The sequence below is a fragment of the Schistocerca gregaria genome, chromosome 1 (assembly GCF_023897955.1).
Source record: "Schistocerca gregaria isolate iqSchGreg1 chromosome 1, iqSchGreg1.2, whole genome shotgun sequence".
In the NCBI taxonomy this organism is placed as follows: Eukaryota; Metazoa; Arthropoda; class Insecta; order Orthoptera; family Acrididae; genus Schistocerca; species Schistocerca gregaria.
The window spans coordinates 747,303,870-747,425,765 of record NC_064920.1 but is presented as its reverse complement, the minus strand read 5'-3'; the positions used below and the strand labels follow the sequence as shown (position 1 = coordinate 747,425,765).

The 121,896-nt window shown below is 41.0% G+C and overlaps 1 protein-coding gene across 1 annotated transcript; it reads left to right on the top strand.

The window, feature by feature from the left end:
• Positions 1-8,491: 8,491 nt before the first annotated feature.
• LOC126304078 (mite allergen Der f 3-like) lies at positions 8,492-75,342 on the top strand. Its single transcript, XM_049991791.1, has 6 exons — positions 8,492-8,580; positions 17,025-17,178; positions 38,125-38,260; positions 51,982-52,098; positions 58,473-58,625; positions 75,131-75,342. The coding sequence occupies exons 1-6, from the start codon at positions 8,535-8,537 to the stop codon at positions 75,272-75,274; spliced, it is 750 nt and encodes a 249-aa protein (XP_049847748.1). The 5' UTR covers positions 8,492-8,534; the 3' UTR covers positions 75,275-75,342.
• The last annotated feature ends 46,554 nt before the right edge of the window (positions 75,343-121,896 follow it).

The window sequence follows — 121,896 nt, the reverse complement described above, 5'->3', positions numbered from 1 at the left end:
AACATATATTGAAATGAGCATTTAAAGCCTGGTAGGACTTCCATGCTGCTGGCACTGATCTAAGTGTTGAGGCCACCCAATGCACTGGTAATTCTTTAGATAAATCTGTAGCTCTCCAAACAGTTGACAGTGCAGTGTTTGGCCCACGTGGTGATTATTTTGAATCTGTATACCTACAAGCTTGCAAAAGTTTGAATACTATTGGGTTATTTTTTGCTACAAAATATACTGTGTGAAACGTTTTCCCTCTACTTACAAAAATGCATTTCTAGTGTTCAACTACAAAGTTTTCTACAATAGTATTTTCTCTTCTTTCCACGTCTCCATGCAGTTATATCAGCTGTGGAATTCCTATGTTTATGAATTTTTTTCTCAATAATTTTAACTGAGCTTGTTCACCTCCGCGAACTAGACCCATAGAAATACTAATCTGTGATTTACTCTCTCTTATATTCTGTACATCTTTAACATGTCTTCCCCACACACCAGCCACTAGTATTTTGTCCTACATTTTCTCCACGTACTGCCGTTTTAACACACGGAAAAATTAGATGTGTTTTGCGGCTCCTAATAACAAACATTTACTTAACATAGTTAGGTTTTACCTTCAGCAATACCTGTATCGCTGATACTATTCGTATTTGAAGTAGATGGGCCGTTATCACTGAAACGATTTGTCGAACCACGTGGACCATCTTCAGTAGTTGAATTCCTGCACTTAGATTTACTGAAATAATCTACTACACTTCGTTTAATACTGACAAAAAGGGTACCAAATACTTATACACTTATCACTTAAAAGTGTAATATATAAGACTTTAAAACATCAAAGTAATATGCTGAAATGCACAAGTCAACAGAACTGGTCATTACAACACCCATAACTACACAGAAGAAAACTGAACCGCAAAACCCATGCCGTGACTAACGATTAAAACTGTTAAGAATCGGACTGTGAACACAAAAACGGAAGACCTGACAATGGTAGAGAAACTGGCCAGGTGGGATTAGGTCTCGCGCACTAAGGGCTCCGTACAAACTGAATTACGTATATAGACAGTACATCCATTTCAGTAATCATAATTTCGACCACTTTTGTTGTTATCGACAATGATACTAGCAAGATATCGGTCCCAGAGGCAGGCGACCATTATTGTAATAATCCGTAGTTCTCTAGTCAGGCTTACTGGGTCGTAGAAATTGTTTATATTTTACTAATTTCGTGTCTTACAGCTTAGGTTTCAGATAGGAGTCAAGTCTGGTTCCATCATTAAGGAATGCAACATCAAAATGAGGAAGAAGTGTGTTTAGTTTTGCCACATGTGGAGCTCATTATACAGTCTGAACATCTGAAGTATCAATGTACTTGTGGGTATGTAAAGTGACAATAGCTAAGTGCATGCTCCACCGCACGAGATTTGTTCTTTTTTTTGTTGCGTTGTCTGTCAGTGCAATTTAGCAATTCTAAGTTGACTTTGCAAGTAATAATTTCTATGAAGTAATGACAATAATTTAATTAAGAGATGCGACGAAGATATGTTACTGTAGTAAGAAAATGAGGGGGCGGGGGAAGGCACTCACAAGCGTCCCCCCCCCCCCCCCCCCCCCCTATACGAACCTGCTACTCGCCGAACGCGGAGGTTGCAGGCTTATTCGCTCTGTAAAGTGGGAAAGGCGGCTTACTGTGGCAGATCTGCCAACACAGTACAATACTGGGGAAGTTTACAAGTGTTTCGGAGCACGTATTCAGCGCAAACTGTTGAAAATAGGGCTCTGCAGCAGACGACCTGTACGTGTTTCCATGTTGACCCAACAATAATCAATTACGACTGCACTGTGCACAGGATTGTCGAAATAGGACCGTGACTCAACGGAAACTTGTCGCTTGGTTAGATGAACCACATTTCTTGCTACATCAGGTCGATTATGGTGATCAGATACACCGTCATGCAGGCGACAGCCTGCTCCAGACAGCCACCGCGCCACAGACACAGGCCGGTGTGGGGAGTATTAAACTACGGAACTCATTCGCCTGGGCATCCGTGGGATTTGTGGTAGTACTGGAAGGCACCACGGCAGCTGTGGACGAAGTGAAAATGATTTTGGACTCCTTGCAACAATTCGTCAAGAGAAGAAATCTGTTGATGTGCTTCATGGACCCACAGTTATATATCGTGCCCATACTGATTTCGCACTAAATGATCTTGATTTTCACGCAGGTCAAGCTTGGCTTCCTAATTCTCCATTATTTTCAATAGTTACTTGTTTAGAAAATCTCCCCTCACCCGATATAACTGCATATCGAACATTTGTCGTACCGCAAGCTGAAATTTCTACAAGGACTAATATTAGTTACTTTACAGCAGGATAACTGTCAACGTTACGTGGCCGGACCGGTATCGAGCTACGGTGACCCCTTTAACGTGTGTTTCTGCATCGTCCTCAGTTGCATGTCCTGTTACGTATATGATTCTCAGTTTGGGTTCATCTGATTACAACTAAATGGAAGTACTTCTTTTTGGTACCATGTATGAAATACACACACAGACGCACACACACACGTGCGTGCGTATCAAAGGTATCACAAGCCCATATTCGACAGTTGGAAATAACATTCCACAGTTAACAACGACACCCAGAAGAGCAGGAAGTAAATGGGTGTTCAGTTCCTAGTGCTGGACAAAAATGTTATAACTGCGAATGGCAATAAGCCGAAGAACAGATATAGAACAGGAAAAAGAACACTTGAATAGCAGCATCTATGAAATTTGTAATTAGAATTTTAAACTATTATTATGTCATAGAAGAATCAGAAATTGCGAGAACTATTTATAAGCTCTATGTGTAACGTCCAGAATATAAAATAAGACACTGTAAAAGCAATTTGTATATATTTCAAACCAGTGATTATAAAAGGCTTGGACAAAAATACCCAGCGAAGGGAACGTATGCTTTGACATATATGCTGACGGTAGCGAAGGATGCAGGTTGTAGTGTTGTATTTGAACACGACAGTCACCTGTCCAAAGTCCTCCAGTGCATTCGGACGTGGGCGACTTGTTGGTACTCGTACGGTGGATACTTGCGTAAGCAATGGAGCCGAAGTGTTTAGTGTTTCAAGAAGCAACGTATCGAAATTTTACACTGCATACACAAAAAGCGGAAAAACTTCATCTGCTAAAACAAAACGTGGACGAGAATGTGTGTAGTGTGGTTGTGACGGACGGTCATTGAAGAGGATTCTGGCGACAGCTACAGAAGTCACTAAGAACCTGGATGTCGCACTTATGAACCTTGACGGCGCCAAAACAGCATTGAGGGAGATTCACACGCTGGGAATTGCAGGGCGAGATGGAATGCTAAAACCACTCATTGGTGGTACGAATGCCTTGGTAGGAATATGTGGTGGCGTCACGATAAAACCCAGTCTGTGGAGCAATGTAAGAAACTAATTTCGTCGAATAGCTTGTTTCACGATATTTCTAGCTTCTGACCGAATTTAAGTCCCAAGAATGAAACATGACGGAGATCGGTCTTGATACTCCGTGGTCCCCATATATGTACTGCAAGGCCGCATTAATTCAAGGATTATGTCACCGCTTTGGCTGATCAGGTCCATCCCATGGTGCAATGTTTGTTCCCCAGTGCTGATGCTGTTTTCCAACAAATCGTATAGTCCAGACTGGTTTCGTGAGCACAGTCAGCAGATCTCAATATTAATGAGCAGTCGGCATTTAGCACAGCTTGATCGCTGTAGCCACTTCCATGATCGTTACATGAACTCACAACTATTTTGCAGGAAGAATGGCATAAGAGTCCCTTGAAAACCAAACGAGGGCTTTATTTATTTATCCCGAACTGTCTTGAATGTCAATCCTGTTCGGAACGGCAATGTATCCTTCTTTTGCGTTTGCACATTTTTGCCCAGCCACGGTAGCTTTCACATAATAAAGGCAAACTCGTTTCATGCAGTGGTAATTAGACGTACCCAAAGTGCTAATTGTTAATGTGCTACAGTGGTTTGAGGAGCACGACAAACTCAAGTTAATGTTTCCTGATAGCAGAGATGTCTGGTGCAAGCTACGCGACCACAATGCCTAGTCGGTAAGTTACGGGACCTGTGTAAGCTATACGTAGGCATTTGGTGCTACACATATCTAAAGCCCACCAAGGACTTGTCAAATCCGTGCCACGCAGAATCACAGCTATATTGTGTTGAAAAGATGGACCACGACGCTATTAAGCACGCAGTGATTTTGTTTTGGATTGTGTAACATTTACTTTGCCCTTACAAATGGTGCCCTCCAGACGTTCGCTCAATTCGTGTAAAGATGTCTCATTTAAGAAGACACGGATAAGTACACAACCAATAACTGTATGATTTCACACAAATGGTAATCTTACCGGCTTCATTTCCTAACATCATTATGAGATCATCTGTGTATGAGCACATCAAAGCACAGCTGAACCAGCGAGGAGAGACGCTAACAAGTCTAGCCCAACCTCACCTCCTTAGTTATACTTTGACAGGTTTCTGTGTGAAGTATTCAGTTCATCTGGTGACGATAACAAGCTAGAGGACATAATACTCACAATTTCTTTTATTTTACCAAGGGCTGGAAGATATAATACAAATGTCCATTTAAGCATTAAATAAGTTTCATTTTATAGAATATTTAATAAATTTAATACGTAAGCAATAATTAAAGTAACTATTATGAGATAGGTTGCTCCATAACCGTATACCTTCAACACAGCTCGAGTTCATTTAGATGCTTCTGTTAATCAGAGACGGAACGATCTTCAGAATGAAAGCCAATAGGTTCAAATGGCTTTGAGCACTATGGGACTTAAAATCTATGGTCATCAGTGCCCTAGAACTTAAAACTACTTAAACCTAACGACATCACACAACACCCAGTCATCACGAGGAAGAGAAAATCCCTGACCCCGCCGGGAATCGAACCCGGGAACCCGTGCGTGGGAAGCGAGAACGCTACCGCACGACCACGAGATGCGGGCAGCTAATAGGTCTTCATTGGTGTTGTTGATGTAGGAATGTTATATGTTGTGACTTTATCCTGTATCATGAATGTACACGATTTTTAACATAATCTATGCTCAGATATCCGTACAGATATATACACACATCAAAATAAGTTGTGCATCACCTCGGTTCCGAGAGCTCCGAAACCTGTACAAAAAAATGGAATAGAGATCATCATTAATATCATTTCCGCCCTTTTTATTTCCATCAAAACCACACATTGTATGTTGTACCAACATGCAGTAAGACCTTCATAGATGGTGGTCCAGACTGATGTACACGCCGGTACCTCTGATACCTAGTAGCACATCCTCTTTCACTGATGCATGCTTGTATTAGTCTTGGCATTCTATCAACAAATTGATCAGGACACAGTTGGTCCAGATTGTCCGACTACTCAACGGCGACTCGGCGTAGATCCCTGAGAGTGGTTGGTGGGTCAAATCGTCCGTAAACAACACTTTTCAATCTATCCCAGGCATGTTCGATATGGTCCTTGTCTGGAGAACATGCTGGCCACTCTAGTCGAGCGATGTAGTTATCCTGAAGAAAGATGTGCATGATGTGCACGCGAATTGTCGTCCATGAAGACGAATGCCTCGCCAATACGCTGCCAATATGCTTGCACTATCTGTCGGAAGATGGCATTTACGTATCGTACATTCGTTACGGCGCCTACCATGACCACCAGCGGAGTATCGGCCCCACATAATGCCGCCCCAGAACAGCGGGTACCTCCACCTTGCTGCACTCGATGGACAGTGTGTCTAAGGCGTCCAGCCTGACCGGTGTGCCTCCAAACACGTCTCCGACGATTGTCTGGTTGAAGGCATATGCGGCACTTAGCGGTGAAGAGAACGTGATGCCTATCCTCAGCGGTCCATTCGGCATGTCGTTGGGCCCCTCTGTACCGCGCTGACATTGTGTGCTGGTTGCAAAAATGGCTCTGAGCACTATGGGACTTAACATCTGAGGTCATCGGGCCCCTAGAAGTTAGAACAACGTAAAGCTAACTAACGTAAGGACATAACACACATTCATGCCCAAGGCAGGATTCGAACCTGCGACCGTAGCAGTTGCGCGGTTCCAGACTGAAGCGCCTAGAAGCGCTCGGCCACAGAGATCGGCTCGTGGTTGCAGAGACGGATCTCGCCACGGCCTTCGCGAGTGAAGTTGCGCATCACACAGCCTATTGCGGACAGTTTGAGTCGTAACATGACGCCTTGTAGCAAAACGGAAAGCATTATTCAACTTGATGGCGTTGATGTCAGGGTTTGTCAGAGCCATAATCCGTAGGTAGCGGTCATCCACTGCAGTAGTAGCCCCTGAGTGGCCTGAGCGAGGCATGTCTTTCTGTATCTCCTGCATGTCAGAACAAATCGTTTTTGTTCACTTCGGGACGCCTGGACACTTCCCGTGTTGAGAACCATTCCTGGCACAAAGTAACATCGCAGACGCGATCGAGCCGCGGTATTACCCTTTAGGCATGGTTGAACTACAGACAACACGAGCCGGGTACCTCCTTCCTGATGGAATGACTGCATCTGATCTGCTGTAGGACCCCCTTTGTCTAATAGACGCTGCTCATTCATAGCTGTTTATACGTTTGTGCGGGTTTAAAGGCATCTATGAACAGTAAGAGGGACTGTGTCTGTGATACAATATCCACAGTTAAGCTCTATTTTCAGGAGTACCGGGAACCGGGGTGAGGCAGAACTCTTTTTGACGTGTGTATGAACGTGATAAATTCACTTTTTTCCCAGGAAACAGCAGGCTTTCACAAAATTAGCTGGCTTCCATACAGAGAATCTCTTTGTCCTTTAGTGGAATATTAAACAAGAACTCCAGTCTTCATTCCACTCCGTGTTTCTTCTTACTTGATACAATAAGGGCAAATACTACTCCCGTTATCCTAAATATCGCTAATTCATCTTTATACATTAAGCCGCTAGTACTTAGCTCGAAATGATTCAGCTTATAACATCTATTTTCACCCCTTTTTTTCCTTTCCCGAGAATTACCACTAGCGATACCATGTTCCGAATGCTGACTCAAAGCTTGCCAAGCCGCTATGCTCACAATTTTTCAAAACTCTCTTTGTATCGTGTGCGCATGTTGTTGTGTTTCATCACTGATCTTTCAAAGTTTATCAGTATTAGTGTCTAATTTTTTCCTTGATTATAGCAAAATATAAATCAATTGAAATAACCACCTTTTTGAGAATGTATTGAATTTTCAATATGTAATTCAAATCTAAATAATTTTCTACTTATGCAACATTACAGGTCAAACTAATTTAATCCTCAATGAGTCTACTGAAAAGGATGTCACGCAAAGAAAAGAAAAAAAAGTTACTACTTTCTATGTGGTAGGAGTAGAGTGTTCATTGAAGTACCTGCGTAAAGACGAGAAAACGGGGTTGGTCTACTTGAGACCGCTGAAAGACAAGTTAAGAGAGTACAGGGAACAAGTGATTCCATCTTTTGATTTATATTTCCACTAATCTTCATAGTATAGCTTGTTCAGCTGTGCATATGAAACATTGTAGATTTTCTACTGGCACGAAAAAAGTCCTTGCGGATAACAGTTCCATTCCTAGGTCATTCCTCGTGAAATGAGTAACCTTGTTTTTACTGCAATGATCAGCAGTTGATTTATGGAAACCTTAGGAGTTTTATTAGTACCGATAGTTCTTCTAGCACACAAGCATTAATGTGACTCCACATGATCTAAGGTATTCTTCGAATATGTTGAGTACCGTCGACGTAGGGGTTCATTTACTAAGCTCTTCAGCCTGGAACCGCGCGACCGCTTTAGTTGCAGGTTCGAATCCTGCCCCGTGAATGGATGTGTGTGATGTCCTTAGGTTAGATAGGTTTAGGTAGTTGTAAATTCTAGGAGACTGATGACCTCAGATGTTAAGTCCCATAGTGCTCAGAGCCATTTCAACCATTTTTAGCTTATTTACTTTGTATAACTGTTCGAAAATTTTATACGTGTCAGTAAACAAAACAGTCATGTTTACTGCTGAAACTAATACACTCATTAACCACGCAGGGAGGCTGGACAAACCGTACATTGCTCGACTTCCAGGAGTGTATGAGGTTACATAACGTCAGTCTCACAACATTGCCATCAGTAGAAAGTTGAAGAAGAGCTATGAATTAGTGGCTCAGTAATGGCGAAATGACGTACTTTGTTTCAGAAGTTTACTAGCAGTGTTGTGAGAGATAACATTAATTGCTTGGAGTATATACTGAGGTCGGAAGAAAGGGCGATCTGTTACTTGCAGCCGAATCACATAATTGTAGATGTTTTCGACTCCAGCCGCATCTGACAGCTATTTGCCTGTAGATAGTATGCTCAAGACCCGTCCCTCGCTATCTTATCGCTATATCTATCGACTCGAATAAAACCACGTATCGAGGATCTATATGTGCGTGCACTGCAGTTATTCGAGCAATATATATCGCTGAGAAGCCACAAGATGTTATTGCTGCTCATACTGTGTACTTCTTTCCTCGCGGTTCATGGTGAGTCTTTTCATATTACTCAGTTATCGATAAATGTCTTCATCGTACAAATCGTGTATTACTCGAAGTAAGAGTCTGTGGTTTAAGTTACCGTAATCTGAACATTTAACTGCAGTTCCTTAAGGTGTATAAGATGCGGTGAAGTCATTTTCATCACGTATAAAAAGAGATATGTTCCTCATAAGTTAAGTTGTTACATATCACTTATTTTGTTTCTCTGTCTTTAAGGAAGTTATTGTGACACTAATACTATAATATACATCGTACAATTATTCCTCCTACGTAAACATCCTTTTTCAAATTTGAGCCTCTGTGCGTGCAATAGGTGTGTGATGTATGACCTTGTGTACTCATTTGTTTATCACTCATCCAGTCGGTGTCCATATAGCATTTTAACGGGCAATAATTTCAAGCTATTCAGCTACAATTACGCTGCTGACCAATAAAATTACAAGAAGTGTAAAACTGATATGAAATGTACAACACGCTTAGATATGCGAGTCATTAAATCGTATTTGAATATTGTTTTTTGTGAGAAGATCGTGTTATATGTCGTGTAAAAACGGATTAATTTTTTATGCCAAGATATAGTCTCTGGATTAAATAGTTTCCAAGACCGGAAAACCTAGCCCTTTGTTTGTAGCCATAATTCATGGAAAGCAAAGCTTTTTACCTACTGTGCCAGAGTACGTCACATAATATGTGGACGAGCCACGTGTTTCAGTGTTAATCTTTTCATTGTACCAGGATAATCACTCTTTTCTGTTATTTCATAAAATGAATTCGTGAAATCACCTTTGTATGACTTGGCAGCAGGCTACTGAAACAGTTCATCTTGGATCGTTAAATAAAGGTTAAGAACATGCTCAGATAACTCGATTGCACACACAGTACGAAGCACACAATAAGGCTTTGAGAGAAATGAGTGAACTGTATGCTTCTGGTGAACTCTCTCATTACTTTACGGATGATAATATATGTTAATGGTCGCAGTCCGTTAACATAAAGGCTTTCGAGCCGCGTCGTGTTGTAAAGTAAGTGTAATGGATGATAAACAAACGACGTTGCGGACACTGTTACAGTGGACTTACTTTCGTTTTTACGAGGTAAATGACGTAGAGGAAGGTCATTGCAAACTTAAATGAATCGTTACTTTAGTCCTTTCATTTACAGTTATTTTAAACATGACGCTGTTTTACATCTTGGAAATTTTTATTATAGTTTCTGTGGTTTTTATCCTCGAGGAAAGCAGGCCCACAAGACTTTCGATAAAAGTCGTCCCAAGACATACTGTAGACCGTTTTATTTTCATTTTTTAGGTTCTTTGACGTTGGAAACTAATGTCCGAAAACGGACGATCATACAGCGGAACAGTAAAATATGTATGTAATCTGTTCCTCATTTTCTTTCTCTCTGACAACTGAAGCTGTATGCTTTATCAAATAAAAAAAATTAAAAATTAAACTTTTTAATGCCTTGACCGCAATTTTCCTATCACAAGTAATGTTCGATAAATAGGTTCGCTTGCTATCTACACCGATCTAGGGAAACCACCTCACTTCATCCGCTAGCGAATCTAATAACATCACCAAAACAATAAAACAGTACGTAGTTGAAAACACCACCATGAGTGAGCCAGTTGGCTTCATCGCGATGACGTTTTGAACTACGTACTGTTATTGTTTTGGTACTTACGAATGCACGTTGTTGCATGACTACGGATAACGATGCTTTCCAATGCTTATTCACCTCCTTTTTATATTTTGAACAATTTGAAGATGGTTGCAAATAGCAACCGCAACTACCTATCGAACATTAATTGCGGTCTAGGCATTAAATGCTTTTATTTTTAATTTTTTTTAAATTTAATAAGTCACACTAGGACCACCATCTCTCCCACCTTACCATGTCAGGCTTGACTGAAACTGTATGGCTATTTGATTCATTCCATGATTTATTATTCCTGTGACTAATGACAAGAAGATGCGGGGATATCCCTGCGTTTCGTGTTGAGTCAATCAGTCCACTGCAATGTCATTAGCTTGAGAGGAGAGATCGATAGCCTTCAGCCCAAAGTATACAAGGTGAATCGCGTACGCGTACGACGTAATGCCCTTTTTTTTCGTGGTCGATTCAGGATACTGAAACGAGATATTCGGCAAACGATGGTCCGAAGAAGACGATGTAATTTTAATGTTAATCGTCTTGACTCCACGGGACCACGGCGCTCCTGAGCTTAGATCATCCATGATGTAGCCTATCTTCGCATGGACTACTCAGTTTGTATATTTTGCTTATGTTTTTCATAGTTCCATACAACTTCTTCCTGTTTTCTCGATTGATCTGTGTTCAGTTTTTCAAGGCCTATCCACTGTGCCAACTTATAACTAAATCTGAGGGGGGTGCGGTGGGGAGGTTCCCTTGTAAGTATATTCCTGTGAACTTTGTGCAATCCAGCTAGTGAACCTTCTCGGGCTCCTTTCAACTTAAGCTGGGTTTCTGTCATAGAGGGCAGCCGTTCGTAAAATGGCTCAAATGGCTCTGAGCACTAAGGGACTTAACATCTGTGGTCATCAGTCCGCTAGACTTAGAATTACTTAAAGTTAACCAACCTAAGAACGACACAAAAGTTTTATGGGTTTGGTACCGCGTCATAATGTAAAACACTACTGCTGTTATAGAAAAACCCACGTTTCGGCCACGATTGCAGCGGCCTTCTTCATTAGACCCAGAAGAAGGCCGCTGAAATCGTGGCCGAAACGTTGGCTTTTCTATAGCAGGAGTAGTTTTTTACATTATGACGCTGGACCAAACCCAGAAAACTTTTATGTCGACTGATTCTGGCCGCGGAAGCCTACGCAACTACATTAACCTAAGGACATCACACATGTCTATTTCCGAGGCAGGATTCGAACCTGCGACCGTAGATATCGCGTGACTCCGGACTGAGGTCCTAGAACCGCTCGGCCACCATGGCCGGCAGCCGTTCGTAACCGGGACAGTGCAGCCAGCCGTCTGCGTTTATTTGTGTGCACAAATTGACGCTGTTTACTTCCGCTCGCGGGACCTGACACCACTGCCGGGAAACTATCTTCCACTGCAAGAAGCACGGCAGGGTTCAAAGTCTCTAGGTGCATCCTGCGCTGAATTAAAGAGTCATGTCACGACGGTGGGCGAGCTGCGACAGGCGTCCCGCATAGATCAGTCCTGCTCCGCTGCTGACGTCAAGCCGGCTACTGGGCAGCCACTGCATCAGAAACCGCCGGTTCCGCTGCTACCAGCTCACACCAAGGGGGCGTAGCTATTGTGGAACAATACTGAGAGTGCTGTAGCCTAATACTATGTTTGACCTTTCGTACTTCTTTCTTGAGCCATCAGCGGTCAGCATGCTGACGTTCACCAAGGCCTCAACTCAGCCCTACCACTGTAGTGGCCATCCGCATAGGGCCTCGACACGGTCAGTGGGAAACAACTCGGACTTATATATTAAGAGAACCATAACGCTACGAGAATCACTGTGGGTGATACGTTTAGTTCACTGATTTCTCTATTAAATTTAATTACATTTTCGAGTAACATCAGTAGTCACAGTGGTCCGACAAAAGGTATTCTATCTTTATGAAGCACGTAAGCAACTCTTCCTGAACTCAGAATTCAATACAAGATATTTTTCCGTGGACAGTGCCCTTTTTCATTGTTGAACATAGGTTGTGTATCTATTTCAGTGGTGACAGGTACGTGGCCACGGGGATAGGTAAAATGGAAATATACACACCTGGAAATGGAAAAAAGAACACATTGACACCGGTGTGTCAGACCCACCATACTTGCTCCGGACACTGCGAGAGGGCTGTACAAGCAATGATCACACGCACGGCACAGCGGACACACCAGGAACCGCGGTGTTGGCCGTCGAATGGCGCTAGCTGCGCAGCATTTGTGCACCGCCGCCCCCAGTGTCAGCCAGTTTGCCGTGGCATACGGAGCTCCATCGCAGTCTTTAACACTGGTAGCATGCCGAGAAAGCGTGGACGTGAACGGTATGTGCAGTTGACGGACTTTGAGCGAGGGCGTATTGTGGGCATGCGGGAGGCCGGGTGGACGTACCGCCGAATTGCTCAACACGTGGGGCGTGAGGTCTCCAGAGTACATCGATGTTGTCGCCAGTGGTCGGCGGAAGGTGTACGTGCCCGTCGACCTGGGACCGGACCGCAGCGACGAACGGATGCACGCCAAGACCTTAGGATCCTACGCAGTGCCGTAGGGGACCGCACCGCCACTTCCCAGCAAATTAGGGACACTGTTGCACCAGGGGTATCGGCGAGGACCATTCGCAACCGTCTCCATGAAGCTGGTCTAAGGTCCCGCACACCGTTAGGCCGTCTTCCGCTCACGCCCCAACATCGTGCAGCCCGCCTCCAGTGGTGTCGCGACAGTCGTGAATGGAGGGACGAATGGAGACGTGTCGTCTTCAGCGATGAGAGTCGCTTCTGCCTTGGTGCCAATGATGGTCGTATGCGTGTTTGGCGCCGTGCAGGTGAGCGCCACAATCAGGACTGCATACGACCGAGGCACACAGGGCCAACACCCTGCATCATGGTGTGGGGAGCGATCTCCTACACTGGCCGTACACCTCTGGTGATCGTCGAGGGGACACTGAATAGTGCACGGTACATCCAAACCGTCATCGAACCCATCGTTCTACCATTCCTAGACCGGCAAGGGAACTTGCTCTTCCAACAGGACAATGCACGTCCGCATGTATCCCGTGCCACCCAACGTGCTCTAGAAAGTGTAAGTCAACTACCCTGGCCAGCAAGATCTCCGGATCTGTCCCCCATTTAGCATGTTTGGGACTGGATGAAGCGTCGTCTCACGCGGTCTGCACGTCCAGCACGAACGCTGGTCCAACTGAGGCGCCAGGTGGAAATGGCATGGCAAGCCGTTCCACAGGACTATATCCAGCATCTCTACGATCGTCTCCATGGGAGAATAGCAGCCTGCATTGCTGCGAAAGGTGGATATACACTGTACTAGTGCCGAAATTGTGCATGCAATGTTGCCTGTGTCTATGTGCCTGTGGTTCTGTCAGTGTGATCATGTGATGTATCTGACCCCAGGAATGTGTCAATAAAGTTTCCCCTTCCTGGGACAATGAATTCACGGTGTTCTTATTTCAATTTCCAGGAGTGTATGTGCGGAAATGCAGATGTTTCATAAAATCTGTTCATTCGAAAACGACAATGTAAACACGTTGGAAAAAGTTTACCAAGCCTCTTCTGACGTACTAGAAGTTAACATTTCAGTTCCATTAGTAAAAACCATAGCTGCACCCTGCATCTCTTTATAAAGTAGGACCAAGAAGAAATACATTAGAAAGCCCGGACCGAAAGTCCGTCTGGCGGCCTTTTCGCCTTAAGCCTTTACTGTAAGTTCAGTGATAATCCGTGTTCCCACTTCTAACTTGTGCTACCATGTCTGTTAGAGTGAGCTAACTATGTGTAGACTATCAACGGTTAGGCGGAAGCTGTTGTATTTCTACCTTGTAAGTCAATCAATGCAGAAGCGGCAGTTCCCGCGTGAAAAAGAGCCACTGTTTCTACCGCTACAGCGTTTTTTGGATAGTGTGCTTTCCTTTTGCGTGTGAAGTTACTTGTGTTGTATTCATCTACTTTTATATTTATGAGGGAGATAGTATTCGTGCATATTTGCTGGATTTGACTGAAAATTGCATAAATATTACTAGGTAAGTTAGTGGAAGCAGAAGTGAAGTATACTGCTCATTGGCTGTGGCAGAGTATAATAAAATAATGGGACGAGTTGATCGATATGATCAGCTGCGTGAACGGTATGCTGTAGGCCGTCTATCATGAAAGTGGTGGCACAAACTGTTTTTCTTTCTTGTGGATTTGGCAGTTGTCAATTGCTACGTTATGTGGAAGCTACAGAAGACAGAAGCAGAACAGGTAACATTTAGATTGCACTTGGCAAGGTAGCTTATCTCTGGCTTCTCAAGTCGTAAGAGAAGAGGAAGGCCTGTTCATTTTCAAACACCAAAAAGAGGTGTGTCTGGAGTACCAGATGAAGTTTGTCTGGAGAAAGTTGGAACTCATTCTTCTACAAAATGTACAACAAACAGAAGATGCCGCCAATGTAGCACCAAGACCAAAGAAAAGAGAACAAAAATAACGTGTAGCAACTTTCATGTTCCTTTGTGTGTAGCACCATACTTCTCTAAGTTCCATAGCACATCACCTTATTGAAATCAAAGGACAGTATGAACTAATAGAAATAGAAATGTAATGTTTAACATGTTTTTGTACTAAAAAATAAAGGAAATACATTTTTTTTTTTAAATTAGCAAGTGAAGTTACCCCAGAGTTCGGTGGTAACAATAGTGCCTTCTAATTTTTTGTACTCGTAGACTAAACTTTTACTTTCAAGATTTAAACTAAGATTTTATGAATGGTTTCTTAGCCCAATAAAGTGTTCATAAACAGTCTACAACTTCCGGAAATAATTTGGTCACTAAAGGGTTAACAGCCGGTTCCGGCGGAATTGTGCTTCAGTTTTAACATGTTTACGTTTCGATAAAAGTTTTTTTCACCAACATTGACGAGTGTTCTGTCTCGGTACTTGCCTTTTAAGTATCTTACGAATTATGATTAATTTTTTTAATAATGCTTGCTTCAGTGTCTCGGTCGATAGAAGGATTTAGAGGATTAATCTTGCAACATAATTACGTGCCTCTCTGCGTTCGCCGGAAACCTCGTTTCGATATCTTTAAAAGTTGATGAAATAAAAAAGGTGTTACGTCTAACGCTATTCAGCTTGTAGAGATTCAATTTTGCGTTCTTCCTTCCATGTGGTAAAGATGGTTTAGTTTAGAAAAAGTGGAGAAATACGTGAGAAACATTTTCTCAAAGGTATCGATGAAGCATTGAAGTGTAATGCTCTGTATTCGGTGAGGTCACTTCGGGTGGAGGATGAGTTCAGTTTGTATGTAACTAGGAAAGGAAAGCGGCCTCCTTTCCTGACTAATCATCACACGATCTGCTTGAACCGATCTAGGGAAACCACCTCACTTCATCCGCTAGCGAATCTAATAACATCACAGCGATATCTAACCATGTAGAAACACCGAGACATCATGGCACATAATTTCCCATAAAAGACAGAGACCTACACTGAAACTTCATTACGCACCCCTCGTGCCTGAGAAAACTGAAGGGGATTTAATTTTATTCGTCACACAAAAAGGAAAAAAAAAACAGCAAGCAGCTTTATATTATTACACATGAGTTTCGTGTATCATGCCCTCAATATCAAGTCACTTTTTACATAGTAAAATTACGCTAATTTACACAAAACAGAGTGCTTTTGAACCATGGAGATACAATGAGGGATATGGTACTTCAGAGGATAAGAAGCTATGAGGAACAAATGACCCAAAATGCATTATTTTCGTGCTTGAGGGTGGCTTAACTAAATAGAAATCCTCAAATTCTCTCTTTCTGTCCCTCTCGCTCTCTCTCTCTCGCTCTCTCTCTCTCTCTCTCACTCTCTCTCTCTCTCTCTCTCTCTCTCTCTCTCTCTCTCTCTCTCTCTCTCTCTCTCTCTCTCTCTCTCTCTCTAAATCTTATCACATTGGAAAAGAGACTGGTTACCTCTGATGACTATATAAACTGTCAATAATTTTATTGCCCAATGGAGCTCGATTGACCAATAGCTTTATTTACAACTGTATTTCTCAAGACAGTTCTTTCAGTTAGAGGGGCAGGATGTATCTCGAGCAGGTCATCGTGAATGGAACTTCGGTCTCTCAAGACAGTCATCCAATTATAGGCTCGTAGACTTCCACGGCCGGTATTACCTTGGATCAAATAATTTTGGGTAAAGTACAAAAACAACTAAATTGCCGAAGTTCGATCGACGTGCTGCGGTTCTCTTCAGAGAGGTTCATAGTCAACCATCCAGAAGAGTACCGCAGCAGGTCGGTTGAAACGTCGGCAGGTTAGTTGTTTTAGTAGTTTACTATGACGAAACCCAATATGTATAATTATTTTATCCGACGTGTTAATTATTTGTCGCTTGTTCCTTATCCTCTAAAGATCGTTTCTGACAGTTTATCCCATTCTTTAATATCGTCACGTACATCTATAACATGCACATTGTTGTGCACATTGGTGTAATATGATGTATAGTTAATACACTTGAAAGGGGAGAGATTGAGTCTAAAAATTCGTTGCAGTTTTTGTGGGTAAAATACAGAGACCCGATGGAATATTTAGTGGTCCTAGCACAAAAGTGGTACACGTAAGGTATTTTACTCGTTACAGCCTTTCGTTCACCATTTCAGACTGAACAGTGCGTTTCATCCATGTCAGGCAGCATTTTCCTCTTGTAGTAGCCGTGCCTACAGCAGGCTGTCCGCCTTCCCACAGGCTCAGCGCAGGAGCGCATCGTGGGCGGCGTGGACGCGTCTCCTGGCGACTTCCCGTACGTGACGTCACTGCACCGCAACGGCGAGCACAACTGCGGCGCCAGCGTGCTGGACGCCTCGTGGCTGCTCACCGTCACCCACTGCGTCAACTTCGAGTAAGCACGCCACCTGCTGTGGCCGATACCTCGCTCGCAGGAAACGTGCCAGTCTTGAATTGTAGCTATTGCTGCTGTCATTTGTGTTACAGGTCCTACTACAGCACCTAAGAAAAGAGAAAGAATTGCAAGGAGAGTAGCATGCACGTTTGTACAAATAAAATCGGTGTATAAAACTTTCATCATATTGCGTGAATCAAAAAGAACATTATTAGGCATAAGTACGTTATTAGACATAAATAACTCACTCATTTAGTTTTATTTTGTCGCTACGACACAGTTTAAATGGCAGTCCAACCAGTGGAGTAAAGACACCGTTTATAGCGCTAGCAGAAAAAATTCCAAAGATTCATGAATAATACGAAAGTAATTCGACAAAGAACTACAACTGAGAGGTGATAGAATTTTGGATAGTACCCTTAGATCAATAACGCACTGGCATTAACGATTCAGTAAGTTACTTCAGGGCCATACTGGAAAATATTTCACAAGATTTTCTTTTTCTATAAATTAACTTATGGTAATTTTTAATAACAGTTGAACGTGACCAGAAAATGAAATTTATTAAATACTGCAAGAAAGTTCATTTGGCAATGCCTTTTCATTTGTTCAGGAACATGTCTTGAAAAAGAAATTTCTATCAGAGTCATCATTTTGTTAATGTTTGCCAGGTGCACTATTTGTACTTTTCTGTCCCCTAAGGCCCATATTCGGCAACACTAATCACAAAGACGTATTTGTTTTTCACATGCTTGCAAGATCCTATATTCACATTTCTTCTTGTTTCACCTGTGTATATCTCCAGGGTTAAATTACAGTTAATCTCCAGGATGTCACGATTAGCTTTTTACTTCATTTTATTACTTGTGTAATAGATGATTCTAATTACTGGTTACTCGGAACAGATTTTCTGTACTGTTTGAGCTTTTGGATGATGATGAAAAAATACTGGGAGAGAGGCAAGAATCTATCAGTTGTATTCTTAGATGTTAAAGTCACGTGAGAGTAAAATGAGATTTTCACTTAGCAGCGGAGTGTGATCTGATATGAAACTTCCTGACAGATTAAAACTGTGTGCCGGTCTGAGACTCGAACTCGGGACCTTTGCATTTCGCGGGAAAGTGCTCTAACAAATCTGTTTTAATCTGTCAGGAAGTTTCACGTGAGAGTGTTGCAAAGGAGAAGCTATGGAAGTACCTGAGAAATAGAAATGTATCTGAAGACCTGTTTAGGTAAATCCACATGTTGTCCAAGGACTGTATCAGCTGTGTATAAGTCGGAGAAGACGATCTTCGAGGTTTCAGACCAAAACTAGAGTTCAGCAAGGCAGTGTTCAAATGGTTTTAATAGCTCTGTGCACTATGGGACTTAACAGCTGAGGTCGTCAGTCCCCTAGAAGTACTTAAACCTAACTAACCTAAGGACATCATACATATCCCTACCCGAGGCAGGACTCGAACCTGCGACCGTAGCAGCTGCGCGGTTCCTGACTGAAGCGCTGAGAACCGGTCGGCCACAGCGGCCGGCAGCAAGGCAGTATCCTGTCCCCACTACTGTTCATTACTGTTGTGAATGATATAATAAAGAACACCAATAAAAGTATTTGTGAGCTAAATGCAGTGACTTTGCTGATGGCGTCATGACCTGGGGAAAACACAAGTGCAAGTTCCGATTGGACACAAGGTATAGCAATCCTGGTTTGAGAATTATAACGTCCACATCACAGAGGCCAATACAGTGTGTTGACAGTCAACAGAGATGGGCATCCCACAAATATGAAACTATGTCCACCCCATAAAGTGTGTAGACAGTTCATCATAGCTCTGGAGTGTAATCTCTAGGAAAAATTCGATTAGACGGGAGATTAGCAGGAGAATCCAAAAGGTTGCTGAATTCTACCAATAAGGGAGAACCCTTTTATGTTGCACCAAGATACAACAAAAGCACAATTAGTTATGTTCAATAGCTAATTTAACCATTATTCCAGAATTCTCATTCTGGAAACATCCCCCAGGCTGTGGCTAAGCCATGTCTCCGCAATATCATTTATTTCAGGAGTGCTAGTTCTGGAAGGTTCGCAGGAGAGCTTCTGTGACGTTTGGAAGGTAGGAGACGAGGTACTAGAGGAAGTAAAGCTGTGAGGTGCGGACGTGAATCGTGCTTGAGTAGCTCAGACGCTAGAGCACTTGCCCTTGAAAGGCAAAGGTCCCGAGTTCGAGTCTCGGTACGGCACACAAATCTGCCAGGAAGTTTCATACCAATATTGCTCTACATTACCGAAGCATGCAGCATCACAAAGAGAATCATCGAGACACCAGGCATCCGAAATGAATTACTGATACACGATCCAGAAAACTAAAGTGGAGAAGTTAAGAAAGAGAAGATGAGAAAGGAAGTCGGAATATAGCCATCCATCTTAGACAGAATTAGCAGATACACACTACTATGGTAACGGCATGTAACGGGCTTCGAGACTACAAGAATAGCTCAAGTCAAATTGGAAACAGAGGTGGAACGATAACGTCTAGGTGGAAGAACCAAAACTCTTTGGTTGGCTAAAATCAACGAAGGCCTCGCTGTCAGAGGGAGGACAGCAGAAGATGTCTTCCGTGACAGACTCCACTTGGGCGGAAGAAAATGGAAGAGGCTCATGAGCAGAACGCTGGAAACCGGAACTGTAGGCCTATAGCGATGATGATATGCAGTTTGTGTATTCTGTTGAGTTCTGCTTCTGCTTCTATTTGGTACCCACTCAGCCGAAAAGATATTTTATCGGCTGGATAATATGCCTTTGTATGCTTCCTGTGTACACGTAAATTACGACTATGTGTCCTACGTATGTTAAGACCCTGGAAGAAGAAACGTTTACTTGTCTGGTGACAGACAGTCAAGATGATATTCTGATATATCGTTTTCAACTTCTCTCTTTTTTTATTTTCGTTGTATTTAACTCTTTTACTTTCATTTTACTTTATTTTTTCATTAATCTCAGTTTCTTTTACCAACTATTACTAATGATTGTAACGTACCTACCCACATATGTAAACTTTGTAAAATATGGGGAACAAAGATTGCATAATCTTATAAAATCGAAGTCGAATAACGTACTTACTAGAAGTTTTATCAGTTAAAATGTCTGTATCGACAAACACCTGACATTCCACCCCACTCCACAAAGCGTCATAAGATAACACAAATTTTTTCAGACGACCAAATGTCTAAGACACTTACAACCTCCGGAAACACGAATCTGTTGAAACATCATGACTATTAAAGGTCCGAAGCATGTCTAATACTGCATTATAAGTTGTATTTGTCATAATAAGCATAAAGTATCTGTTTTAACTACTTATGGTGTGTCTTTATGTGAAAGGTCAGGAGTTATTTTTCTGGTAGAAAAATATATTACAACGCCATCAATATCTGAAGCGTACTGTATGAATCAAGTACCTATATTAGAATAGGTACTGCATCTGGAGTTACGTTATCCCTAAAAGTCATACAAATGCAACACAGCAGCTGAAAGGAATTAAAAGTTCGGGATAGGTAGATGAAAACCTAATACTCAAAGGGGACTGCAACGCAGAGGCAGGGAAAGGATGAAAGCGACATTTATAGAAAGATTTTTCGCTGGTAGTAGTAATGACACAGGTGGAGGTAAAACGTCCCCTTAGAAATATTTATACAAGACTGTGCTTAAACTGACACACAATATTTTTAGCGCAACGCAATCTGACTTTCAATAATCCCTACAAAAGAATGGCCCTGACTAACATTAACCTATACGTTTCACAAATCACTTACCTCACAAAAATCTTCGTTACTCAAACTACTGCAATACCGCGAGCACCACTACTGCCAGCTAAATAAAAGATTCAAACTACGGAAGGCACTAACTACTGATAGGTATAATTAGCAAATGAAAGATTTTAATAGAGAACAATGTATTTACCTTAATAGTCATAATATAATATCACTTCATGACACCAATTCTTACAAATTTCAAAACTCCGCCATCTCTCTACCCACGTCCACCACTGCTGGCGGCTCACCTCCAACTGCGCAACGCTACGCGCTGCTAGCATCCAGCTGCCGCTGCCCAACACTACAATGGCAGACAACAATGCAAACCAGCCACAGACTGCACACGGCACAGCCAGTGATTTCTATACAGAGCCCTACGTGGCGGCGGCGTTACCAATAAAAAAAACCTAAACAGCCTACTTACATAGCCCCCATGCTATGCATAAAAAAATTTACAAATTGTTTTGGGCAGTGGCCAATACAGATTTGTAAATTTTTTTCATAATCACAATAACAAAGAAATGAAATGCACACACTTATCGATACAATGTTGGTCAAAAGCTAAAATTTTCTCACAGTCCATAAAGACAGTCTTGATCATTCATCAAAGTAAAATTGCAGTGTTTTTCTCAGAGTCTGAGTACTAAAAGAAAATGGACACGGATGTTGTGGATTTCTCAGCAGTCTTGAAGAAGTAGTGTTGTCCCTCCAACGGAAAGACAGTGCTGACTCTTGACATGCAGACAGGTAATGGGCCACAACAGAGCAAACCCACAGCAGAGTCAGTCGAAGTTTTGAAGAATATTGGTAGGTAGGTCATCTCAGAGCAGACCCACTGTAGTCCTGGTAGAGATTACGGTATTGGTGGGCCACCAGAGATGCAGACCAACTGTAGACCTTGTAGAAATAATGGTATTGGTGCGTCATCAAAGGTGTAGACCCACTGTAGTACTTGCAGAGATGGCCAGCAGCCATCTGTTTGACTGCGCAGGCGCACAATCACCATTGAAGAGTCTTGTGGATAATATAGCAAGTCCATAACCACCACTTGTGCACTCACAAAAATTGTTTTTGAAATGTCCTTAGAACCAACAATGCTGTTATCCAGTACCTTACTGAATTATTAACACACGTGCAAACACTATCAGTCCGTACTTCTCACATATTGTCCATATACTATGACCAACAGAAACGTGTGCAGTGGAATGTAATTTACAAGTTACTTAATTTGATGAACTGGTGTCAATTACAATTTTATAACATAAGCATACAATACCAAAGGTACAAAATACATCATTAAAAACATAATAATACAGATAACATTTGTAGTAAAACAGGCTTTACAAAAGAATAGAAATAAACATGCAAATCAGTGTTACAAAAATTATGACATAAGTACATACATAAAGATCAGAATAACTTTTGAAAATAATGTTTAAACATCTTTACAAAGTAAATAATATATTATTAATGCAAATTATATTTGAGGATAGCAGTATTCCTCATCATAGTGAATGTAGCTTAGTACTAGAAAAATTCTGCAACATAAATCTTATTAGCTAAACACATAAAGAAAGGAAGAACACAAATTCACATAGCGTAATAACACAAAATACAGGACAGGGTTTGTTTTCAGTGTGACATTTGGTACTGCAATCCAACTCAAAACGTCATTCTGTAGATCTGTCGTCTTATCTCAACATTTGTTTCTACCAAAAATATCCAATCCAAGCATGCTTTCTGTATTTTGTTCACATCTTCTTTCAAAAATAGTTTTCCTCCACTGTACACTACTTTTTTGGCCAAATCATTTTCTTATAGCTTCTCAGTGCATTTCTTCCAATTCCTCATAGTTAGTTTCTTATATAGTCTACCCCCTCTTAAGCTAACTTAAACCTATTGAGCTCAGATGCTAAACTAAGGGACGAGGCAATGCAGCAGCACAAAACAATTAATACAAACAGCAATGAAAGAAATGGAAGTTGTCAAAGCAAGCAGCAATATTAAAACTAATATAAGGCAATGCGCAGCAAACAAGAAAAATAAATCTGTAGTAAAACTGTCTTAACAGAGTAATACAAAGTCAAATTCAGTAACATTATGCCTGGCAAACAGCAGCAGCAAATGCTGTAACTTACATCTAAACATGACAAAGCTGAAGCAGAAAAAATATCACAGTAAAAATGACCATGTTTAATACCTACATCACATCTTACACTAGGGTGATGCATCACGAGAACTTACTCTAGCAGACAAGTTACCAAACTGTAAAAAAAAAAAAAATATTTATGCAGTTCCTGTGATGGGAAAAGTCTATTTATATTCCCTCGATTTCTTGGAAGTAGATCATAATTTTTTTTACTGGATCTGTAGGCATAAAATAACTATATTAGTACATCTATTAATTTTTATTTTAACCAATGTAGCAGTGCAGCTAGAAACTAGATATTAACCAAAATAGGAAAAGCAAGGCGTGAAACTGAAAGGTCCCCTTAGAAAAATTTATACACGACTGTGCTTAATCTGACACACAATATTTTTAGCGCAACGCAATCTGACTTTCAATAATCCCTACAAAAGAATGGCCCTGACTAACATTAACCTATACCTTTCACAAATCACTTACCTCACAAAAAATCTTCGTTACTCGAACTACTGCAGTACAGCGAGCACCACTACTGCCAGCTAAATAAAAGATTCAAACTACGGAAGGCACTAACTACTGATAGGTATAATTAGCAAATGAAAGATTTTAATAGAGAACAATGTATTTACCTTAATAGTCATAATATAATATCACTTCATGACACCAATTCTTACAAATTTCAAAACTCCGCCATCTCTCTACCCACGTCCACCACTGCTGGCGGCTCACCTCCAACTGCGCAACGCTACGTGCTGTTAGCATTCAGCTGCCGCTGCCCAACACTACAATGGCGAGTATTACAACAATGTCAACCAGCCACAGACTGCACACGGCACAGCCAGTGATTTTCATACAGAGCGCTACGTGGCGGCGGCATTACCAATAAAAAAAAACTAAACAGCCTACTTACATAGCCCCCATGCTCCCCACAAAAATATTTACAAGTTGTTTTGGGCAGTGGCCAATACAGATTTGAAAATATTTTTCATAATTACAATAACAAAGAAATGAAATGCACACACTTATCGATACAATGTTGGTCAAAAGCTAAAATTTTCTCACAGTCCATAAAGACAGTCCTGATCATTCATCAAAGTAAAATTGTAGTGTTTTTCTCAAAGTCTGAGTTGTAAAAGAAAATGCACTTGGAAGTAGTGGATTTCTATGCAGTCTTGAAGAAGTAGTGTTGTCCTTCCAACGAAAGACAGTGCTGACTCTTGGCATGCAGACAGGTAATGGGCCACAACAGAGTCAGTCGACATTGAAGACTATCGGTAGGTAGGTCATCACAGAGCAGACCCACTGTAGTCCTGGTAGAGATTACGGTATTGGTGGGCCACCAGAGGTGCAGACCCATTGCAGTCCTTATAGAAATAATGGTATTGGTGGGTCATCAAAGGTGTAGACCCACTGTAGTCCTTGTAGAGATGGCCAGCAGCCATCTGTTTGACTGTGCAGGCGCACAATCACCATTGAAGAGTCTTGCGGATAATATAGCAAGTCCATAACCCACCACTTGTCCACTCACAAAGTTTTTGGAATTGTCCTTAGAACCAGCAATGCTGTTAACCAGTCCCTTGCTGAGTTATTAACATATGTGCAAACACTATCAGTCCCTACTTCTCACATATTGTCCATATACTATGACCAACAGAAACATGTGCAGTGAAATGTAATTTACAAGTTACTTAATTTGATGAACTGGTGTCAATTACAATTTTATAACATGAGAATACAATAACAAAGGTACAAAATACATCTTTAAGTAACATAACAATACAGAGAACATTTGCAGTAGTACAGGCTTTACAAAAGAATCGAAATAACAAATTCATAGGTGTTGCAAAAATTATGACATAAGTACATACATAAAAGATCAGAATAATTATTGAAACATCAACTTCACACATTAGCATTAAAATAAAAGAGAATAAATAATGTCTAAACATCAGAAAAATTCTACAATGTAAATATTATTAGTTAAACACATAAAGACAGGAAGAACACAAATATACAAGAGTACACAAACACATAGTGGGATAACACAAGGAAAGGACAGGGTTTGTTTTATTGCAGTATTTTGCAAACAAAACTTTCTTTACTTCTTGGAGATCTCCCTTCGTTCTTCATTATTTCCAAAGAGTCCTATCTATACCTGCTTTCTGTACTTTTCTCATCCTCTTTCAAAAATAGTTTTTCTCCACTGTACACTACTTTTTTGGCCAAACCATTTCCTTATAGCTTCTCAATGCTTTTCTTCCAATTCATCATAGTTAGTTTCTTATATAGTCTACCCCCTCTTAAGCCAACTTAAATCTACTGAGCTCAGATACTAAACTAAGGGATGAGGCAATGCAGCAGCACAAAACAATTTACACAAACAACAATGATAAAAAAAAGGAAATGAGCAAAAAAAGGCAGCAATATTACAACTAATATAAGGCAATGTGCAGCAAACAAGAAAAATAAATCATTTATAAAACTGGCTGAACCTAGTAATACAAAGTGACAATCAGTAGCACTATGCATGGCAAACAGCAGCAGCAAATGCTATAACTTATACCTAAACATGACAAAGCTCAAACAGAAAAAATGTTACACTAAAGACAACAATGCAGATAAGGACAATGTGTATTCACATCTTAATGTCTATGTAATTAAAATGGTGCACCACAAAAACTAATGCTACAACAAATTACCAAGTACTTGAAAAGAAAATTATATATACAGTTACCGTTATTAGTCGCTTCTTATTGCTCTTTCCATTCCAAGAGCTCCTTTTTCGAAGAATGTGGATCATAAAATAATTATTTATTAGATCTGTCGACAGAAAGTGTTCACATTAGCAAACGCATTTAATTTTATAAAACCAATACTGCAACACAGCTGGAAAACAGATATCAAATGAAATAAGCAACTATGGACAAAGCATAAAAATATCATTCAATAGTCATGTGACATTTCATAAGTTAGTAGAATTCTCTCAACTCTCGTAGAAAGACGTTTGTTATAATCAGGTGTCAGATGTAAGTATCTTTCTCAGTAATGAGCGTGTCGTATTTGCGGTGCTTTCTACAAAGGAATCTCAATAGCGAGGATAATGACCTCTTTTTTTTTCTCCACCTGTGCCTCTGACAGGCACACACTAATGGCTTTCTTTTGTCAGGTGGTTGTCGCGCAGCTGGGTGCCCACGACGCATCACATGCAGGTGGTCACTTAACTGTCTTATAGAAATATTTACGACATCAGTTTCCGCTACAGTGGCAGTCTCATATAAAAAAAATTCACAGGTCAAGAATTTGCGTTACAAATCTGTAGAAATAAAATCATTTAAATATAATTGTGTCCAAAAAATTTTCGCCAGCATAGTGATACATTCACGCATATACACTCATTTCATAACTCTTAAAGTACGATTCTCGGTTTCCAACATCCTTTTTCACAAATCAGAGTCCCTAACCACTACTCATTATTTCTTACCTTATTACACACATATATATTCGTCGACACTTCTTCAATATTTCATCATAACAGATACGTAGCATAACCAAATAACTCATATAACATCAGCTTAAACATACCTCAGCAGCATAATTCACATCGTCATCGTAATAATAACATCATAACACCACAGTCAAATTCTCAAAATCTCCATAGCTTCCTCCAATAATTTCAAAACCTAAAAAAATGCTCTGATCATGTCAAAAGTGTCATCTACCTCAAACGTACTTTAAAAATCATGATCCCATACCAAATATGTCATTCAAAGCTCTCATAGTATCACAATGGTTCTGAAAAAATATGAACAGTTCATAAAGTACAGACAAAATACAATTTCATAAGTGTGAAGTTATTCAACTGTGTAATTACGTAAACATCTCTCACTGATGTAGTAAAATGAATGTTTGTCTCTCCCAGTTAAATGATCAGATAGCTGTGTAATTAATGTGTTAGAGAAATATGGTACCGATGTGTAAAGTTGTATAAGCAAATACCATATTAGCTAGGGCTCCTTGTGCTTGCCATACACATGGTACACAAAGTAGGCGTGTACCCCCCTGAGGATTAATGTAATTATATCCTCAGGTGTTACAGATTACAGCAATGGAATGAAATGTATCACGGAAAACTTTCTTTGTAATTCAAATATGTTGAAAAATAAATAGTTTAATGCGTGTCCTGTAGCGCTAAATGTGCGTCTTGCTGTAAGACAGTCTCTGTGGAAGTGTCGTAGTTATTGTCCTCCGAAAGCTACGTTCTGCAGAAGTCAATGTACTTACCTCATGATAAATAAAAGTGAAATGCTTTGCATATAGATATCGTATTACTACGCTTATTGTTGTGATGAAGCATTGTTGTGCTACAGAAAAGGCTGTCTCATTGTAGCTATACCACAAAAGTTACTAGTAAAACATGTTTTACTTTCCAGAAAAATTCAGAAAAACTGTGCAGATATAAAACAGATAAACTGCAAAAGCAACATTGTAAATTGTCACTCATTAGTAGCGTCGTGATAAAATCGTGTAGCTGTCACATAAACTAACCACTGTATCATCTGGTATCTCACAGAAAGTACTTTAAATCTAGAATGTATTTTCAAGTAAACCCAAAATGTTGCATTAATATCTCATTAGCAGTACTGGTAAATGTTCTAAGTATGTGAGCCTTATGGTAGTTACGTAATCGTGCCACTAACAAGCAAGAATGTACACACAGAATAACACTGTGTCGTCTGTTCACAATAACAATGCATTCGTAATTTCTGTTTAAATAAGTTCTCTTGGTTCTTGACTGGATATTTAACTTCAAACACTGTTCCATGTTAACAGATTCTACGTCTGACAAAGCATACTATTAATGTAAAGTGAAAAGTTATATGGCAGAGACAAAGTTAAAAAGCTGATTATATTTCAATAAACGGTTTTACATGTGAAATGTGGTGTAAAACTTTACTCTTCCTAGTACGCAGACTGTCAACTGAAAAGCAATTATCATGTGATTACGTCGGTAAGGAACGCTGGTATTCTGCTCAAGGTTAGCGTCTATGTTATTTTTCTCTGAGCTAGCCGGCGCACGCGGCTGCCTGGGGTGCGAGTCATTGTCTGTTTCTTTGTTGGCGTGCGTCGTTATTGGGATTAGGAGACCTAACTTTTACAAATTCACCTTGCCGAGAGGGCCCTGCTCTGTTTGAATCCCGCCAGTTCTTCTGCATTTCAGGTCTGTCGTTTTGTCGGTAGTTTACATAGTTTCTTGTTTGTCGGTCATGTGGTGGAGAATTTCTCCCGGAATCGTAACTGCGCGCTGAACTGTTGCGTCTGAAATTATTCTGTCTCCCTTGATAATAATAGTTCTGGTTACCATATTGTCTGCTTCTATGGTTGTCTCTGCGATGTTCATTACTACGGAAATACGATCTTTCTCTGTAACTATTATTACTCCGCCAGTGGTTGTCATATGGGTGGTGTCTGTTTTGGTCACGATTTGCGTTGTAGGAATAGACCTGTCGTGTCCAGTTATTGTTTCTGTCGTCATGGAATTGTGACGGATGTGACCTGTAGTGATTGTTTTCCTGTTTTCGTATCCGGCTACGGTCTGTGTCAATTTCTAATTCTTGTAAGAATCCCTGAAAAGCTTCAATGTCATCTTTGCAACGTCCCGCCAAAATCATATTTTGTAAATGTTCAGGCAATTTCATTAAGTAAATGCGGATGAGTTCTGAGGGGCTGTATGGGTTTGAAAGATACTGATTCTTATGTAACATGTCTTCAAAATATTTGACAAGACTAGAAAATTCAGATTGTTCGAAATGTTTCATCATTATGATGCTATGTTTTACTCGGTCTTGTGTGGCTTGGGACCAATATGCTGAGAGGAAGGCATGGTAAAATTCTCCTTCACTGTGGCAATCGTGAATGACCGATCGCATTCTTACAGCTGGTTCATTCTCTAAATAGCCACACATAAATTCTAATCTGTGCTCTAGTGACCAGTTGGGAGGAAAACAATGAGAGAATTGATGGAGCCACGCTTGTGGATGAATGTCGTTGCCAGAATTCTTAAATGTTTTGAATTTACGTGTAGTAATGAACAGCTTATAGTCAAAATCATCGTGTCGGCGGGTCGCATATCGGTCATTATTACGTCGTTTCGGCGGTTCCATCTCAAAATTCGGTGTACTTTGCCAATTACTTTCATGATTTCCGAAATGCCCTGTGTTATTATTTTGCGGTTGTTCTGTATTGCTATGTCCCTCTTCCCATACTGGGGCGCGAGTGTCCTCTGAAATATGTAATTCTTGTATTACTTGAGCCAACTGATCTTGTACTTCCCGCATTTCTCTTTTGTACTGTGTGTTGATTTGATTTTGATTCTGTTTGAATTTCCTAATTTGTTCATACTCTTCAGTGTCAGTGAAGGCTACAGGTTTTGTGTCATTCATATCATCATCTACCTTTGTAGATAAGTTAGTGAACTGATCTGAAAGTTCGGCTACTTTCTCCGATAGTGAACACATTTCCTCAGTGTGTTTTTCTGAACCAAGTTTCAGAGTGTCCATTTGTGTTGAAATCGAATCTACTGTGACCTTTAAGTTTTCCTGAGTTCTTGCAAGTTGCGTAACCGAATCGGTGGATGCAACTGAGTCAATTTTAGATTGCAAGGTCTCATGATTTTCATGAACAATTGTTTGCAGTTCTTTTATGGCTGCTTCGTGATTCTGTAATGCATTTTCATGCCGCGAAAAAATAGGTTGGAAATTCTCACAAATTTGTGTTTTTACGTCATTACAGACTTTGTGACATTTCGATTCGATTTTATGTAATTCAGTAGTTAAATCTTCACGTGTTTGTTCAAGCATATGTTCCACTGTGTCTAACTTTTGAAGCTTTTGCTGTGTTTGTCTCTGATTTTGTTCCATTGTGTCCAACATTTGCTGTGTTTGTCTCTGATTTTGTTCCACTATGTCTAACTTTTGAAGATTTTGTTCCATTGTGTCTAACTTTTGAAGATTTTGTTACATTGTGTCTAACTTTTGAAGCTTTTGTCCCATTTGTTGCATTAATTGTAATAACAATGCACTGGTGTCTGAAACATGTTCCTTAGTCCTATTCAGCAATGCATTTGCACCGGCAATATTCGCAGTTTGAAAAACAGAAAATGTGTCTTGACTTATTTGAGAAAACGGTGAGGACGCAAAACCTGAATGTACAGTATTTGCAATATTGTGTCCTGTCATTTCGGAATACTGAGGCGAACTGTTGCCGACCGATCGATCGATAACGCTTTCCTGTTCACTAATTGTTTCACTGCCTACACCATTATTTGCAACCCGCTCCATTTCCCTATGCACAATTACCAAATTACTACTTTGAACATTAGTTAATTCATTACATGGTGGCGCTAACACACTGCTTTCGTCTTCACTGTCATTTCTCAGTTTACTTTGGAGCCTAGTATTATGTGTTTCACACACCATTATTGTCACAATATTTCACACGACAACACAAAAAAGCACAATTTGAAAAGCAAAAATAAGAAAATACATTAACATATCACTGAAAATAATATCTATTAATTGCAAGCGCAGCTGCGAAATACTTTGTGCAAAACTACATGCATGCCACAACTGTTTTACTGTACAACAATGAAAGACTGCAACTACAAAGGAAATTCTATGATTACGCGCTAGCAATAAACAAAAGCTACACTAATTACACAAACTACAAGAAAAAAATCAGAAGATTCCAGTGAGGTATCCTGGCAGGGTCGCCATATGAAAGGTCCCCTTAGAAAAATTTATACACGACTGTGCTTAATCTGACACACAATATTTATAGTGCAACGCAATCTGACTTTCAATAATCCCTACAAAAGAATGGCCCTGACTAACATTAACCTATACCTTTCACAAATCACTTACCTCACAAAAAATCTTCGTTACTCGAACTACTGCAATACAGCGAGCACCACTACTGCCAGCTAAATAAAAGATTCAAACTACGGAAGGCACTAACTACTGATAGGTATAGTTAGCAAATGAAAGATTTTAATAGAGAACAAACAGTGTATGTAACTTAATAGTCAAAATATATATGATAGTTCATGACATCCAGTCTTACAAATTACAAAACTCCGCCATCTCTCTCCCCACGTCCACCACTGCTGGCGGCTCACCTCCAACTACGCAACGCTACGCGCTGTTAGCATTCAGCTGCCGCTGCCCGACACTACAATGGCGAGTATTACAACAATGCCAACCAGCCACAGACTGCACACGGCACAGCCAGTGATTTTCATACAGAGCGCTACGTGGCGGCGGCATTACCAATAAAAAAAACTAAACAGCCTACTTACAAAACGTCATTCGCTAGCCATAAGGCATTTCATAATGCAGTAAACAATCTTCCAACTAGCAAGACAATAGACATGAAACGTTGCTCGCCATTTCATTTCAGTAAATATCATAAATTAAGAACTCTACAGTGTAATCATGTTTTCAAGTTTGAGGGTTTCCTTTTTACTATGCTTTCTACAAAGGAATGTGAATAGCGAGGATAATGGCTTTTTTTTACCTGTGCCTCTGAAAGGCACAAACTAATGACTTTTTCTCAAGGCGGCTGGCACACCTGGCCGCTCAGTAAAATTATGTTATTAACAACAAATACACTGTGCGAGTATCACAAGAGGAGGAGGTAAACATGACAAGGCATTTAAGCATTGAAAAATATCAGCTGTTTTACACCATAGTGAGACAGAGTTTTCGAAATCAGGTATCAGATTTGATTATGTACTGAGGACATGTACATACTTACATCATAGTTAACAATCAATGTGTAAAATTTGGGATAGTGAAGTAGCGTGTAATGTTAAGATGAGTTTGAATTTGTCTGAGGCTCTGGATATTACGGTAATGAATATCACAGCAGGAAGTTCAATTGAAGAGCAATTAAATTCCCTAAAGGATTAATCACAGATGTTGGACAGACAAATATAGTTCCATGGAAGCTATCTAAGAAGAAACATTGGGTTACAATAGACAAACTTCAATTGGTCGGTGAAAGAATGAAATACATAACCATTCCAGAGAAGAACAGAAAAAGCAATCAACAATACATCATTTGGGAATGAAATGGTTTCATGATGACTATGAATAAAACGTAAATAGCTGTCGGCGGGACAGATTCAGATCGTAGGAAATTCAAGATAACATTCGTCAAAATTAAAAGGAAGGGCAACAACTTTAAGAGCGCAAAACTAATAACGCAGAAGAAAGAGTTGATAGAGGGTAAAGAGCACATTGAGGTTTTTTACGAGAGAGAGAGAGAAACCTTTCTGCTGGCGTGATACAACAACAAATGCTAATCGATTTGGAAAACATACGAAATTCAGCATTGAAAAAGTGTTTCCGCGAATATGTTACAAACTTTTACGGAGGATAGAGCAGCGTAAACATATCAATTTGAGGTAAGGGACCCTGGTCATGAAATGACCAAGTCGAAAGTTATAAATGAAAATCTTTCTGATATCTCTGATATGTGCCGGTAATGTTATTGCTAAGACTGTAGTCTAGGCTACTGTGAGAAGTGTTGGCATGGACCAAAAGAAGAAAACAATGTCTAATAAACATGGACTTTCAGATACATTCCTAAGCATCTGTGGGCACTGGTTCACCTTCAATACTGTGAAACACACCTCTGCTACTACAATCTCTTTGGTTTCCATATTTTTGGAGGAAGTAATATAGATAAAAACAAGGAAACGTGTCCAGTGAATAGAGCTACAAAATGGGCTGTCATCCATTAGAAGATACATGTTTAACAGCGTGACAAGGAAGACTTCGGAGAAATAAGGAATGAACAGAAAACATTCATTCATACCTTCGAAATTCATTAGAGGGAACTGCTAACCAAGTGATTATTCGAATGAGTGGGTAGAATTGATGCTTTTAGAGACAGACCATCGGACTTCTGGAACAATATCATCAACAGAATCGTGAAGCTAGCAGAGGCAGATAAATGTGAAACCTATGGCACAATCTGTTTACCAGATCATTGTTTGCAGTTCCTGACAAAAATAACGTACATAGTAACGGAACCGAAGACTGAGGATCTGTTAGATGGCGATTAGTTTGATTTTAATCATGGTAAAGTTATCAGATAGACGACAATGTAAACTGGCGAGGGATTTTTTTAAATTTCCAGAGAAATTTGTTTACGCTTTATTGACGAACGGGTAATATAAAATGTGTACAAGAACCAAGACGGTACAATAAGAAAGACCAAGCGTCAACGGCTCAGATTAAAATAGGTTTAGAAAAAGAATGAACTTTCTCACCAACATAGTTCAACTGTATATCGAAAGTAGTGGTGGAAATAAAAGAAATTTTCTGAGTTTGACTGTCATTGAGAGCGAAAAAAAGTCGGTGATATTATTCGTTAATGACGTTGTTTTTATTATTGAAAGCCAGGAAGAATTACAGTACCTTTTGAAAACAATAAACGTTTTAACGAGCACAGTGCGTTGACTGAGACTTTTGCTCCTTTGTTCATGCGACTGTTTCTTTCCCAGTACTTTAGTGAGAAACTGTTGTCTTTGAACGTCAATATTCATAAAATAATTGGTCTGACTGAATCTATTAATATGATCGTTTGCAGACTCACTATCTGTACATGAGATATGTTGTAGATAATACTGTCCTCTACAACCAACTTCCACTGATGTTAATTTCTAATGAAAACGACTACAACTCTGTTAGTACAGATTTACTGTGTCACAACTGGTTTCGTTGTTTTAGAATATCATCTGGTTGCCGATTTGTGCCGCTATGACGAAGTAAAAGATATTTTTATCGCATGTAACATAAGAGACAATATTTGGAAACGACGGTAACATATTCTGCTGACCATCTAACGGAAGCATTGGTGAGCAGCAAGTGCGTGCGATACGGCATATGCTAGTGTGCTCGACATGCCGTCTCGTGCCCAGAAGCAAATCTAGGCTCAGATCACAATATGGAAGTGTTGAAAAGTAGGCTAAAGTTCAAGAGTTTAATCAGGAACAATCAATACACAAAGAAGTAGGATAAAGAAGTACTATGGCATGACGTGATACTCTTCAAGTTCTCTTAGGCTATAAATACAGCAATAAGGAATAGCTCAGTAGTCAGCACAGTTGAAGAGGAATGGACATCTCTAATAAGGGCAAAGAGGGAAGTTGCAAAGAAATGCATAGGTACAAAGGGCGTAACTGTTAAGAAACCATAGGTAAGAAAAATAATACCTTAATTGATCGAAGGAAGAAGGAAGTACAAAAACGTTCATGGAAATTCAGTAATACAGAAACACACACACCAAAAAAAGTTTTGCATTAGCTCGGTTCCCAGAACTCCTGAAGATAGACCTTGACTGTGTATATTGTATCACAGACACAGTCCCTTTGTCTGTTCAGAGATGTCACTAAACCCGAGCAAAGATGTCAACAACCACGCATGAGCAGCGCCTATTAGACGGAGGGGGTTCGACAGCCTATCAGTTCCAGTCATTCCACCAGGAAGGAGGTATACGGTTCGTGTTGTCTGTAGTTCAACCATGTCTAGACGGTCAATACCGCGGTTCGATGGCGACCGCATTTTTACTTTGTTCCAGGAATGGCAATGTTGTTCTGACATGGAGAAGATACAGAGAGACAGGAACTGTCGATGACATGCCTCGCTCAGGCCGTCCAAGGGCTACAACTGCATTGGATGGCCGTTACCTACAGATTACGGCTCGGAGGAACCCTGACAGCGACTCCACCATGTTGAATAATGCTTTTCGTGCAGCCACAGAACGTCGTGTTACGACTCAAACTGTGCGCAATAGGCAACATGATGCGCACCTTCACTCCCGACGTCCATGCCGAGGTCCATCTTTGCGAACACGACACCATGCAGCGCGGCACAGACGGGCCCAACAACATGCCGAATGGACCGTTCAGAATTGGCATCCGATGAGTGTCGCATGTGGCTTCCACCTGAAAATAGTCGAAGACTTGTTTGGAGGCAACCCGGTCAACCGTAACGCCTCAGACACACTGTCCAGAGAGTGCAGCAAGGTGGAAATTCCCTGATGTTTTGGGGTGGCACTATGTATGGCCGACGTACGCTGGTGGTCATGGAATGCGCAGAGACGACTGTACGATACTTGAGTGCCATCCTCCGACCGATAGCAACCATATCGGCAGCGTAATGGCGAGGCGTTCGTCTTGATGGACGACAATTTGCGTCCCCAATGTGCACATATTGTTAATTACTTCTTTCAGGACAAAGACAACTCTCGACTAGAGTGGTCATCATGTTCTCCACACGTGAACCCTATCGAAAATGCCTGGGACAGATTGAAAAGGGCTGCTTATGTGTGATTTTCATGAGCAACAAAAAGGGCGGAAATGATGTTTACGCTGATCTCTATTCCAATTTTCTGTACAGGTTCCGGAACTCTCGGATTCGAGGTGATGGAAAACTTAAGAAATGAAAAGGAAGTGCAGGGAAGCTAATACGAAATGGCTGCATTAAGAATGTGTAGAATTCGAAAAAGAAATCATTGTTGGAAGGGCTGTCTTAGCACAATGGGAAGTCAGAATAACCTCCTATGACTTTAAAAGCAACGGTGGTAACATCAAAGGAGAAAGGGACTTCCATTGTTAAATGCAGAGAGGAGAGCGGGAAGGTAGGAAGAGAACATTGAAGGCCTCTATGATGTGAAAGATCGGTCTGATGTGATAAAAGAAGAGGCAGGAGTCGATTTAGAAGAGAAATGGGATCCAGTATTAGAATCAGAATTTAAGAGAGCTCTGGAGGACCTGAGATCAAATAAGGTCGAAGGAATAGATAACATTCCATCAGAATTTCTAAAATAATTGAGGGAAATGGCAAAAAAAAGCTGACTATTTAAATTGGTGTGTAGAATGTATGAGTCTAGATGCATAACATATGACTTTCTGAAAAATATCATCCACACAATTTCAAGCACTTCAATAGCTCACAAGTGCGAGAATTATCGCAGAATGTAGATTCAGAGTAAATCGAAGAAAGACGATGGTAATTCCAGCGAATACTTTCCTTTTTCTCGCAACTCGCGTACTAATGGACAATATTAAAATGATGTCATGGTCAAAGATATGCATTGTATATGGCACACACACACGCACACGGCATGGTGTTCAACCTGTCCGTTCTCCTCCAGTAAGACCCTAGTATTAAAATGCAAGAGGCAATTACAGTGCGGCCCCATGTCGTATATGCTCAAAAGTACCCGAATGACCCGAATTATTAATTTGAAAAATGCGTCACAAAACGCTTTCCTTTCCTCCAGTGATGAACTAATACTAAAATTCATGTGCCAGTTCCATTGTAGGCCCATCTGGACTGTCTTCAAAAGTATCCGAACGACCTGAATTATTCGACCTGAATTATTTATCGGGAAAAATATGTCACAATCCTCTTTGTAAGCCGGTCAGAGCCTAGTACTACTACTTTATTGTAGCCCTATTTGGGATGCGCTAAAAGGTAGGAGAAAATTTATCAAAAAACAGGTCATTGTAACTGAATTGTCTAAACTACCAATCTTTTCACAACTTCTCCTGTCTGAGTGTATCTCGGCTGCCTCGCGTCGCAGAGATAGCGAGTTTTACTCCTAACTCATTGATGTGGGTGAATACGTTGTCCTTGCAGTTGAAGCCTTCCCGTCTCCTCTATACCTCTTTTGTTAATGATAGCCTTCCCTTTTCAGTAAACTATGAAACCTTTCCTTAGAGTTTCTATCTCTTGCTTAGTAATAAAAATGAAATCTTCCCTTTGAAATTTTTTCTCTTTCTCAATCTTCGCATACAAATTTAATTGCTGCTTATTAAAACTGATTTTCTGATTATTTCGACGAAACGTAGAATGTGTCGTCGTCGTGGCCCTCAGTCGTTATCTACAATAACCCAAAACTGTTCCTTACCTTTCTTACTGTTACTGGATCGCCATCTGACTGCTACATCGAATTGTGACATGAATATACTTACTCTGGTTTACTATATTAACTGCTGGTGGGCTGTCATAATAAGTGGCTCTATTTATTACTAAAGCTGACGTTATTATTTAATAGCAAAGTTGTCGTTATTCTTTAATTAATTTGACTGAAGTTACGTAATTCATAGTTATACTTTCTTTTGACAACAATAAATTTTTTGCAAAGTTTTACGCTGATGGTTTTTGGGATGGATTATAATCAGTAATGCAACATTGCTGGCAAAAATTAATTATATTCTGAAAACGCTTCATGTATTTACTGTTGGTAATGAAATGATTTTACAAACGTTCAAATGGGACTTACTTTTTACAATAATCTTACAACTAGCATTGCGCAAACATACCGTCCGTAGTCTTGAGTTTCGCAAAGAAAATAATTCAATATTATTAGTTCCTCTTATGATAATAGTTAGTTGATGTCTCTGTACATCCGTTTATAATCTCTTGTAAATCATAGCTGGTGGCTGGCAGGCACACTGTTCCTCTCAACCTCTCGCTTCAGACCTGCTACCGACTCGCTTCACTTACTGACTTCCTACGAACGCTTAAGTGCGGTCTCTCCTGCCAACAATGCTTTCTGGTGCAGACAATCCCTGCTACCATTACAAAATGTATCAATGCGCGGTCTTTCCCGCTCTTTTCTTAAAATGTATCCATACTCGGTCTCTCCCGCCCTTTTTAAAATTATATAATTTGCTGTATCTCTTGTCAACAATAGTTTGGTGCAGACATTCCCTGCTACAACAATTATTTCCAATATTACAAATATTAATTATTCCTACTTAATCCTATTAATAAAATATAAACATATTTAATAAATTGTGATTTGGCAATAGACAATAGAAATATACACGTGTTACACAGTGTGTCGCTGTTTAGGAAAGGAATCTCAAGATACACTTGTAATATTACAGAAATGTAAACTTCAGCGTGTACTTGTTTCAGCACAGAAAACCTGACAATCCTGGCTGGTACAGTGGATCAGACGTCTGGAGGCTCCTTGCATACGGTCACAAAGGTGGTAATCAACCCTGACTACAACCCAAGAGATGGCTATGTCAATGACATCGCACTCATAAAGGTACATTTCGCACTTGATCATATCTAACGTTATTCAGAGCAATTTTAGTATCATCAGAAATGTTTGAGACAGACTCAGTTATTATTTTCAAGACACAATCAGAATTTGACTCTGACGACCTGTGTTGAGGGTCTCGGCAGGGACGGAAAATGTACACCTGTAGCAACTATCATTACCAATCCTTTGTGTAGGGCTGGGAACATTTTCATTTTTTGAGCGATTTATTCGATTTTATTGTCTATATTAAATCCCCCACCCTCTCGTCTAAAATAAGTCTCACTTGCAACAAGTGGTGATCAACTTGGTATTATGGTGTCATACCCATTGTAATAAACTGCGAAGCTCCAGCCGTTCTGGTTCAAATGGGATTTATTGCTTAGATTCATTGGCATGAACTTACAATGACAGTTGTTAGCAGTATTCCTACTGAACTTGCTTTTACACAAATCCCTAGCTGTGGTGCATTGCACGAAGCCTCCCGCTTTACACGTTGCTATCATTGCACACAGTTTATACCAACGGAATATGTATTCTGTTTCTATTGCGGTGAGTGAGTGCTCACCCTCGACTTAAGATTCGCTTCACCAATACATTATTTGCTGCCTCCCAAGAGATAGTTAAGTCTCTTTCTAGCTAATTCTTGCTCCTGCAACATACATTTCAGCTTTCATTGTCGTGCACTGTGTACTATTAAATATCAATAGCTAGTTTTATATTTCGCTGAGACGTATCAGTACGTATTTAGAGTTAAGTTCAATTCGACATTGTGCTTCCTAAGTTTTCATTAGTTTTCATTAGCATCACTGATATATTTACAGATAATATTCAGCTGTCCTGTAAAAATTATAGCGGCCGTTAGTGGCAAACAAGCGATGCATGACTGTTGAGACGTAACAATCTTTTTATGCATTTGTAATTCTCCCTACTGGCTGGCGTTTCTTAACAATTGTAATGGCATTTGATAGCAGTGTCCTGTAGGTCAGTTTCAAGGAGGCTAATTTTATTTCACAACTGTAACAAAAATTACATAGCAAGATATTTCGAATTTTTATATTAGTTTTCTGGTTTGCTCAGCCTCCGTAAAAAGTAAGAGAAATGTTAACGTGAAGTTCTGGGAAGTTTCATAGAGATGTGGTTAGACTCCAACAGGAGCAGTGCGTTGCTAGCTGATATGATGAAAGAAATTTTGCCGCTGTACCTGATTATCTGAAACCGGACATCACACGAAGTGACATATGGTGAGCTGAAAATTAAGGCCTGGGACATACAATGTCATGGGATAGCGATAAGCACCTATTAGATGGAGCTAATTATGGCCGCACGACGGGAATAAACAGACTCTGAACGCGAAATAATAGTTGAAGCTAGGCGCATGGGACATTCCATTTTCAAAATAGTATAGAATTCAGTATCCTGAGATCCGCAGCGTCGAGAGTGTGCCGAGAACACCAAATTTCAGGCATTACAACACGGACAACGCAGTGGACGAACCGCCTTCGCTTAACGATCGAGAACAGCGTAGAGTTTTCAGTGCTGAGAAACAAGGAACACTGTGTGAAATAACAACAGAAATCTATGTGGGACGTACGACGAACGTGTCCGATAGGACAGTGCGGTGAAATTGGGCGTTAATGGGCGGTGGCAGCTGCCGACCGAAGCGGGAGCCTTGAGCCTTTCGCAACAGAACGTCACCTTCGTCCCCTCTCCTGCACTCGTAACCATATCGATTGGACCCTAGACAACTGGAAAACAGTGGCTTCATCGGATGAGTGCCGATTTCTGTTGTTAAGGGGTGATGATAGGGTTCGCTTGATGTGCAGACTGCATGATATCATGGGCCCAGGTTGTCAATAAAGTACTGTGGTAGCTAGTGGGGGTTCCATAATGGTGAGGGCTGTGTTTATATGGTTATGTTCGGCTACTTAGAGATCGTTTGCAGCCGTTCATGGACTTCATGTTCCGAATCAGTGATGTATTTTTATGGATGACAACGAGCCATGTCACCGATCTGAAGAGCATTCTGGACAACTGCGTATAGCCGAACATGAATTTTATCGAATAATAATCGAACGGTAATCGAGAGGTCAGTTCGTTCACGAAAGCCCGCACACTTTTGAAATTATGGACTGCCATAGAAGTAGCATCGGTTCAATATTTTTGCAGGGGACTCCCAACGGCTTGTTGAGTCCATACCACTTAGAGTTGGCAAACGAAGGTCCAAAACGATATTTTATGTTTCTTCAGAAGTCTACTCGTAACTCTTCATGAAACGAATGTTCAAATATTATTGCTATTGAGTGATCTTTATTTCCTACGAATACCAAACAACATATGGAAAATAATTTTGTCAATGATTTCTTCTATAGATATGCTGTATGTTTCAGTAGCCGGCCGCGGTGGTCTCGCGGTTCTAGGCGCGCAGTCCGGAACCGTGGGACTGCTACGGTCGCAGGTTCGAATCCTGCCTCGGGCATGGATGTGTGTGATGTCCTTAGGTTAGTTAGGTTTAAGTAGTTCTAAGTTCTAGGGGACTAATGACCACAGCAGTTGAGTCCCATAGTGCTCAGAGCCATTTTTTTTTTTTGTTTCAGTAAATTTTTACATGAATCACAACATGGCGACTACGTTCCCGATTGCAGGCTGTGTTGTCAGATTTATTTGTGACTGGATTTCTGTTAAAGATCTTTGATGTATAGCTCAAGTAAATACTTTCGGCTATTTATGCACAAGTAACATCTGCTTGTTGTCAGGAACAGCCTCTGGTCTAAGCGTTACATTAACATTGTGTCAACCGCAGCGTCGGTATCGGATACACAAGGAGCATAAAAGGCACTGTTGAACGAGCTGACCTGAAGGACAATGCGGAAATGGTTTTATTCGAAACGGCAGTACATTCAAACACATTGTTTACGGGTCCCACGTGAGGCAACGATTGTCCACGATTGTGTGGTGTTTACAAGGGACGCTGCAGTACCTCATCGGACATGTAGCGACGGCGTTCGTCGTTATACAGTATTTAGATGTGAAAACCTGTGTAACATTACACCGTGTGGGATAACGGCAAGCAGAAAGACTTTACAGGCTTTCGGCAGCATTACCGAAAAAAAGAATATTTTTGGCTTCTCGTGTACGACACGCAGTTTTCGAGTTCTCTGATGATTTCTGCAAAATAATTTCTCAAATTGTGGAATGAGCGAAAAACGAGCCACAATTTGCCACACAGCTACCTTGGTACTACTAAATCGTCACATTCGCTCTATCAATCATGTTTAAATCATACCAAATGGGATGCATTGAGAGTAACCATGATTTGCTATCTTTCTGCTCTGGGGTACTTTGTGCGTAAAACCTGTTGAGGTGTTTGTGACAGCACCACCTTATATGAGATAAGGTTTGATTTCAATTGCGATGTCTTCCTATGTATGTTGGCTCTGAGCACTATGGGACTTAACATCTGAGGTCATCAGTCCCATAGAATTTACAACTACTGAAACCTAACTAACCTAAGGACATCACACACATCCCTACCCGAGGCAGTATTCGAACCTGCGACCGTAGCGGTCACGCGGTTCCAGACTGAAGTGCCTAGAACCGCTCAGCCACACCGGCCGACTCTCTGTACTTATTAAGTTCGTGAACCAAGATATTTTTCACGTTGTGCTTAACTTTAATTCAAGCACACCAGAGACAGAGAAAGGAACGTTAGATGCATTTCTTATAGAGAAGCAAGCATTGATAACCGGTACATCTTATGAGGCTATTAGGATATGGAGAAAGAATATTTTATTTAGTTATTATTAATTTAACTCCTATTCGCCATGATTTGTACATGTTTTTCAGTTTACGGCAGATGACAAGGGAGTATATAAAGACTGCCATAGCACTGCTGAAACGCTGAACCTGCCGGGAACACGCCGCTGTGGAGATAGGTGGAGTGCAGAGGACGGTTCAGACCATGTCTCAACACGAGATACACTCCACAAGGAACTACCTTCGCTCTGTAGTCCATTTCTTTTAGAAAGTATAGTGTGTGATTCTGCATAAGTTAGACTACTGAAAGGTATTCAGGGCTCTGGCGAATACGTGTATGTGACTACTTATTGACAACAAACACAGCTTGTAATATAAGGACTGAAGCTTCTATAATCTCAACATTGTTTGACAGGGCACTGGAATCTGATGTTACTTTTATGAATAAGAGCAAATAGAATTTCTTTCCACTGGGTCATTGGAAAAGAACCCATTTCTTTGTGTTTCCGAATATTATATTACAACCAGTTCAAATCCATTTTTCAAGCGCATAAGAATACTGCATTACGAATAAATGCTTTCATGATTGTGAACCACTTACAGAATCACCCTGTGAAGAGTTCTAGAGATGCAATAAATACAGGATAGGTTATGAAAGCTGCTCTCTATTGGTTTCATATCTGACATGTACACTGGTGTCCAAAATTAAAGCAACAAAAAGAAATTTGCGAATTTGTGTTTATTTCCCACGAAACAGTATAAACAGGATAAGTAAAGTGGAAGCAATGTAAAGAATACAGAAGAAGATAAACTACTGCAAAATGAATAACGGTAGACAAATAAGTTCTTCGTGTTCTTCAACTTAACGGATTTAGACACACATTTCGACAACTGCTTAACGTGCTCAGTATAGTGTGTGACCACCTCTGGCAGCAGCACAAACCAGACAACGTTAGGGCACGCTGTAAGTGATATCTTCAGGCTCATGCTGAGGTAGTTACGGCCTACTCGTGCAGCAAAGCTTCTCGCAGGTCTAGCAGAGTGGCTGGCCAATGCTAACGTGATGCAAGTGTCCCTAGTGCATCCCAAGAATGCTCTGTGGGATTCAAATTTGGAGAGCGAGCATGGCACGCGATGCGTGCAAATTCATCTGTTTCCGTGAAAATATCAAACAACCGTGCTCTACGAGATCAGCATTATCGTCCGTCAGTAAGAAGTCCAGTCCCGCAGCACCTGGTAACAACCCCACATGAGCTCCCAAAATATCGTCACGACACTTGACAGGAGCTAACCTTACCGATTCAGCCACACAAGTTCATTATGAGGCGTTCCAGTAGTCAACATAATACCAGCTCACACCATTAGGGACTTTTCTCGATATCGGTCTCTTTCCACAATGTTTGGGTCCCGAAATCGTATTTCACGTTCCCTTCAGATGCGAAACCGTCGAGAGTCGCTCTCCAGACCAAATTGTCACTCATTTGTGAAACGAAAATTGGCCCACTGTTCGACTGTCCAGGTAGCACGTTGACGGGTCCACGCTAGACGTTCTCTTCTGTTAAAACGCGTCAGAGGTACACATACAGCAGGTCTCTCATAGTAAATGCCACTCCGCAGAAGCCTTCTGTGCACCGTTTGCACCGATACAACACCTCTAGATGGTGCTGCGAAGTCAGATGCCAGCTGTCGTGCAGTACTAAGACAATACGGCCGCCCTTTACGCCAAATAATGGACCTCTCTTTCTGATGCCACACGTGCTCGGCTATGATGTGCTGTTCAGGATACAGTTCCGGTCTCTATGAACTATCGCCACACCCGAAGAACTACAGAACGATTGACATTAAGCCATCGGACCATACAAGTTTGCGGTTGTCCTGCTTCCATTCTTCGTATGTTCCTCCGCCGCAGAGAGTCTGATAGGTGTCTTCACTGTGCCATACAGCACCATTTATGACTGTGTACACCGTGATTGTGAATTTGGACTACCCGGAAATCACTACCCCGTTTGATAGGTGCCTTGACGTCATTGTTGGCATGGTTGATCGTTGACCGGAATGACATCTTCCGTGCAGTACATAATCGTACAGACATCCGTTGACTGTATGATCATCTCGTGAATTAGACACAGGACGGGGCATTAGTGGTTTGCTGCCTTAACTTTGGACACCAGTATATTTATACATCACCAGAAACAGAGAATGCTGAAAAAGTAAGTAGCGATCCATAATTTAACGCTTTGTTTTTGAGTGACCGTTTTTATGCCTGACGCCATGAACTTCCTCTTTTCTGCGAATCTCTAACTTCACAGCAACACTTGCATCCTTATTTGCTGGGTGTGTCGCAATTTCTGTTTTCCCCTACAGCTTCCACGCTCTTAAGCTTCTCTAGTATCATGTAAGTTATTCCCTGATGTATTAACACATGTCCTACCATCCTGCCCCGTCTGCTTTTAAGGATTTATCGCATGTTTCTGTGTTCGCTGATACTACGCGGAAACTTCACTCTTTATCTCGGCAGTGAATCTAATTATCAACATCCTCCTATAGCATCAAACATAAAACGCTTCGATTCCTTTTTTTCCAGTTTCCCCACAGTCCGTGAATCACTACCATAGAGTGCTATACTACAAACGTCATTCTCAATTGCTTGCTCAAGTAGACTTTTGGCCAGGAATACCCTCTTTGCCTGTCCTAGTCCGCGGCTTACGTCCCCACTGCATCGTGCTTCCTGTGTTATTTTGATTCCAGGTCAGCAGAATTCCTTATCTTTGTCTGCTTCGAGTGCCAACTTTTAAGTTAAATTTACCGCAAATTTTATTTCTGCTACTCCTTATTCCTTTTATCTTTCTTCGATTTACTGTTAACCCACACTCTTGCTAATTAAACTGTTCATTTTAATCAAAAGATCTTGCAATGCTTCTTCAGTTAACCTGAAGTTGGCAGTGTCATCTCTGCTACTAATCGGAACCTTCGTCTTCCTTCTGTACTCATTACGGGGTCGATTACGTTCAACAGGACCCGTACTTCGTTTTCATTTACACTGGGGAGAGCAATGTTATCAGTGAACATTATCACTGAAATCCTGAACATCAATCCTAGTCTTGAACCTTATAGTTATTTCCCTCATTGCTTCTTAATACATAGGCTGAACAATACAGTCTAAAAACTGCTTCTCTGCCTTACACCCATTTTAATCCGAGCTCTTCGTTGTTGTTAACATTTTAATTTTGTGGGGATTCACGGTCTGGAAACGTTTTTAGAACGCAAACGCCGTCAAAGTAGGGCGTACTCTGCTCAAACAGATTTGTGCCTACGTGGACCACGTTTTGATTCCCAGAACCTAGTTTCTGCTCTTCCATTCTTAACGTTCTCTCTTGGTTGTTGTATACTTTCGTTTTCTTGGAATTGCGAACGTCTTGCACCATTTTACATTATTTGTTATTCCTAGGTCACCAAATACTATGAAAGTGTAATGATTTTTCTCAAGTCTTCTTTCCATTATCAATTGAAACGTAAGAAATACCTCTCTGGTGTCTTTGTCTTTCCGAAATCGAAAGTGATCTTAATCCAACAGATCCTAATTTTTTCATGCTTTCGTATATTAATCTTAACAATAGTTTGGATGCATGACCTGTTAACCACAATGTGAAATAATACTCGGACCCAGCCCATGATGTCTTCCGGATTGTAACTATGATACTTTTCCGGAAAGCTGATGGTATGTGTCCGGTCTCAAATATTTTACGCATCAAGTTGAATAGTGAAGTTTTTGTATCGTGCCCTAACGATTTCAAAAATTACGAAGAAATGTTGTCCATCCCTTGAGCATTATTTTATCGTAAGAATTCCAAGTTAACGAAAACTTATAAAACTAGGTACCCTGTATGTTAATCTGCACTCCCATTTCTTCTTGCTTTACATTAACAGGCAAGTTCTCATCCTCATAGAAACCTTCAGTGTACTCATTCCACCTATCTAATCTCTCCTCCACGTTTGTTAGTGGAATTCTCATTGCACTACTGATGTTGACACCCTTGCTTCTGATGCCGCTGAAATCATTTTTGACTTTTATTTACGCTGAATCATTCCTTCCGACGACAGTTTGTCTTCCATTTCTTCGCGTTTTGCTTGCAGTCAGTTCACGTTGTCCTCTCTGCCCTTTCTACTAAATTCCAAAATGACTTATAGTGTAGTACTTCTGTCTTTCCCTGAAAGACCAACTTCTCTCGTTGGTCGTTCAGCTGAATTACTTCTATCAGCCAAGGGTCCTGCACAGTTACCTTCCTTGTATATCTGTCTGTTCAACTTCTGCATTCCTTATGGCAGTCAGTACATCCTTAGAGGAACTGAAATGCATTGGCGTCGATCCGACCGCCACAAACAGAAATGAGACTCATTGCTGAATGTCACCGACTATCAATATCCAAACTGAGTCGGGCACTACACCACAGTCAAGTTCGATGGCAATCATACCATTGATATGGTGTTAACAAATAACACATAGCAACTTGAGAGTCTAACTCACCTTCCAGTCATTTTCTCCGGCAGTTTCTTGACGCACAATACCGTTAACCTTGTCACCAATAGTTTCGCAGTCATTGCACTCAGCCAACTTAGAACGACCCTACAAACCTCTACTATGTTCCTAAATATCGCGTCCTTTTATTGTCTTATTACGAGAGGCTGGTCAAGTATACTAAACAGCGTGACTGTGCCGCAATCTTGAGTGCTGTCATCGTTTCTAGCTACGGATTCACAGGTAATAATAAAATCTACAATTCATGCACAGCCTTTACCTGAATTAAATCTCTTTTTAAATGTTAACCATGTGTAAACCTCTTTGAGTATTGTTAAGGATATTGTAATTACTCAAAAAGAGTTAGTGGAAATTTAATACTACATTTCACTGTCGCCTTTAATTATCGTCCAGTAAAAGACGATGTCAACATTTAATAATGACACAGGAGCCAATACAAACATCCTTTGATTAATTTAGTTCTGATAATTAGTAATAACACCTTCTAAGTTCGGTTATCTGTCCCCAGGTGACAAATTTTAATAACACTTTTGTTCATCGTTTTATTGAAATAGTTAATTAATTTTTCTTTTAACAATTGCAACTTTAGTACCAGAATGAAACTCATAATATCCAACTTCCCTCTTTTCCACAATCACTTTAAAAACTATTTAAAAACAAAAAAATAGTTATTATTATCAGAATGAATTCAATTTCGTCTTGAGAAACTAAGCAAATTATGTTAATCAAGTTCTGTTACAATGCAACGCATCAATATTGCATGTACCTACTTTCTTAAATAAATAAGTTACATAATTCTTATGTTAACTGCCATTTATTTCCCAATTAACAATATTTTAGGATAGGATTTAAGGTAAGTATATATCAGACACTTGAAAAAACAAAATAACACCGTTGAAAATTAATTATTACTTTATTATTCTAAAAAAAACCGGTCACTATAGTTTCTGTTAAAAAAGTACTGTGTCTCCTAATACAAGTCTAATTACGAAAGAAACTGCCAGCAGCTCGCTTTTTAGACGCAGTGAGGTTGAGAATAAGGAGCAAAAGTGCTTTCACAGTATCTACACGCCTCATACGATATGCACAGATCAGATACGCCATACCATCCACCCTTTGAAATCATTCATGAATAAAAGATAGTGCACTTCTTGCAACTCTAAAATTTTGCGTGGTATTATCTTTTATCTACGGCTACAATTTCCACGAGACGAATCGTTATGCAAAAGTGCTGCTTATCGCCTTTCTCCATAAATTCCGTTATTAATAACACGAAACATCAAAATTTAGTAGAAGGTATTATTACGTGAACCTTAATCAAACACTACGGACTGGCTGCTCTCTCCACCTGTCTCTCTGCCGCACACCTCGTTCAAAGAAAAAGCATACTAAAAGCGGAAAGGACTAGGCCAGCTGCTAACACTACAGTGCCACTGTCTGCCGAGTCAGCGTACTGTCCATTTCTTCCGTAGACATTGCGAGTCAGAAACGGAAACCATAGCGGAAAAGCTTGGCAGTTAACAAGCGTATTGGCTTCCCTTTTGCGGTAGTTGAATAACAATTTTTCCTTTATAAAAAATTATTCCTTCCCCAGTAAACGAACAGACGTTCACAAATTTGATTGTTTGAAAACACCCATGTGTCTAACAGTATAATAAAGTCAACAATAGCAAATTACAAATTACTTATACAATCATCTTATGACATCCCGTTCCCATTGCCAACCATATTGTAATAACATTAATAAGTTGCTATAGCATATGTAACACTGATCCGTTACAGACCATGTCTGCCATCTGTCGGTATGATACCGCCATGTCGCTCATGCTGGTAATTCAGCATTTCTCGAAATAAGAAAGATTGTGATACTGCTTCTGCTCGTCCATTATGCATGCTGTGATCTGTGTTCCACAAGGAAGGTACCAGTAACGTTGGACCCCTACCAAAACCATCATGTAGCCTACTCACACTGACTGTAAGAAAACCTTTTATCTGTAGTAAAAGTACTAGAAGTAATTTCGGAAAAGGATGAAATTTTAATCTACATCTAAAACGGACATAAGAGTATCAATTTCGTAACATACGGTCAACACCTTCATGGTGTAACATTTCCGTCAGGGTACTTGCATGTGTGAATATGATGACAATGGAACGGGTATTACGCTGAACATACCCATACGTGCCCAGACGCGTGATAGCTCGAAAACTTCTTAAGTAATAGTGCCAGGTATTTGTGCTAAAAGGCGAGTGGTCATCAGAGACGAGGGTGTCAGGAGTGCCCCATGCAAGTGTGACACAACCGCTACCGTTTTCTATATACATCAATGGTTTGGTGGGCAGGTTAGACAGCAATTTGCGGTTGTTTGCTGATGACACCGTTGTTTACGACAAGGTGTCCCAGTTGTGCAAGTGTAGGAGAATACATGATGATCAAACAATGGAAAATCCAGGATGGAATTTAATAACATTATGAAAAGAAATGTTACTACTTACTATATAGCGGAGACGCTGAGTTGTAAATAGGCACAATAATAAGGCTCCCACAATTAAAGCTTACGGCATTTACGACCTTCGTCAACAATAAAGGACACACACACACACACACACACACACACACACACACACACACACACACACACACACACACTCGACGGCAGACTCAGGCAACTGAAACCACTCTCTGAAACCACACTCTGATGACTGAGACTAAATTTCCAGCTGATGTGATGAAGGATAGCTGGATCTAAAAGTACAAATAATCTATGTTAATGAGAGTGAATAGGAGAAACAAAACCCATAATATTGATACATCATTAGTAGTCTCATGCTCGACACGGTCACAGCGTTTAAATGTCTGGACATCACGTTGCAAAGTAATATGAAATGGATCCTCCATGTTAGGTTTGTGGTGGGAAAGAAAAATGATTGGTTTTAGTTTATTGGGAGAATTTCAGGAAAGTATTGTTTAAAAGTGGTTCAAATGGCTCTGAGTACTATGGGACTTAACTTCTCAAGTTATCAGTCTCCTAGAACTTCGAACTACTTAAACAGAACTAACCTAAGGACATCACACACATCCATGCCCGAGGCAGGATTCGAAGCTGCGACCGTACCGGTCGCGTGTTTACAGACTGTAGCGCCTAGAACAGCTCGGCCACCCGGCCGACAAAGTATTGTTCATGTGTAAAAGAGACCGCATATACGTCGTTAGTACGACCTGTACTTGAGGGCAGCTCGACTCTTTCCATCCTCAACAGGTCGGAATAAAAGAAAACATCGAAGCTGTTAAGAAGCGAACTGCTAGGTTTGTTGCCGATAGGTTCGATCAACGCACAAGTATTGCTGAGATGCTTCAGTAACTGAAATGGGGAACACAGAAGGAAGGCAACGTCCTTTTCGAGGAACATTATTGGGGAAATGTAGAGAACCGAAATGGTTCAACTGCCGGCAACATACGTTTCACGTAAGGACCACGAAGAAAAGATACGAGGATATTAGAGCTCACATGAAGGCACGTAGAAAATCGTTGTACACTTTCTGTATCTGCGAATGGAACAGGAAAGGAAATGCCTAATAGTGGTACAGGTTACTCTCCGCCACGAGCTGAACAGTGACTTGTCGAGTACTTAAGTAGATGTGGGACACGGGATATATTAAAAATCCAACAGTCGTATGTCTCAACAACGGTTTTATTCATGTTCTCTCAGCCGACATCCTGTTTACATCGGCCGGCCAGAGTGGCCGAGCGGTTCTAGGTGCTACAGTATGGAACCGCGCGACAGCTACGGTCGCAGGTTCGAACCCTGCCTCTGGCATGGATGTGTGTGATGTCCTTAGGTTAGTTAGGTTTAAGTAGCGCTACGTTCTGGGGGACAGATGACCTCAGATGTTACGTTCCATAGTGATCAGAGCCATTTGAGCCTGTTTACATCGGAACAAAAAATAGATGAAGCAACGTTCCTTCCTTCTAGTGACTTTTATCCAGCTAATGCCAGGCTTGAGCTGATATGGTAGTTCTTCTGTTTCGCACTGAACCAACCACAACGTTTGGTGGCTAATATTAATAAGGGGTCGTCACTACTGGTAACTACCCTAGGAAGGCACAGTGTAGGCCTGCTGTCTGTGTCTAGGGTAACGGCGTGGCCAAATGTAACACAGCGTTACGAACTGTTTGTGTATCATGAAGCTGAGATGGAATGTGGGAAACGGTCTGTTATTTACCTTGATGGATGTAGGAAGGTGCCTAGGAACCAAATCCAGGTTGGCGTTCACACCGCCCCCCATCGTTAATCACGGAGGCAGATTCGATCGAGAGCGGACACTTCTCTCCGTGTTCTGGAGGCGATCGATTTTACGCTCCCTGCTGTCTTGGCGGATGTAGATCAAACATATTAACATTGAAAATAAGAAAAAGGAAATGGAGGGAAGTTTTTGAGTATGAAGCTTATACTTCAATTCTAAACATAAATATAAATAATGCCATAGATCGTGGTGACGTACGATAAAAAGCTAACATACATGCAGGTGGTCAATGATGGGAGTAAATAAAAGGTAACAGGTGTTTTTCATAATTCGTGTTATTTAATTAATGTACTGTATAGTTATTGGCCATTGAAACAAAATAAATAACTGTGGCAAAGAAATGTATTTCAAACAATCATGTCATCAGCAAAGACACAGAAAGTGACCTGATAAATTCGACGCATAGGTTAAATTTCCGTGAAAGATAGAGGGGGAACTTGCTGGAGGGAAGGTGTGACGACAATTAGAACTGGAATACAGCTTATTACTGCCCCCCTCCGACGCCATCCCCTCCACCCACCGTCTAAACCTTCACCCCATTTCCCTGCCACCATCAACCACCAATACATTCTTGTACCCATTCCACAAAAATATATGGAATAATTTGTGATGATTATTCTTCTAAGAGTTCATGAAGAGCTTCTCTGGAAGGAGCAACTTTTATATTCCCCCAGTCTCTTCCCCTCTGGTGGCCCGAAATGGCATGTTTTATTGTTGTGAAATCAAGTAGTGTAAGCAGTCTCGTGAACATTCTCCTCAGTTAAATTCCCATATTTACCAGCATTTTGCAGATGCAAATGTCCCTATGCGATCAATGATTTACTTCCGATGGGATGATTATCCCGATTCTTTTCGGTATTTCTCATATTATCTAGATGAATTGTTTCAACTTGTTCTCCGTATTCCCCAGCTTTGTGATTTATTTAGTCTTTATTCACGTATCACTACTCTTCATAACATCTGTTCTGTGTAATTTAACCCGTCCACCCAACGCTTGTGTCAAGTTTACCTTACATTTTGTCACTAGCGCTAGCCTAAGTGCTCTATTTTCTGGATGTAATGTAGTTGCTTCAGCCTGTAGAGATTAGCCTTCGGCACTACTGGGCGTGTGTGTGGTGTGTGCTGTGTCCAGGTGGAGCCCGAGCTGGCGATTGACAACGTGACGGTGGCGGCGGCCAAGCTGCCAGCCAGGGGGCAGGACACGCCGGCCGGCACCCCCGCCACCATCATGGGCTGGGGGCTGCTCTCGGTGAGTCAGGCGCTGCTTTCCTGTACGTCTGTAAATTAACACACGCCTTAATAAGCAAATCATTCGATTCTACATACAGTGTTAGTTTCTGTATTTTCTGAATTGGCAATACTACACATTTTAAACACTTTTAGTCTCCCAGAATCTATAGCTTTCCGAGTTCGGTAGCTGCACGTAAGGTTGAAAATGATATTCTGTCAAGTATTCACACGAGGAGTAAACATTATTTATATTACGTTAATCGAGCTGAGATCGTTATTTAGAACTTTCACAACGTAAAGATATTTCAAAAATTATGGTATATCTGTTCGTCAGTCGATATCAGTGCAATCAAAAGATATGGCCGTTTATATTATATATTTTAATACTTGCTAATTCAAAAATGATTCAAATGGCTCTAAGCACTATGGGACTTAACATCTGAGGTTACCACACACCCAGACTTAGAACTACTTAAACCTAACATCACACACATCCATGCCCGATGCAGGATTCGAACCTGCGACAGTAGTAGCAGCGCGGTTCCGGACTGAAGCGCCTAGAACCGACCGGCCACATCGGCCGGCTTTACAAATTCACTTATGAAAATTGTAGGGTAATTCCCCTTCGTATACAACCATAAACATCAAGAAAATAATCTGGAAAGATAACTTTTACTCGTATCACACAAAAAATTTTCTTTCTTCATTCGTTATCGGACTTCGATATTGAAATTAAAAAATTATCGAAAGTCTTACCGGCAATAGTGTTGGTAACAAGCAAAAATCGTCGCTCCTCAATTCTCAGAATGAATGAACTTTCTCTATACATTGTAAGGAACCCTCGTGCACTAGTCCTACTCGTACATGAAGAAAATATTTTTCATAATTTACAGTATGATTTTGGTATAAGAGAAAGATTACCTGGCATTACATTCGTAACGTATGTTAATTTCCTCTCAGCTTCATGGGAGCGTTCATTGTCCTTTTGTTCTGAAATGAAATGCGCCCATTAAAAGTTTTCTTGAGAATAAGACGTGTAAAAAATGTCTGCAAGTTCATACACACACACACACACACACACACACACACACACACACACACACACACACACACATTGCACACACTGTGGAAAGCGTCATTCTCCGACAGTCCTATAAAAATCATTAGTTAATCGTTTCATTGCTTTAGGTGTTCTACATAGGGTCCCCAAACTTGATTACAACGCGCAGAACGTTCATAAAACTGTCAGAAAAGTCCTTCCATGGAATACTTTTCAGATGACGTCGGTTACATCTTTCTAGTATTGACAGTTCCGTTGAAGAAATTCGTGTTGTGATAGGTTTGTTTCGATAACACTGAGTATTAGCACCCGTGATGGTTTGTTGCAGAAAGAATTGTCCATGTTTTGCATTTCAATCAAGACGCGCACCCGCCCAGGTGGTGTCGTTCTCGTTCCGGAGCCATGGTGTGCGAGACTAAATTTGCATTCTGGAAGAATGTATTGAACACTTATTTTAGAAATGTTGCTCGACTGCAATTTGTATCACAACAACGCTGAAATACCATAGCCGCGCTTCCACTATTTAGTACTCCCTACACACTAATGACTAGTCGAATGCCTTTCTGTTGCTTACAGTTGTTAGTTCAAGGTGACATCATTTATACACCAGGATTAAAATCAGTCTCAGAACTTTTAGACGGACGATGTACATTTATTTAATATGTAAGGTTGAAAGAATGATGTCTAGTACTAATGAGACACGTTTTGATTACAGTTACACTAAAAAGTATTCGTCTACTACATGATTTTAACGTTGTGTTGATAGTAGAAAATTGTCAGGGTGAAGTACAGCAGGGACATAGAAAAGGGAAGTACAATAAATAAAACCAGATCCCTACTTACATAAACATTTCTAAACATTCACAAATAAAGAAAGGCGATTTAGGAGGAAAAAGAAGTATCCGTCTGTAGCACTGTAAATGATAGGCTGAATATAGAATGTTATGGTTAGGTCTTAGGAGACCCTCCTTTCTTCTTTATCATCTCTTGCATTCTGGTGGGCTTGGACTTCACCAGAGAATCTGTTGTTTGCAATGTAACGTTTTGCCATTCCTCTAGTTATGTTCTTTAGATCATTTCTATTCGATACTTGATGATTTCACGCTTTTTTGTCGAGAACATTCCACAAATATTCAATTGAGTTAATGACTGGGGATTGCGGTGGTGTCAGCATCCATTGAGAGTTTTATACAACAGCCACTGCTTTGCATATAGAGCTGTATATTTTGGATCATCATCTTGAGTTAAAATATAATCCCCAGAGGACCCACATTATTCACACTCCTGGAGATATGTGTTTTTAAGAACTATATGAATACCTTATGGTCGTTTCTTCCATCAGTGAAACACAAACGCCCCAGAACTTTTGGAGCCTTGCAGCACCAGACAAATACTGAACCTCCACCATGTGTAACTGGGGCTGTTGTACTTCACTTAAAACTTCCAGGCTGATAGGCCGTGGTCGAAGTATAAAGCTTACATTGTATGGGGCTGTTGTAGTTCTCTCTTCAAGCTGGTAATTCTTTCTTTCCCGCACATCTACTCTTCTATTTGACTTAAACAGCCAAAATCGACTCTCACCAGTAAATACAACCTTCTTCCAGAAATCAAACTCCTCGGATTTATGTTCTCTTACAAGTGCAACTTGCTTCCTTCTGTAGAATTTATTGATAGATGGTTGCTACAGGCTGTTCAGCCTCCATATCCAGCTTCATAAAGCAAATTTCTTACAGTCTGTGTTGAAACACACTTTCCTGCATGCATCTCGATTGCATTAGCAAGTTTTAGAGTGCTTCGTTTTGGATTTTTATTGACATCTTTAGGTGGCGGACATTTTCCATCTCGAATAGAACTGTAGTAAGGCCGCTTCGTGATTGGTTTTTGTACGTTTTGCTCTCATTAAACATCTATATAACTGACTTCACTCTACTTGTAAGTCTGCAAGTGGTTTCGCAAATTTCTTGAAAATATTTTCCTTTTCGAAACAACCTTAAACAAATTTCTCGCTTTTTTTAATAGTTTCACTACGTTTTGACGTATATTACTTAAATATCACTAATGGCTACGAAAACAGAGAAGTGGCTGTCCACTGCAGTGGATGAAACACAAGTACATAAAGGACAAGAGGAATGGCGTATGGCAGAGCGGCACCAACCTGGGATAATGCATTCGAGACCTCAGCTGGGTCTTGATTTCAAACATCATGTATTTGTTCACTAATTAAGCAATATAAGTGTTGTGTACATAGATTCGCGTAGTCAGCACGTACACAACTTTCCCACTAGAGCGCGCCCGGCCAAGACAACAGCGCAGGCGCAGTGCTCTTCCGTCTCCACACTACGAGATGGCGCTGCAATAGAGACGGACCAAATTCAGCTTCCGCCGATTCGCGAATTAATATGTAACGCAGCCAATGAGATTGCTTCTAATGTAGAACCTTTTCTCCTCGCGGATTACACTCGCACAGTGATACATGAATGCACGAGGTATTATAACGAGTGTATAGACCTCCGATTTGTCAGTCTGCATTTGTCTGTACCAGCCTACATTTGTCTGTACCAGTCTATAGTCAAGTTTCAGTCTGCGCTTAATAAGATTACCATATTCCTGTACATAGCCATGAAGATAAATGTATAGACACTTTTGTCAAGTATCAGAGGTATATGTGAGAATAAGATTACGTGCCAATACCAAAGGAACTTCGGACTGTCAATTGTAAATAGCATCTAGAACCAAGTAAAATAAATTTATGCTTGTTATTATTTTAATAAACGTGTGTGAAAATTAATCAAGTTCTGTTTAATGTTGGTCACCGTCTATCTGCTACTCTAAGCGTGCAAGTGGCATCTCTATCGTCTGACCTAACGGCAGAAGATAAAAACGCCACGATAAGACCACGAGACATATTGCTGACACAAGTCAAATAATCTGATGGTGTGTGTACTGAAGGTCTTACAGTACGCACACCACAATAAGATTCCAATGGAGCATTATTTCTAAATGAAGGTATTAATCGATATAAGGAAGTAGCTATTGTTTGCCTCTTATCAGTATTTTTATGTTTGTGATTGTTATATTCTACGCGTTATGATCGGACGAATACTTTTGGAGTCATTATATATCGCTTACGTTCGACCTACTTCAGTTGTGTTGATTTTATGAAACGGATTGGTTGTTTTCTAAAGGAAGAGCCACTTCAATGTCTCATCGATCTTAGTTAAAAATGTGAGAGTCACGTAAAAGAGTGTGCAGTGATTCAGGTGAAACATTTAATGCCTAATGGCATTTCATCACACACACACAAGGTTACTTAGTCGTTGAACACTTTTTCTTTATTATACGAGAGGTATAGAATAACTAATTCAACGCATTTTTTTCTCGGAAAATTGGGGTGAAAAATGTAGAATTTCTTGTGGGACATCGTGGAATATTCCCGCTTAAGCCCCTGTCGATTCGAGAAATTCCGATACGTGGCGTCGCTTATACGTAGCCTTCAAAATGGGAGCTGTAACGGAGATACGTTTCAAGAATAGAGCTGTCACTGAGTTTCTTTTGACAGAAAACCAGAGCGTCGCAGATATTCAGAGGTGTTTGCAGAATATCTACGGTGAACTGGCAGTGAACAAAAGCACGGCGAGTCTTTGGGCGAGGCGTGTTTCGTCATTATAACTAGTTCACCCAAACCTGTTCGACCTCCTGTGCTGGTCGGACGTACACATATGTGAATCCTGCAATGATGGGACGTCAGACATTCTCATTCGAGGTGATGGATGGACCATAATTAATCACACCCATGCTCAACTGAACGTCTCTGTTGGTAGTGCTGACATACTCTCCCGCCAGTTTATGTACTGAAAGATGGGTGCCCACTAGGTTCCTCGCCACCTAACAGAAGACAAAAAGAGCACCGAAGGACCATCTGTGCGGAACTATTTGCGTATTACGAGGCTGATCGTCACAAATTGTTCTCGAACATCGTCACAGGCCATGAAACATGCGTTCAAAACTTTGAACCGGTAACAAAACTGCGTTCATGAGCATCACCTCTTCTTTGAAGTCTCCTGGGACTCTGAAGCGGCTATTGTGAATTATATTCTTTCTCATGGTACAACGATCAACTCTGAAGTGTATTGTGTTACCCTCACGAAACTGAAGAAACGACTTCAGCGATTTCGTCGCCACAAAAGTGCAAATGAACTTCTCCTTCTCCGTGACAACGGAAGGCCTCATCCAAGTCCGCGCATCCAAGAGAACCTCACAAAACTTCATTGGACTGTTCTTTCTCATCCACCCTACTGCCCGGATCTCGCCCCATCCGCCTCCCATATGTTTACCCTAATGAAGGATGCACTTACCAAGAAATAGTACGTGTATGATGGGGTAATTATTGATGGAGGAAGACGATGGCTTCGGCATCGACCAGAAGTACTATCCGGGCACACAGGCTCTGCCAGCAAGGTGGCGCAAGGCTGTCGCATTAAACGGAGATTGTGTTGAAAAAGGGGGTTTTGTAGACAAAAGAATGGGAAACACTGCAGTGGATTGGAATCCTGAAAAAAAATCTGCTTTAAGAAAAAAAAAGTGTTGGGTTCATTATTGAACGGCCCTCGTAAGCGACTGTTATTTAATTATTTTTTCAGTTCTCTTCAGTTCTCTTTCAGCTACTGTATATCCTCTTTAATGGGAGCAAAAGAAAACGTGTATTCTCACGCACTTCAGTTGAACGCGCTCAGTTTTCAATTATCAATACGCAAGTCGCCACGTGTGCACTGTTGAGTCTTGATTCCTTTAAGGGCACCTCATCTAAGGATTACAAAATTTTAGCAACTGCATAATATTGCGGTGGTGGTATGGCAGCACGTGGTTGTACGTCTTTTCTTTCAGAGAATTTACCGTTCTTATATCTTAACCACTCTTCTGGTCGTGGCATATCTGACAGATGGAACGTCCCACTGGTGCCTTTCTCCACTACTTACAACTGTACCGATGAGAAAGAACAGCGATCGAAGAGTAAGTTCTCTTACAGAGAAACGATTCCAAAACACGTCCTACGTAATTTGCCGGCATGTGGTGTCAAAGACGATGTCATTAAAGTGTGCGTCTACGTCTCGCAGCAGTACTGGTAGCGCAACAATGAAAATTGCTTTATGTATGTCAGCTTTGTATTGAAACTGTTTTGTATTTAGTCATCAGTTTTCTGTGTATATTGTGAGAAACAGTTGAAGAGAAAGAAACAGTACGTTATCTTTTCAGAGACTAATTAGGAATCCTCTCCAGAAAAGGAGAGAGGGAATATTTGGTTTGTTCTCGACGGGAACTGGTCGTGTTTACAGCGGGACGTAGACTTGCTGCCCAACGTTCTGCAGAAGGTCGACACGGTCATCGTGGACCTGGACACGTGCCGCGCCGCCTACGCCCCCGGAGATCCCGTGTACGAGAGCCACATCTGCGAGGAGGTGCCGCAACCGGGCAAGGGCGCCTGCAACGTGAGTACGCCACAAATATCTACTGTTGTTGTTGTTGTTGTTGTTGTTGTAGTCTTCAGTCCTGAGACTGGTTTGATGCAGCTCTCCATGCTACTGTATCCTGTGCAAGCTTCTTCATCTCCCAGTGCCTACTGCCACCTACATCCTTCTGAATCTGCTTAGTGTATTCATCTCTTGGTCTCCCTCTACGATTTTTACCCTCCACGCTGCCCTCCAATACTAAATTGGTGATCCCCTGATGCCTCAGAACATGTCCTACCAACCGATCCCTTCTTCTGGTCAAGTTGTGCCACAAACTCCTCTTCTCGCCAATTCTATTCAATACCTCCTCATTAGTTATGTGATCTACCCATCTAATCTTGAGCATTCTTCTGTAGCACCACTTTTCGAAAGCCTCTATTCTCTTCTTGTCCAAACTATTTATCGTCCATGTTTCACTTCCATACATGGCTAGACTCCATACAAATACTTTCAGAAACGACTTCCTGACACTCAAATCTATGAAACTTCCTGCCAGATTAAAACTGTGTGCCCGACCGAGACTCTAACTCGGGACCTTTGCCTTTCGCGGGCAAGTGCTCTACCATCTGAGCTACCGAAGCACGACTCACGCCCGGTACTCACAGCTTTACTTCTGCCAGGTAGCTCAGATGGTAGAGCACTTGCCCGCGAAAGGCACAGGTCCAGAGTTCGAGTCTCGGTCGGGCACACAGTTTTAATCTCCCAGGAAGTTTCATATCAGCGCACACTCCGCTGAAGTACGGAAATCTCATTCTGGAAACGCAAATTTATGCTCGATGTTAACAAATTTCGCTTCTTCAGAAACGCTTTCCTTCCCATTGCCAGTCAACATTTTATATCCTCTCTAATTCGACCATCATCAGTTATTTTGCTCCCCAAATAGCAAAACTCCTTTACTGCTATAAGTGTCTCATTTCCTAATCTAATTCCCTCAGCATCACCCGACTTAATTCGACTACATTCCATTACCCTCGTTTTGCTTTTGTTGATGTTCATCTTATATCCTCCTTTCAAGACACTGTCAATTCCATTCAACTGCTCTTCCAAATCCTTTGCTGTATCTGACAGAATTACAGTGTCATCGGCGAACCTCAAAGTTTTTATTTCTTCTCCATGGATTTTGATACCTACTCCGAATTCTTTTGTTTCCTTCACTCCTTGCTCAATATACAGATTGAATAACATCAGGGAGACGCTACAACCCTGTCTTACTCCCTTCCCAACCACTGCTTCCCTTTCATGTCCCTCGACTCTTATAACTGCCATCTGGTTTCCGTTCAAATTGTAAATAGTCTTTCGCTCCCTGTATTTTACCGCTGCCACCTTTAGAATTTGAAAGAGAGTATGCCAGTCAACATTGTCAAAAGCCTTCTCTAAGTCTACAAATGCTATAAACGTAGGTTTGCCTTTCCTTAATCTTTTTTGTAAGGTAAGTCGTAAGGTCAGTATTACCTCACGTGTTCCAGTGTTTCTACGGAATCCAAACCGATCTTCCCCGAGGTCGGCCTCTACCAGTTATTCCATTCGCCTGTAAAGAATTCGTGTTAGTATTTTGCAGCTGTGGTTTATTAAACTGATTGTTCGGTAATTTTCACATCTGTCAACACCTGCTTTCTTTGGGATTGGAATTATTATATTCTTCTTGAAGTCTGACGGTATTCCTCCTGTTTCATACATCTTGCTCAGCAGATGGTACAGTTTTGTCAGGACTGGCTCTCCCAAGGCTGTCAGTAGTTCGAATGGAATGTTGTCTACTCCGGGGACCTTGTTTCGACTCAGGTTTTTCAGTGCTCTGTCAAACTCTTCACGCAGTATCGTATCTCCCATTTCATCTTCATCTACATCCTCTTCCATTTCCATAATAATGTACTCAAGTACATCGCCCTTGTATATACCCTCTATATACTTCATCCACCTCTCTGGTTTCCCTTCTTTGCTTAGAACTGGGTTTTCATCTGAGCTCTTTATGTTCATACAAGTGGTTCTCTTATCTCCAAAGGTCTCTTTAATTTTCCTGTATGCAGTATCTATCTTACGCCTAGTGAGATAAGCCTCTACATCATTACATTTGTCCTCTAGCCATCCCTGCTGAGCCATTTTGCACTTCCTGTCGATCTCATTTTTGAGACGTTTGTATTCCTTTTTGCCTGCTTCATTTACTGCAGTTTTATATTTTACTCCTTTCATCAATATAAATTTAATATTCCTTCTGTTACCCAAGGATTTCTACTAGCCCTCGTCTTTTTACCTACTTGAGCCTCTGCTGCCTTCACTATTTCATCCCTGAAAGCTACCCATTCTTCTTCTAGTGTATTTCTTTCCTCCATTCCTGTCAATTGTTCCCTTATGCTCTCCCTGAAACTCTGTACAACCTCTGGTACTTTCACTTTATCCAGGTCACATCTCCTTAAATTCCCACCTTTTCGCAGTTTCTTCAGCTTTAATCTACAGGTCACAACCAATAGATTGTGGTCAGCGTCCACATCTGCCCCTGGAAATGTCTTACAATTTAAAACCTGGTCCCTAAATCTCTGTCTTACCAATATATAATCTATCTGATACCTTTTAGTATCTGCAAGGTTCTTCCATGTATACAAACTTCTTTCATGATTCTTAAACCAAGTGTTAGCTATGATTAAGTTGTGCTCTGTGCAAAATTCTACCAGGCGGCTTTCTCTTTCATTTCTTAGCCCCAATCCATATTCACCTACTACGTTTCTATCTCTCCTTTTCCTACACTCGAATTCCAGTCACCCCTGACTATTAAATTTTCGTCTCCCTTTACTTTCTGAATAATTTCTTTTATTTCATCGTACATTTCTTCAATTTCTTCGTCATATGCAGAGCTAGATGGCATATAAATTTGTACTACTGTAGTAGGTATGGACTTCGTATCTATCTTGGCCACAATAATGCGTTCAGTATGCTGTTCTGCAGTATCTTACCCGCATTCCTAATTTCCTATTCATTATTAAACCTACTCCTGCATTACTCCTATTTGATTTTGTGTTTATAATCCTGTAGTCACCTGATTAGAAGTCTTGTTCCTCCTGCCACCGAACTTCACTAATTCACTCTATATCTAACTTTGACCTATCTGCTGATATCTGACTGGTTCTTGAGGATCATGAGTTATCACTGCTCTGAGAGGCAATGGTGAGGATTGGGGGATGTTCAGATGGTTGACCAAACGCAGTATCTAGGAGAAGAGTGAAGAAGGAGCCACTGGTTCCGAAATCTTGATGATTTCAATACATTTATATATGTGTTCTTCTGCCACTGTTTGGCCAGTAGATTTTTCTTATCCATCAAATTACTTTTCATCAGTTTAGTAAGTCGTGATTCCAAAATAATGACATAAATTATTTACGGAAGAATGGGAACACTGATTGTCGCTGACCTATGGGGAAATCAGTTTGTGGTTTGAGAAATGCACAAACAATCAAGGCATTACTGACCCTATGCCTTACCTTAGAAGATGTTGAAGAAAGGCAAACCTACATTTATAGATTTAAAGAAAAATTTTACAGTTTGACTGGAACATGCTGTTTGAAATTTTGAGGCTATATACAAGAAACTGTATTCCAGTTACAAGAGATTAAAGACGTGAGAGGGAAGCAGGTTACGTTGGGAGTGAGACAGAATTGTAGCATATTCTTAGTGTTATTCAATGTGTGCACTGAGCAAGCACTAATGGATTTCAACGAGAAATTTGAAAATTGAATGAAAAGTTCAGTTAATATAGCCATTACCTGTCAAAATTGCCGATCTGCATGTGATGGAATACGTAGTTACCCGCAGAATTCAGAGTATAGTTTAATACTTATAAACGGACAGTTGTTTACAACAAATAATTTTTAGCACTGAATGCAACATACAGGGGTTGAACAAATATATGGAAGCACCACGAACACATTGCTACGTCCAATACGTGGTAGGAAACCTATTGGCATACAAAATAGGGATGGTGGTTTTCGCTGAAACAACTGGTTTTCTATTATCTGTTTTCTCTGCTCCAGTTTAACCTGATTGTTAAACCACTCATAATAACCAATTATCGGGTTTTTGTTACTGTTACTACCCGCAACAAGTGTAGAAACCGAACAAAGACTGAAAAAATTTATTCTCTCAGTTTCAAGATACAAAGAATCAAAATATTAAATTAAATAGGCAAATAAAAGAGAATTTCCTTCGTCCACCGTTCGCTGCTATTCTCAAAAAGTGACAACTGGTTGGATACCAGATGAAATTATCTCTGTATTCGTTTTTATTCTTATTTTTGCCCATTATTCTTGTCTTTATATTCTTATTTTCTGAAAAATCAAGATCTAATCAGGGATCGCATAAGTATTTGGGCATTACGAATAGTCAATGCTAAAAGATAAAAATTGAGGTAGAAGAAATCTGTTTTTAATGCATTACTGTTACCGTAATCTATTTCGTCCTTCATGATTTCACAGAAATAGCACACAAATCTGTAATCTTTTGAAGCAAATGAAGCATTGTACTTCAGTGTAATGTCACTTTACAAAAATTTCGTCACACTGAGATTGGTACCTTTCTGCTATGTAACAGACGTCCGGTGGCGACAGCCAGAAACTACCGTATAGACCAGAAGGGGGCAAGTCTTAAAAAGTACACTCGTAGCTTAAACAACGAAACACGGCAACAGGGACATTACTGTATCAGCAGTGCTGTACCAATTCTTATGCCATATGTTTGTTACTCGCTTCTGTCGACATTGTTATTAAAAGAGCACCTACCGCTTCTCACATTTTCTGTAATAACCAATATTGCAAAGTAAGGCAAATATTACAAATAAATATTTCCTTCTTTTTTTATTGAAAAACGGAAATGTTTTGCACTGTTGCCATGGCTTATTGATATTCTGGTTTTTTATCAGGTTATTAGCAAAAATAAATAAAACATCTATTGAGACCAAACAAACACCGAGAAATACCCGTTACTCGGAACCAAAATACGGGTACGGGATTTAACCGGTCGGTTTTTCCCATCACTGATGTACAGCAGCTTTCATTCTTGCCAAAATGGATAAATAAAGGACCTGCACGGTTTTTAAGAAAATCTTACACAACTCTTCCTGCAGAATAGTGTCAAGTTCAGGTGACAATGAGGGGGGTGAACAGCGATTACGCGAACGTGTCTCCATATTAGTCCACAAAGGCTCAGTCACATGCAAACATGATGACTGTAGTGACCAGGGAGATGCGACACTTCATCTTCGCCATCACAACACCAGTCTTGGACAATGTTAGCTGTGTGAACAGGAGTTCTGTCGTCTTGGAAATCACCATCTCCACCGAGGAACAAATATTGTATTGTGGGATGTACCTGATCGGCCTAAACAGTCATATTACCCTTTTCATTAGTGCGACCTTGCAGTGCAAGCATAAGGTTAGTGGAATACCACGATGTAGCAACCCAATTCATTCCTAAACCGATGCCATGATTCACTCTTGCGACGTATATTCAGTCAGAAGCTGCAAAAGGTATGTGATAACACTCAACCAACGTTAGGTGTTTTGTCACGGTCCGAGCAGCTCCCCCCGTCGGAGGTTCGAGCCCTCCCTCGGGTAAGGGGATGTGTTGTCCATAGCGTAAGTTAGTTGTAAGTTAGATTAAGTACTATGTGCGGTTAGTGATCGATAACCTAAGCAGTCTGGTCCCATAAGATCTTACCACACAAAAATCTCATCCAACCACATGATTTTCTTACATTGCTCCGCACTCCAAGTTTTATGGTTTCTGTACCACTTTTTCCTGTTATGGGCAATTACTTCACTGAAGAGTGGTTGTGGAATCCCTGCCCGACCTCCAGTTTCCTGTAGTTCACAACTACACAGAAGTTGTTTTTCCAACGACTGACGCTCGAGAGGTCTTGAAGACATTGCAACAGATGCCGTTCATGTCAAATACAACTGCGTAACATACAGGATTGACTACCAACGGTATTTATGTCCAAGCAAGCATTTCTCGCGGTTTATCCCTATCTTTGTCCAACTCTTGTACGTTCCACAGATGGCAAGACCGACAGCAGAGTCGCATACTAATGTCGTTCGCAACATACTATTTATTTTCCATCAGCTCAAAACAGTCGCACTCCTTTCTTCCTATTAAAAACCGAAAGCAAAACAAAACTAGGGAAAATGTATCATAGAGAGAGCAAATAGTTCGAAGAAATTAGTACCCAGGACTTCCCTTCAAGTTGTGAAGTCCTGTACCGGTGGCAAAAGGACGGACACCGAACAACGTTTCGGCAACCTGAATGGACATTGTAGCCAAATTTTTTAATCTTGTCAACTGCTGGGGACACGGAAATTAGTCTTAGATTATCATTAATCTGTTTCCCGTAACAGGACGTACAGATACACTGGATGACTCCGTGTTGATTTCCCGGAATTATGGAGAACGGTAAATTTATCAGTTTGATGTAAGGGGCCGTGGTTCGCAAATGACCGACTCGAAAGTTACAAGAGAATAACGTTGTGATGCTTGCAAGGGATGACATCTGTTATAGCAAGTTTTTTTGCATTCCACAGCTGGGGAGGACCAAAACAAGGAAAAAATTTCCAGTTAACGTGGGGTCGAAACTCAATACCCTAAGGGCCGTGAGCACATAACTCTGCTGTTGTTAAATAACAGCCCTTCTGCTGAACAAATGCTCATAATTCCTAAGACATACATTGTAGAGCCCACATATGCTAGATAATGTTTTATTGCTTTGGTCCATACTATCTCCTCCAAAAATATGGAAAGCAAAGAGCTTGCAGTAGCACAGATCCACTGTCTGAGGTCTCAGAACCTTTTCAACTCTGTCGTTTCCGAACTAGGTACCCTTACTTGAAATTGGTACCTGAAAGCTTCTCCATCAAACCTGAAAGTCTGTCACATTATCACTGAACCACCGAGTACGTCGATGATAATTAATGCCTTCAAGGCAGTACCCACTCCAGTTTGTAACAAACTTAGAAAATATTGCATATTCTCATGCAGAAAACTTGAGAAGCGGTAAAAGTCCTTCTAGTGAAACTGATCCGCCGGCATCAGCATACCAGTATGTAGAAAGTGAGACAGTAGACAGTTCATTTCCTAGAACTTAATAAACGCCAAAATCATGATGAATTAATGTCGCATTTGCCAATAAATATACCACAATGACTGATATGGAAGATTCTAGACGTAAACGCAGGACAGTCTATAAGACGCTAACTAGAGACTTCCAGCCTCTCCCAGATTAAATGTTCCGCATTCCTTGTTTTAAGTGGCCTACAAAAATCGCCCTTTCTGTTCTTTAAACCATTTGTGCAGAAAATTCGTAACCTCTAACAGCTTCTAGTTGAAATATATTACAGAAATGAATTAGAATTTCTCTTCCGCATTCCTACCGCATTCCTTACCCCTTCCTTCTACTCCCTCTCCCACTTCCGCGTTCCAGTCTCTCAGGATATTACATTATCATCTCTTTTACATAATGAATAGCGTGTTGAATATTTAAGTATACTTACTTTATCTCTTGATCTTCCGCTTGTGGCGTCGGCATGTATACCTGAACTTTTGTTCATGGCGTTGGTTGACCTTGATTCTGACGAGAGCAAACCTATCACTGAACTGCTCATTGTAACTCACTCTCTGCCCTACCTTCCTATTAATAACGTATCTTCCTTGCGTTATACGATTTTATGCTGTTGTCTACACTACCTTATATTCATCTGACTACGAATCCGTTCCATTTCATTCAACTCACCGCCGTTGTATGTACATAGATTAGATGTTTTCTTTTCTCTTTCAATGTGAGACACTGGACGAAATTTCAAATGTTGGATATTGGGGATGCGACATCAACTTAAATAACGGTAACGATGTGTAGAATAAAATCAACAAATTTCAGCAAATATGTGTAATTTAAAATAAAACTTTAAGGACAAGGCGAGGAAAGACACGAAGTCTTGCGCTATGCAGTGAATCCTGGACTAAAAAATCCATTGTATGTAATGAAACGAAATATGTAAAAGGTTGATCAGGAAATGATCTTACGATAACAAAGGAGAATGTACGAGAACAATTAGGAATAATTAATTTAAACGACAAAGTGCAAGAATGTAAGGAAAGTATGGAGGCAAACGTATGGAAGAAGATAAAATTTTTGTCAGTGAAAACAATTACAAGTCCTCAGGAAAAAGAGACATTCGAGAGGAGAACAGTCTTAAAAATGTGAAGTCTGAAGGGCAATCCTACATTGAATTCTTCGAAGTACGCTCATATTCAGAAAAAAACTAGAGATAGGACATTAATGTTCAGAGCGCATGAACATTAGTATGTTATGCAGAACTGATTAACCTCTCAACCATATAGGCCCAGGGATTCAAGTTCTACATCAATATCTTGGCGCAGTTCGACACCTTATCCGAAAGTCATTGCAGGACAGACCTGCGTCCTCCTCAGCTCTGGCGAAACAGCGGAACATTTTCAACATAGCGTGACACTCCGTTGTCGTTTATTATGGTACGGGCTACGTGCGTGTTGTCCACTTCTCAGCCCATCATTGACGAATTTGTAGAAGCATGTCAGACGTTAACAGTATATGCAAGGGTAGCATTCATCTCACACTAGGTGAGGAGAACCCTATGTCATAGTGACGTAACGCTACGTCATCGTGACGTAAATAAACCTAAATCGGCTACATGAGTACGTATATCGATCTTTGCAGTTGTAGCACAGAGGTTCAACCGATAACGTGAAAGCTAAATGAAAATTGACGTGTACAAACGAAGTTAGAGCAGTTGTGTGGTACGCTCATCCCAGTTATTAAGCTGGAATCCTAACAATTTTGGATATTATTGTGTGTTTCTTGAACATAATGAATGTCTGAACAAAGGAACCATAACGAAAGTAAAGAAAGAAACGCTTGCAGTAATATTTTTTTTTATATCCGATGAATCGCATATAAATCATATGGACAGAAACATGAAATAATTATTAAGCTGTAATCGAAAGAATTTGGGATGTGATTGGATATTCAATGAACATAACGAAAGAAAAGACAAGTTTGTAGTTATTTTTTAAAAATCCCATGAGTCGTGCATGATTGTATCGACAGAAACGTGAAATAATTAATTATTAAGCTGTAATCCCAAGGATGTGAGATCTTATTGTTTCTTTCATGAACATAATGAATATCTGAACGAAGGAACCATAACCACAACGAAAGTAAAAAAGGCGAGTAGTCATTTTTTTTAAAAAAAATCCAATTAACAGTTGATAACTCATATGGATAGAAACGTGAAATAGAGAGAAATTAAAGTCTTCCGTATTTTTATAAAAGCCAATGGATTGTACATAATTCTTCTGGACAGAAACGTTAAACCGAGAAATTACTGTGGTTCCAAAGATAATTCCGAATGTTGCTAGAATTTTAATTTTGCCTACATGTTGCAGATCAACTTAGAAAATTTTGCTCTTCAGAAATAAATTATTATTAATGATTATAATCTATAATGTAACCTGTTTATAACACTTGTCACATTTTATATGCTGTATACTGTGACAAAACAATGATATTTCGTCTATAATTCTTACTCACATTTCAATATTTAAGCAGTATCAACTATAAGAAAGTAAGTTTTCTAGTAGTTGCCGAATGATGTTGAACAGTGACTGTCACAATTGGTGAGTTACTTGACAAAATAACCTCAACAGCCCACAGTTTTTAGCAGCACTATGTGAAGTTTCATATGCGATAGTGGAATACCGTCTTTGATTATTCTCTTAATAGACATGGTACAAATTTTGGTGGTGTCTGGCATGATTACTATAGCTATTTCCATATTGCCCAAGAATCATCCAAAAAGTAGCTAAAAATGGCGACAGCACTCACTGCTTTCAGTTGCTTAAAATGCTGGTAAACGTGACTTGCATCTCATTGTTTTTTCACAGTATACAACGTATAAAGAAAAATAATGACGTGTTATAACAGGTCAGTATATTATAATCATCCGCAATAATTTATTTCTGAGGAGCAAAAGTTTCTGTGCTGATCTACAGCATGAAGGAAAAATAAAAATTCCTGTCAAATTCGGAATTATCGTTGGAATCACATGAATTTTTAAGGTTAACGTTTCTGCCCAAAAGAATTATGTACAATCTATTGGCTTTTATAAAAATACGAAGCATTTTAATTTCTCTCTATTTCACGTTTCTATTCACATGATTTATGCACAATTAATCGGATTTTTAAATAAATTACTACTCGCTTGTTTTGACTTCCGTTGTGGTTATGGTTCCTTCGTTCAGACATTCATTACATCAAGAAACAAACAATAACATCCTAAGTAGTTGAGATTACAGCTTAATAAGTAATTCAACTGGAATGAGCATACCACACAACTGCTTAACTTCGACTGTACAGGTCTGTTTACGTTATTGGTGCAACCTCTGTGGTTCAACTGCAAAGATCAATAGACGTACTCATAAAGTCGATTTAGCTTCATTTACGTCATGATGACACAGCGTTACGTTACTATGACATAGGGTCCTCCTCACCTAGCATGAGATGAAGGCTACCCTATATGGAACGACGTGACTGTAGAGAGGAAAGTCATCAAACAGTGTTTTCGGACGAATCCGTATTCTGCTTGTTTAAAGAATGATTTTGGTTCGCGCGTACAGGAGGAGCGGATCACAGTGACTGCATTCGCAGAAGGCATACAACGCCAGCTCGAGGCCTTATGGTGTGGGATGGTATTGTATACTACGACAAAACACAGTTTTTGTATGACTAGGGCACTGCGAATAATGTCACGTACGTACATCCTGCGACCCGTAGCCCTGGCCATAACCTTTTTGTAAAACACCCCAGACGCCATTCTTCAGCAAGCCACTTCCCGACCGCATGTTGCTGCACGAAGACTTGCCTTCTTGGTTACACAGGTTTTCGGACTTTTGCCATGGCCCGCCAGATCACCAAACTGGTCGCCAGTCGGAAATGTGTGGGATATGGAGAAGCAACTGGCGCAGTGCTGTGACGCATTACCGACCACCACAGATGACTTCGGAAGCAGCATGTATGGCTATATCACAGGATATCATTCGCACCTTATATGCGTCGATGCCGTCACGCATGGAACAAGTTATCAGAACCCTGTACCTACTTGGCAACAGGTCATATTGAACCGATTTCTATAAAACATATTAATGCACATATCCTATGAATGTATATGTCCTATCCCTCTCTGTCTACTGTCTCTCTCTCTCTCTCTCTCTCTCTCTCTCTCTCTCTCTCTCTCTCTCTCTCTCTCTCTCTCTCTCTTTTGTTTTATTTATTTATTTATTTATTTATTTATTTTTTTTGTAAACAAGAGTTTAACTCTACCTCTGACCTACCTTCGTGTTCATAACGAGTCATCTCCCGCTGCCGATCGGAGCGTGGGCCGTGCGTGCTATCCGAGTAACTTCCTGGCACCGCACAGCCTTTGTAGGCGCTGCGAAGTTGGCTACCGCTCGTCCTTCCGGTAGGCGCTGACGGGCTTTCCTCTCAGAGCAGCCGTGCGACACTACACGTCTCCTGGACTGATAGCGGGGTCTCAGGAAATCTCCTACACGGCCGTGTTGCCGCCGACTGGCTCTCATTGGTAGACTTCTTACTAACAAGGTGACTTGGGACGGTATCGATCTGCTCCAGTTTCTGTGCGGTGCAAAAGTTTGCGTAGCGGGGGAGTTCCTGTGTCTTGTAGGGCCCCATGTCGGTTCTCTGATTAGTTGCGAAAGTCATTATTTCTGGAATCAGTGAACTGGAATTTGTGTTAATTTGCTTAGTTAACCACGAGCCACTGGCCATACAAATCTACGCAAGTGCATTTTAATCGCTATTATTTTGGCTACTGGCTAACAAACAAATTGCCGTTAAGTTCTTTATTACCCTACTTCACAGCGTAGTTAACGCTAATTCTAGTTATTTCATATTTTGGTATCCATCCCTCTGGTGGTTAATACACTCCTGGTAATTGAAATAAGAACTCCGTGAATTCATTGTCCCAGGAAGGGGAAACTTTATTGGCACATTCCTGGGGTCAGATACATCACATGATCACACTGACAGAACCACAGGCACATAGACACAGGCAACAGAGCATGCACAATGTCGGCACTAGGCTTGCCATGCCATTTCCACCTGGCGCCTCAGTTGGACCAGCGTTCGTGCTGGACGTGCAGACCGCGTGAGACGACGCTTCATCCAGTCCCAAACATGCTCAATGGGGGACAGATCCAGAGATCTTGCTGGCCAGGGTAGTTGACTTACACCTTCTAGAGCACGTTGGGTGGCATGGGACACATGCGGACGTGCATTGTCCTGTTGGAACAGCAAGTTCCCTTGCCGGTCTAGGAATGGTAGAACGATGGGTTCGATGACGGTTTGGATGTACCGTGCACTATTCAGTGTCCCCTCGACGATCACCAGAGGTGTACGGCCAGTGTAGGAGATCGCTCCTCACACCATGATGCCGGGTGTTGGCCCTGTGTGCCTCGGTCGTATGCAGTCCTGATTGTGGCGCTCACCTGCATGGCGCCAAACACGCATACGACCATCAATGGCACCAAGGCAGAAGCGACTCTCATCGCTGAAGACGACACGTCTCCATTCGTCCCTCCATTCACGCCTGTCGCGACACCACTGGAGGTGGGCTGCACGATGTTGGGGCGTGACCGGAAGACGGCCTAACGGTGTGCGGAACCGTAGCCCAGCTTCATGGAGACGGTTGCGACTGGTCCTCGCCGATACCCCAGGAGCAACAGTGTCCCTAATTTGCTGGGAAGTGGCGGTGCGGTCCCCTACGGCACTGCGTAGGATCCTACGGTCTTGGCGTGCATCCGTGCGTCGCTGCGGTCCGGTCCCAGGTCGACGGGCACGTGCACCTTCCGCCGACCACTGGCGACAACATCGATGTACTGTGGAGACCTCACGCCCCACGTGTTGAGCAATTCGGCGGTACGTCCACCCGCCCTCCCGCATGCCCACTATACGCCCTCGCTCAAAGTCCGTCAACTGCACATACGGTTCACGTCCACGCTGTCGCGGCATGCTACCAGTGTTAAAGACTGCGATGGAGCTCCGTATGCCACGGCAAACTGGTTGACACTGACGGCGGCGGTGCACAAATGCTGCGCAGCTAGCGCCATTCGACGGCCAACAACACGGTTCCTGGTGTGTCCGCTGTGCCGTACGTGTGATCATTGCTTGTACAGCCCTCTCGCAGTGTCCGGAGCGAGTATGGTGGGTCTGACACACCGGTGTCAATGTGTTCTTTTTCCCATTTCCAGGAGTGTAATTAATACGGATGAAACCGATTTGTAGCTACGCTAGTTTAGATTGTAGTTGCTAATGATTCCTGCAGTTTTGTGTGAATTTTTACAACGGTTTCAAGATAGTTGAGAGATAATACTTTGAGTAAATACAAGGAAGGCATTAATCTGCAATCTTGAGCTAATCTTTCAAGCTGTGAGCGAGCATTTATTTGATTAAAAATAAATTCACTAAAGGGTTTAATTTTTCGTTCTTGAGCTATAGTTACTGGATTTTGAACTGACGGAGTTGCGTTTCGTTTTAGCTATATGTGCATGTGGTTCCTCTATTGAATGATGAACATACTTGTAAATGATAACTAGATGCACAGCCCTTCTGGGTGGTATTTGATTCGATTTTTAGTGTAAATAAATGATTTTTGAAATTTGCGGACGCCTTTCAACCCGACATCGCCACTCCGAATCCTTGTTCCGGTACGCATTTCACATCACTGACCTCCAGATACTAGACTGTCCCTTTACATTTCGCTTTCCTGATTTCGTGGTTTCCACTTTGATAACGTCGCTGCTGAGCTCGCATAAGCTCCATCCACTTCCTTCCTTTCTAGCTTCCCTGTCACGTTTAATATCCGCGTAGAATGTTTTTCTTTTTGTTGTGGTTGGCAGGAGCGCCAACCCGTATAACTAAAGGAGGCCGAAATGTACGCGTTTTAGCTCACGCAGGCTGGCGTGAGGTCTGGAACATGACAAGGGAATTATAATTGAGAAAAACGGACGTAGCTGGTGGAATACTTAACTTTAATCCATTAATGGAGAACGTCGCTCTTTATGGTACATGATTCACAATATCAATAGTACGGATACTGGCGCCTTGCTAGGTCGTTGCAAATAACGTAGCTGAAGGCTATGCTAACTACCGTCGCGGCAAATGAGAGCGTAGAAGTCAGTGAACCATCGCTAGCAAAGTCGGTTGTACAACTGGGGCGAGTGCTAGGAAGTCTCTCTAGACCTGCCGTGTGGCGGCGCTCGGTCTGCCATCACTGATAGTGGCGACACGCTGGTCCGACGTATACTACCGGACCGCGGCCGATTTAAAAGGCTACCACCTAGCAAGTGTGGTGTCTGGCTGTGACACCACACTTTTCGTGGCTGTTTACTCTTGTATTTCACCATTTTGATGTAATCGAAATGTGTCACGTAGAGTGACAGGGCATCTGTGAGCGTTCCTCTATACTGTAAGAACATTGGATCACAGGATGGCGAACTGCAGAATGGCAGCCGTCAGCTGTAAAGTTAAGAGTAGACGCTACACATGTTTGTTCCTTAATAAAACGTCAGAAACCCACGTGGCAAACTGCCGAGCAAATAACCAAGCAATCAAAACTGACTCCATAGCGGAGCTCCCTCGTACGACTGCGCGCAGCATTGCAGCTTGACCGCCAGCACAAATCGTGTGAGACTCAGAGCGCTGGGTTCGTCCACAATGATATACCAGGAGTGGCCGGTCCGGTAGCATGTTTCCGTACTTCTGAGAATTCTTCCATTAATCTGCCATGTACGCAAAACTGAAATCGTTAAGCCGTAATGGGGAGATATCATCAGAAGTGAAGTATAATAGCCGGCCGCGGTGGTCTCGCGGTTCTAGGCGCGCAGTCCGGAACCGTGTGACTGCTACGGTCGCAGGTTCGAATCCTGCCTCGGGCATGGACGTGTGTGATGTCCTTAGGTTAGTTAGGTTTAAGTAGTTCTAAGTTCTAGGGGACTAATAACCACAGCAGTTGAGTCCCATAGTGCTCAGAGCCATTTTTTGAAGTATAATAGGACTGTTATTATTCACGGAATGTGTATACCTGATAGATGCGATTTTAACTTCCTCACACATTACACAACGGAACCTCCGCCACATACCACATACCATATGAATGGCCGGCCGTTGTGGCCCAGCGGTTCAAGGCGCTTCAGTCCTGAACCACGCTGCTGCTACGGTTGCTGGTTCGAATCGTGCCTCGGGTATGGATGTGTGTGATGTCTTTAGGTTAGTTAGGTTTAAGTAGTTCTAAGTCTAGGGGACTTATGACCTCAGACGTTAAGTCCCATAGTGCTTAGAGCCATCTGAACCATACGAATGTTTGCAAAACACTGGCGCAATGACTTAAAATTACAGTTCTGATTCCTTCTCCCATCAACTCTGAGGCATGACCTACAATGAAGTTTTCCATAGGAAAATACAAAGCACGATTCGAAAATCAATGACGGCTTTATTTATTTCATTAGCGTTCGTAATTCAAATGAGCGTGTCCCCCCCCCCCCCCCCCGGATGCTATGTGGTCGGCGCGACAGAATGGCAATCCTTAGGCCCAGGGTTCGATTCCCGTGTCGGTCGGAGATTTTCTCCGCTCAGGGACTGGGTGTTGTGTTGTCCTAAACATCACCATTTCATTGCTATCGTCCCTCAAGTCGACGTAGTGGCATCAAATCGAAGGACTTGCACCCTGCCAACGGTCTACCCGACGGGAGGCCCTAATGACACTACATTTACATTTTACGCAAATGAGCTACGGACTGACCGATTTACGACATCGTGTCAAAATATCTGTGACGAAGATGTTAGCAGCCGAACATCCATCACCAATGATAAATTAATAGTAATAGCAGCAGCACCCCAAATCTTAATTCCTTAGAGGTTTCCTGCATTTACTTTTATTTCTGTGATGTATAATTTAGAACCAGAAGAGGGATTGCTACGCGCAGGTGACTTCAGACAATGTCCCACCTCCCACACCTGTTTCCCCAGTTGTACACAACGCTGATAATATTTCTTGCTGACGCTGTGCTAGGAATCATTTGACCACTCACAGCTTGGTATCGATCTAAACACTATTTCTACCTTGCGCTGCATGTCAGGGATGAGTCCGGAGAGTATTCACAATGTCAAGAGATAGTGATGTCGATTTCACATACAGGGTTATAACGGCTGATCCCACGGTATGTAAACAGCCTCAGTCGCAGCGGTGATGTTCCTGACATCTAGAACGGTTTGCAATAAATGTCCCAAATGTCGCAATAAATCTCAGAATAATATTGATTTTCTTCGCATTCTATGGAATCATGCTTTTGCTATGCAAGGCAATAGCAAAGTTTTCACGCTGTTCGTTTTGTGTTGTCAGATGGACTCCGGCAGCCCGATGGACGTGGACGGCGAGGTGGTGGGTCTGGCCTCGTGGCAGCAGGGCTGCGGCCTGCAGGGCTACCCCACCGTCTACACCAGGGTCTCCGCCTTCATCGACTGGATCGAAGAAAACAAGAAATGAGAGCACGCAGTATGACTGAGGATTTCTCGTTTCCTACAATAACAATAAAGTAGAAGGCGTAACATGAATTTCTGCTTGTTTCCATTTCTTTAGCGATCTGGGCTACTACTTGGAGTAAGGCTTTTTCCTGTGGTTCTTCGTATCAAGGCTTTGTCAAATTGTTCACAAGTTTCAATTATTTTTTTCAGAAATGAAAGCGGGATGAAAGCTTATACGTTATCTCGACAATCCTTCCAGAGTGATTGACGGCAGCGTGGAGTAGCCGCGCTGGTTGAGGCGCCTTGCCACGGTTCGTGAGGCTCCCCCCCGTCGGAGGTTCGAGTCCTCCCTCGGGCGTGTGTGTTGTTCTTAACATAAGTTACTTTAAGATAGATTAAGTAGTAGTGTGTAAGCCTACGGACCGATCTCAGTTTGGTCCCATAGGTCCTTACCACAAAATTCCAAAAAAGTGATTGACGACGAAATTCTTCGACAACAAAACAACAAAACTACAAGGACAGTTTCTTTTTTAAGCTTCGATTGGTCGCGAAGTGGAAACCATGGTACAATAATTTAGAAATGTTTTATTTGCAACTTTCCTGATGTTTTTCCACAAAGTAGCCGGGCCCTAATAACATCGGCTTGAGTGCCCGTAAGCTCCAAACACACATAGGCACAAAGTCGCCAAGCGGACTTAAATATTTGACGTTGCCATATGAGCAACAGAAGAGTAAGCAATCAAAGACCTTAAACCAACCTGACGAAAACAAATATAACTACGTGTTACCAGCTATCCAATACCCTCGTGAAAGAAGGTAGCCACCCACCCATTTCGCCAATCCTCTACGATGGTCTACTGCACGTTGTCTGTGTCAAGATGCTTTTCTCGCAGCCTTTGGCTCATACGAGTTAAGAGATGAAAATCAGAAGGAGCAAAATCCGGTCTGTATGGTGCGCGATCAGACACTTCCCATCGAAGAGGCTGCAGCAGGTTCTCTGTTGCAGCTGCTTCAAATTTCCGGCACCAGTGCCACACTTGGCTGTCATGCGTGGCTGGTTATTGTAGGCTGCATGAAATCAGGCGTAACCCCCAGAACCAGATAGCGCGCTTGGCGGGAGATACTGTTCTTCTAGGCATCTTTACGCGCTGACTGTGAGCCTAGAGGTGAGAAGTGCGGCGTGATGCGATCTATACTCATATTAGAGACACTGTGCAACATAACTCCACAAACATTCATCGGATTTGAAGTGTGGTTTTAATTTCCCAACTGATCGGACATTGAATAAAAAGCCGTCGTACCAAAATTTATTTTGAAACTTCCTGCCAGATTAAAACAAGACCGTGGCTTGAACGTGAGCCCTTTGCCTTCGTGGGCAAGTGCTGGGTGTCGACTGATCTATGGAACCACGGACAGTCCGCCTGGATGTATCAGATCAGCATACCCACCACTACAGAGCGAAAATTAACTGTGTTAAAATTACTTTATTACCGAATCACACCCAGCGTTTGAATCTTAGTTCTCGGAATTCGGTTTAGACATGTTTTAAGGAAATTAATTTTACCAACAAATGCATACATTTTATACAATTATCGTTAGCTCTGTCATCATCGTCGTCCGTTCACAAAGCCGGCTGCCTCGACGTAGTTCGAAGGTGACGCACTGTGGAAGTTCGTATTAACTTCACTCCTTAGGCTGACACTTTACACGTGATGGGGATTTGATGAGCATTTCGTTGCGACATAATATAGTTTCATAGCGTTTTCAGCTGCAGAGAACAACAAAAAATGTGATTTGTACATGAAACTACCACACTGTAAGACTATACGCATAATCATAAGGCAACAAAAACCATATAATGTAGTTAGAGTACTTATAACAACATGTAAACTGGAAAAGTGGAGAATATCTGCAGTAATCTCGAATGCGGAGCTACCTTTTCTGCTATGGTCCGTAAAAGGTTATCTCTATCAACTATAAATAAATAATACTCTTGTGATGGGAATGTTATTAGAAATCTGAAATCGAAGTACGTTGCTGTCATTTCTGTAGTGCAAGCGAATTTAGCTTTATCGTCGACTATCAGTACGATCAGATCCTATTATACAGTGCACTCTCATCAGTGCTGAAACTGTAATAAAGCGGGCGCAACTTCAGTCTTTATGCCTTTCAGTGAATTTATTTTGTTTTGTTTGTAATAATTCTAACAAAAAACAATAGACGATCTTACGTCATTTCAGCGAAGTTATTCTCAGGAAATTTTGAAATGTGCTGGTGGATGTAGATTATTCTGGGTACTGGTAACTAATTCGGAGTCTCTTCGCGTATTTATAAGCGGACGGGAATCCACATGTGTGTTAGTGCGACCCACTGCATGGTGTTTGGAAGGTTGGCTGTGTCTTGTACTTACAACTGAAATTCAAGTGAAATAATGATTTATTCAAGACGTTAATCTCTGTGCTGCCTCGATCTACCCTGTCGTACTACACACAGCCCTGGATCGTAGTATATGAAATACTGAATATCAGGTTACTCAAATTCAATAACTGAAATGTACCTCAGTATAAATCCATTTATTAACTACTGTAAGTGTTACATATCATTTTCAATAGGCATCTTTATCAAGCTCTTCCACAGGCTGATGTGAAATTCATTATTCACAAAATTATTGCAATGGCCACTATTCAGTCAATTTACGTTAAGAATACACAAAAGTTCCAACAATATTTAGTGCAAGAAATATTAATAAATTTCGGTACTACTACACTTCAGTTATGGTATCAGTGTTTGTCATTAAATGATTGATGCCTTATGTGGATATTGACAGACGATTATTTGATACTGGGTAGCGAATTGCAACAAGAAACCCGAATGTCGATATTTAAATTTTGCAAGTAGCTCTGTTTTACCTCATGAGCTGCTAGTGAAATCGTGAATGTGACTGATTGATTTCGAGCTTTCCATTCGGCGACGGGTCCAAAGTGAAACATAGAAAAATCTACACTGGACCTCGGTCAGATGGTAAAAATGGCTGTGAGCACTATGCGACTTAACTTCTGAGGTCATCAGTCGCTTAGAACTTAGAACTAATTAAACCTAGCTAACCTAAGGACATCACACACATCCATCATGCCTGAGGCAGGAATCTAACCTGAGACCGTAGCGGTCGCTCGGTTCCGGACTGTAGCGCCTAGAACCGCACGGCCACTCCGGCCGGCGAACCTCGGTCAACCTTTGTTTCACATTTCAAGATAAACAAGAAACAATGATCCTTTAATTTAATTTATGGAAAATAGCGGAGATTGTAAGCAATGTAGAGCAAATTACAGTTTTTTTACTCATTGATTGCTACACAACTCATCTTACAAGAGTGTACAATAAATAAGAAATCAAATCATTGTTGCTAAAGTGATCAGTAACAATTCATAAATGAAAAAAATCTGTTAACTTATGCATATCAAATCATTTGGCAGTTTTAACTGTTTATGACTGCAAGTTTTGAGTGCAGTGTCTTGTCATTGCATGAGACATATTGGTGAACATGATAGTGTTGTGGTATAAAACCTTGGATTTTAAGATTTGCAACATTAGTAGGACATCGTGACAATGTCACCTGAACTGGAAGAATGGGCGTAATGGATCTTACGTTGCAGGTGATGGTCATCCTTCGCGATATCGGCAGGATGTAGGATGGTCAGGAATCAGTTATATTATCGGAATGCAAAATCACGCTGAAAACACCGTGCCTGCTGTTGTTGCACTCATATGTGAAACATAGTCGGATGACGTGACTTCATAGGCTTCCTCTGTGTAATACGTCTGGAAAGTCTCCTCGGATTTGCTGCCAGATCCTGAAATGAACTTACTTCAATATTTCCGCAAACCATCTGTTCCCCATCTTCAGGAGAACGCTGCTGATGCTGCTGAGTCCCACTGAGAACTGATGCCAAGGCTTTTTTTTCCTTTATTGTGTTTCAGTGCACCATATGGGGCGGGCTGGCAGCAGCATATGCGCTGCTCTTCAGCCGAAAGACAATACTTACACAAACAAGACATTTAAAATAACAGAATGGAGAAAATATGGCGTAGATACATGTAAAAAAAGAATGGGGAACAGTGTAGAAGAGAACAGGCAAGATAGGGAGGACAGTAAAACGGAAATAAAAACCGTAAAAAATCTGCGCACACAAAGGAAAACCACACACTGGATCATAAAAGTATCGACGGACGGCGTAGCACATAACAATCACTGACAATGACACTATGTACAAGTCCAGCACACAACTAAATTCTCAGGACTTGACAAACAGGGGAACAGCACCAAACACCACACTGGTGTAGTACACTGAGGATGATGAGCAAACAGAGATGATGTGACAGAGGCATACAGACAAGGGAGGAGGAAAGAAGTGAGGGATGGGAGGAGGGTGGGGAGAGGAGGGAAGGAGGGTAGGAGGGAGGGAGGGGAGGAGAGGGAAGGAGAAGGGAAGGAGGCAGGGAGGGGAGGAGAGGGAAGGAGAAGGGAAGGAGGGAGGGAGGGGAGGAGATACGGGGACACGGGCGGTGGCTGTGCTGAAGACCGAGAAGGGAAGGACGTGGGAGTGAAGCATTCATGGAAGGGGAGCAGGGACTCAGGGAGGGAAGGAGAACAACTCTGGGAGAAGGAGGGGAGAGAAAAAATGAGGGGGGGCCCTGGGGATGGGAGGAACAAGGCCAGGTTACAGTTGGAAGAGAGGGTAGATGTCACAGCGAAGTTCAACATCTGGGTGGGGGAGGTGCTGGAAATTGCCTTAATGAAGGACATGGTGTGGAGCTGGAGAGAGGGAGGGATACAGCAATAGAGGCGCAGCAACGGGTGGGGGGAGGGGAGAAAGAAGGAGGAACCCATGTGGTGGTGGGGGGGGGGGGGGGATCAAGCCTGCGGACAGTGTAAAGGATACAGAGATGTTGAAGGAGGAGGAGGAGGTGGAGAAAGGGAATGAGGTCATACGGGAGCCATGTTGGGGGATGCCTAGGCTGTAGATCATAGTCCTATATAGGCATCTGTACTGTACACGGCGCGTGCGCCGCCCACCACTGTTGCTGCCCTCCAAGACTGGACAGGTGGCGCCGGCCTTAGTGGAACATCGGCGGCAAAAATATATCGCACTCAGAGACTATTTTCAAATACTCGGACTGGCAGCACCAGAGAACGTTATAATTTGATACAGGATAAAGCAGGGTTGACTGCCTTGTTATCAGGAATGAATACATGGAATGGCCTATGAGTATGTTTCAATAATCTCTTCTCTACTAACATGCTTCACCTGAACATCTATGCGAGCGTTTGCACATTGCAAATTACCGAGAGTTGACTGGATACTCTGATTAACTTGCTGAGTGATTCGTTCTTCTTCCAGATTTGCCCACGCATTTAGTCTGGTTGCGAAGTGCTGTTTTTGCTCTTCAGACTTGGCGTTAATGACTGTTCGTGTCTTGTGTTTATATTTGCTATTTGCTTTGCAAGGTGGAATACCGCGTAATCTAAACTTTACTGCCGGATTCTTATTTCGTTCACGATGGTAAACACGCTTTTAATTTCCAGAGGAAACTGTTCTTCAACTTTGCGCGACTCAGCTGTTTCATTGGCTGTTCCGTCTCTTGACTGGTGAAGTCTGCTGCTGTGCATTAGCAGCTACACTCTGTTGGTACGAAGATTATCTTGTCTAACTGCCAATAATTTGAGTTACTGATAAATGTTCGCTGCTGCTTCAGTATCCTCTTCTATTTCGTCTATGGCCTGAGTATTCAATAGCTGTAGGATCTCCATTCTAAACTGCGAGCGAGTTCTCACCCTAACACATAAACAATGCACTGAATATTGAAATCTGTTCTGACCTTAATACTGACGCTCAAAACTTAAATATAAGACAAGAACAAGAAATCATGCAGAACAATGACATAAAGCGTAATATTAAATTCTTCGTTGAAGAATTATTCAGAGGACATGAAGCCAACTGAACACTATCAATAATAGATAAACATAAAAATACTCTACCACACGCATTAATGAAAGTACATTACATTGAAGATAGTCAACATGCTTGTGCTTGAAACGTAACAGTCGTGTTTGGGGCTCATAAAAGGGACGCAGTTTCATCTACGGTAAACGTATTTGTTCCACAGCATGGTGCATGGAACTAAATACAATACACAGATCAGCACAATTCCAGTAATGTATAACACCAAAGTTCTGACACCGACGGCGCCAGTAATATGTTATCTCTAATATGTAATTACAAATAAATAATATTTTTGTATGGAAATCATGTATGGAATATGAAATCGAAGCACACTCCTGGAAATTGAAATAAGAACACCGTGAATTCATTGTCCCAGGAAGGGGAAACTTTATTGACACATTCCTGGGGTCAGATACATCACATGATCACACTGACAGAACCACAGGCACATAGACCTCACGCCCCACGTGTTGAGCAATTCGGCGGTACGTCCACCCGGCCTCCCGCATGCCCACAATACGCCCTCGCTCAAAGTCCGTCAACTGCACATACGGTTCACGTCCACGCTGTCGCGGCATGCTACCAGTGTTAAAGAGTGCGATGGAGCTCCGTATGCCACGGCAAACTGGTTGACACTGACGGCGGCGGTGCACAAATGCTGCGCAGCTAGCGCCATTCGACGGCCAACACCGCGGTTCCTGGTGTGTCCGCTGTGCCGTGCGTGTGATCATTGCTTGTACAGCCCTCTCGCAGTGCCCGGAGCAAGTATGGTGGGTCTGACACACCGGTGTCAATGTGTTCTTTTTTCCATTTTCAGGAGTGTATTTGAAGTGACTAGGACGTTTTGCCCATCGATGAAGATAAGTTGAAATCATTATAACAACACAAACACCAAGTCTCCGAGCGAAGAAGATCAACGATCAGGCCGGTTATTGCACCTGGGTGCCTGTACTCTGTAGTCACCGACGATGAGAAGCACTGTCTAGCTGGTTCATACAGTTGTTGGGAAGACAACTTCATCTTCGTCGAGGTCTAACATTCTTTCCATTCTTCTGTAAACAATAATTGTCAGCATTTTGAAGTAATGATTGGCGAAAAGACATTTATGTAATTTTCACATATTTTAGCACCTCTTTTTGTTTGTTTTGCTTGTTCAATATTTGAATTATTGCAGTTTTCTTCAAGTATGTCAATCTCCACAGAAGTCTTGCATACCGAAGGAATAGTTTTTTCGTGTTACGTTCCCTCAAACATCTCATAATTCTCCAAATGTCGTCTATTGCGAGTGCCTTCTTTCGATTTAAGTCCTACAGTACTCTGTTAAATTCCATATTTCAGTTCAGTATTCTTCGCAGCTGTGCTTAGGACTACGTTAACTTCACAAAGGTAACCCAGCATATGTGTCAGGAAGTTCTTCAAGGTTTAGAAGATGTATTAAACTTTTTTTAAAAAAATTTCACCTTCTTTTCATGATTTCACTTTCATACAACACCTGCACTTACACTATACCCTTTCCCTATCTTCGTGTGTAATTTGAACAAAAGAGTTAGATTATCAATTTTATTACAATCTTGAAAATTATTTTACATAATGTAATATTATTCTGTGCGTGAGCAAAGCGACAGCAATGATACAATGCTAAATCAAATACAACAGCGGTATGCGCTCTGTAATAGACTGTCTGTCATCTGATTGTCATCTGCCAAATTTTCGATATTGGAAAAAAAACTTGCAATATACTACTCCATCTATCAAAATTTCGATGATGGGAGAAAATTTGTCCTATAGTTTTTATTGGAAGGTGAATCATTGAAGATATATAGATTGCTTGGTCCACCATAATCATTCATTCTTGCAGTGTTTATTGTAATAATTTTGTGAGTAACGAATTTCACTTCAACCAATGGGCGAGTTTAATAAAGATTCTTGTTGTAACTGAAAGTGAACAGTTATAGTAATTAATGATAATCATACATGGATTTATACTAGTATACGTTTGAATCATTTACTTTGAATAACCTGATTCTCAGTATTTCCTGTACTCCATTATTTCCTGTACTGAGATCAATGTCTTTATACATCCTGGGTATGTGTACAGGATAACTGGGTAGATCGAAGCAGCACAGTCATTACCTACTTGACTAAATCGTTATTTGACATGAATTTCAGTTGTAAGTACAACCGGCGGCTACCTTTTCATGCGCCATGCAGTGAGTCCCACTAGCACCCATGCGAACTCCCCTCTGCTCATAATTAGGTTGACAGGCTCAGAATTAATTGCAGCTGCCCAAAAAAAACGACTGCTGCCACTCCATTTCACATTTGCGGCAGAATAACTACGCTGAAACGACATAAGATCACTAGTTGTTATTACACCAGAATCATTACAAATCAAATATGAATTCATTGAAAGGTGTAAAGACTGAAGTTAAACGTGCGTTATAAAAGTTTCGGCATTGATGAATGTGCAATATGTGTGGGATTTGATCATACTGATACTCAAAGATAAAGTTAAATCCAGTTGCACTGCTGAGCTCAGTGCAATATACACTCCTGGAAATTGAAATAAGAACACCATGAATTCATTGTCTCAGGAAGGGGAAACTTTATTGACACATTCCTGGGGTCAGATACATCACATGATCACACTGAGAGAACCACAGGCACATAGACACAGGCACCAGAGCATGCACAATGTCGGCACTAGTACAGTGTATATCGACCTTTCGCAGCAATGCAGGCTGCTATTCTACCATGGAGACGATCTTAGAGATGCTGGATGTAGTCCTGTGGAACGGCTTGCCATGCCATTTCCACCTGGCGCCTCAGTTGCACCAGCGTTCGTGCTGGACGTGCAGACCGCGTGAGACGACGCTTCATCCAGTCCCAAACATGCTCAATGGGGGACAGATCCGGAGATCTTGCTGGCCAGGGTAGTTGACTTACACTTTCTAGAGCACGTTGTGTGGCACGGGATACATGCGGACGTGCATTGTCCAGTTGGAACAGCAGGTTCCCTTGCCGGTCTAGGAATGGTAGAACGATGGGTTCAATGACGGTTTGGATGTACCGTGCACTCTTCAGTGACCCCTCGACGATCACCAGAGGTGTACGGCCAGTGTAGGAGATCGCTCCCCACACCATGATGCCGGGTGTTGGCCCTGTTTTCCTCGGTCGTATGCAGTCCTGATTGTGGCGCTCACCTGCACGGCGCCAAACACGCATACGACCATCATTGGCACCAAGGCAGAAGCGACTCTCATCGCTGAAGACGACACGTCTCCATTCGTCCCTCCATTCAATCCTATCGCGACACCACTGGAGGCGGGCTGCACGATGTTGGGGCGTGAGCGGAAGACGGCCTAACGGTGTGCGGAACCGTAGCCCAGCTTTATGGAGGCGGTTGCGAATGGTCCTCGCCGATACCCCAGGAGCAACAGTGTCCCTAATTTGCTGGGAAGTGGCGGTGCGGTCCCCTACGGCACTGCGTGGATCCTACGGTCTTGGCGAGCATCCGTGCGTCGCTGCGGTCCGGTCCCAGGTCGACGGGCACGTGCACCTTCCGCCGACCACTGGCGACAACATCGATGTACTGTGCAGACCTCTCGCCCCACGTGTTGAGCAATTCGGCGGTACATCCACCCGGCGTTCCGCATGCCCACTATACGCCCTCGCTCAAAGTCCGTCAACTGCACATACGGTTCACGTCCACGCTGTCGCGGCATGCTACCAGTGTTAAAGACTGCGATGGAGTTCCGTATGCCACGGAAAACTGGCTGACATTGACGGCGGCGGTGCACAAATGCTGCGCAGCTAGCGCCATTCGACGGCCAACACCGCGGTTCCTGGTGTGTCCGCTGTGCCGTGCGTGTGATCATTGCTTGTACAGCCCTCTCACAGTGTACGGAGCAAGTATGGTGGGTCTGACACACCGGTGTCAATGTGTTCTTTTTTCCATTTCCAGGAGTGTATTTTGAAGCCCCTAACACAACTTAATTTAGCTACATTTGCGCTTGTGTTACAAACACTGAAAAACTTGGAAACACACAGATCAGTAACCTGACATATTTTGAATATTTTCATTGAGTAATTTAATATGCCATTATATTCTGGGATGACTCATATTAAGGGAAGAAAATCTTCATTGGCCAAATCCTGCTGTAAGAGTAATACGTGGTGCTCTACAACACTCGTCATGTAGGCATCTGTTTAAGGAGTTGGGGATTATACTACTGCTTGACAGGATATTTATTCTCTCACGAAGTTTGATGTAAATAACTAATTGCAATTCAAGACCAATAATGATGTACATAATTAAAATACTAGTAAGAAAAATGACAAAGAGAGGTGCACAACAACGCAACTAAGATTTTAGATAACTTACCCGTGATACAAAGTGTCCGACAGGTAGGGAAATTTGAAAACAAAATGGAAAAGTGTGTTTCTGAGAGCTTATTGTATTCCGTAGAAAAATTTCTGCTATTGCGGTGTCTAAGAGGTGGTGGATAGAAACTAATAATTCACATTAGTAAATTTAAAAACAAAAAAATACTAAAATAAATAGAAAGAAAGTTATAAATATACTTCCTGAAATTTTCCTGGCGTACTTTTTCCCCTAACAATTTCGCGTGTGCAGCCGGATTCCGTAGACATTCTTCCACAATATTTTCGCCCAGAGACGTCCGCTCATCTTCAAGCGATTAGCAACTACTGAAGAGCCCAGTTGCGTTCTCGGTATTTATACCGAATCTCACGCGTGTGAAAAGTGCTGGCGTCTTCCGTCGCACGCATCAGGTTATGACACACGCGGGACAGCGGAGTTGTGTGTGCTGCTCTCACTGGCGGAGCTGAGAGATAATCTAATTGCAATGAGTATCAAATGACCCTCTAGATTCAGCTGTGACTGAATAATTTTAATAGTAGGATTCTAATTTTTATGCAGCTGAAAGCTGTTGTCATAGTTTATAATTTTATCGGCAATACGTATTTCCACCGATTCTTTGATTAGTGAATCCCAAAAACTGGAATCTGGAACCAAAACGGTGGTTTTATTGTATTCCATTGGGATTCCGATGGAAATACAGAATTCTGGTACTGATGGTTTTAAGTTGATTTATAGCGGGTGTTTGCAAAATTCCTAGTGAGAGTGGTGCTGCATACAGACAGGCCAGCCGAGACGAACTGTCTAAGGCCGTTGTACAGCACACGAAAGATACATCAATCTTCGGCAACCGTTAAAATCAGCGGTAGCAGAACGCTGTTTTTCGATGTATCACCCAATGGAATACTATAGAACAAAAATTTTAGCTCAAGTTTCCAGAATTTAGAATTAAGTAATCAAAGATTCGGTGGAAATACTTCTTGCCGATAATCTTATAAATCGTGACAACAGCTTTCAACTGGATAAAAATGGAAATCTATAAATAAAATTATCCAGTCACAGCGGAATCGAGAGGGGCATTTGATACTCATTGCAATTAGATCACCTCTCGTTTCCACCACCGAGAACAGCGCGTACAACTCGGCTGTGCCCCGCGGGACATCAGCTGACGCACGTGCCGCAAGATGCCAGCACATTTCGCTTGTCCGAGATTGGGTATAAATATCGCGAATGCACGTGGGCCCTCCAGTAGGTGCCCTCTGACCTGAAGGTGGCCGGACGTGTCCGGGCCGAAATATCGTGGCAGATTGTCAACGGGATCCGGTTACACACCCGAAAATTATTAGAAGTTTTGAATTTTCAGCAAGTAGCCATATTTACAAATTAATTTGCAATGTGAACGTAAAATGACTCGTCCTATATCCTTGAAATTTGTCGTGTAAACGATTCATGGAACATGTAACTAATTAACTGGGTGAGCTACACTTCCATAAAGTATCCGCAACCATTCGCCTTCAATCTAAATATTGTAATAGGCGCAGTGACGTGCACGTACGGGTTCATAGCTATTATTTTATAATGAACAAACTGGCTTCTGGTATGGCTCACGATACCAACATGAACATACGTTGTACACCTCCGCTTACTGTATTGGAGGAAACGATTGTGTAATAGTGTAAACACAGGTATGTTGTTATTTCCAGTATTGCAGATCTTTAATATGTGTCGTGTTATGTTGGTTACTGTATCCTATCAATTTCTCTTCCAACTTTTGTAGATCCGAAGATGGCAACAGAGAATTGCTGAAATTTATACGAACAAATGATTTTAGCGACCCTGACAGCTGAAAATCCATTCAGTGTTCATTCATTCTTTATACATTTGCCACAAATCGCAGCGATTCATAGAATATATAGTGCTTACTGTCATTTTTTTCCAAATGAAATATGTATGTTGTGGTAGTATTCTTTTGTAAATAGCATGTGTTGTTCAAAACACACTAACGTTTCGAGTGGTGAATAAGGATGGTGCTGGATGGAGGCCCATATAGTGGTTGCACAGCACCTATTTCGAGAAACGAACGTAAGGTGATGGTGTGGAGGAAGGCTGCGTGACCACTGTACGACATGTGTTTGTGAGGAGTACCTTCCGCCACTTTGGGTGGCAGTTTAGCATTGTTGATGAAGTATTTGTCGTGAGAAATGCTACATTCAGGAGTCGGTGTTTGGTGCTTGATGAGCAACTTGTGATGCATTTGATGGGACTTTGCAATGAAAGTTGTTCGGACTTGAAGCAATTAGTCGATGCTTCAGTATCTTCTGTTCGACTAGGTATAGTTTCACTGTAGTGAGTCACGTAAGCCTGACTAGCCCTACGATAAAGCGCAGGGCATACCCATGTTTAAAGATAAAAACAATGAACTGGACTTTAATTCACTCGCATGCCACTACTGTAAATTGAAATCAGCCCTATATTGTACCTATTAAGAAAATATACAGGTATATTCGATGACCAACATTTTCGGGAACAGAATGCCACGGTGCACGGAAACCGCGTTGATACAGATCAGCCATACACATTAAATAGTTATGCGCATCACATACCACATTAATAAAGTAAGTTGCATTATATTTTAACATTTCAGATAGAAACTGAAGTGCTTCAACATCTGCAGACTGATAGAAAGAGCAACGGAAGAAATAAATGGTCGTATTAAAGCAATGACACACATGATTTTATGAAAAATAAGTGACCACTATATGAGAGGTATACATTGAAGTTATAATGTTCATCGACATGAGGTAAATGCAGAAGAAAACGAACGTAACCCACAATCGAAAACTGAATGTTGCTAGAAACAAACAAAATATCGTGACTTTGCGCAAACCCCTTACTAATTAACTGTTTCTTACGCAAATTGTAACAACTGATCCTTTTGTTACACCCCATTTAACACACATTTTGCAGGTAGCAGAACCAAATGGGTGTTACTTATAAAATACAGATGTTTATTTGCCCATACGATGTTAACTGTGGTTGTAGGGCTTCTCCTGGCCAAACGTTCAACGTTAAATTGTCTGGGAACCGTGAGACTGAAATATCTTTGAAATACGATACCCAAGCTCATATCGGTTAGGAAGGATAACAGTCGCGAAGACAGTCCTAGTGGCATGTGTGTGTGTGTGTGTGTGTGTGTGTGTGTGTGTGTGTGTGACTATCGAATCAAAATGAGATTTTCAGACGGTACTATTTATGAACAAGATAATAATACAGCACTGTTTTTTACGTTCCTTGTAAAAGTTGTCAGTTGCTGTAAAGCTCCAGATGTTCATAGAGCCAATTATAAAAGTCATATAATTAGCTGTCTCCCTACCGATGATCTGAAAGTTTGTGATTAGCGCACAGTTGTTTTAAGCGCTTACTATACGTATGATTTCTCAAACGTCTGAAATTTTGTTTCGACTCGACGTTTTTTCTACGCCGAATATCTTCATACGTGTGTAAAAGGCAATGCCCGACTGACTGAATCGCTGACTCATCACTGTCAAGCTCAAACCACTGAGAACAGAAACTAGAAATTTGTAGAGGGTGTTGATCTTGTATTGTCCGTATCGCCTAAGAATGGAGTTTTCGATATTCCATTCCTTAGTGGGTGAGGTAGAGAATGAAAAGTCTTTTTGAAAATATGTCACCATTAAAGCAAGTTTGAAGCTAGACCTACAGTGTTTGTAGATTAAAAACCTAAGTGGGTAATGTAGGGCAAGGCTGATTCAGTGACTCATCACCCAGTCCCAACTGATGAGGATAGAAACCTGAAATTAGGAAAGACAGTTGATCTTATACTGTATGCCTGGTTTAAGAAGGAATTGTTCATAATTTTGCTTCGAAGGAGGAGGGGGCGCGAATAGGACATGGAAGGCTTTTTGAAAAGGTGTCGCTATTAACACAGTTTCGAAGCTAGAACTATAAAAATACGTGTTTAGTTCGTCAGTCAGAAATTTCAAAAATCGTGTTTCAGGATCATTGCAAATTCACCTTCCAATGGAGTAAAACAGTGGGAGAAAGTTTTTTAAAATGTCAGTCACTGTTAAAGAATTACTAAAGCACTTTTAAAGCTACATCTACGAAAACTGGTATTTGTCTTCTCACTTAGAAACACACACTATGTGTTTCAGTGTCTTTGGAATTTCAACACGTAAAGGAATGAAAGACGGGATGACAAATATTATGCAATTATTTCATTATGAAAGCATTTTCACAGCTAAATTTATGGAAATTTGTATTTGTCTTGTCTGTAAGAAATTTAAAAATACACGTGTTTTACTGTCTTCTGGAAATTCAACCACTAAGAGAGTGGTACGGGGTACACGTGGCGATTATTGGGAGGCGTGGCAGATGGATGGTTTGTCAGGAGGCACTCTCCCAGTCCGCCACTTAACGGTTGCTCAGGGAAGAGGAGGTGGTTGTGACCTGTGTACACCGGTGGGCGCAGTAAGAGAAGGGTGACTTTCAAACATTTGTTTCTGCAAATGCATCTCTCCGTTACGAATCCTACGGCGGTCATGGACATGACGGCGGCTACTCAGGAAGTGGATGCTGCGTCTCCACCCTCCGCACTCGAATAAGGTGTCGCGTGCGTATGTGGCTTACACACGCCGGCCTAGGAGGTCACCTCCAGTAACTCATCTCTGCTGTCTGAACCGAGATGACGGTTAACGTGTCGTCGAGAAGTGCGCCGACACTGGCCTGCCGTGCAGGTAGGCCCCGCAGCTCCACTCAAGTGTCAGAAGTCAGGTGTCGTGATCCAAATGGACACGGAAGACCCCAAGACCTTCCCATTTGCGTTGAGAGCTGCCAGCAGCTGTGCACTGGTGACTGGTGTCTACGTGGAAGAAGACATCTGTTCGAAGTGTTCAGTATGAGAAAGAAGTCTACAACATACTTATACCCAGCGCTAATACCGTGTCAGGGACGCCCCGTACACCATTGATCCTTCTGACCAACTGCCTTTTGAACTCAATTTCTGGAGTATTTAGCCGGCCGCTGTGCTCGAGTGGTTCTAGGCGCTTAAGTCTGGCCCCGCGCTGCTGCTACGGTCGCAGGTTCAAATCCTGCCTAGGGCATGGGTGTCTGTGATCTCCTTAGGTTAGTTAGGTTTAAGTAGTTCTAAGCCTAGGGAACTGATGACCTCTGTTGTTAAGTCCCATAGTGCTTACAGCCGTTTTGTTTGCTAGAGTATTTATAGTCTGAAATATCCGCTGATGTTGATACAACGTCCTTATAATGACCGCATAGGCTTTCCTAATACGAATGCATCAGCGACTCATATCACGCCCCATTTAATTAACACATTTGCTGTACCAATAGACTAATCCTTAACAATATTCAGTACGCCTTCTTGCGTTAGCGACCTGGCTTCTTACTTCTAGTAACAATGAGACGTGATACTTCTCAGTCGTATTGCTTTTCTAAGCTTCTACTGCTGCTAGCTACCGAGTTCCAGCAAAGCGCCGATGTCCTGATTTTCGCCTGACCTGCTAACGTATGAAATGCTGCCGTTTCGTGTCGGGCTTGTTGACACTCCCGCAAGGAACACAAAGGGAACGAGGTCTAGCAATTATGAAATTCTGCGGCCAGCTGATTGATACAGGGTTGGTAGGTAACAGGGGTATGAAAATTTGTAAGAAAATATTTCGTTACATTAAAAATTGTTTTAAGCTAAGTCTATGAAAATTAGTATTTCACTTCTTGTTTTGATACAAAGAAATATACATTAAGAGGTGAAAGTTTCTATAAAAACATCACCGCGTAAACGCTAAAGGCACGATTAAGAAGTACCTTTGTAAGTAGGCTGTTTAAGTTTTTATGTTGGAAACACCACGTAGCGCTCTGTACGAAAACCACTGACTGTGTTATGTGCAGTCTGTGGCTGGTTTGCATTGTTGGAATATTTGCTATTGTAGTGGGCAGTTGGATGTGAACAGCGCGTAGCGTTGCGCAGTTGGAGGTGAGCCGCCAGCAGTGCTGGATGTGGGGAGAGAGATGGCAGAGGTTTGAGAGCGGACGATCTGGACGTGTGTCCGTCAGAAAAAGGAAATTTGTAAGGCTGGATGTCATGAAATCTATTAAGGTAAATACATTGTTTGTTCTCTATCAAAATCTTTCATTTGCTAACTATGCCTATCAGTAGTTAGTGCCTTCAGTGGTTATAATCTTTTATTTAGCTGGCAGTATTGGCGCTCGCTGTGTTGCAATAGTTCGAGTAACGAAGATTTTTATGAGGTAAGTGATTCATGAAACGTATATGTTATTGTCAGTCAGGGCCATTCTTTTGTGGGGATTATTGAAAGTAACATTGCCTTGCCCTAAAAATATTGTGTGTCAGTTCAGTGTTGATCAGAATAAGTAAAGAGAGAAATGGAGGAGTATGTTCAGTTTTGCTCAGCTGTTTGAAATTCAAATAACTTAGAAGTTTAGCGGCACAGTCATTATAAATATTTCTAAGGGGATGTTTCATACCTAGTACTCTATCTACCAGAATCTCTTTTTGGCTAGAACCTTTACTTACCGCGAAAAGTTTTGAATGTGTTGCAGTTTGTGAACAAAATAAAAATTCGACTACAGAAAAACGAAACAAATGATATGGCTATGCTGTTAGCTGCCATTGTCATGTTGGTTCCAAGATGTATATAGGCTTTACTGACTTGGTGTATATGGTTTATGTATTCTGTAAAGAAGATGAATTTCAAATGGTTCAAATGGCTCTGAGCTCTATGGTACTGAACTGCTGTGGTCATCAGTCCCCTAGAACTTAGAACTACTTAAACCTAACTAACCTAAGGACATCACACACATTCATGCCGGAGGCAGGATTCGAACCTGCGACCGTAGCAGTCGCACGGTTCCTGACTGCGCTCCTAGAACCGCGAGACCACCGCGGCCGGCAGATGAATTTCACATAAATGTCTCTGTTGAATGTAGAAAGAACTCAAGGCACTGGTGCAAGGAAGTCTTAATCTTAACTGTATTACAGATGAGAGAGAACACGTTAACTGTTGTTCTTTCGAACGCGTCACATGCTGATAAAATGTAGGTACGTATGTACTGCTACCAAGCACTGTCAGCTCTATAAACGATTTGGTCTTATTTTACACATATTCTTATTCTTGAATTTAATTAAGTATGTAACATGCAGTACCTCAAAATACGTTCTTCATGAACGACACACATTTCTCCAACACTTTCAATTCGCACGCTAAATATTTCATGTCGTTTGAAACATATATATGGAAACAGATAGCAACCGAATGAGAATTTGTTATTGTAATCGATACTTAAAATTCACGCAAGCAAGACGTTTGCCAAATATCCGACTGACAGAAGTAAGAATAAGAAAGAATGGATTGTGTTTCTGAAATGTCGTTTTTGTTACCAAACTGTTGTAAACTAGCAGTGCGCTGACGTTTTAGAAACAGGAAAATTACACCGCCCTACGGGGCAAGGAATATGTAGAGAAACACAGGAAACGGGGTTAAAATAAACACTTGTAGGTAACATGGGCTGTGTTTGAACAGAGTGGTTGTCATTTTCGCCTATGGCACTGACGCATTCGTAATAGCCAGATTAAGGCATGTTATTTGGACATCGTATTGACGACGCAGTGTGTTGTGGCAGTTCTCTACATAGATATCTGTCGTGTAATTTCAGACTTTCGCAATAAAAACGGCTGTACTGAAACACTGACAGGAGTAACGGTGTGACAGGTGGCAAATCCCTACTCTGGGAGCAACAACTCTAGTGCCCTGGGCGCTCATTAAAAGTTAGCACTGGCCGTCTGTGGAGAGTTGCGGTCACCCAGTAGCAACAGGCAGGCACGCAACGTGCTGTCGCAGCGGTGGAGCAGTTACGGGCCGAAACTCCAACGTTGACTTTTCCATTATATTCAATAAATTATCTCCGTTACAAATAGTTCTCTATGAATATATTATAGTTATGATTTACCATTTGCAAACATTGAAAGTCCTACGTTGAGTAGACAAAAAGGTCAAATATCATGGCTGTCAGGAATAAGAAAGGAAAAGGAAGGCAGATTAAAGTTTGTCATCCCGTAGACATTGAGGTCATTAGAGGTGGGATCAGCAATAAATAAATAGGATATAACATTAGTCGAATGGTAGGGTAAAATTCTTTGCTAAGAGAAGTGGAACGTAAGTACTTGATCTTAATATTAAAGACAGGTTTTTATTAGTATACATTAAACAAGGAGACAGTTGGTTGGTCTCTTCCCAGAACGTTAGCCATGCTCTTTCACAGGCCTGACAGTTTCGACACCAAACAATAGATGGTATTTCGATTCTAGAAGTAAAACACGATACGAATTCATTCAGTATGATGAATAGTGTCTGCTACAGCAAACAGAGGCAATAAGAAGGTACAGTAAAGGAATGAAGCGCTGACCCACTTGGAGTCACTTGCAAAAATGCCCCCACAATATGAGGAGGCTGTAGGAGCGGCACAGACGGCACCACAAGCGGGTGCTTCGAAGCTCCGCCACCAGCGCTGCCGACGGCAGATCACATCGAGCAGCGTCTGATCACCTTCTGGTCAGGTACCGGGTGATTAAACTAAACTGATAGTGTTAGGAGTGCTCTAGTGCGGGCTGTACACATCAAAAGACAGTGAACTATCGTAGGTGCGTTCATTAATATGTGTGGAGTATGCTGAAAAATGTTCTGTCACCTAGTGAAAATATGTCGCTGTAAGCAGTCAGAATGCGGCACGGGTGCAAGAAAAGGGGAGGAACGATCAAACACATGATAACGGTGGTTTGGCACACTTATTACGCTATGATCACAACATATGTTCAATATGGCCTCCCGACTCAGCGGCAAAATGCTGCATCCGTAACACGGTAAGGTCGATAGTTGCTCGCAGCGTATCTGGTGTAACCAGAGCGTTATTTAGCGGCATGCTGTGCTTGGGACCAAGAAGAGTCCGGATACGTCCCTCAAGGATACCTTCTTTCAAATATCCCCACAACCACACCTCACATGGATTTAGCAATGATGCGGTCGTTACTGAAGGTTTCTCTGGAAAAATCTTTCAACTGGCTAGCAACATGTAGTGTCGCCCCATCTTGCACGAAAGCAGTGGTGTGGACAAAGCTGTGTTCTTGCAACGTAGGAATCTCGTGTTGCACAAGGACGTCCTCATAATATACAGATATTACTGTACACTTATCAGTCCTGTAAAGTGTCATCTCCTCAAAATGGATTGACAATGAAGGAGCTTGTGAAACCAATCCCTGTCAGAATCGGTAACTGAAACAGTGTCCTCCGCTGTCAGACAAGCTGATCACTTATCAATTACGATGGACGTGAATCAACAAAGAACTTGTCGTATCCCAAACGCTGTGATTAGCAACTTTATAGCAGATGTCTGGATTTTCGGTGATTTTCGCTGTAGGCGAAGATGAAGTTTTCCATCTCTGCTACTAACTCTGTGGCTCGCAGTGATAGATCCACGTGTCATGCGGGCCGGAATGGCCGAGCGGTTCTAGGCACTACAGTTTGGAACTGCGTGACCGCTGTGGTAGCTGGTTCGAATCCTGCCTCGGTAATGGATGTGTGTGATGTCCTTAGGTTAGTTAGGTTTAAGTAGTTTTAAGTTCTAGGGGACTGATGACCTCAGAAGTCCCATAGTGCTCAGAGCCATTTGAACCATTTTTCCACGTATCATTTAAGATTATTATGACACTGAGAAAGGTTTCTCCTCCAACTTCATATCTTCATAAATTCAGCTTCGATTATTTGTGGTATTTGTGACTTGAAGCAGTCTTCAACAGCACGAATGTTCACCTATTGAGCAACACCATTAAGTCGAACAACGTAACCATCTCGGAACGTTTGCTCAGTGGAGAGCCTATTCAAACACTCCGCGACGCAGACAGATATTTATTAACTTTTAGAGCTATTTAACCATTCATAAACTTTTCGTTCAATATGGCAGCAATAAACAAACTGCAGCAGCATTCTGGGAATAATTTCCATAACCTTAGCCAATCCATGGTACAGAAAATGAACGACTTCCCTCATCCCCTCCTTGGTACCTACGGACATAATACGATAATCTGACGTCACTAAGATTTGAGTTGTTCACTGAATCATCAATGATACCGCAAAAGAACAGCAGTGAAATTAAGAAATGCCATTGCAGGGTTGTTAACTCATGGAGCAGAAAAGACATGGTCTTGCTTGGGCTCTCTTATTTAGTTAAATACATATGTTCATGGTTAAATCAGATGCTATTGTTGTTATACGAGGGTTGTCCAGAAAGTAATGCACAATGCTACGAATGTGAAACGATAGGCATTTTTTTTGAACTCTCTTGAGTGATCGCGCCAAGTTTCCGTCATTTCCGACAAATAGCGTAGCTACACGACAGTTTCAAAATGTTTTCTATAGGTGATGTACGTTACTAGCAACGTGCCGTCATTGCATTTGTGCAAAGTCTATAGAGCATCTACTGTTGACAGAAGTAAGGTTAGTCACTGGGCACGGAGGGTGAGGTCATCAGAAGGCGGTTCGACCGGGCTCCACTACTTGCAGCGGTCGGGAGGACCATCCGCGGCTGTCACACCTGACAGCCTGACCTAGCCCCTTCGGACTTCCACTTGTTTGGGCCATTACAGGATGTTAGTCGAGGAAGTCATTTTGAGGACGGTGAGTAGGTGATCCACACAGTGAAGCACTGGCTCCATCGCCTGACCAAAGATAGGTACGCCGTTGTTTCGCGCAGGAAGAGGGCCACAGAACGGGATGGAGATGGCGTGGAAGAATAGGTTGTGTAGATAAAACGCTATTGTTTCGTATGTGTCTCATTACGTTCAATAAAGAAATGTTTTTAAAAAAAGCGGTGCATTACCTTAGGGGCAACCCTCAAACTAAGTCTAGAACTGTTGACGTACTACTTTTGCCCTATTAAATGTGTTGAAGCAGGCTCATAGTAAAGACACTGCTTTAAAGAAATCAGCACACGTGGAAGAACGACGTAGATCTTAATCCGATGACAATACATGCCATTAGGGGATGATTTCAACGTCGTCCGCCAACAGACAGCGTAGTGGCATAGCTTCCAGTGTCCATCTGTGTCTAATCTTTAGTAGGGAATGCTCACAGCCAGAAGATTCTTTGTTGTGTATACGTGTGGAGCGAACAGGCATACGTGTGTTCTTCCCACAGCCAAGTGAGTGAATTTGAAAAGGATCATATTGTGGCCTTCCAAATGGCGGGATTGACGCTTTGGAGAACTGCCACACAAGTTGGACGCGCTGCGTCACTTGTGCAACGATGCTGGTACCATTGGTCACAGGAACATTCTCACGCCCGTAGACGAGCTTCTGGACAGCCATGCAGCGGAGACGCCTGCCAGGATAGTCGTACTGTAAGTGGAAGACCATACATCTAACACAGCACAGATAAGAGCGATCGTGAGTACAGACGTGACTGCATGAACTGTTTCGGTTATTAGCAGTGGGGCTATGGGCACGCTCATCTACAGCCCATGTTCCACTCACGCCACAGAAAATTACTTTGAAGATGGAAAGGCGCTCCGAAGTCTTCAGAGATGAAGCAGATTCCTCCTGCACACAGGTGATGGTCACATGCGCGTACATTGTAGACCTGGTGAGTGCTCCCTAGTAGAGTGGATTCGTCCAAGACACAATGGTCCCTCCTCAGGCCTTATTGTCTGGGGTGAGCTAAGCTACAACTCTCGTTCACCTTTGGTGTTTCTGGAGCGGACGTTAACAAGCGATCGGCACGTGCAGAATGTTATTAGACCCATTCTTTGCCTTTCCTGCAATTTAAGGTGATGTATTGTTCCAGAAGGATAATGGTCGACCATACACAGCCTGGGGAATTAAACGTGCTGTTCAAGACGTGCAGCAGCTTCCCTGGCCAGAATGACCTTCGGGCTTGTCTCCAATTGAGCACGTGTGGGATATGACGGACCGAGATAGTATTTTCCTCTGTACGATCGACTGGATGCCACTGTCGACGCCTGCATTGGCGCGCTTGGAAGCTACACAACGTATTAATGTGGGTGATTCAAGATGGGTCGTACCTGTTTCCTCAGAACCACTTCTGCTCTTGTTCTATAAATGTAATAATTTGGTGTACTTCACATGAACTGTTGAAACAACAAATCTTGTGCGAAATAGAGACTTCTAAAAGGAAGTACTAACTTTTTCTGTTAGTGGATTAAAATCATTGACTGTTCTATGATCTCATGATTGGACCCTATGTACTAACACCTTTACAACGTGGAACACAGCTCGGAGCGTTACTCGTGAGTGGATTTGTTTTTCATTTCTGAATCAGAGGACGATTGCAGCATCGCGGCAGAGGCGTGGCACTCCCGCACAAGCGAATGGTTCGTGTCAGCTCATGAGCCAGGGGTAACACTGCCCGGTGCTTCCTGCAGCATTTTCAAACTAACATGTAATGAGCTCTGGTCACGAACTGACTCAAGTAGACGTTTAACGCTAAAAGCATACGTAAAATCTGTCCACACGAAGCATAACGATGATAAAATCTTCTCGGGTTGACAGCCGAGTCAATGCGTTGTTCTCCAGCAACGTTTCAGCAAGTTTCTTACTTGCCATCTTCAGGCGAAGTCTCTTCGCGTGAAGATGGCAAGTAAGAAACTTGTTGAAACGTTGCTGGAGAACAACGCATTGACTCGGCTGTCAACCCGAGAAGATTTTATCATCAAGATTCGCCAAGAAAGCCTGCATTCTCACTAAGCATAACGTAAACGATCGACTGCTTGGAGCCTTAAGCTGGTGAACTCCACGACACGTAGTGTAAGTAGGCTGTTTATGTTTTTTTTATTGGTAACGCCACATAGCGCTCTGTATGAAAAATCACTGGCTGTGCTGTGTGCAGTCAGTGGCTAGTTGGCATTGTTGTAATACTCGCCATTGTAGTGTTGGGCAGTTAGTTGTTAACAGCGCGTAGCGTTGCGCAGTTGGAGGTGAGCCAACAGCAGTGGTGGATGTGGGGAGAGAGATCGTGGAGTTTAGAAATTTGTAAGAATGGATGTCATGAACTGATATATATTATGACTATTAAGGTAAATGCATTGTTTGTTCTGTATTAAAATCTTTCATTTGCTAACTATGCCTATCAGTAGTTAGTGCCTTCAGTAGTTTGAATATTTTATTTAGCTGGCAGTAGTGGCGCTCGCTGTATTGCAGTAGCTTGAGTAACGAAGATTTTTGTGAGGTAAGTGATTTGTGAAACGTATAGGTTAATGTTAGCCAGGGCCATTCTTTCGTAGGGATTTTTGGAAGTCAGATTGCGTTGCGTTAAAAATATTGTGTGTCAGTTTAAGCACAGTTATGTATAATTTTTTTAAGGGGACGTTTCATATGTCAACCCTTAGCCGAGGATACATCACTGGAATCTTCTGATTTTTTCTTGTAGTTTGTGTAGTTATTGTAGCCTTTGTTTATTTCTAGCGCGCAATTGTAGAGAGAATTTCCTCTTTAGTTGTAGTTTTTCATTGTTGTACAGTAAAACAGTTGTGGCATGCATGTAGGTTTGCACCAAGTATTTCGCAGCTGTGCTTGCAATTAACTAGATATTATTTTCAGTGCTATGTTAATGTGTTCTCTTATTTTTTTTCTTCAGATTGTGTTTTTCTATGTTGTCGTGTGAAATATTGTGACAATAATAGCGTGTGAAATACGTAATACTAGGCTCCAAAGTAAACTGAGAAATGACAGTGAAGACGAAAGCAGTGTGTTAGCTCCACCATTTAATGAATTCACTAATGTTCAAAGTAGTAATTTGGTAATAGTGCATAGGGAAATGGAGCGGGCTGCAAATTATGGTGTAGGCAGTGAAACAATTAGTGAACAGGGAAGCATTATCGATAGATCGGTCGGCAACAGCTCGTCTCAGGATTCCGAAATGACAAGCCACAATCTTGCAAATACTGTACATTCGGGTTTTGGGTCCTCACCGTTTTCTAAAATAAGTCAAGACACATTTCCTTCTTGTCAAAATGTGAATGTTGCCGGTGCAACGTCACTGCTGAAAAGCACTGAGGAACATGTTTCAAACACCAGTGCACTGTTATTACAGTTAATGCAACAAATGGGACAAAGGCTACAAAAGTTAGACACAACGCTTGAACAAAATCAGAAACAAATGGGACAAAATCTTCAAAAGTTCGACACAATGGAACAAAATCAGAGACAAACACAACAAAAGCTTCAAAAGTTAGACACAATGGAACAAAATCTTCAAAAGTTGGACAATATGGAACAACACCAGAGACAAATACAGCAACAGTTAGACAGAATGGAACAAAATCAGAGACAAACACAGCAAAAGCTTCAAAAGTTAGACACCACACTTGAACAAACACGTGAAGATTTAACTACTGAGTTACATAACATTGAATCGAAATGCCAAAAAATCTGTAATGAGGTAGAAACACAAATTTGTGAGCATTTTCAACCTATTTTTCCGCGACATGAGAATGCATTACAGAATCATGAAGCAGCCATAAAAGAACTGCAAACTATTGTTCGTGAAAATCACGACACCTTGCAAGCTAAAATGGACTCAGTTGAATCCACCGATTCGGTTACGCAACTTGCAAGAACTCAGCAAAACTTAAAGGACACAGTAGATTCGATTTCAACACAAATGGACACTCTGAAACTTGGTTCAGAAAAACACACTGAGGAAATGTGTTCTCTATCGGAGAAAGTAGCCGAACTTTCAGATCAGTTCACTAACTTATCTACAAAGGTAGATGATGATATGAATGATACAGAAGAGTGCGAACAAATTAGGAAATTCAAACAAAATCAAGTTAATACACAACACCAAAGAGAAATCCGGGAAGTGCAAGATCAGCTGACACAGGTAATACAAGAATTACGTATTTCAGAGGACAGTCCGCTCCAACACGGGAAGAGGGACTTAGAAATACGGAAAAGCCACAAAATAATAACACAGGGCATTTCGGAAATTATGAAATAAATTGGCAAGGTGCACCGAATTTTGAGATGGAACCGCCGACACGACGTAACAATGACCGATATGCTACCCGCCGACACGATGATTTTGACTATAAGCTGTTCATTACTGCACGTAAATTCAAAACATTTAAGAATTCTGGCAACGACATTCATCCACAAGCGTGGTTCCATCAATTCTCTCATAGTTTTCCTCCCAACTGGTCATTAGAGCACAGATTAGAATTTATGTGTGGCTACTTGGAGAATGAACCAGCTGTAAGAATGCGATCGCTCATTCACGATTGTCATAATGAAGGAGAATTTTATCATGCCTTCCTCTCAGCATATTGGTCTCAAGCTACACAAGACCGAGTAAAACATAGCATCATTATGATGAAACATTTCGAACAATCTGAATTTTCCAGACTTGTCAAATATTTTGAAGACATGTTACATAAGAATCAGTATCTTTCAAACCCATACAGCCCCTCAGAACTCATCCGCTTTTGCTTAATCAAATTACCTGAACATTTACGACAGATTATTTTAGCAGGACGATGCAAAGGTGACATTGAAGCTTTTCAGGGACTGTTACAAGAACTGGAAATTGACACTGACAATCGCGGAACGCGAAAACAGGAGCACAACAATTACAGGTCACACCTGTCACAATTCCGCGGTGACAGGAATAATACACGACAAGGCTATTCGTACAACGTAAATCGTGACCAAAACAGACACCACCCGTATGACAACAGTTGGCAGAGTAGTAATTATTCTAGGGAAAGATCAACTCTCCGCGGTAATGACTATCACAGAGACAATCAGAGAAACAGACAATATGGAAATCAAAATAATTATTATCAAGGGAGACAGAATAACTTAAGACGCAACGGTCCAGCGCGCAGTTACGATTCAGGGAGAAATTCACCACCACGTGACCGACAAGAAAGAAACTATGGAATCTACCGACATGACGACAGACGATATGATCGTAACGACAGACCTGAATTGCATCAGAACTGGCGGGATTCAAACAGGTCGGGGCCCTCTCGACAAGGTGAATTTGTAGAAGTTAGTTCTCCAAATCCCAATAACGACGCGCGCTAACAAAGACACAACAGGCAATGACTCATAACGCTGGCAGCCACAAAACGTACGTATGAAATTGACGACGCAGCTGCCGTAGCTAGTAATTACGTAAAAATCGAAGACATTAGGGACATCTTACTCCAGGAACACGACGTAAAACATAACAACATTGCATATCCTGTGATTCACATTACTGTAAATGGCGTAAAATTTACGGCAGTACTTGACTCAGGCAGTCCCACTTCAGTAATTAGTAAAACAGCTTTTAGCAAATGCAACAAATCGAACGATTGCCCCACACTTCCGTTACGCAAGATTAAATTACAAGATGCAGTCATTGGAAAAAGTGTAGATGTACGCCAACAAACCAACTTAGAATTCTTTTGTCAAAGCCACAGCTTCTCTACGAACTTTCTTATTGTTCCATTATTGCAGACGGAAATTATACTGCGAGTAGACTTTTTGCATGAAAACTAAGCAATCTTAACCTTTCACGATGCTCAAATAAGTTTAGAGAAAGAAGGTAAGTAATAGCTTTGAAATTTGAAGATTGGCTCTCAAACCATGACGAGGGAATTAATCGGCTTTACCTTGTGTTAGACAACAGTTCGGAAGTTTCTGCGGAACTAGACACTAACAATCACTCTGCAAGTACTGACAGGGATGATATCGACGGCATATTTGAAACTAATGAGTTAATTCAGAATAAAATTCAAACAATTGAGAATTGTAATGACAGTGATAGGCAGGGCCTTTTTGAGATTTTACAAGCACATTCCACAGTTTTTACTCACAAAACAGGAACAATCATGGGATTTCAGTACCAATTTCGTGTTCGTGAGCATACTAAATTTTGTGTTAGACCATACGTAATTCCAGCACATTATAGGGACCGTGTTAGAACAGAAATACAATCTATGCTTGACGAGGGCATTATTGAGCCTGCAGTAAGCTCATACAACAATCCATTACATATTGTTGAGAAGAAAAATGGGTCGATCAGGCTTGTCTTAGATTCGAGACAAATCAATATTATCATTATTCCTGAAACATACAGGCCGCAAACGTTGGAAGAACTTCTTCAAAATTTTAATTGTGTTGTCTTCCATTGATCTCAGATCCAACTTTTATCACATAGAACTTCATCCAGAATGTAGAAAATACACAGCTTTCCTTTGTTTCGGCGTTTGTTATCAGTTTCGGAAACTTCCTTTTGGCTTGAACATTTCTTCGGCAGCATTCATTCACGGGCTAAATTCCATATTACCTGAGTTCTTAAAACGGCACATCACCTTATATGTGGACGATATTCTGATAGCAGAAGCCTCATGGGAACAACATAATCGCATCCTCAACAGCGTGTTACGTATTTTTGCACAATCTGGACTTACAGTTAACTTGGAAAAGTCTGAATTCGGTAGGACGAAGGTGAAGTTTTTGGGACATATTATTTCTTCTGAAGGCATTCAGCCGGATCCTGAAAAGTTAGAAGCAATCAGAGCCATTCCAGTTCCATCCACAAAAAAACAAGTCCGCAGTTTTGTAGGTCTCGTAAACTTTTACCGTCGTTTTCTGAATACGCAAATTCTAGTTACAACAAAACTTTGTTCTCTCACTGCAAAAAATACTATTTGGAACTGGAACGAACAAGCACACTTGGAATTCAATTCTTTGAAAGAATCGCTACTTAACGCGCCAATACTAGCTCATCCAGGTCTGTCACAAAATTTCTGCCTTATCACAGATTCTTCTAAAGTCGGTCTTGGTGCCCATTTATTTCAAGAAGCCACAGAAAATGACATTACTGTTCAGAAAACCATTGCTTTTGCTAGCCGAGTGCTAACAGAATCTGAAAAAAAATATTCCTTTACTGAATTAGAAGCTTTAGCTATCGTTTGGTCATTTAACAAATTCCATTTCTTTCTTTATGGTAAGCACGTAAAAGTATACAGTGATCATCGTGCATTACAATTTCTTATGTCTTCAAAATTAAATCATGACAGGTTAAAACGTTGGGCATTGTTTCTGCAAGAATTCCACTTCACAATAGTCTACATTCGCGTCAAGGAGAACATTGTTGCGGACGCACAGTCCCGTGCATCGGCTGGGCTTGGGAAAAGTAACACAGTAAGCAACCTCGAGAAAAATTTCAGTATTCTTTACATTCAGAAAGTCGCCTTTGAAAACTTTATCACCACATCTTTAAAGGACATTGCTCATGAACAAGATAAAGATCCGATTTGGAAAGACATCAAAAGTAAGTGGCATGATAAGACACACACACAGATTCGGCATTATTATCTGGTTAGAAACAACATACTGTTCAAACTGTTGATGACAAGCTATGGGTACTTTGCATTCCAGACGATTTCGTTAATAAGCTCATTTGGTACATTTATTTCAGCAATGCACATTTTGGTCCACGAAAATGTTATCATATTCTTCGAACGACTTGTTATTTTAACAATATGGAAAAGAGAATTCGAAGAGTCTTGTCTATTTGTAAACTTTGTCAAAAGGCGAAACCATCTACTGTCTCGCATCGTGCTCCATTGTTTCCTATCATTCCTTCTAAATTAAAAGAATTTGCTGCTGTTGATCTCTTGGGACCGCTTGTCAGAACATCTAATGGATTTTCGTATGTTCTGGTCGCTGTTGAACTTACTTCAAAATTTGTTTCTTTCACTCCGTTACGTAAAGCCAATGGACGGTCTGTATCCAACGCCTTTGTTAAAAATTTCTTACGTGAAGTTGGACACGTTAGTAAAGTAATTTCACATAACGGACCGCAATTCAGATCTGCTGTTTGGTCACGCATGCTTCGTAACCATAAAATCAAATCTGTTTTTATTTCATTGTACTCACCACATTGTAACCCGTCTGAACGGATTATGAAAGAAACCAATAAGCTTTGCTGACTTTATTGTCACAGAAAGCATCAGCATTGGGACAGATATTTACACTTATTTCAAAACGTGCTGAATGAAATGCCTCATGACTCCACTGCTTTACCACCTGTTCTTGTACTGAAGAAAAAAGAACCACCGAACAGAATCAGAGAGCTTGTACCTTTTCCGAATACACGTAAACTTCGACACAAAGATATAATTGATTTGGCTATTAAAAATATAAATTCTGCTGCAGACAAATGGAGAAAATTACACGGTAAAGCAAATGCAAAGAAATTATATATTGGTCAGAAAGTTATCATTAAAGCTCATTCATTGTCACATAAGAAGAAACACTTGAGTCACAAATTCTTTCTAGTTTACAATGGACCTTACAGAATCCGACGTATACCACATGATAATTGCGTTGAAGTTAAAACTCTGCGTACTAGGAAGAGTAAAGGTTTACACCACATTTCACATGTAAAACCGTTTATTGAAAGATAATCTGCTTTTTAACTTTGTCTTTGCCATAAAGCTGTTCACTTCACGTTACTAGTATACTTTGTCAGACTTAGAATCTGTTAACATAAAATAATGTTTTGAAGTTAACTATCCAGTCTAGAACTTAGAGAACTTAATTAGACAGTATTTACGAGTGCATTGTTATAGTGAACAGACGTCACAGTGTTATTGCGTGTGTACATTCTTGCATGTTAGTGGCACGATTACGTAACGACTAGAAGGCTTACATACTTAGAACATTTACCAGTACTGCTAATGAGATTTTAATGCAACATTTTGGTTTACTTGAAAATACATTCTTTATTTGAAGTACATTCGGTGAGATTAAAGATGACTTAGCATTTGGTTTCTCTGATAGCTACACGATTATATCACGACGCTACTAATATGTGACACGATTTACATTGTTGTTTTTTCGGTGTATCTGTTTTATATCTGCACAGTTTTTCTGTATTATTCTGGAAAGTAAAACAAGTTTTAGTAGTAACGTTTGTGGTATAGCTACAATGAGACAGCCTTTATCGTAGCACAACAATACGTTACATTATAGTACTTTCTTGATCACGGTAAGGTACGTAATAACTACGATATCTATACAGAAAACATTTCACTTTCGTTTATGATGAGGTAAGTACAATGACTTCAGCAGAACTTTGCTTACAGAGGACGATAACTACGACAGTTCCACAGAATTATCTTACAGCAAAACGCACATTTAGCACTACAGGGCACGCATTTGAGTGATTAATTTGGTACTTAAACCATTTATTTATCAAGATTGTTGAATTACAAAGAAAGTTTTCTGTGATACATTTCATTCCATTGCTGTAATCTGCAACACCTGAGGATATAATTACATTAATCTTCAGGGGGGTACACGCTTACTTTGTGTACCATGTGTGTGGAAAACACAAGGAGCCCTAGCTAATATGGTATTTGCTTATATAACTTTACACATCCGTACCATATTTCTCTAACACATAAATTACACAGCTAACTGATCATTTAACTGAGAGAGACAAACATTTATTTTACTACTACATCAGTGACACATGTTTACACAATTACACAGTTGGATAACTTCACACTTACGAAATTCTATTTTGTCTGTACTTTGTGAACTGTTCATATTTTTTCAGAACCATTGTGATACTATGAGAGCTTTGAATGACATACTTGTTATGAGATCATGATTTTTAAAGTACGTTTGAGGTAGATGACACTTTTGACATGAGCAGAGAATTTTTTTAGGTTTTGAAATTATTGGAGGAAGGTACGACGATTTTGAGAGTTGACTGAGATGTTATGATGTTATTATTACGATGACTATGTGTATTATGCTGCTCAGGTATGTTTATGATCAATACGCTGATGCTATATGAGGTATTTGATTATGCTACATATTTATTATGATGAAATATTGAAGAAGTGTCTACGAATATGTATATGTATAATAAGGTGAGGAATAATGAGTAGTGGTTAGAGACTCTGGTTTGTGATAAAGGATGTTGGAAACCGAGAATCGTACTCTAAGATTTATGAAATGTATGTAAATGCGTGAATGTATTATAATGCCGACGAAAATTTTCTCTGACACTATTAAATTTATAGGATTTTATTTTCTACACATTTGTAACGCAGATTCTTGACCTGTGGAATTTTTTATATGAGACTGCCACTGTAGCGGAAACTGGTGTCTTAAATATTTCGGTAAGAAAGTTAAGTGACCAACTGCACATAATGCGTCGTGGGCACCCAGCTGCGTGACAGCCACCTGGAAACAAGCTATTAGTGTGTGCCTTTCAGAGGCACAGGTGGAGAAAAAAATAAAGAGGCCATTATCCTCGCTATTGACATTGCTTTGTAGAAAGCATCGCAAAAACGACACGCTCATTACTTGGAAAGATACTTTCTTACATCTGCACACCTGATAATGACAAGCGTCTTTCTACGAGAATTGAGAGAATTTGTACTAAGTTATGAAATGTCACATGTCTATTGAATGATATTTTTATGCTTTGCCTTTCATAGTTGCTTGTTTCATTTGATACCTGTTTTCCAACTGTGTTATAGCATTGGTTGTATAAAATAAAATTAAATGCATTTGCTAATGTGAAAACTTTCTGTCAACAGATATGTTAAATAATAATTTTATGAAACACATTCTTCAAAAAAAGGAGCACTTGGAAAGGAAAGAACAATAAGAAGGGACTAGTAACAGTAACTGCATTTATAATTTTCGTTTCCAGTACTTGGTAATTTTTTAGAATTAGTTTTTGTAGTGCACCACTTTAATTTCATAGACATTAAGATGTGAATATACATTTCCCTTATCTACATTGTTGTCTTTAGTGTACTATTTTTTTTCTGCTTGTGGTTTTGTCATGTTTAGGTATAAGGTATACCATTTGCTGCTGCTGTTTGGCATGCATAGTGCTACTGAATGTCACTTTGTATTACTAGGTTAAGCTAATTTTATTACTGATTTATTTTTCTTGTTTGCTGCGCATTGCCTTATATTAGTTGTAATATTGCTGCCTTTTTTTGCCAATTTCCATTTTTTTATCATTGCTGTTTGTGTTAATTGTTTTGTGCTGCTACATTGCCTCGTCCCTTAGTTTAGCATCTGAGCTCAGTAGATTTAAGTTAGCTTAAGAGAGAGTAGACTATTTAAGAAACTAACTATGAGGAATTGGAAGAAATGCATTGAGAAGTTATAAGAAAATGATTTGGCCAAAAAGTAGTGTACAGTGGATAAAAACTATTTTTGAAAGAGGATGTGAACAAACTACAGAAAGCATGCTTGGATAGGATATTTTTGGTGGAAACAAATGTTGAGATATGACGAAAGATCTACAGAATAAAGTTTTGGGTTGGACTGCAGTACTAAATGTTACACTGAAAACAAACCCTGTCCTTTCCTTCTGTTATCCCACTATGTGTTTGTGTACCCTTGTGTATTTATGTTCTACCGGTCTTTATATGTTTATCTGATAAGACTTATGTTGCAGAATTTTTCTAATACTAAGCTACATTCACTATGATGAGGAATACTGTTATCCTCAAATATAATTTGCATTAATAACATGTTATTTACTCTGTAAAGATGTTTACACATTATTTATTCTGTTTTGTTCTAATTCTCATGTGTGAAGTTGATGTTTCAAAACTTATTCTGATCTTTTATGTATGTACTTATGTCGTAATTTTTGTAACACTGAAGAATTTGCTATTTCGATTCTTTTGTAAAGCCTGTACTACTGCAAATATTATCTGTATTGTTATGTTCTTAAAGATGTATTTTGTACCTTTGTTATTGTATTCTTATGTTTTAAAATTGTAATTGACACCAGTTCATCAAATTAAGTAACTTGTAAATTACATCTCACTGCACATGTTTCTGTTGGTCATAGTATATGGACAATATGTGAGAAGTAGGGACTGATAATGTTTGCACATGTGTTAATAATTCAGTAAGGGACTGGATATCAGCATTGTTGGTTCTAAGGACATTTCAAAAACAATTTTTGTGACTCCACAAGTGGTGGTTATGGACTTGCTATATTATCCACAAGACTCTTCAATGGTGATTGTGCGCCTGCACAGTCAAACACATAGCTGCTGGCCATCTCTACAAGGACTACAGTGGGTCTACATCTTTTATGACGCACCAATACCATTATTTCTACAAGGACTGCAGTGGGTCTGCATCTCTGGTGGCCCACCAACAGTAATCTCTACCAGGACTACAATGGTTCTACTCTGTTACGACCTACCTACCAATATTCTTTAAAACTTCGACTGACTCTGCTGTGGGTTTGCTCTGTTGTGGCCCATTACCTGCTGCATGTCAAGAGTCAGCACTGTCCTTCCGTTGGAAGGACAACACTACTTTTTCAAGACTGCATGGAAATCCACTACTTCCGTGTCCATTTTCTTTTACTACTCAGACTTTGAGAAAAACACTGAAATTTTACTTTGATGAATGATCAGGACTGTCTTTATGGACTGTGAGATTATTTTATCTTTTGACCAACATTGTATCGATAAGTGTGTGTATTTCATTTCTTTGTTATTGTAATTATGAAAAAAATTTCAAATCTGTATTGGCCACTACCCAAAACAATTTGTAAATTTTTTTGTGGGGAGCATTTGGGCTATGAAAGTAGGCTGTTTATGTGTTTTTATTGGTAACGCCACATACCGCTCTGTATGAATAATCACTGGCTGTGCTGTGTGCAGTCAGTGGTTGGTTGGCATTGTTGTAATACTTGCCATTGTAGAGTTGGGCAGTTAGCTGTTAACAGTGTGTAGCGTTGTGCAGTTGGAGGTGAGCCGCCAGCAGTGGTGGATGTGGGGAGAGAGATGGCGGAGTTTAGAAATTTGTAAGAATGGATGTCATGAACTGATATATATATATTATGACTATTAAGGTAAATACATTGTTTGTTCTGTATTAAAATCTTTCATTTGTTAACTAGGCCTATCAGTAGTTAGTCCCTTCAGTAGTTTGAATATTTTATTTAGCTGGCAGTAGTGGCGCTCGCTGTATTGCAGTAGCTTGAGTAACGAAGATTTTTGTGAGGTAAGTGATTTGTGAAACGTATAGGTTAATGTTAGTCAGGGCCATTCTTTCGTAGGGATTTTTGGAAGTCAGATTGCGTTGCGTTAAAAATATTGTGTGTCAGTTTAAGCACAGTTATGTATAATTTTTCTAAGGGGACGTTTCAGTAGTTATGTCAAGGTGCACTACCGTGTATGTGTCTCAACTGATGCAGTGAAATGTACCTGTGCAGCATTGGCTGTTACGCCAATGGATTAAGAAGTGACCTTGTGATATCCGGAAACGAGTCTTTAATCATGGCCATTTGGATAAAATTATTTAGCAGACTTACTTGTGTAAGATTTCATCTGTTACCAAAATTTCGTTATTAAAATAAAGAGAAAAACAGCTTCTGGTTCAGTGTCGGGATAATTATAAGTCATCCTGACTGACCTGATCGATGATCCCATTGATCAGTGTCCTAGAGAAAATGGCTTGCTTTTGTCCTCCTTTGATGTTTCATATGCGAACATCGCCTTGAAGATACAGCCACTCATTATGAAGGTTTCTTGTCTATATTACTGATGTGGTTCTACAAATATATCAATATACAGAAAACTACTCAGAGGTGTGTGGTGGAGGGTACTTCACATTGTATCACTCATTTGCAGTATTTACCGTTCCACATGTTTACAACAGCTCAGATGTCTTTCTGCACGTTATAATTAGTACAATCTTACATTCGGGATCACTACGAAGGCGACGCATAGGGGGCTGAGATATACTTCTCAATTTCGCAGGTAATACTGGTTCGAGAAATTCTGTAAGTAGACTTTCACGGAATACCTGTCTTTTTTCTGGTGCCTTCTGTTACAGATCTTTGAGCTTTTCCATTACACTGTTCCATGAGTGAAACAAACCTGTGGCCATTAATTCTGCCCTCATCTGTATATATCCAACGGTCCCTATTAGTCATCGCAGTACAGACCCCACACATTTGAACAATAATACCATATTTTATAAGCAAAATCTTTCTTAGAATCATTACATTTTCCGAGTATATTATCAAACAGTCGAGGCGTAGGAGCTTCATTAGCTTCGACTCAGTCAATGGGATCATCTCATTTCGTATATTCACAGATAGCTACACAGAGGTGTTTGTGGTTTCAGTTGTAGATCACTGATGTTGTAGCCATAAGCAACTTAGTTTTCGCTGTATTTTCTTTTTTTTTTTTTACTGCACAATTTGACATTTATGAGCATTTGATGCAAGTTGACAGTCGTTGCATCACTTTGGAACCTTACCAAGATATGACTAAATAATTGTTCATTTTTTTTGCAGCTAGTACTTCATTTCACATCGAATAAGTACTGGCGACCTACTTTACACGGCAAGATGGAAGGTGCGTCAAGCCAATACCATCAGTTACTCCAACCGCGTACTGTGCTTCCGTACGTGAATTAATCCTATTCTAATTGCCTCTGTGAGAGATGACAGCATAATTATCTTGGGATGCAGATTCTATAAATTTACCAAACAGGATTTCGTGGAAAGTAAGTCACTTTCTTTCCAGGGAATCCCATTAAAGTTACTCGAGCATTTCGTATGGGCTATAACGACCTGTAACGGTCCCAGAAGCGCATCTCTGAATACGACGATCGTTACCCTGACTACTTGATAAGGACTCCAGGCACTGTAACAGTATTCTGGAACTAGTCATACTAGCATCTTTGCAGCTGTACCGTCGACCAATATACTTTGTAAACGTAACAAACTTTTCCTCTAACATTGTGTACATGACAGCATATAGATGATTACGATTGTTGACGATTGTTATTCACTCAATAACGGCCTAGACATACCCCTAGGAAACATCCTTCTACGCATGCATTAACTGTGGGGTTTGCGGAATCGTTACCAACAAGTTCCCGACTGATTGCCAGGCAAAATCATCAGCACTTGTCGTCATTCAGAGAAATCATAGACATTGCTCACCAAATGCTGTGGAGCAACGTACTACTAAAAATACTGTACGCAAAATTAACGAAGAAGTTACACGGTCTTTTAGATCTCAACCATGCGTAATGTAAAAGGTGCCCCCACAACCCACAGCGTTTGTGCGGTTAGTCATTCACTAATGCTCATTGTAGATTCTTATTTGCATCGAACTACGACTTAACCGAAAACACTACATTTGAGCATTCAGCTCCGCGCTGATTTAATTGACAGCAGTCTGATTTGTTTTCCTTTTCTGAACGCTGGAAGCCTGCGAAGAGATGTGTGCCAGCAATTCAACGTATAGATTTTATCGTTGCAGTAACGAGCAGGGATGTATCATCCGGTGGAAATTTCCAGCGTGATGTGATGACTGCGGACGTTTTGTTACATCATGACGTAAGACAACTGTGGCATCATACTATGGCCACACTGCATAGTCCAGTCCATTAACACGTCAAAGCGTTTGATTTTTTTTTTTTTTTTTGTGTTCGTTGGTTGACGCAGGTATAACAATATACCCTGGATGAGCCAAAGTGTAACGCCATGTCAAAGTCGTTTCCCGGAAGAACCATCATTGTGACCCGGCTAAAGATTCCTGTGTGCTGTGCCCTCTCAAGTTACTGACGCACAGCGGTTCCCGCTAGTGCCGATCACAGAGTGGTTTCTTTCGGTACAGGTTTCGTATCATTTCAGTTGGAATTAAGCTTGGGATATTCAGACAACTGGATCAGCAGACCACCTTCTCGTTTCTGTCAGACAACTGGATCAGCAGACTACCTTCTTGTTTCTGTCAGAAGATTTCGACACATTCGTATAGAAAAAGCTTTAGAAATTGTCATTTTTTAGAGTGCTCCAAAGCGATAAGAAATACGAAGAAAAAGGAAATCGATGAAATTACGTTGGTATATTGTGATGTTGCGACACTGAAATGCCTAATTCTTAATGGAGATCATTTGATTTTCCAATGGAATGAAACTGCTAGAAGAGTGAAAAGCCTGTTACACGTTAATAAGTTAAAAATAAAACTAAAGCAATGTTTTACGCTCGGAGAATGGAAAAAATGATCCATTGACAGTTAGCAAAACAAACTTAGAACCACGGAATACATGTTTCTTTGGTTGTTATGCGCTGTGTTTAAAACATTTTAACTTTCATTATAAGCGGAATAGCTCGTATATGATAGACAAAAAAATTCATAGAAACGTAAAACAAGTTTGTGAACAGTTTTTCTTTTTTAAATTCATTTTGTCATATTTCAGTGCGTTTCATTTCCCGGTTACAAACACAGTAGTGGTCTAAAAGAAAATGTTTGTCTATATGATACTGAAGTATACTCGAATACAGGAGATGTAAATCCTTTCACTCTCTGCCAAACTAACATAACAAATTACTATGTAACCTAATGATTATTATTTTCAATCAAACTTGTAACAGTGACTTATCAGTCTTATTGATTGTTGAGTTTCTTGTCCGCGGATTATATTAGTTTAAGATTTACAGATACCAGCTATTTTCTCGTTTTTTTTTTTTATTTGTAGTAATATGCGTTTCGGTATTTCCTCCATCTTCAACTGCCGTAATACATATTTATATCGTCAGTAACACATCATCAACACATGGACTGCGTTTTGGATGCTGCAAAACAACAGTTGGTTTCGCTAGTCGTATAGATCACCTCATTCATCTGATACGGAGTTTATACCTTGACCAAGAAGCGAAGACATACATCGCTGGGAAAAACATTAATGCTGGGGACGATTGAAGGAACTAGAAGAAGAGGACGTCAGAGGATGAGATGGATCGATGGCATCACAGAAGCAATGTGTCCCAACCTGGAAGGTCTACGGGAGAAAGTGCAAGGCAGGAAAAAGTGGCGTGATTTGGTTCATGGGGTCACGAAGAGTCGGAACCGACTACACGAATACAGAGAGAGAGATATTTATAATGTATTACGTGTTACAGGTACAGCTTTCTACTCTGATTTTTTTTACTTCTTTTTCCCGCTTGTATAAGCGCGACAGAAACACTTTTTCTTTTTTTCATTTCATCCATCCTTGATTGGAAACATATACACTAGCAGCTGTATTTTCATCTCTGATTTATTCAAGAGGCAACCGGCTCCGGCATTCCATCAAGCCATGATCAAGCCTCTGAACAACATACACTGACAAAAAAAATCGCAACACGGAAATACAATTAATATAGAATAATGAAATTTCTAAAATACATCTGTCTAGGTGATATATGTGATTTATATTGCAAGTTCACAGGTTAATGTAAGCGCGAGATAAGCCATTGCAAATGTGAAACGCTGGTACATTAACATCCGGTGTAAGCACCAGAACGATTAATTCAAACATGGAAACGTGCATGCATTACGTTGTATAGTTGTCGGTTGTCAGGTTGTGGGATGGCGTTCCGTGCCTGTTGCACTTCCTCGGCTAATACAAAGACAGTTGACGCTGGCTGTGGATAACATTGGAATTTTCGTCTGATGGTGTTCATTTTGGTTTACTATATTATGTGGGCGAGTGTTATCCTGTTGTGGAACACCCCGTAGAATGCCGTTTATGAATGGCAGCACAACAGATCGAACCACCTGATTGACGTACAAATTTGGAGGCAGGATGCGTGGGATACCCCACGAGAGTACTGCTGCTATCAGACGAAATCGTACTGCAGACCTTAACTCCAGCTGTAGGTCCAGTGTGTCCACCACACATTCAGGTTGACTGGAAGCACTCAATTGGTCTCCTGCTAACCAGCACGTGGCACAGAGGCAGAACCAACTTTCATCAGAAAACTGCCTCCAATGAGCTCTCGCTTGACACCACTGAGGTTCCAAATTGCGGTGGTTTGGGGTCAGAGGAATGCACGCTACAGAGCGTCTGGATCTGAGCTGCCCCTGAAGTAACCGATTTGTAACAGTTCGTTATGTCACTGCGGTGCCAACTGTTGCTCAGATTGAGGCTACAGATGCAGTACGATGTGCCATAGCTGTTCCCCGAACACGATGGTCTTCCCTCTCGATAATGGCACGCGGCCGTTCGATGACTGGTCTTGCAATAACACATTCTTTTGATCACACATGCCAGTAATCATGTACAGTGGCTACATTCCTGCCAAGTTCTTCTGCAGTATCGCAGAAGGGATATCCAGCTTCTCGTGGACCTATTACACGACCTCGTTAAAGTTCAATGAGCTGATGATGTTGACGCCTTTGTCTCCCTAAAGGCACTTTTGCCTGACATCAACTTACCACGGTCATTGTCAAAGGTAATTAACACTTACTTCCATTACAGTGTATTTAAAGCTAACCCGATTAGCATCCTCATGACAGCAGAACTAGCGCCACTTTCATGCGACTTGCCTCGAAATTTGTTAAAAATCGTCATTCAGATGTGCAAATACGCCTGACGAATTCAGTTTATGTTGCACAACTGGTTCTTTATGTGCCGATTTCTTCCCATCAATGAAGTAACAACAATGCAACATTTTCGGTCGCATAAAATACTGGGTAACATTCTTATTATCATTGTACAAAATTAAATTACGGAAATTATAAGTAATGGTAACAATCAGGTATAGTATGTATAATACCACCGATAAATTGTACTATACCAGATTGTTACATTTAGTTACAGGTCCCGTAACGTAACTTTGTACATTAATAGTGTGTAGTTCATATGAAGTTTGTTACCCACAATTTTATACGACCTCAGTTGTATTGGTGTTAGGACACCGGCATATGCTGAATATACAGTTTCTGTTTGATACGCAAACGTAGGGAGCGTTCGCCACGTTGCCGACGCACATGTTTGTAATATCGTAAACTACATTTAAGCCAAAGTTTTATTTTAATTACAGGTTTTTAAAGTGCTGCTGAAGTTATTTGCTTGTACATTACTAAATATTGCCGCCCTCAGAATTTAACTTAAATTTCTGTTTAGGTACAAAGTTAAAGTCGCTTAACATGCAATGTACTGAGTCAGTTCAGACAATTTTACTGGCTTAACCCTTTTTAAAAAACGTTGCTTTAACAATTGATACGCGTCGCTATTTTCCAAGTGCTGTAGTGACTGATTAACAAAATTACATTGAATATCACAAAAGCAATACAGCACGTTTATATAAAAGGATTACTACTACATATTTCATTCACAGTTAATAAACTGACCTACTAGACTGACATTTAGAACGAATAAAGGCAAAAAAAGCCGAGCCCTTAAAATAACCTAGCTTTGCTCAATACATTGCATATCAATAAATTTTAATTCCTTTAGTCGCACTGGCTGGTTCCTGTATTTCTTAATCATGTAACACTTTTACTTTCAAAATAGATTAAATAAAATAGGACGCGTATTATAATTTTAAGTGGTTTCCCCATGAAGAGTGTCATTTTAGTGGCTGTACTGGACACTTCCAGACTTTATATAGCGCCCAGTTTTCAATATCCAATATGATGGGACATTCTGAGGGAAAAAAACCCCTGACACTCCGAAATTAGCGTACTGGAGACAGCTTTCTGAGTTCCTCAAGCGGAGGGAACTGTAAATCTCTCTGCCAGGACACACTCTGGGAAGGACGTGGCCACCGCACCCTTAACAATGGCATCTGTCTTTTCCTCTTATTCCAGTTGACTGTAGTGGTAAACGACATAGGTCTTTGGTAGCTAAAGGTAGCCCTAATTAGTTGTAAAACTGGGAAAATTATATCATCGAGTCCGTGGGTTTAGGGATTTATACTCACTTCTTTAAAGTCTAAAACATTAAAAAATATTCCATAATATTTGCAGTTTTGCATCCATGTCAAAATGAAGTAACGCAATCTGTGCTTTGAGTGTAGGTGTACGGTATGAATTGACAGGCTTTCTACAGCTGGAAGCTCTCGCTGATGTTGAGTGGACTGTTTGTTCAGTCTTAAGTTTTCCGATGACGGCCTAGAAAACCAAAGCCAATTCGCCACAAAACATAAAAATAAACATTATTGTAGAACTCCGGTATTATACAATTGTATTTTAATGTTGGCACGTTAGCTAATGTTCAACAGTAATAACACAGGAAGGCCAGTGATAGTAAGAAAGTACCAGGAGGGTTACATATTCCTCTATAGCAACAGGTAAAGGGAGAACGAACCAGATGGTCGACTGGAAAAGTCGCCCGTGTAACGTCTTCGCTAACTGCCCTTCTAAGGATTTCATCTACGTGCGTTTACTAATAAAACTGACTAAATCCGTATGTCTGCAACTAACTAACTGCTTGAATACTGCTAAGCAGTGTGGGATCCGTACCAGATAGGGTTGATAAAGAGATAGAGAAGATTCAACGGAGAGCAGCACGCTTCGTTACAAGATCATGTAGTAATCGCGAAAGCGTTGCGGAGATGATAAACTCCAGTGGAAGACTCTGCAGGAGAGACGCTCAGTAGCTCGCTACGGGCTTTTGTTGAAGTTTCGAGAACATACCTTCACCGAGGAGTCAAGCAGTATATTGCTCCCTCCTACGTATATCTCGCGAGGAGACCATGAGGATAAAATCACAGAGATTAGAGTCCACACAGAGGCATACCGACAATCCTTCTTTCCACGAACAATACGAGACTGTAATAGAAGGAAGAACCGATAGAGGTACTCAAGGTGCCCTCCGCCGCACACCGTCAAGTGGCTTGCGGAGTATGGATGTAGATGTAGAAGTAGAAATAATGGAAATACTTTCTTTTCTTGTGAGCTATCAGTCTGGTTGTCGTTGTAACAATCTCTATTGGATATCATACCAGAAAGACGAAAGCGCCTTATGTTACTTGTCTTTTACGATCATCTCTTTAATTACAGGCAATGAATGAATGATCCCTTAATACATGAAATCTCATAAATTTTTTCAATGTCTATAATCTACCTTTGTCTAATTTATTTAAGTATTAGGAAACGAGACTGCCGCTATGATTTTCCGCCAGTGTCTTCCATCTAAACTACAAACATACTAGGCAATTCATCATACCGTGTTTGGCGGAGGGTAATTAGTACCACCGTTATTTGTTTCCTGTTTTATTCTCAGATGAGCCGGGTCCTTACGTGAGATGTACGTTGGTGGTAGAGAATCTGTCTGCCGTTTGTCGCAAGTAAAAAGAGCAGCATAGGTGTGCATTAGAGTTACTGTTGTCATTCTTACTGCAGTACCAAGCCTTACCAGAGGTCGGTAAGTGGGTGGGTATGTTGCAAATGACTTCCGTCATATGGCTGTCAACTGCTTTTCTCTTCGTACCCTAAAACTGACCCAGAAATATCTCGACGGAGCGCAGTAGTCAGCAACATTGCATCCACTGAGCAACTCTATTCCACTTAGCTTGTCACTTTCTGTGTTATTAAAAGAGACAACCGCATGCACCGCAACGGTCGGGATGTCCGTTTCACCCGCCAATGAACCGCATCCGCTAACTAGCTCTGGTTCCTACTTGTCCAGTTTGTTGACGGTGCTTCAGCAAAGAAACTTGGCATAATACAATCTTTCCAAATCAAACAGGAGAAATGCTATTAGGCTTACCTTTACGCCATTCCCCAGTACTTCAGCGTTAATTTGGATGGTACACTCTACTACACATTCTCCAAGATTGAATTCACTCCCACTGCAATAACATACGTTGCAGTTTTGAAAAATTGCTGTATACGTATTACCTGATCATAAACTGCCAAAAGCGAAACTCATAATTTCAGTGCAAGTTGAAAAGAAACATGTAATACAAATACCACCAACATGTGTTCCGCTTCCGACTTCCTTGATTGACTTGCTTAACACACAGCTCTCGTTTCTGCCTCCGGATCAGTGTAAACTGCACAATATTTCCTCGCGGCAGTTTCTTGACATCTTCCAGCTGTTGCTGTTGTAAAGTCCTAGAAGAAGTATTGCTAATTTACAAAACGTATCTAGCAATGAATTCGGGCACGCTCATCAGTAGCACATTAAGCGAATATGTTTCTCCTGAATAACCGATTACACCACCGTATATTTCGAAAATATGGCAATGCACAGCGCACGGGCATCTGTTATAGCAAATTACACACGAAACTCTTCGAGAAGCGGAAGAGAAACTGAGATGCATTGCTATCAATAACAAATTGTATTCGATGATTTACACCTACGCAGTAAATTGGCTTTCAGGAACAGTGCGTGGTGTGGCAATTCATAAGGTTGCATTACCTGAAAATAATAATTGTTTAAAGAAGACGTGACATCGGGACCAGATTTACTCGGTAGGAGACACAACTCACATTCGTCTGCGTGTCTATTTCATTACAAACAGCGTATTTATTTAAATATACAATGAAACAAAAAACAGTATAGGTCAATATTCAACAAATAAAGTTCGGATCACTCATTTCATCAGCCATAATCAGATTGAAGGAGAAAGAAATGAAGACTATATTTTCAAATATTTTATTGAAATGTATCGGGTGCAAATGGTAACTTGTTCTTTTGTAATCAGATAATCTAATTTGTCTTGGAACATCAGGCAATTAAAGCACGATAAAGAATAATATCTAGAATGAAACATATAAACTGTCGCATACATTTCTCAACGTTTCTTATGTAATATAATTTGGAAAAGTTGTAATGGGCTATCAAAATGAAAACGAGACAGCTGAAAAAAAGTGCGAGCACAGCTCGTGATCTGTATATTCCGTAAAAACTAAATTATTTATATAAATAAAATAATAATAATAACAATAACAATAAATTCATGTTGGTCGATGGACTGGGGCAAGTCTTTCAATTGGACAGCACTTCGGCCACTCGTGTGTCCCCAACCACCGCAGTTATACAACTGGGAAAAGCGGTCGGACTGTTTAATGTGGAAACCGAACTACGTGTTGGTGCTGCCGACTCCTCACATCGTTGAGAACCGAAGGCTAGGTTACAACGAAGACTAAAAAATCCGTGGTCCGACCGAGCTTCGGTTCTCAGGCTCGCGCCTTTCCAGTACACTATCAGGCAAGACACAAATATACCTGCTCGGCCACCTGACCGTAGAGATCCGTAGAATCTACATCAGGGGTGGCCAATAATTCAGCTCACGAGTCATGCCTCTGCCTGCGTGTCATACTTCTCTGTGAGACTGCACGTTTCCCCCAGTAGCGTGCAGCAATGTGTGAGGGGGAGGAATAGTAAAAGGCGAATGTGCCGTATTTAAATGGCAATACAGTCGTACAGCATACGATTTGCTTTCATCGTTCTCAACAATATAGATCACACGCGAAACAAATTTTCAGTAGAGGAAAGTATCTAAATCCGGACCCCGGCCCCAAAGCGGACCCCTAGGGCTCTAGACTCTGCATTGTGCAGAACTCTGGTGGAAATCCCTCTAAACATTAGTTTACACTTGTGCCACTATGTAATGGAAGGCTCGTGTCATCCGCTCAAGCTGCTGTTTGATCATATGAAAACATGTGTTTTTAGTGAAATCAAAGTTTTGAGACAGTACCACTTATTGCCACTTTTTGTTAGGATACTGGAAGAATAGTAATAATATCTATACACATTCTTTCATAGGAATGATTGAGGGTAATGTTAATATGGAAGTTACGTTATTTTGACGTTTATTTAAAAGTTATTATAATTGTTGCCACAAATAGGACCCCTTCTGGTTCACAAATCACACCACTTATTGCTTAATGTATTCCTTTGGATTTCTGTTCCAGAATTCAAGGGAATAAAATGGTGAAAACGAAGCAGAAAGGGTGGAGTCTGACAAAAATGAAAGAGGCTATAGATGCTATTAGAAGTAAAATGAAGAGCTGGAAAAAAGTAAGTAAGCAGTGTAATGTCCCGAAAAATACGCTAATGAGATTATCGAAAATGAAATATTGTACTCCGGAGGAAGTAGCGAATGTTAAAAGGGGCAGACGTACAGTTTTAGGCAATACCCCTGAAGATGAGCTTGTCAATTATTGTCTTGCAATGGAGGCTTCGTTTCACGGGCTTACTCCTAGTGACCTGAGGAGGATGGCTGTTCAGCTGGCAGAAAACTAAGGCCTTGAACATCCTTTCAATAATAACATCGCTGGAAGAAAGTAGGTTAGACTATTTTCCAAACGTCATCATGCTAAATTATCAGAAAGGAAACCTACTGGTACATCTTACAGCAGGGCCTTTGGTTTCATCAAAGAAAATACACGTATGTTCTACAAACTTCTAGAGGAAGTTTATGATAAAGGAAAGATCACTCCTAGACAAAATGTATAATGTGGGCGAAAGCCGGATCACTGTCGTACAATCCAAAGTTGCGAAAGTAGTCGGCCTGAAGGAGAGAGAACAAATAGCTACTTTAACATCAGCAGAAAAAGGAGCTCTCATAACTATAGTCTGCTGTATGAATGCTGCTGGTTCATTTGTACCTCCTCTGGTAATTTTTCCGCGCAAAAATACCAGTGACCAATTGAAGAAAGGGGCACCGCCAGGCACAGTATTTGCAGTGCATTCTTCTGGTTGGATCTAAACTAATCTATTCTTCAATGGTTCCAACACTTAATTAAAAACACCAATCCTACAAAGGAAAAGCCTGTGTTACTGATCTTGGATGGGCACTTTAGCCATACACAGAACAATGACTTAATTGATCTGGCGAAAGCAAACCATGTTACCATAGTGTCATGGCCTCCTCATAGCTCGCATAAATTGCAGCCGTTGTATAGGACGTTTATGAGTCTTTGAAAGTCTACTACAGCGGAGAAGTCAGGCAGTGGCTGAGACAAAGTCAATGTGCTCTCTGTGCTTATCGTATCATGGAGCTATTTCGTAGAGCTTACGACAAATGTCAGACAGCTCAAGTTGCTGTTAATTGTTTTAATGTTACAGTTTTATACTCTTTGAACAAGACGCTTTTCTCACATGCAGAATACATTGACGAAGTAAACAAACCGCAAACAACCTCTTTTTATGAAACTGCTAGTATCAGATAATCCCTCAACTTGTTTGGCAAACCAGGCAGAGCCATTCGATCTAAACAAGCCATCGACATCTTCAGCGGCTCAGCCAGAGCTATTCAGTCAAAACAAGCCATCAACATCTTTGGAAGATCAGGGGGTTGACTCCACCAGCACTAGGTGCATCACCAGAATTTAGCTCGTCTACCAGAAATGTCCATTCGACATATTTCCGGTGCCGCATATAAAAAAGCGGAGCTC

What these genes read in the sequence shown, in the direction of transcription:
- LOC126304078 (XM_049991791.1), top strand. Translation starts at nt 8,535, where the DNA reads ATGTTATTGCTGCTCATACTGTGTACTTCTTTCCTCGCGGTTCATG. An exon ending in ATGACATCGCACTCATAAAG is followed by an intron (nt 38,261 to 51,981) that starts GTACATTTCGCA and finishes TGCTGTGTCCAG; the next exon opens with GTGGAGCCCGAGCTGGCGAT. An exon ending in TGGGCTGGGGGCTGCTCTCG is followed by an intron (nt 52,099 to 58,472) that starts GTGAGTCAGGCG and finishes TCGTGTTTACAG; the next exon opens with CGGGACGTAGACTTGCTGCC.